A 144179-nucleotide genomic window follows, 5' to 3' on the forward strand; every position below is an offset into this window, starting at 1 on the left:
CTCTAACAGTATACATAATTCCAGTTAAACTTTGTTGTTTCTCTAACAGTATACATAATTCCAGTTAAACTTTGCTGTTTCTCTAACAGTATACATAATTCCAGTTAAACTTTGCTGTTTCTCTAACAGTATACATAATTCCAGTTAAACTTTGCTGTTTCTTTAACAGTATACATAATTCCAGTTAAACTTTGCTGTTTCTCTAACAGTATACATAATTCCAGTAAAACGTTACTGTTTCTCTAACAGTATACATAATTTCAGTTAAACGTTGCTGTTTCTCTAACAGTATACATAATTTCAGTTAAACTTTGCTGTTTCTCTAACAGTATACATAATTCCAGTTAAACTTTGCTGTTTCTCTAACAGTATACATAATTCCAGTTAAACTTTGCTGTTTCTCTAACAGTATATATAATTTCAGTTAAACTTTGCTGTTTCTCTAACAGTATACATAATTCCAGTTAAAAGTTGCTGTTTCTCTAACAGTATACATAATTTCAGTTAAACTTTGCTGTTTCTGTAACAGTATACATAATTTCAGTTAAACTTTGCTGTTTCTGTAACAGTATACATAATTCCAGTTAAATGTTGCTGTTTCTCTAACAGTATACATAATTCCAGTTAAACTTTGCTGTTTCTCTAACAGTATACATAATTTCAGTTAAACTTTGCTGTTTCTCTAACAGTATACATAATTCCAGTTAAACTTTGTTGTTTCTCTAACAGTATACATAATTCCAGTTAAACTTTGTTGTTTCTCTAACAGTATACATAATTCCAGTTAAACTTTGCTGTTTCTCTAACAGTATACATAATTCCAGTTAAACTTTGCTGTTTCTTTAACAGTATACATAATTCCAGTTAAACTTTGCTGTTTCTCTAACAGTATACATAATTCCAGTAAAACGTTACTGTTTCTCTAACAGTATACATAATTTCAGTTAAACGTTGCTGTTTCTCTAACAGTATACATAATTTCAGTTAAACTTTGCTGTTTCTCTAACAGTATACATAATTCCAGTTAAACTTTGCTGTTTCTCTAACAGTATACATAATTCCAGTTAAACTTTGCTGTTTCTTTAACAGTATACATAATTCCAGTTAAACTTTGCTGTTTCTCTAACAGTATACATAATTCCAGTAAAACGTTACTGTTTCTCTAACAGTATACATAATTTCAGTTAAACGTTGCTGCTTCTCTAACAGTATACATAATTTCAGTTAAACTTTGCTGTTTCTCTAACAGTATACATAATTTCAGTTAAACTTTGCTGTTTCTCTAACAATATACATAATTCCAGTTAAACTTTGCTGTTTCTCTAACTGTATACATAATTCCAGTTAAATTTTGCTGTTTCTCTAACAGTATACATAATTTCAGTTAAACTTTGCTGTTTCTCTAACAGTATACATAATTCCAGTTAAACTTTGCTGTTTCTCTTAGTCGTAGTATAAACTTATTAGTCTCTCTAAGGCAACCATCGCAATGTTGTATGTTATTGAATTTTTAGATGTTAAACGTACCCAAATTTATTACACCACTTACCATGTTTCGTTAGACTAATTACCCTGTTTTTTATGTCATTAATCTTATTTCTAGAAACCACTTGCCCTGTTTCCATGAATAACTTCCCGTGTTTCCTTGCATTACTTACCCTGTTTCCATATATAACTTATATGTAACCACTTCATTTATTGCAGAACAGGATTTTTCTCTAACTATTCAATTTGTTGCACTAAATTTATCATCTTTTATCATTGATCTTTTCCTATTTAACTGCTGGATTTGTCTCCTAAATTTCTTTGTCTTTCCTCCATGACAGCGTTTATCGTGTAAGTTTCTTTCTTCCACTACATGATTTTTCCTCTTAAACGTTTTTGTTCCATTACAGTGTTTGTCTCTTGAGTTTATTTTTTCAACTAAATGCTTTATCTCTTAAGTTTCTATTTTCGACTACAGAGTTTGTCTCTTAAGTTTTTTCCACTCTCTACCAGATATGTTTAATATTCGTAATCCTTCAGGGCAGATAATCTATACGTTTTTATTAGGGAATAAAGATCAGAGCCAAATTGTGGATGGATTTCCCACGGTGGACACGACGTTGATAGCCTTTTTTGTAGATTTGCGCTTGACGACATCCAACTTACAAATTGTGAAATGTTTTCTTTATTTCTGCACTGTATTCTTACTTTAATGATTTTTATTATTCGTTCTTTCAGTCAGCTGAATATTACATACGTTTGAGTCGTTCTAAACAACCAGAAATGTTGCTTAAGTTATGAATACTTCTGTACTAACCGGAAACTTTCGGTGGCGTGTTTAGATAGAGGCTTCAGGTGGCTCAGCCCCAGAATCCATGGTTTTAAGGGGGACCCATTGATAATTTTATTTTATTGAAAATTACACGGGAAGTAGGATCCACAAAAATTATTAGCCTCTGGGCCCACACGACCTTAAATCCGCCACTGGAAACTTTATACAAAGCATTGATACTACCATACATTCCTGAAACGGTACCACTGTGTTGACCTAAAATATCAATAAAACAGTGTGTATTTGTTGAACAACAGGAATTGTTAGCAAGACTGTGGTTAATTTTCTACCAGCAAAAAAATACTTGTTAGGCTACGAGTAATTCTGTACGAACTGGAATCGTTAATGAGATTGGTGATGACGAGAAACCCACTTGAAATAAAAATGTATCTCAGAACTTTCTTTTGTAAACTGAATATGACCTAGGAAGGTCGAAATGTTGTTCTCTGCTGTATTAGTAAAAATTGTTTACACCCAGTCGTTCTGAGATACAATGTTAAGGAGATTGTGATCGATCTGATACTAGTATGAAATGTTCACTCATTTACCTATAGACTACAGTGTATAAGAAACATAGCAACAGTGATAGATATTACACAGCAAATATATGGCGTCGCTACCATGCTATAACAGTTGGTTTAAAGCTAAGAGCCGACAAAGCTTTTGCTTTATTCTATTAAGATCAAACATGACAAATTTAATCAAAAACAAGAAGCATTCCTTGTATGCATATAATGGATCGATAAACGTTGGAAAGACAGCTACGTATGGTAAAACCACTTATATATACAGCAGCAATGCCCTACAAGTTTAGTTGGTTTTCAAAGTATCTACATAAAACGCTGTCGAAATTAATTTGTTTTTCTCTGTATTAGCTAAACACTACATTTTCTTCTAGAACTGACTTGATCTCTTCCTCCAAACTCCATTTACTAACTTGTCGGCACGAAAACACATCAACTCTTTTAAAGGAAATCTGATCATGAACTAACTTTGTTTTGACTACAGCTGTCATAGCTCGTGACACATCTACACTTCTGATTGGACGAAGAAAATGTGGTTACGAAAATCATGGGACCAGAGAAGGTAAAACTTAGTGGTGTAAATCAGACGACAGTTAATAAAAACCATGTGCAGAACCTGGAGAAACATTAATTAATTTGTTTTTAGTGCAGAACCACATCCGGGCTATCTGCTATGTCCATCACGAGGAAATGAATGCTAGATTTTAGGTTTGTAAGATATTAGACTTACCGCTGTCCAATCAGTGGTCACTAGAAGAGTTCTGTGTCTCCTATTAGACTTACCGCTGTACCATCAGTGGTCCCTAGAAGAGTTCTATGTCTCCTATTAGACTTACCGCTGTCCCATCAGTGGTCCCTAGAAGAGTTCTATGTCTCCTATTAGACTTACCGCTGTCCCACCAGTGGTCCCTGGAAGAGTTCTATGTCTCCTATTAGACTTACCGCTGTCCCATCAGTGGTCCCTAGAAGAGTTCTATGTCTCCTATTAGACTTACCACTGTCCCATCAGTGGTCCCTAGAAGAGTTCTATGTCTCCTATTAGATTTACTGCTGTCCCATCAGTGGTCCCTAGAAGAGTTCTATGTCTCCTATTAGACTTACCGCTGTCCCATCAGTGGTCCCTAGAAGAGTTCTGTGTCTCCTATTAGACTTACCGCTGTCCCATCAGTGGTCCCTAGAAGAGTTCTGTGTCTCCTATTAGACTTACCGCTGTCCCATCAGTGGTCCCTAGAAGAGTTCTATGTCTCCTATTAGACTTACTGCTGTCCCATCACTGGTCCCTAGAAGAGTTCTATGTCTCCTATTAGACTTACCGCTGTCCCATCAGTGGTCCCTAGAAGAGTTCTATGTTTCCTATTAGACTTACCACTGTCCCATCAGTGGTCCCTAGAAGAGGTTACTGTCTCATATTAGATTTACTGCTGTCCCATCAGTGGTCCCTGGAAGAGTTCTATGTCTCCTATTAGACTTACCGCTGTCCCATCAGTGGTCCCTAGAAGAGTTATGTGTCTCCTATTAGACTTACCGCTGTCCCATCAGTGGTCCCTAGAAGAGTTCTATGTCTCCTATTAGACTTACCGCTGTCCCATCAGTGGTCCCTAGAAGAGTTCTATGTCTTCTATTAGACTTACCGCTGTCCCACCAGTGGTCCCTGGAAGAGTTCTGTGTCTCCTATTAGACTTACCGCTGTCCCATCAGTGGTCCCTAGAAGAGTTCTATGTCTCCTATTAGACTTACCGCTGTCCCATCAGTGGTCCCTAGAAAAGTTCTATGTTTCCTATTAGACTTACCACTGTCCCATCAGTGGTCCCTAGAAGAGGTTACTGTCTCATATTAGATTTACTGCTGTCCCATCAGTGGTCCCTGGGAGAGTTCTATGTCTCCTATTAGACTTACCGCTGTCCCATCAGTGGTCCCTAGAAGAGTTCTGTGTCTCCTATTAGACTTACCGCTGTCCCATCAGTGGTCCCTAGAAGAGTTCTATGTCTCCTATTAGACTTACCGCTGTCCCATCAGGGGTCCCTAGAAGAGTTCTATGTCTTCTATTAGACTTACCACTGTCCCATCAGTGGTCTCTAGAAGAGTTCTATGTCTCCTATTAGACTTATCGTTGTCCCATCAGTGGTCCCTAGAAGAGTTCTATGTCTCCTATTAGACTTATCGTTGTCCCATCAGTGGTCCCTAGAAGAGTTCTATGTCTCCTATTAGACTTACCGCTGTCCCACCAGTTGTCCCTGGAAGAGTTCTGTGTCTCCTATTAGATTTACTGCTGTCCCATCAGTGGTCCCTAGAAGAGTTCTATGTCTCCTATTAGACTTACCGCTGTCCCATCAGTGGTCCCGAGAAGAGTTCTATGTCTCCGAACTTCCACAGCTAGAAACTGTGTTTCGATATCCGTAGTGGGCAGAGCACAGATATCCTATTGTGTGGCTTTGTGCTCAACTTTAAACAACAACTCTAGAGGAAGGAACTATGAAGATACCAAATATAATGTAGTCGACAACGTGTAAAGATAGAATTATACTTCAAAATCTATTGTTATATATTATAATTTATCTCGAACAATCCTCCAATTTATTATGCTACATATTACAATTTGAAAGAGCCTAAAAGTGAATTAAATTCTAGTTTGCATTTAAAAATTAATTAAATGTCAATATGTATCACATTTATTATATTTGCCAACAAGATTGATACAACAGTTTTTCTCTTAACACGAATATATTTTAATGTAAAAAACAATATAATTTATAATAATGGTTATTAGAAATAATAATTTATATACAATAGTTGCATAAACTCACAAACAATATCGAGTCTTCCGTCTGGCCTGGAAATGAATATTTTCTTGACGATTCACGATGAGCGAATTAATGTCGATTTGATATCGGTACAACTCACTTAACAGGTAGCTAGCTATCTTTCGCTGATCACACGTGAACTGACGTTCGATTGTAATCTGCTAAAGTTAAACGGTTTATTATGCTCGAAATCTATAAACGTTCCTCATCAAATATCTGTAGTTTCCCGATTAATAAACGTTAATCAGAGTTATAGCTTCTGAGGTTTATAGTATGCCAACTGTAGTAAACCAAAAATATATACTGTTTCTCGGTCCGGCCCCCCAGTGGCTCAACGGTATGTCTGCGGACTTACAACGCTAAAAACCGGGTTTCGATACCCGTGGTGGGCAGAGCAAAGATAGCCCATTGTGTAGCTTTGTGCTTAATTCAAAAACAACAATCTCTCAGTCCATCGGTTTATAAACATCAGGCGATGTTCTAAAAATTTCAGTTGGCCAAACAATAGACTCCTGCTTTCGCAAAATATGTATTCTTGATTCTTACATTCGAGAATCTTCTACAAATTTAGGGAATAGGAAGTAATTTCACAGCACACATTTAATAATGTAAGTTACACGCATTTATAAATATAAATTTAACGTACATAAAAGTCGATATTGTAATAAATGTTAAGTAAATTCTTTACGCTAAGTACATTAATTCTTTTATTGTTTCTCTCTCGCGGAAATATATATACATAGGTATGTAGGTCCTTTAGAGTTCTGAAAATAAAATTTGGAATTTTATAGTCCATCAAGGAATAACGCCTTTTCCCCACCCTTCGTAGTTCCTCAAACTTTCAAGTGTATTGTTTGTTGTTGTTGTTCTTATATAGATCTGTTTATGGAGGTGTTGCTTCTTTATTAATGTGCGACATGTTTCTGATTACATTTGATGAATTTCTGGAGTGTGTTATTGGCGACAAATATTTTCATATTTAATCTGCTATTGGTCTCTAGGCTAGCCGCTCTCTTTATCTGTGATCAGGAACTTAGATGAATACTAAACATAAGATTAATTGTGATGTAACTGATTTACAACTGTCCTGATTACAATCGTCCTTCAGTAAACATATAAGTTCTCACTTTCTGCCATTTGATAAGTTTAATTTTTTTCTTTAACCTCCGTAACGACTCAGCTGCAAGGTTGAAGACTTAGAACACTAAAAATCGGGTTTTGGTCGCTGTGGTAGGCACAGAAGAGATTGCCTATTGTGTAGCTATGTAGTTAACAAGAAACACGCAAAAATTTCTCTTCGAGAACTGGACATACCTTTGAATTCACAGCCGTCAAACATATCATATCAAATTTCACTCATTTAAAACTTGTATGTTTTTTCGTGTTAACAAAGTGAACGATTCATGTTGAAATTTTGTTTGTCTTGAAATTTTAAAGGCATTTATTACAAGGATGTAAGACGAACTGTGTCCTGGTAACCATCTTTAGGAATATATTATATTTCTTAATGCGAAGAATGCTTATTAAACTATTCCACATGCTAGATTAAAACGATAAATACTTATCGGTACATTCTGTGAGCTAGATTAAAAACATAAATGCTTTTCCGTGTATTTTGTGTGCTAGGTTTAACTTTGCCCGCTGGTCTGTAACACCGTATTCCAGCACTATAATTAGAGAAATACTACTTTATTAAGATTTCCCGTTTACTATAAGAATCTACTAATTATTTACCTTTGCCATTTTCTTGTCAAATGTATATTTATTAATCTCGTAAATGTAATAACTAAGTGTATAAACCTCTAAGTCTGTAAGTTACTGTAAGTTATTTAAAAAGAAAGAAAGAAAAACAAGTGAATAGGAAATCAATAGTTTAATTAATCACGTTTCAGAGCTAGAAGGTTTAATGAATATTAATAATGGATTTAGTAGCTGATTAACGAAACTTCATAAGTTTTATGTTAACGTTCTTCGATTTAAAGAAATACTTTACTTACCAAGTAATTCCTCTATTGTGTCGTTAAGAAGCAAGAGTCTATACATGAAATTAAGTCTCAAAAGCATATTTAGTTTTATAACTGAGTTATTATAGAATCAAAACTTCCAGAAAGTTGATTTGTTGTCAACATAACTAACAGTAAGTTATTACAACACAAAAAAAAAAGGTTCAATTATAAGACCTAACAGAAGTCCCCTCCAACCCCAAAGATCATTCAGTGGCAGGTATGAGGGCTTATATCACGGGCTTCTATAACCGTATAACAGAAAACGAATGCCCCCTGCTAGTACAGCAGTATGTCTACGGATTTACAACACTAAAATCAGGGGTTCAATTCCCCTCGGTGGGCTCAGTAGATAGCCCGATGTGGCTTTGCTATAAGAAAACACATGCACACAGAGATTTCTTTTTGAATTTTGCGCAAAGCTACTCGAGGGCTATCTGCGCTAGCCGTCCCTAATTTAGCAGCGTAAGACTAGAGGGAAGGCAGCTAGTCATCACTACCCACCGCTAACTCTTGGGCTACTCTTTTACCAACGAATAGTGGGATTGACCGTCATATTATAACGCCCCCACGGCTGAAAGGGCGAGCATGTTTGGTGCGACCGGGATTCGAACTCGCGACCCTCGGATTACGAGTCGCACGCCTTAACACGCTTGGCAATGCCGGGCCTTACACAGAGAACACATCGTGTGGTTACATTACATACCATCTTTCGGTTATTTATATAATCATTTAAATAATTACAACTTAAATATTTACGAGTTGCAAGAAATGTTTCTACTCACTTTACTGTGGTTAAAATTAACATATAAGCACTTTTGGTGAAATACACTGAATTGATTTACCAACGTCAAATTAAAACTGCATACTCTACTTTATATGAGAATATAAAATAGTTATTTAAGTGTTTGTGAACTCGATGCTTGCGAGTTTCGACATTTAATCGGTATTTAATTAGTTTTATCAGAGATGGAGTTTCAGAACAGAGTTCTGACGCAAGGTTTCCCTCTCATGTTCATGAATAATGAACGCTTTAATGTAATTAACGTTTTATGTCTTCTTCTTTAAGCGAAGAAACTGTTTCTTTGGCTTCTTTTCACGATGGCCAGGTGAGTTAAGGCGTTCGACTTGCAGTCTGAGGGTCGCGGGTTCGAATCCCCCTCGCACCAAACATACTAGCCCTTTCAGCCGTGGGGGCGTTATAACGTGACAGTAAATCCCACAATTCATTAATAAAGGGGTCGCCCGAGAGTTGGCAGTGGGTGGTGATAACAAGCTACCTTCCCTATAGTCTTACACTGCTAAATTAGGTACGGTTAGCGCAGATAGCCCTCGAGCAGTTTTGCGCGAAATTCCACAAAAACAAACAAACACACTTTCTACGATCTAATACATTACAAGATATAAAATAATCACATGTTCGTGTACAGAATATAAAAAACATGTACTTTGAACATAAACTGAATTTTCGCCTCTCTGAAACGAGTGGTCTGGTTATTTGTCTAATATTGATTAATACTTTAGCATTGTGACGACTCAATATTTATTATAACAGACAGAGAACAAATTATTTCAAATATTCCTTCTTTAACGTTTGAAACGCACCTGTTTTCAAATTCAAATATCTCAAACTATTTCATTATGAGAACTATACTCAATAGATGTATACTAATATTTTATGGCTATTTGGAAACCTAGGAAAATGTATTCAAATACATGTGATTTAAAAAAACATATATATATCAAGCAATTCCAAATGTCTGTAATCAGGTTAAAGTCTCATTGTAACAAATGACTGAACCAGAATATTAAAAATGCAGTTGCACATGCACACGTGTACAAAATCTTAGATACTTGTCATCCAAATTTGGAGACAAATCTAAGCCAGTCTGTCTCCTACACTTAAAGACACAAGTGGTCTAAACCAGTCTGCCACCCAGATTTGAAGACAAAAAAAATCTAAGCCATTCTGTCTCCTACACTTAATGACACAAATGGTCTAAACCAGTCTGTCACCCAGATTTGGAGACACAAGAAAATCTAAGTCCATCATTTCCGACACTTCAGATACAAATGGTCTAAACCAGTCTCTCACCCAGAATGGGAGAAAGTCTAAATCAATCTGTTTCCTAGAGTTACAGACACAAATGGTCTAAAACAGTTTGTCTCCAACATCTAGAGAGAGAAAATCTAAGTCAGACTGTCTCCTACATTTAGAGACACGAATGGTCTAAACCAGTATGTCTCGAATGTCTAGAGACAGAAAATCTGAGCCAATCTGTCTCTTATGTTTAAAGACACAAATGATCTAAACCAGTCTGTCTCCAATGTATAGGGACAGAAAATCTGAGCCAATCTGTCTCTTATGTTTAAAGACACAAATGATCTAAACCAGTCTGTCTCGAATGTCTAGAGACAGAAAATCTGAGCCAATCTGTCTCTTATGTTTAAAGACACAAATGATCTAAACCAGTCTGTCTCCAATGTATAGGGACAGAAAATCTGAGCCAATCTGTCTCTTATGTTTAAAGACACAAATGATCTAAACCAGTCTGTCTCGAATGTCTAGAGACAGAAAATCTGAACCAATCTGTCTCTTATGTTTAAAGACACAAATGATCTAAACCAGTCTGTCTCCAATGTATAGGGACAGAAAATCTGACCCGATCTGTCTCTTATGTTTAAAGACACAAATGATCTAAACCAGTCTGTCTCCAATGTATAGGGACAGAAAATCTGACCAGATCTCTCTCTGTTTCTCTTCTAGAGTCTGGGCAATCACTTATACATTATGGGCAGCTAGAGACGATAGCCTTGCGTAGCTTCACGGGAAATTCAAAACAAATAAATATTTTAACATACGTTTTGTTTTCTAAATTTATTTTTACATAAATATTACTTCATCGGATCTTTTCTGTGTTTCATGTTTTCGGTTCACCAGTTTCCTCTAATATTTGAAATGTATAACTTTTAGATTGTAAGTTGGTATCTTACTGTTAAATAATATATTAATTTTCAATAATTCGTATCTAAAATAGTTCACTATAAAAGCAAAATACTTCGAGAAATAGCTACTGTTCGTACTTTCTTACTAGATTCAGTAAATATAGAATATTTTATATTACGGTAGATCCTCCTATCGGTCGTTTAGTCTTTCAAATTACTGGCTGTAAAATAATACATTACTTGTAGTAGTACAATATTCACTAATTAAAGGACGTTGTGCAATAGCGCTTTGTTCATAATAATTTACAAAATGTTATCTGAAGAATGTATACTTCATATATAATATAAACATCATTTTAAAACACGCCACCTGTTGTCTCTTCTAGAAAGGAAGGAAGCAAATTTCAAGCACAACCTTTTAAGCAGAAACGTATTTCCCTTTGATCACAGAGTAGCCTCCTCAAACTAAATTACTTTATGTAAATGACTTATCTTTGCAGCCGTTAGCCGGTAGATCTGTCTTTGTAACGAGCTCGTGTTGACAGTTTGAACTTACTTTAACTTATTTAATTAGAGGTAAAAAAAAAAAAGTCACCTAAATTAGGCGATCACATCATTTTGTCTTTCCGTGAGAACTGTAGTGAAAAATCACTGACAAAAGCTAAACTTAAGTGGCCAATAGTGTCGTAAAAAAGTTCAAAGAAACTCTAGAGAACTAGAAACGAACTTAGCATTAGATTTATATATACATATGCACATATACACAAATCACTTTTCGTTAACTGTACATAAGAAATAAAATATAATACTTCTTGCTTCAAGTGCTAGATTCTTGTATACAAAGCAGTGAAGTACTCCGAACAAGTTCATTAGTGATATACTGATATAGATATAAATGATGTGTACGTTCAGTTACAGTACAAAGTAGTTACTTTTACAAATTCAACGAGATCTACAAGGGCGGTCTCTTAATCTTCTATAAGTTGAATACAGCCGTATCAGAGCGCAGGTTTGGAGTGTTAGTAAAGAGGTGTCGCTGTCTTGGTTATGATAGATTTATATATAAAATAACAATCGGGTAATCCCTCTCCGCACGAACTAATGTCAATAAAAGTGTGTCGTTTTTCGTAGCTTCTTATTTTGTTTTTTCAGTTTTGCACATTTAGTCTACATTCATATTACCCAGCCTGTCTTTTGAAGTTTGAAAATACTTTTCTCTGTATTTGTACAGCTTGATACTCTAGGATACCGTCGAAATATCTTGTCAGTGTAAATACTTTTAGCACATAGTTACATAAACGACTATTTGTACTCTATTTACTGCAAGAACTCGAACTCCGGATTTTAGCTATTTAAGTCCGATAACTTCTGACACACTGAGGACAAGCATTATGTTATATTTAGGTTTTCATCTGTCAAAAATTGTATTAAGTTTATGTTTCCATCTGAAAAATATTATGTTATGTATAGATTTTTATCTGACAAATGTTATGTTTAGGTCTTCATCTGGCAAATATTATGTTATGTTCAGGTTTTTATCTGTCAAAAATTATATTAAGTTTACGTTTCCATCTGAAAAATATCATGTTATGCTTAGGTTTCTATATGACAAATATTATATTACGTTTAGGTTTTCATCTGACAAATATTATGTCATGTTTAGGTTTTCATCTGACAAATATTATGTCATGTTTAGGTTTTCATTTGACAGCTTACTTGCCAATGCGTTTTTGTGTATGAGATAAAAAGTTACTTAAACAATTTATTCTTGAAAATATATTAGTTTAAGATTCTGTACCCCAGTGGCAAAGAAGTAGAAACCGGAGATGGATACCTGCGGTGAGAAGGGCATCTATAACGCATGAGTAGCTTCATGCTAAATTCTAAGCAAACACACACTTTAGTGTTCCGAAACCAAGAAGCAAAGTAGGCGTTATACATTTTGATGTTGTGGATCCATTATAATAGTGACGGTCAAGACCCAATAGTTCAGCAGTTGGCGGTGAGTACTGTTGACTGGCTGCCTTTGTTCAGTATCAAGCTATTCATGAAACCCTCATTTAGCTTTTACATGGAAATACAAAATAAAGAAATCATTAAATGAACAAAGTTCATTGTTCTTTTTATAAAATTGAGCACTTAAAATAATAATAATTACTGTAATAATAACTGTTTGTTTGTTTTTTCATTGAAGCACAATGCTACAGAAGGGGCTATTAGTGCTCTGCCCACCACAGGTATCGAAACCCTGGAATTTAGCGATGTAAGTCCGCAGACATACTGCTGAGTTACTGTGGGACGGTTATAATAATAATAATTAATGTTATAATAATAATTACTATAATAGAAATAATTAATGTTATAATAATAATTACTATAATAATAATAATAGTAATAATTACTGTTATAATAATAATTACTATAATAATAATAATAGTAATAATTACTGTTATAATAATAATTACTATAATAATAATAATAGTAATAATTACTGTTATAATAATAATTACTATAATAATAATAATAGTAATAATTACTGTTATAATAATAATTACTATAATAATAATAATAGTAATAATTACTGTTATAATAATAATTACTGTTATAATAATAATTACTATAATAATAATAATAGTAATAATTACTGTTATAATAATAATTACTATAATAATAATAATAGTAATAATTACTGTTATAATAATAATTACTATAATAATAATAGTAATAATTATTGTTATAATAATAATTACTATAATAATAATAATAATAATAGTAATAATTACTGTTATAATAATAATTACTATAATAATAATAATAATAGTAATAATTACTGTTATAATAATAATCACTATAATAATAATAATAATAGTAATAATTACTGTTATAATAATAATTACTATAATAATAATAATAGTAATAATTACTGTTATAATAATAATTACTATAATAATAATAGTAATAATTATTGTTATAATAATAATTACTATAATAATAATAATAATAGTAATAATTACTGTTATAATAATAATTACTATAATAATAATAATAATAGTAATAATTACTGTTATAATAATAATTACTATAATAATAATAATAGTAATAATTACTGTTATAATAATAATTACTATAATAATAATAATAATAGTAATAATTACTGTTATAATAATAATTACTATAATAATAATAATAATAATAATAGTAATAATTACTGTTATAATAATAATTACTATAATAATAATAATAGCTACATTAATAATAATAATAGCTACTATAATAATAACAATAATTACAATAATAATGATAGCTACTATAATATTAATAATAATAGATACTATAATAATTACTGTAATATTGATAATTACTACAATAATAATAATAGCTACTATAATAATAACAATACTTACAATAATAATAATTACTGTAATATTGATAATTACTACAATAATAATAATAGCTACATTAATAATAATAGTAGCTACTATAATAATAATAATTACTATTATAATAATAGTAATTACTATAATGATAATATCTACTATAATAATAATATTATTATCCAATACAACGTTCACCACTAACTACGTGAGCTAATTCACTTTTATACGTTAATTTTTGACGACAATCAAGTAAATACTAAAACTGAGAAACAGTAAAAAACACAAATGTCAGCTGCTCGCTCCGGCTCAGTTGCATGTTTGGGATCTATGACGGTAAAATTCTCGTTTAGATTCTCTTGGAAGACAAAGAACAGATAGCCTTGGTTTAGATATACTTGGTAGGTAAAAAACAGAGAGCCTGGTGCAGAATAACAAACAGTTTTTCGTGAGCAATGAGTCCCCGGGAAAACAAAACAAATAACCTGTCATTGGTAGACCTATAAACAGAAATAATCGCATAGGTTTGTTGAAGTGGAAAAAACGAATCTAAATGAAAAGGTGTAAGAAAGAATGAATGATCGGTACAGCAACTAATTAGTTGGTTGATTGGAACGTGCAAGTGAGAAAAGAAGATAACAGAAGAAAAACACAAGAAAACACAAAACATCGGGAAAAAGAATTCGTTGAAGATTATGCATAGCGAAAATTTAATTAAATCTATTTATAAGATATCGCTACCCCTACTTCTCTTTATAAGATATCGCTACCCCTACTTCTCTTTATAAGATATCGCTACCCTTACTTCTCTTTATAAGATATCGCTACCCCTACTTCTCTTTATAAGATATCGCTACCCTTACTTCTCTTTATAAGATATTACTACCCCTACTTCTCTTTATAAGATATTACTACCCCTACTTCTCTTTATAAGATATCGCTACCCCTACTTCTCTTTATAAGATATCGCTACCCCTACTTCTCTTCACAAGATATCATACCCCTACTTCTCTTTTATAAGATATCGCTACCCTACTTCTCTTTATAAGATATTACTACCCTACTACTCTTCAAAAGATATCAGCTACCCTGCTTCTCTTTTATAAGATATTACTACCCCTACTTCTCTCTATAAGATATCGCTACCTCTACTTCTCTTTATAAGATATTACTACCCCTACTTCTCTTTATAAGATATCGCTACCCCTACTTCTCTTTATAAGATATCTCTACCCCTACTTCTCTTTATAAGATATTACTACCCCTACTTCTCTTCACAAGATATCGCTACCCCTACTTCTCTTTATAAGATATCGCTACCCCTGCTTCTCTTAATAAGATATCGCTACCCCTACTTCTCTTTATAAGATATTACTACCCCTACTTCTCTTCACAAGACATTACTACCCCTACTTCTTTTTAAAAGATATTACTACCCCTACTTCACTTTATAAGATATCGCTACCTCTACTTCTCTTCACAAGATATTACTACCCCTACTTCTCTTCACAAGATATCGCTACCCCTACTTCTCTTTAAAAGATATCGCTACCCCTACTTCTCTTTATAAGATATCGCTACCCCTACTTCTCTTTATAAGATATCGCTACCCCTGCTTCTCTTTATAAGATATCGCTACCCCTACTTCTCTTTATAAGATATTACTACCCCTACTTCTCTTCACAAGACATTACTACCCCTACTTCTTTTTAAAAGATATTACTACCCCTACTTCACTTTATAAGATATCGCTACCTCTACTTCTCTTCACAAGATATTACTACCCCTACTTCTCTTCACAAGATATCGCTACCCCTACTTCTTTAAAAGATATCATTTCCCCTACTTCTCTTTAAAGAGATATCATTGCCCCCTACTTCTCTTTATAAGATATCGCTACCCCTCCTTGTCTTTAAAAGATATCGCTACCCCTACTTCTTTTTATAAGATATCACTACCCCTACTTCTCTTTATAAGATATCGCTACCCCTACTTCTCTTTATAAGATATTACTACCCCTACTTCTCTTCACAAGATACCGCTACCTTTACTTCTCTTTATAAGATATCGCTACCCCTACTTCTCTTCACAAGATATTACTACCCCTACTTCTCTTCACAAGATACCGCTACCTTTACTTCTTTTTATAAGATATCGCTACCCCTACTTCTCTTCACAAGATATTACTACCCCTACTTCTCTTCACAAGATACCGCTACCTTTACTTCTCTTTATAAGATATCGCTACCCCTCTTCTCTACTCCAATATCTTTTAAATTTATAACATCGAAGAGGAAGAAAAATTTAAACGGGTCTCACTCTGAGATATAATTATGTGTTCAACTAATCAATAATGTAGCAATAAAGACAAACGGAACCATCTGAAGTGAAATATTTTTTCATTATTATTAACATAACAGACAAAGTACGTCGTTTCAAACAGCTGAGCTTAACGAATCAGAAATCAAAATGTCGATACTGTTGTGGTTGGAATCAGACCAGACTGCAGATTCTTTGTCACGATTCTGTTTTAAAAGAGCAACAAGCAGTTAACACAAGAATTGTGGTATTGGAGGAGATGGCGTAACAGACTAATCGTTATTGAAGTTTTTTTATTCGCATTTTATTTGAAAATTTACAGTATACGTATTAAGATAAGTGTTGAAAAAACTCACTAAAATTATGTATAACTTTTTATGACATTGCTACAACAGATTCGTAGCTAATTAAAGGTAAGAATGGAAGAGGTTTAGTTTAGTTTTACGTCATTAATTTTTACGTCTACACACTAAATCTTGGTACCTATTCAGTGGGGAAGTCCTCAGTGCAATATGTTTGTTTGTTTCTTTTGAATTTCGCGCAAAGCTACTCGAGGGCTATCTGCGCTAGCCGTCCGTAATTTAGCAGTGTAAGACTAGAGGGAAGGCAGCTAGTCATCACCACCCACCGCCAACTCTTGAACTACTCTTTTACCAACGTATAGTGGGATTGACCGTCACATTATAACGCCCCCACGGCTGAAAGGAACAGTATGTTTGGTGCAGCCGGGATTCGAACCCCCGACCCTCAGATTACGAGTCGAACGCCTTAAAACACTTGGCCATGCCGGGCCCCAGTACAATATGTTGGTACAATGTTTGTCTGTGGAATAACTGGATGTGATAAGGTGATTTTTTAAGGTAAATAAGAAGCTGACCCAGAAATGACACTTCTCCAACCTCACAAAGAAGTCAGTAAATAACACAGGTCTGCGATGGTTTTAATGTCTTGAAAATTTTCCTTTTTCTACACTAATTGCAATTCGCTGAATCCTATAATGATATCTATTTATCACTATCAGACTTTAACACAAAACATCATATTTACTTTTACATGAGTCAAACATTTTCATTGAAATCGAACATATTTCGTTATGCTTAAAACGTTAACAACCACGGGCTATAGATTTCTCTAAACAAATCGCGACGTGAGAGCCTTATCGATTGTTCTAAAATGCAAACATAATAATAAAAATTAATGTTCGTTGTGGTTAATGAAAAAATAATTTCATCTAAGTAAGAGTTGTCTTCTTCCCTATTTGCAAACATTCCTTAAGGGGTAGACAAAAATGAATATTATTTTCAAAATATGCGCAGCTGAGTAACCGAAGATCCGTAATTAAAACCAATATAATTTTTATGAAGTTAAAATTCGCAGGTTGTGTCATCTAACCAATCGTACTCACTAGAGAATATTCGAAGACGAAATATTAAAGAGATTAGTTGTAATTGTGTCTATGTGATTTTTATAGCAAAGTAACATCGGGCACTCTGCTGAGCCCACCGCGGGGAAACGAACCCTTGATTTTAGCGATGTAAATTCGTACACTTACCTCTGTACTAGCGAGGGCTAGTAATAATGGAACTTTAACAAATAACTCGTAATTTATTTATTCAAAAAATATTTATTTTGTGCTAAATACAATATACTCTTAAAAATAATTTAAATTACAAAATATTCAACATATAGTATAAACTAAACTTCTCTCACGTAAAATTAAAATCTAAAAGTTAAAGAATTATTTGACCTGTCATTAGTGAAATATATTAAAATATAATATCGTGTAATTAAAAACCGAAACTATGGTATTCAGGTAAAGGTTTATTTTGTTCAATGGGCCCTCTGTACAGTCTAATTAATGATATCAAACTATTTTTTATTCCGTCATCTTTTAAAAGTTCCAGCGTCCAAAATCTTACTTAGGTAACGATAAGTCTAACTTCACAAATAAACAATGTCTAAACAGATACCTTCACAAATAACAATGTCTAAACAGTTAACTTCACAAATAAACAATGTCTAAACAGTTAATTTCACAAATAAACAATGTCTAAACAGTTAATTTCACAAATAAACAATGTCTAAACAGGTAACTTCACAAATAAACAATGTCTAAACAGTTAATTTCACAAATAAACAATGTCTAAACAGTTAATTTCACAAATAAACAATGTCTAAACAGGTAACTTCACAAATAAACAATGTCTAAACAGTTAATTTCACAAATAAACAATGTCTAAACAGTTAATTTCACAAATAAACAATGTCTAAACAGGTAACTTCACAAATAAACAATGTCTAAACAGTTAACTTCACAAATAAACAATGTCTAAACAGTTAATTTCACAAACAATGTCTAAACAGTTAACTTCACAAACAAACAATGTCTAAACAGTTAATTTCACAAATAAACAATGTCTAAACAGTTAATTTCACAAATAAACAATGTCTAAACAGGTAACTTCACAAATAAACAATGTCTAAACAGTTAACTTCACAAACAAACAATGTCTAAACAGTTAACTTCACAAACAAACAATGTCTAAACAGTTAACTTCACAAATAAACAACATCTAAACAGTTAACTTCACAAACAAACAATGTCTAAACAGTTAACTTCACAAATAAACAACATCTAAACAGTTAACTTCACAAATAAACAATGTCTAAACAGTTAACTTCACAAACAAACAATGTCTAAACAGTTAACTTCACAAACAAACAATGTCTAAACAGTTAACTTCACAAATAAACAACATCTAAACAGTTAACTTCACAAACAAACAATGTCTAAACAGGTAACTTCACAAATAAACAATGTCTAAACAGTTAACTTCACAAACAAACAATGTCTAAACAGTTAACTTCACAAACAAACAACATCTAAACAGTTATTCCACATATTTCTAATAGTCCATTATCTATTCTAGCCTAATTTGCATCTTGTACTATTCGAACTATTCTAAAACATATTATAAGGATATGCGGGTCGTGGGATCGAAACCTGTCACCAAAAATGTTCGTCCCTTCAACCGTGGGGCGTTATAAGTTAATCCAAATATTCAATGATAGCCCAGGAGAAGGCGGTGAATGGTGTTGACGTCCATGCACACTATCACTTCAAAAATCAGGGACTGCAAGCGAAAATAGCTTCAAGGAGCTTTGCGGGAAATTCAACAAACACATCTCTCATTTGAAGATGATAAAGTCACTTTTGAGTTTTCTTAGCGACCCTTGTATAACACAGATTTTACAATCATCAGGTCGATTTGTCACAATGTCTGTTATCAGCTCGTATACAATTTATTTTAAAATCAACGAGTCACTACGAAAATGTACCAGTAAACAATATTCTAACAAATCTAATACATATTTAATTTAATATCGATGTCTATTTTAGTTAAATATATATTTAGAAATATATGTAACTTATAATGTTAAGTGTTTATTGCGAAATTCATTATTCACTGAATGTGTACAGTATTCTCGAGTGTAAGAATCGATAATATATTTCTTACGAAAGCACTAGCGAGTTGTCATGTATTGTTGGGCCAACTGAAATTTCTAGAACCTCTCTTAAAGTTTATAAATCGATGCGCCAAGAAACAAATGATATTGTTGCTGGTTTGCTACAGCTGGTGTACTATAAACCTCGAAAGATATAACTGTGATTAACGCTTATCAATCGTAAAACTACAGATATTTGATTAGGAACGTTTATAGATTTTAAACATTACAAACCGTTTAACTTGAGACGTTAGTATTTCTACAAGGACATTACATAGCTTTGTTGGTGAAAAACTCACGTGCACTCAGTGAAGAAGTTAGCTAGCTTCCTGTTAAATGAAGTGTTTATTTTGTTTAGAATTAAGCACAAAGCTACACAATGGGCTATTTGTGCTTTGCCCACCATGGGTATCGAAAACCGGTTTTTAGAAGTGTGAGCCACTGGGGTACAAAGTTAAGTGTATCTGTGTATCATCAGAGAATTCATTCGCGCATCTTGTTTTGATTGATTGTTTTTTTTATTTTCGCGCGAAGCTACACCAGGGATATCTGCGCTAGTTGTCCCTAATTTAGCAGTGTAAAGGCAAGGCAACTAGTCATCACCACCCACCGCCAACTGTTGGTCTACAGTTTTACGAAAGAATAGTGGCATTGGCTGTCACATTATAACGCCCCTACAGCTGAAAAGGTGACTATGTTTGGTGTGACGGTTACTCGAACCCACGATTCTCAGATTGCGAGTCTAGCGTTCATCTTGAATCGTCAATAAAAGATTCAACTCCGGACCAGATACGAGACTCAGCATTGTTTATAAGTATCATGATCATGAGAGACATACTTGAAATAAAAATGTATGTCAGGACGGTTGGAATGGGTAGTAACGCTTTTATCCCGGTCGCACCAAACATGCTCGCCCTCCGAGTAGTAACGCTTTTACTACTACTACTACTAATAATAATAATATCAGCCGTCCTGAGATACATTGTTTGTAACTTTGTAAAACTTTTATATATGAATCATTATTGTTAATACCTGTTACTGTAAGTTATGCTATTGTTTATATATTAAAATATATTTACGTTAAGAAAGAAAATCGTGTGTATCAGTATTGTTGGCAAATATCATGAACTTGTTCCACATCAACATTCAGTTAACTTCAAAATGAAAATTGCAGTTTGACACAGTTTAGGTCGTTTGGTATCGTAATACACAACATAATAAACTGGGGGCTTGTCTGAAATAAATTATAATTACGTAATAATACGTACCCTTTATTTGAAGATTTCTGAGCATCACAAAACTCTTCGGCCCCTCTACAGCAAGTCACACACAGAGGGGTACATGCACTATTAGAATTGGCACCAATTTTAACTGCTTCCGAAAGAGCTATCAAAATCGCGAGAGAAACCTCCCAACTGGGGGTTTGGGGGCGCTGCACTGAACTTACACTTTTTTCTTTCTCTAAAGAACTTTTTAAACACCGATCTATAGTTGGATATCAAGTGGGTTACAGGGGCGTGAACTTCATGAAAGTTTGAAGGGCATACAGTTTGAAATTAGGGGACAAGGCCCCCCCTTGGAGACGGGGCTGGAACACCATAAGTCAACTTTTAAAACGTCGTGCTTGACTTTGAAGACTGCTCAGTTATTAATTCATTTCTTCGAATAAAAAAAATGCGGTCATTATTTTTATTTAATTAAAGCGAAAATTTAATTAAAGTGCTCTTTAGAGACTTTTAATTATTAATGAAGATGCTCAGTCTAAACTTTAAATAAAAGCGAATTTACTGGTAAGCTCGTTAACAAAAAGAAGAACGCTTATTTCATTAGTTAGGAGTATTTGTAAACTAAGACACGCGTTTCAATAGAAATTCGTGAAATTTGTTTAAATTGCAAAAATAAAAATTAATAGTCGAATATCAGTCCTTAACAACGCTATATTAATACTAACAGTTGAATTTCAGTCCTTAACAACGCTATATTAATATTAATAGTCAAATTTCAGTCCTTAACAAAGCTATATTAATATTAATAGTCGAATTTCAGTCCTTAACAAAGCTATATTAATATTAATAGTCGAATTTCAGTCCTTAACAACGCTATATTAATATTAATAGTCGAATTTCAGTCCTTAACAAAGCTATATTAATATTAATAGTCGAATTTCAGTCCTTAACAAAGCTATATTAATACTAACAGTTGAATTTCAGTCCTTAACAAAGCTATATTAATATAAAATAGTCGAATTTCAGTCCTTAACAAAGCTATATTAATACTAACAGTTGAATTTCAGTCCTTAACAACGCTATATTAATATTAATAGTCGAATTTCAGTCCTTAACAACGCTATATTAATATTAATAGTCGAATTTCAGTCCTTAACAAAGCTATATTAATATATTAATACTAATAGTCGAATTTCAGTCCTTAACAACGCTATATTAATATTAATAGTCGAATTTCAGTCCTTAACAAAGCTATATTAATATTAATAGTCGAATTTCAGTCCTTAACAAAGCTATATTAATACTAACAGTTGAATTTCAGTCCTTAACAAAGCTATATTAATATTAATAGTCGAATTTCAGTCCTTAACAAAGCTATATTAATACTAACAGTTGAATTTCAGTCCTTAACAACGCTATATTAATATTAATAGTCGAATTTCAGTCCTTAACAACGCTATATTAATATTAATAGTCGAATTTCAGTCCTTAACAAAGCTATATTAATATTAATAGTCGAATTTCAGTCCTTAACAAAGCTATATTAATACTAACAGTTGAATTTCAGTCCTTAACAAAGCTATATTAATATTAATAGTCGAATTTCAGTCCTTAACAAAGCTATATTAATACTAACAGTTGAATTTCAGTCCTTAACAAAGCTATATTAATATTAATAGTCGAATTTCAGTCCTTAACAAAGCTATATTAATACTAACAGTTGAATTTCAGTCCTTAACAAAGCTATATTAATATATTAATACTAATCGAATTTCAGTCCTTAACAACGCTATATTAATATTAATAGTCGAATTTCAGTCCTTAACAAAGCTATATTATAGTCGAATTTCAGTCCTTAACAAAGCTATATTAATACTAACAGTTGAATTTCAGTCCTTAACAACGCTATATTAATATTAATAGTCGAATTTCAGTCCTTAACAAAGCTATATTAATATTAATAGTCGAATTTCAGTCCTTAACAAAGCTATATTAATATTAATAGTCGAATTTCAGTCCTTAACAAAGCTATATTAATATTAATAGTCGAATTTCAGTCCTTAACAAAGCTATATTAATATTAATAGTCGAATTTCAGTCCTTAACAAAGCTATATTAATATATTAATACTAATAGTCGAATTTCAGTCCTTAACAACGCTATATTAATATTAATAGTCGAATTTCAGTCCTTAACAAAGCTATATTAATACTAACAGTTGAATTTCAGTCCTTAACAACGCTATATTAATATTAATAGTCGAATTTCAGTCCTTAACAACGCTATATTAATATTAATAGTCGAATTTTAGTCCTTAACAAAGCTATATTAATATATTAATACTAATAGTCGAATTTCAGTCCTTAACAACGCTATATTAATATTAATAGTCGAATTTCAGTCCTTAACAAAGCTATATTAATATTAATAGTCGAATTTCAGTCCTTAACAAAGCTATATTAATACTAACAGTTGAATTTCAGTCCTTAACAAAGCTATATTAATATTAATAGTCGAATTTCAGTCCTTAACAAAGCTATATTAATACTAACAGTTGAATTTCAGTCCTTAACAAAGCTATATTAATATTAATAGCTTTCATCCTTATTATTAATATTAACAATTTCAGTCCTTAATTTCAGTCCAGTCCTTGATATTAATATTAATAGTCGAATTTCAGTCCTTAACAACGCTATATTAATATTAACAGTCGAATTTCAGCCCTTGACAACGCTATATTAATATACGATTTTAGAATGTTTAATGTCAAATGCGGATGTATCGTATCTATCATGTTCTTTGCATCAGTAAAGAAGTGAGGCTTACAAAGTATCATTCCCTGAATAAACTGCAAAATGTGCTTTTGAAAATCGTTTCCGATGCAATACACCGTGAAGTGTATTGATTCAATATTCCACGGCTCACAGAAACATGGAGTTTACATAACAAACGATGGTATTTTCATTTATCCATAAAACGTACTCTTCTTGAAAGTGAACAAATCATGAAAAACTTATTTGGGCTTCTTTTCAGCTTTTTGAAAATCTAAGGACGTAACGTAAATATATAACGTAAATATATCATGCGGCGTGAAAGCTTCCATAGAATGGATTTAACATTTATATGTACGCAATGTTCTGTATAAAAATATCTCCGTTTTTCAATCCATATAATAAATAGTGTTTTAATTTTTACAGTTTCAGTGTTTTCAATCACATTTTACAGGTTTTTAAAAGAGGGAACAAATGTAACGATTTTGTAGTAAAACAATAACATGTGTTTCTATCCTTTTATAACCTGTAAGACAACATAACAAGACATATATAGTTAGAAGCGACACTGCCGTAACAGTTTCAAATGTTGTCTAACTCAAGAAACACGAACAAGAAAGACAAAACATAAACACCAAGTAGGATGTTAATTTGAAATACGGCCCGGCATGGCCAGGTGGGTTAAGGCGTTCGAATTCTAACCTGAGGGGTCGCGGGTTTGAATCCTCGTCGCACCAAACATGCTCGCCCTTTCAACCGTGGGGGCATTATAATGTGATGGTCAATGCCACTATTCGTTGGTAAAAGAGTAGCCCAAGAGTTGGCGGTGGGTGGTGATGACTAGCTGCCTTCCCTCTTACATTTTTTGGAACTGTAAATGGGAAATGTCTCAGAGGTTTCCACTTTATACTGCAGCTTACAGTTTATTCTGTACCTATTCTCAAGATAATACAGTAACGTATGTAATGTAAAATGAGTCTTAATGCAGTACGGAAATGTTAAATTTGGGTTATTTAATTTTTAATATTTTGTTTGGTAGCGTTGAACCGGTTTAAAAGAAAAAATGTTAAAGTAAATAACAAATTCAGATTAGGAACTGTACGTTTAATCATGGTATATTTTAACGTGTATTCAGAATTCCCTCTGTATCTATAGACGTTTATGCGGACGTACATACTTGCTGTCTGTTCATGTTTTTATATGGAGTAACATTGAAATACAAAAATAAAACATATTTCATATCAAGTTTTAACTTAGATTTTCAATACTATTTTATTTTGCTTCCTAGTTTGTACCGACAACATCGTCCACCTGGTGAACATTTTGCGAACAATATTTCAATTTCACACTGCTATCAAATTGTGTTTGTTTATAATTAAACACAAAGCTATACAATGGGCTATCTGTGATCTGCCCATTACGGGTATCGAAACCCGGATTCTAGCGTTGTAAGCCTGCAGACTTCTCGCTGTGCCACTGCTATCACAGTAATTGATAATCCTGGTGGGCACAATACACGTACTCCACTGTATAGCTTTGCGCTTAGCAACAACAGTTTTTATTACGAACACGGTGTTACTATAAATATCGTTTTCTTAATGATGTTTTTTGTTATTTTCAGTTGATAAAACAAGGGTAGAGACCTGCTCATACCTTATTCAGGTTACAATACCTAAAATTATTAATAACATTCAATTGAACAAACAAACAAACAGCTTATTTTACTGAATTTCCCAATTTCAAAAGCACAAATTTATACTATTAAGTGTCGAGCATCTAAGCCTAATATAAATACGTGGGTATTAATCTATAAAATATATTTTATACATGGTTTTCGTGTATTTATTTGTTGCGCATGTTTCTGTACACCTAAAAAAAAATTCAACAACAATATTATATAGTTACTAACCTATACGAAATGTCAGTTTCAATGTCTGTATTTTCACGAAGTAAGACACTAATTGTCAGTAGTTCTTGGCTCAAAAATCCCAATTACAGACTTGCTGAACGTGTCTTGGTGAATTCCGTGTACATTATTATTTTAGGGAATGTTTTTAAAGTTGTGATTCAGATTACTTCAATATTGCCCCAAAAATACAAAGAAACATACGTTTGGGAACAAATATCAGAAAATGTTATGTACTAAAGAATTTGCTCAATTCATAAGCTCATTATTCTAAAACGGTGAGGTCAGTCTTAGACGATTCATCTCAACAAACCATCCACGAACTTCCCTCCCTACATTGGTATCGGGTTACAAGACAATATTTAAGTCAGTCTTAAATCTCAAAAGTTCATTGAAGCTGTATAAGAGACCATATATGGGTCTAAAAGTATAGAATACTGTACTACCGTTTTCTTATCTCGTGATGAGGTAAATTGTTGAACTTCTGACTTTTGAGTCTAAGTCAACTTTAAGTTTTTCTTTGAAATCTAACGACAGTTATATTATTTAAATATATTATTCTGTGTTTTCAAACTTTCTATGATTCATCATTTTTAACTATACGCAATGTCGTCATTGCATTAAAAAGAAAAATTACCTTCCCACCCGAACAATATAGTGCAATTGGTATATACATACCGTGCTGCTACCTATCCGTAAATAAAACAAACACTAACACCAGTGTTGGTTTCTTTTCACGCAGCAAAATTTTTAGAATGAAATACGAATATAAAATATTTTAACATGCTCTTACGATTTTTTTAACTGTTAGTATTCTAAGACTGCGAACATTTTAGGTATTAAATAATCTTAATAAAGGTTTCCTTTATTTATAATAATATTTATTTATTATAATAATATAATAGAACTACACGTAATTGTTTCTAGCTTTAAACTATCTTTGCACCATATATTGTGAGCAGCTTGTAAATCGATCAAATTATTCTGGTCACGAATTTTCAGGTTTAATTTAAATCAAACTTGTCTTGTTCCTGTATTTAAATTAATTCAAAAATAATTTTATTCTTTCAAACAGTTCAGTTGTTCAAAATGTCGGTCGGTGCAGATTTCACCATCATGTTACATCTTCAGTCCTGTCTAAACTCAACGGGTGTTTCGCAAAAAATTAAGCTCTCAACCGTAGAAGTTAGTTAACCTTAGCAGTGGTAATAAATTATATCGAAAATGCGTGAAACGTAAAGTTTTAAACCGTTTATATATTATGATTCTTAAATTTTAATTAAGAAAAGTGTCAGGGGCTAATCAAACTATAGAGATATTATTTGTTTGTTTGTTGTTAGGCACAAACTCCACGATGGACTATCAGTGCTGTGTCCACCACGAGTATCAAAACCAAGTTTCATAGCGTTGTAAGTCTGTAGACATAATATTGAGACCTGGGAATTGTTATGTCATGATTTGGACAAATGATATAACATAAACTGAACATTTGTTTCAATCCAGTGAGATCGTCTAAATTTCATCGAATAAAAACAGATTTTGTTTTGAGTTGCAGTAAATTATTGTCTGAGGTTGACAGAGTCCTAGAAAGCTGATGTTTTATTCGAATTCGGGTAAATTATTGCCTGACATTTCTGAACATAACCATTAGATACATTTACTAAGAATAGTACTTAATCTAAGATAAAACGATTATATGATTTATTTGTTTGTTTTTGAATTTCACGCCAAGCTACACGAGGGCTATCTGAGCTAGCCGTCCCTAATTTGCAATGTAAGACAAGAGGGAAGGCAGCTAGTCATCACCACCCAATATTTACATGTATTTATACTGAAGTTATATAAAAATGAACAAAAATGTTTAGAAGTGAGTAGTTTCTCCAAATTTACGAATGTAATGTACATGACTTTCACGTATCAGTCCCCAAATATAGTCTCCCATCATGTTTTCGTTATACGCTCCCAGGTCACAAAAGCAAAGTTTGAAGAGAAAAATAGGTCTTTTCCATTTACTTTAGGCACAAGCAATTGGGAAATAACACTTTCTGCCCAGGAACAAGAAAAAGTAAAAATGTTTAGACATAGTGTTATCGATTCTAAATCATCTTACATATTATAGACCTGTTTATGTTTTTAAATGGAAGCACTTTTAGTAAATCAAGTTAGCGTATCAACAACAAATTTCAAACCACATCTTTCGGATCTTAATGCGGAAATATCTTATGATAGAAATTGTTGTTATATTTTCTTCTCATGACTGATCACTTTTCGGTGGCCCTCCATGACCTGGTGGTTAAAGCACTCGACTCGTAATCCGAAGGCGGTGGGTTCGAATCCACATCACACTAAACATGCTCGCTGTTTCAGCCGTGGGGAGCGTTATTCTGTGACGGTCAATTCCATTATTCATCGGTAAAAAGTGTAGCCCAAGAATTGGCGGTGGGTGGTGATGACTAGCTGCCTTCCCTCTAGTCTTACACTGCTAAATTAGGGACGGCTAGCGAAAATAGCCCTCGTGCAGCTTTGTGTGAAATTCAATAACAAACCAAACTTTTTGATGGTATCATTCTACCCACATAACGTCCAGTAATCTAAAAACGCATCTATGGTACAATCTGTTCCACCATAACATTATATCTACTATTACTGTAGTAATACACTGATTTTCTTAATATGTTTGTATTAACATAACGTGTTAATTCTTCTGTCTCATGTAATTAGATTAGTCCTATATCTTTCAACTTCATTCTTCCATCTTCCTTTCTTAATATTCACATCATGTTTCAAGATAATTAAATTCTATTGTTTCTTACGTTGTTGAATTTTTAAAAACTGCTGAAACCTCTGTTTGTTAATCCCACTCTTGACATTAAATCATGCAGCTGTTCCTAGGATATCCTCGATGATACTCATCTTGGAAAACAAATCCTACTTGTTCTTGAAGCGAAAAGAGTAGAATTTCTAGCCTTACAGATAAACACCGTATGAACAATCTGTTCATCAGACCAAATGCTGTCTAAATTACTTCCTAAACTTTGAAAACTTTCAAACATTCTTTTAAACTGAATTTCTCCAGGCTAGGAAAGTTTATAATAAATCCAGTCAATAGCTTCTTTTCGAGAAACATAAGCTAGTGGATAACAAATTATGTACTGGGGCTACATTTTAAGACTAAATGTTAAACTGAATTTAACTTCGTGAAACAACGTTTATCAAGCAGAAAAAAAAATCGTCTAGTAACACTATAGGACACTGAACTAAGGATATTATGTATCTGAGCTCCACAACTTATTACTTATACAAGCATGGTTAGAAACTAACGTTGAGTTCTGGCGGAGTTACTGAGAAATTAAAACAAATTTCTATTAAAAAATCCAAATGAATATTTAGTAGCAGTATATTTCTGCGCAATGCGCATGCCTTAAAAAATTACTAGAAGTCATCAATCGCTGTTTTCTCTTAATATACTATAGAAAATGAAAGTGGTCCAATTGAAATGACTTCGTTAATTTCTTATACGTTTACGACTGAATTGCCATGGCTTGGTATTTATGGCACCTGAGTTGCAATTTGTGAGTTGTAGGTTCAAATCCCGAATATGTTCCCCCTTCCAGACGTGTGGATGTTTATGTTTTGGGAAATCCAAATTTTTATTTAATAAAAATCATTCTAAGTGTTAGTAGCGTCTTGACCAGCTGCCTATCCATTACTTTTAAACAAGGGGCGGTTTATTTTTAATTTCGCACAAAGCTCCTCGAGGGCTATCTACGTTAACCGTCCATTCTTTAGCAATGTAAAACTAGAGGGAAGGCAGCTAGTCATCACCACCCACCGCCAACTCTTGGACTACTATCTTAGCAACGCATAGTGGGATTGACGCACATTATAATGCCCCATCGGCTGAAAGGGTGAAATGTTTTGCGCGACGGGAATGCGAACCCGTGACCCTCAGATTACGAGTCGCACACCTTAACACGCTTGGCCATGCCGGGCTTCCTTTTAAACAAGGGGTGGCTAGCGCGTATAGGGAACGTTTAACAGCAACATCAAGTTTGATGTTTAATCCTGAGTTAAAATAACGTTCATATCGTCTGTTGAGACTGATAATATAAACAGCCCTTTAGTACAAATATCAAAAAGAAAGAACAAATACACTGAATAAAAGAACGTACTGATGAAAAAGCGAGATAGAGTTTGTTGGGCCCAGCATGGCCAAGCGTGTTAAGGCGTGCGACTCGTAATCCGAGGGTCGCGGGTTCGCATCCCCGTCGCGCTAAACATGCGCGCCCTTTCAGCCGTGGGGGCGTTATAATGTGACGGTCAATCCCATTATTCGTTGGTAAAAGAGTAGCCCAAGAGTTGGCGGTGGGTGGTGATGACTAGCTGCCTTCCCTCTAGTCTTACACTGCTAAATTAGGGACGGCTAGCGCAGATAGCCCTCGAGTAGCTTTGTGCGAAATTAAAAAACAAAAGACTTTATTTAGTAAGAAAACACATCATGCTATATAAGACGTTAATTAACAAACAGCGATTTATAAGTACAATGAAGCGGTTTATTGTGGGAGAACATACTACATGTATGTTGTATCTATCTCCATATAAATTATTCCACGATAATTTATCGTGGACTTTTAATGACATTAAACTCTCGCCTGCGGAAATTCCGTTTGATTTGAGAAAAAAAAGAAACTGGAAAATATGTATATATAATGAGTGAAAAGTATGCATATATAATGAGTAAAAAAGTGGCATTTACATATATTTTAATTAGTAGTAACAGCACTGCTAACAAATGACTGTTGTTAAGCCTAACGTAAGTAACTGAAACATAGCTAAGTTATATAATGGCCCAACTAAATCACAATAGGTATAATACAAAAGAAAAAGGGATTTTTATATCAAAAATATATCTCTAAATGTTTGAAATGCGAAATAGTAAACACTTTAAACCACATTGTATTAAGACGGATAAAAATGTATCTTTTCAACGTATAATACCTACCATGGGAACGTTAATAATACCTTTATTCGGCCTGTAAACAAAAATGTAGAATACAGGTAGCGCTGTATGCATAAGCATATTTCACGAAAAGAATCATTCTAGGCCCGACATGGCACCCTCGACTCGTAATCTGAGGGTCGTGGGTTCGAATCCAAGTCGCATCAAACATGCTCATCCTTTCAGCCGATGGGGCATTATAATGTGCGTCAATCCCACTATGCGTTGGTAAAGTAGTAGTCCAAGAGTTGGCGGTGGGTGGTATTGACTAGCTGCCTTCCCTCTAGTCTTACACTGCTAAATTATGTATAACTAGCGCAAATATCCCTCGTGTAGCTGTGAGCGAAAGACAAACAAACAGTCATTTTCAGAGAAAATTACAACAAGAGAATTTTAACACCCAATCTTTACTTAACAAACATCTTATGTTCTACAAAATAATAATGTATTGTTTTTTTGTAGTTGATACTATAGGGATTTAGCCATTGTGACAACTTTTGAACAATATTGTTCGGATATTTGAAAACGTTTGTTCTACTTGTTACCTGGAGCTATTTGCTGAGTCCACCGAATACATATGGTAAAACAGATATTCGTTTGCAGGCTTATATAGCCACGTGAACGTTCACACAGGTGATGAATAAATAGATAATTTAACGAGAAAAATATTTCTGACAGAAAAGAACTGCTTGTTTCAAACTATTCTACGTTTTGTTAATTTCTCTGGTTTGTAATAAGTTTTAAGCTTTTTTATTCTTCTTTTCAGTGCAGCCTGTGACAACAATACGAAACTATGAATGTTTGTTCGTAGTTAAACATAAAACTACATAATGGCACGAATATCTGTGCTGTACACACCACAGGTATCGAAACCTTATTTTTAGCGTATAAGCTCACAGAAACCTCTAAACGAATGGAAGGCACAACGTATTTTGAATCTCAGGACACAGTATTATATTTAAAATAACCAAAGAAAATTATTGTTAAAATAACCAAACGATGAAAGATAGAGTTATATACCACTTCACACCGTAAATCATCAATACATGTAAACATATCTTTAATAACATTCTACACGAGGACAGAGCTATATACCACTTCACATTGTAAATCATCAATACATGTAAACATATCTTTAATAACATTCTACACGAGGACAGAGCTATATACCACTACACATTGTAAATCATCAATACATGTAAACATATCTTTAATAACATTCTACACGAGGACAGAGTTATATACCACTTCACACCGTAAATCATCAATGCATGTAAACATATCTTTAATAACCTGCTAAACTAGGACTGAATTACTTACCACTACAGACTGTAAATCATCAACTTATCAACTCATCTGGTTCTTCTATCTGAAGTACCTTCTGCCGAAGAGCTCTGAGAATCCGGTTTTGTATCACAGCTTATGTTTCGTGGTTTATAAAAATAAATTAACTCACATTCCAACGCTTGACATTACTTATACAAGTAACCCAGGTTATGTGCATCTCCACTATATTTATCTGTCTATGATAATTAAACACAGTTTTCGTGCATGGTAAGTAGCATCCATGGTTCTTCAATTGCTCTGTCTCGAACTTTTCCATGGAGTTTATCTACCTATGGAATCGTCACTTTTCTTACAATGTATTTCATTTCATCACAGTGTCCAAGAGAAGGACATTCAAGGAGTAGACAAGCTTTCATCATTTGGTGAGAGAGTCAGTCTGTGTTTACGTATTATGGGCCTGCTCGATGGCATACAGCAAACACGTGCTCTCAAATGTAGTGAATGAAATGTAACAATTTCTTATCGACTTGTAAGTGTATTTTTTAATCTTTTATTCATTACAGTAAGTTTTTAACAGATCTAATAATTGTGGGAAGACTCTATATATTATATGATTGTATCTATTTATATAGACGTCGCTTAGTCAATGCTTTTTAGAGACCACGTGCCCGCCACGTTACAACACCAGATTAGTGTTATCCCACGCACTGAAGTTTCTTTTATTAAAAATAAAATTATTGAAAAACTTAATAATAATATTAATGACAAGAACAGATAATTATAATCGTTTCTCGCCGATTAATAAAAGGAGTTCACACCATAAAAATTGTTATTGTATCAAATGATTTATATTAGTGGTATTCTAACCACAAGTGTATTTGTTGTATTCCAACTGGTGTCAATACCTCTGGAAGATACAGATAAAGAATGTAGTGTTTAAAAATAAAATGGATCTACTACTAATGTCTTATGGGAAATATAATAATACTAATGTCTTATGGGAAATACAATAATACTAATGTCTTATGGCAAATATAACAATACTAATGTCTTATGGGAAATACAATAATACTAATGTCTTATGGGAAATATAACAATACTGATGTCTTATGGCAAATATAATAATACTAATGTCTTATGGCAAATATAATAATACTAATGTCTTATGGCAAATATAATTAATTACATTTCGTGTAACTCGAACAAAAAAAGAAGTATAGTTTGGATTTATTATAGTGTATATTAGATGCCTACTGTAAATCAGAAGTAGGAAAATGTGATAGATATGTCATATAAACGAATATCTGTTCATATAAACACAGAAGAACTACCTCCAATGTTTCAAGCAAGAACAAATATCTGTTCATATAAACACAGAAGAACTATCTCCACTGTTACGTACTGAGGAACTGAGTGCACACGAGAAATGAAGAAATACAAAAGGACCTCAGGGAAGTATAAAGGGACGTTTGGTAACTGAATTATCAAATGTAAGTATTATATGAGTGAAAAAGTTCAACCAAAAACACCATCTACTACTAGATACAAACGAGGACGGATTACTCACTCTACATTTATTACCACTACTTCTGTGCTATATGTTACTGCAAGGCCTTTCAGAACGATTAAACATTTGCTTCCCTAATGTCCTGGTACTTAGAACCTTCGAATGGCTATCTAGCAATCACGGGTTCGAATTCTGCCTCTGAACGTGTACGCCCTTTTCGTTGAAGGGACATTAGACGTAACTGTCTGTTGTATTCTTTATTCGTAAATAGTGCCCTCTTGGTTATCACTTCAAAATTAGGGACAGCTTACGCAGGCAGCTCTCGAGTATCTTTGAATAAAATTAAGTAAACAAAGAATCCTTGAACTCTAATGAAATACCTAATTATTAAATTTTATGAATAAAAGTTTTTTATCAAATAATATCTTAACCTCTTTTTTTAAGTCAGCACAAAGATAGATACAAAAACGTAAAATATTTAGAATTAATTACTAAGAATAAGTTTGGTATGTTTAGGAGAGCAAAAAAACATTTGTAAGTATTTATTGGTTTGTATTAGAGCCCCGTATATAAATAGGTTCTTTTGGATCATCTAGAAGTAGAAGCTGTTGATAATTCGTTTCCCACAAGGTAAATATTAATGTTGGCCAACAGAATAATCGGCAAGGTTTTGTAAACAACCACAAATTACACAAAACTGATTCAGACTCACTGTTTAATAGTTAGGAATTTCTTTATTAAAATATAATAAACAATGCACATTCGAAGTAACCCATTGAAACTGTCGTAGAGGTGGAAGCTACGTACTGCCCATAGAAACAACAAAAATAAGATAACCAGTTTTACCATTGAAACCAGATAGGACTGTTATCTTATGAAACCGGAAAAGATAATTATCTCACGAAACCAGAAGGGCAATTATCTTATAAAACCAAAAATAAACAACTATATCATGAAACTGGAAAATACAATTATCTCATGAAACCAGAAAATACAATTACCTCATGAAACCGGAAAGACAATTATTTCAAGAAACCAGGAAAGACAATTATTTCATTAAACCGGAAAAAAAACATTATTAAACCAATTGCAAAATATCTTGATGTTTATGTTAAAAATATTTTTCATTTTTATTCACGGTTAAGTGCATTTCTCGAATATGAAGTTATTACATGAGAAACGACCAATATTTGATTCTCTTAGAATTTTGCTTTCCTTTTACTTAGCAACAGGTCAACATTTTATGACTCAATAAACCTGGTTTTGATACGTGCGGTGAACAGAACACAGAAAGCTTATTGTGTACCTTTGCGTTTAAAACATGCACACAAATTACCTGAACATGCATAGTAAATATATTCACTTACGTTGTCTACTAAATTATCCGTAAAGTTTTCCATGATGCATATAAGTCTTTGTTTTTATTTTTACCTAAGCAAGTGTCTTATTTTGAAAGTCATTTGTTTATAATATGAATAGCAACAAATACCCTGTTTTTCTCACTTTTCCTCTACTTCTTAAATTAACAACAGTTTGTCTTTACGTTATCTCTAAAAATTTTTTTTTTAGAATAGGAAATGTTCATTTGTTTATCTGCAGTTATGTTTGATTAACCTTTATTTCTGGATCGTCTTTTATCTATTTCCTGTAGGGTTGTAGTTCATTTAGTTGTAGTTTATTTACTCTTGGCTTCTGTTTTCGTTTCAGAAACGAGCACTAGATGGAAGCACAAAACAGGAAATAAGACTATTATGCTGCTATATTTAAGCTCAAATTTACAAATCACAAGTATGGATACCTATTTTTTAGCATTATAAGCCGTCAGACATGCCACTGAGGGGGAAGATCGAAGTTTTCAGTTTTATCTCCTGGTATACTCAGTTATTTTTTCTACGTTTTAAGGAAATAATATTACTTAGTAATTAAACAAACGATTCACTCTCTGACATGATCCGTGAAAGAAAAATCGAGAATCTTCAATAGTTGCGGCAGTAATGAGATTTTAAATCGGTAATAGAACGGAGTTTTGAGCCAAAAGTTTGTACTTAAACAAAAATAAGTCAGATCCATTCAACGAGATGCTATACTGTAACTAAAGATTTGTCTTAAATAAAACCAAATTAATTAAATCTGTGCTTTAATTGTGCAGGTTGCGCTTTCAATTTATTTAAGTAATTTCTAGTTATTCTGTTGCTATCCACATAATATTTATCTAACATGTTCTTCATCCAATTCGTAATTGATACTCTTTCAATATGAATCAGTTTTCCATCTCGGTCATTTTTTCATCAGGATCAGTTTTTTATTTGGATAGGCTTTTCCAGTTCTATAGTTGGATAACCTACTCTCAGTTATCTATTAACATACTTTGTTTACGTCGTTTGTCTTGGATTTCATAGCCATCTTCCAATTATTTGCTCACCTCCTTCTTCCATTTTCATCAGTTTCCTCGTGTTCTATTTCAACATATATTTTCCATCTATTACCTACTAATTTTTTCTGTATTTTTTATCGCCTTCTTCAACGTTTTATTGTGGTCGCTTTCTACTTGATCTGGCTCTAACATCATTATAATGGCTCAGTTAAGATATGTTACTTTTACCGTTACTTATAAATTCAGTTTTCCTTGTAGCTGTGGACCACTTCCTTTCTAATTCCATTTGAACGTTTTATGTTATTAGTTTATCATTTTTCAGTTACCAAAATTTACAAGTACTAGTACACAAAACCTCCGGCGAGACAACCCACGATTGATATACGACCAATTTTACCATAAAATTAGTTATTACAAGAACGTAAACGGTGGCCAGTAAGCACCATTAAGAATTAGTTCGTGATTACCGGTAATTTATAACTATATGTACATAAGCAAAATACAATGAAAGCTACTGACGATTTCCATTAAGATACATGAGTAAAAAGCACGAGGAAAGAAGCTAGTATTGTTAGAAACATCGTTACAGTTTTACCTCATATTCGAATTTCCATTAGATTCGGCGTAACTACTATTGTTAGTAATACTGTTCAACGTTTATTTCACAGTCAGTTTTAAAAATTTTGGACCTAGCTACTATTGTCAGTAACATCGTCTTAGTTTTACTTCCTATTTAAGTTTTACTCGTGTTGGGCGTAATTAGTATTTTTAGTAACAAAATTTAAATTTTACTTCATATTCAATTTTTACTCATTTTGGACGTAGCTAGTATTGTTAGTTATATAACTTAAGTTTTACTTCATATTCAGTTTTAATTCATGTTAAGCGTAGCTAGTATTTATAGTAAAAATGTTTTAGCTTTACTTCATATTCAAGTTTTACTCACGTTGGATGTAGCTAATATAGTTAGTAAAATAATTTAAATTTTACTTCATATTCAATTTTTATTCACGTGGAAGTTTCTAGTATTTTTAGTAATATAATTTAAGTTTTACTTTATAATCAATTTTTACTCATGTTGGACGTAGCTAGTATTGCTAGTAATATCGTTCAAGTGTTTATCATGTTGGACGTAGCTAGTATTGTTAGTAATATCGTTCTAGTTTTACTTCATATTCAATTTTTACTCATGTTGGACGTAGCTAGTATTGTTAGTAATATCGTTTTAGTTTTACTTCATATTCAATTTTTACTCATGTTGGACGTAGCTAGTATTGTTAATAATATCGTTTTAGTTTTACTTCATATTCAATTTTTACTCATGTTGGACGTAGCTAGTATTGTTAATAATATCGTTTTAGTTTTACTTCATATTCAAGTGTTCCTCATGTTGGACGTAGCTAGTATTGTTAATAATATCGTTTTTGTTTTACTTCATATTCAAGTGTTCCTCATGTTGGACGTAGCTAGTATTGTTAGTAATATCGTTCAAGTGTTTCTCATGTTGGACGTAGCTAGTATTGTTAGTAATATCGTTCAAGTGTTTCTCATGTTGGACGTAGCTAGTATTGCTAGTAATATCATTCAAGTTTTACTCAAGTCAGACGTAAATAGTATTGTTAGTAATATGGGTTTAATTTTTACTCGTGTTGGACGTATCTAGTATTGTTAGTAATATCGTTTTAGTTTTACTTCATATTCAAGTTTTACTCATGTTGAACGTAGCTAGTATTGTTAGTAATATAATTTAAGTTTTCCATGTGAAATTGGTATCTAGTTTCCTTTCTTCGTCAAAAGATGTTTTACTGTAAAATTGTGAAATGGTTTCAATAACAATGCTCTCTTCAAGAAAGGAAATACAACATCATATCAGACGACTTTGTACAAATTTTAATGTCGTTTCTAAGGTGGACATACAGAGGAATACAGAATGGTTTTTCCAATATTTACAATAAATATAAGGCTTATAAAAGCAATCTAGACAGAAGTTCTCAATTTAAAGAAAATGTATCTACACCAGAAAGAAACAGCACAAAAGAAAACACTGAGGACGAAAATGTAATAATGTGGAACCACATTGAGGATGGCACGATTATTTTTAACGTGTAACTCAGAAAAATGTGTTAACAAATATATACAAAATAGAGTGTTACAAAATAGAGTGTTTGATAATGGTTACACTGACTTTTAAATGTCCGATATCTGGTTTAATAAAGAATACGTCGGGTCACAAAGATCACGTGCTTTGAGACTTCTGAAAACATGGTATAGACTTTCTGGTTCTAGGGCTAGATGGAGAGAAATAAAGGAAAATATTCTATGAAAAAATTTAAAACATACGAATTACTCTTTTACCCTTCCCGTTTTGGGTTAAGTTGAGATAAAACTAGTGAAAAAAACAATTATAATTAGATGTTTTAGGTATTATGTTTTTCAGGAGAAGTCTCAAAGACAAAAAAGTATATTGTAAAAAATTCATTGTGTTAAAGTGAGTATCTACTCATATGTAATATCAAAAATCCAGATGAATAACGTAAGTAATTAACCAGTAAGAAAATACAGGAATAGCTCTGCAAACACGTGCATTCTCAGTGATGGTCATTGTTTTAAAACAACCTATGATCCCACGAAATCCTTGACCGTTTATGTATTTACAAATATTTATCTACGTACCAAAACTAATGCCCCCCACTGGCTCAGCGATATGTATGCGGACTTACAACGCTAAAAATCGAGTTTCGATACCTATGGTGGGCAGAGCACAGATAGCCCACTGTGTAGCTTTGTGCTTAATTCAAAACAACAACAACCAAAACTAATGTTACTAAACTTGTGAAGACGTTTACTACCATACTCAAAAAATCAGATATCAATCTCACTATTTAATCAGTAATAATTGAAAAAACTGCTAACCACACATGAGTTATGTACCCCTACAACCTGACTCAGGGACCACACCTATTATTTAGTCAGTAATAACCGAAAAAACTGTCAACCACACATGAGTTATGTACCCCTACAACCTGACTCAGGAACCACGCTTATTATTTAGTCAGTAATAACTGAATAAACTGTCAACCACACATGAGTTATGTACCCCTACAACCTGACTCAGGGACCACACCTATTATTTAGTCAGTAATAACCGAAAAAACTGCTAACCACACGAGTTATGTACCCCTACAACCTGACTCAGTGACCACACCTATTATTCAGTCAGTAATAACTGAAGAAACTGCTAACCACACATGAGTTATGTACCCCTACAACTTGACATAGGGACCACACCTATTATTTAGTCAGTAATAACTGAAAAATATGCTAACCACTCACGAGTTATGTACCCCTACAACCTGACTCAGGGACCACACCTATTATTTAGTCAGTAATAACTGAAGAAACTGCTAACCACACACGAGTTATGTATCCCTACAACCTGACTTAGGGACCACACCCATTATTTAGTTATTAATAACTGACAAAATTGCTAATCACACATAGGATATGTATCCTTATAGTTCGATTCAGAGACCACATTAATTGTTTAATTGGAAGTAATTCTCTACTATCAACAGACATCCTGTTGAAGACAGTAAAATAAATAAATGGTAGATTATTTTATTATCTGATGAAATTTTTCTGCATCAAATCCACTCTTTTCCAGAAAAAAGAACCCTTAAGGTTATTAGTGAACTGTATTTTCTCACAATTAACTGATGTTGTAACAACGTAAATGCGTAGATACCTTCTTATGTATGACGCAGCGAGACAAACTGGTGTAAGCCTTCTGATGTGGCCCGACATGGCCAAGCGTGTTAAAGCGTTCGACTCGTAATCCGAGGGCCGCAGGATCGAATCCCGGTCGCACCAAACATGCTCGCTTTCTCAGCCGTCGGGGCACTAAAAGGTGACGGTCAATGCCACTATTCGTTGGTAAAAGAGTAGCCCAAGAGTTGGCGGTGGGTGGTGATGACTAGCTGCCTTCCCTCTAGTCTTACACTGCTAAATTAGGGACGTCTAGCACAGATAGCCCTCGAGTAGCTTTGTGCGAAATTCCAAAACAAACAAACAAACTTTGCACGAAATTCAAAACAAACAAACCTTCTGATGTTAAACAGTAGACTATACATTTCTTGTGTAAAATGTAAAAACAAAACATGTTTATCTAAATTTTGTAGTCTTCTGTTAGCAACGATGTAAATAGAAACAGTTTCAAAGTATTTCTTTTTGGAGTGAATCTTGGAGTGATTTATTTTTATTTCTTCATTAAAATCGATCATAAATATAACTCTAGGATAGACAAGAGCACGTGATATTTTATCAGGCAGAAAATGTGTAAGTAAGTTTGGTGATTGTTTCTGTCTAATCATATCCTTACCTTCACTGGGTAGAGAAATGTTAAGGTCATATCTGACCCAAGATCATTCTGAGCTGTACAGGTGTAAATACCAACGTCTTCCCATCTGATGTTTCGTATCAGTAAATCTCCATTATCCAGCACCTGTAATGTCAAAAATACATACATCAATATTTTAACCTGAAAATCATGAAGAAGCATGGTTGACCGGGTATTTCTCAAACAAGCAATATTTTATTTGTGAATAACTTTGAATCGGCACTGCTTTTGTTATACCCATACATGTATTGTTCTGTTTTGTGACACTTCGCAGACAAAAAAAAATCATTTAAAAATTAAATAAAAAACAAAGTCGTGAATTACTGAGATACAAAACTCTATGATTTTAATTAAAACAATCTAACGTTAAAACATATCTACTCGTTAGAAATGTATAAACTTTAAATTGAATCAGAATTACTACAAGTAAAATAGAAGTTTTCTGGAGGATAAACTTGATGAAAACATACAGGCTTTCAGAAGATTAGAATCGCCTGAGTTCGACATCTCAGGCACACCACAAAAAATATTGAAAGACCAAGTTTACCTGCAATTTTATTTTCGAAATGGCTAATAGATGGCACTGCATCATTTGCAAGAAATTTTTGTTGTTAAACATAAGCTACACAATAGGTTCTGCCCACAGCGAGTATCGAAACCCAATTTTTTGTGTTATAAGTTTTCACACTTACCCCTGAACCACCGTAGTCCTGTACATAATGAGATGTTAGCATTAAACTTATAATTAATGTAATTCATTACTGTGAGCATTTTCTTAAAGCAAACCACATCGGGCTATATACTGTGTCCACTGAGAGGAACAGAACCCCTCAGTTTAACACTTTCCAACGTACAGGGGGGATCAATTTATTACTAACATTTTAATAATAAAATAAAAATAAATACATTCAACCAAAGCTAATGAAAATAACATGGTATTCTATGTTCATATAAACACAGAAGAACTACCTCTAATGTTACAATCAAGAACAAATATCTGTTCATATGATTGTTTCTATCTATAACCTTACCTTCACTGGGTAGAGAAATGTCAAGGTCATATCTGACCCAAGATCATTCTGAGCTGTACAGGTGTAAATACCAACGTCTTCCCATCTGATGTTTCGTATCAGTAAATCTCCATTATCCAGCACCTGTAATGTCAAAAATACATACATCAATATTTTAACCTGAAAATCATGAAGAAGCATGGTTGACCGGGTATTTCTCAAACAAGCAATATTTTATTTGTGAATAACTTCGAATCGGCACTGCTTTTGTTATACCCATACATGTATTGTTATGTTTTGTGACACCTCGCAGACAAAAAAAAATCATTTAAAAATTAAATAAAAAACAAAGTCGTGAATTACTGAGATACAAAACTCTATGATTTTAATTAAAAACAATCTAACGTTAAACCATATCTAATCGTTAGAAATGTATAAACTTTAAATTGAATCAGAATTACTACAAGTAAAATAGAAGTTTTCTGGAGGATAAACTTGATGAAAACATACAGGCTTTCAGAAGATTAGAATCGCCTGAGTTCGACATCTCAGGCACACCACAAAAAATATTGAAAGCCCAAGTTTACCTACAATTTTATTTTCGAAATGAATAATAGATGGCACTGCATCATTTGCAAGAAATTTTTGTTGTTAAACACATAAGCTACACAATAGGTTCTGCCCAAAGCGAGTATCGAAACCCAATTATTTGTGTTATAAGTTTTCACACTTACCGCTGAACCACCGTAGTCCTGTACATAATGAGATGTTAGCATTAAACTTATAATTAATGTAATTCATTACTGTGAGCATTTTCTGAAAGCAAACCACATCGGGCTATAACAGAACCCCTCAGTTTAACACTTTCCAACGTACAGGGGGGATCAATTTATTACTAACATTTTAATAATAAAATAAAAATAAATACATTCAATCAAAGCTAATAAAAATAGCATAGTATTCTATGTTTTTGTTTTTTTAATTTCTCGCAAAGCTACATGAGGGCTGTTTGCGCTAGCCGTCCCTAATTTAACATTGAAAACTAGATGGAAGGCAGCTAATCATCACCACCAACTGCAAACTCTTGAGCTACTCTTTCACCAACTGTTATTGGGATAAACCGTCCTCTTATAACACCCCGCGACTGAACCGTGAGCATGTTTCGTGGGGCGTGGATTCAAACCCGCAATAAGCAGATTTCTAGTCAAGTGCCCTCTAACCACCTGGTCATGTTTCATCAGTATTCGAACTGTGACAAATAGTTTGGTATTCATTATCTTTGTACAAGAAATGAAAGGTAGTAGTACATGCTAATAGGCAAAAATAAACTAAACTACAAAGGTATTTTTTTCGTTTTTCTCACCTACACCACTGAGACGTCTCAAAAACGATTTAATGCTAAATGTTGGGTTTCAGTACCCGAGGTGGACTGAGCACAGATAGCCCATTGTGTAGCTTAGACGTTAACCGCCGAAAAACAAAACCAACCTTACCATTACTTTATTTAAAATCACGAACACTTACCATGTATTTCTTGTCGTCTTCAAGTGGTCTGTTGTCATCACCACGTGACATATCACTTCCGGTTTCGGTAGACCGGAACTGCGACAGAACAACTGAACGTCACTTCCTTGTTCTTCGAAACGAAAGCGTGTCCACAGGTAAATTCTTGCTGGTAAGCCTGAGATAACAGAAAAGGTTTAAACCAGCTATCTTTGTGATTATTAGACTCACAAGTTAAATTGTCTTCTGCGTTGGTTATGAGTATTTACTTAAAGAATCAGCACAGATGGATACAACTGTATTAATAATATATTAATATTATCTATTAATATTACAGATAATACACAACAGACAGATAAGGAAACGTGTAAGATTATTACACTGTTTATAATAGTTTATGGAACTGGAAGTACAGACAACCACACTGTTTACAACAGTTTATGGAACTGGAAATACAGACGACCACACTGTTTACAAAAGTTTATGGTACTGGAAATACAGACGACCACACTGTTTACAACAGTTTATGGAACTGGAAGTACAGACAACCACATTGTTTACAACAGTTTATGGAACTGGAAATACATACGACCACACTGTTTACAAAAGCTTATAGAACTGAAGGTACAGACGACCACACTGTTTACAACAGTTTATGGAACTGGAAGTACAGACAACCACACTGTTTACAACAGTTTATGGAACTGGAAATACAGACGACCACACTGTTTACAACAGTTTATGGAACTGGAAATACAGACAACCACACTGTTTACAACAGTTTATGGAACTGGAAGTACAGACAACCACACTGTTTACAACAGTTTATGGAACTGGAAGTACAGACAACCACACTGTTTACAACAGTTTATGGAACTGGAAATACAGACAACCACACTGTTTACAACAGTTTATTCGACTGGAAATACAGACAACCACACTGTTTACAACAGTTTATGGAACTGGATTTATTATAATGTATATTAGATGCCTATTGTAAATCAAAAGTAAGAAAATATGATAGATATGTCAAAGAAAACAATAGTGAAATTTATTTTGATTACTGCGCAAAATACAGAAAAAATACTGTCTTCGTTACAAGCATAAACATATATCTTTTCATATAAACACAGAAGAACTAACTCCACTGTTACAAGTAAGAACAAATATCTGTTCCTATAAACACAGAAGAACTACCTCCACTGTTACAAGCAACAACAAATATTTTTTCACATAAACAAAGAAGAACTACCTCCACTGTTATAAGCAAGAACAAATATCTGTTCCTATAAACACAGAAGAACTACCTCCACTGTTACAAGCAACAACAAATATCTGTTCATATAAACACAGAAGAACTATCTCTACTGTTACAAGGAAGAATAAATCTCTGTTCATATAAACACAGAAGAACTATCTCTACTGTTACAAGCAAGAACAAATATCTGTTCATATAAACACAGAAGAATTCTCTCTACTGTTACACGCAAGAACAAATATCTGTTCCTATAAACACAGAAGAACTAGCTCCACTGTTACAAGCAACAACAAATATCTGTTCACATAAACACAAGAACTAGCTCGACTGTTACAAGCAAGAACAAATATCTGTTCATATAAACACAGAAGAACTGGCTCCACTGTTACAAGCAAGAACAAATATCTGTTCTTATAAACACAGAAGAACTAGCTCCACTGTTATAAGCAAGAACAAATATCTGTTCATATAAACACATAAGAACTAGCTCCACTGTTACAAGCAAGAACAAATATCTGTTCATATAAACGCAGAAGAACTATCTCTACTGTTACAAGGAAGAATAAATCTCTGTTCATATAAACACAGAAGAACTATCTCTACTGTTACAAGCAAGAACAAATATCTGTTCATATAAACACAGAAGAACTCTCTCTACTGTTACACGCAAGAACAAATATCTGTTCCTATAAACACAGAAGAACTACCTCTACTGTTACAAGCAACAACAAATATCTGTTCACATAAACATAGAAGTACTACCTTCACTGTTACTAGCAACAACAAATATCTGTTCCTATAAACACAGAAGAACTACCTCCACTGTTACAAGCAACAACAAATATCTGTTCACATAAACACAGAAGAATTATCTCTACTGTTACAAGTAAGAACAAATATCTGTTCATATAAATACAGAAGAACTACCTCCACTGTTACAAGCAACAACAAATATCTGTTCACATAAACATAGAAGTACTACCTCCACTGTTACAAGCAACAACAAATATCTGTTCCTATAAACACAGAAGAACTACCTCCACTGTTACAAGCAACAACAAATATCTGTTCACATAAACACAGAAGAACTATCTCTACTGTTACAACTAAGAACAAATATCTGTTCATATAAATACAGAAGAACTATCTCTACTGTTACAAGCAAAAACAAATATCTGTTCATATAAACACAGAAGAACTATCTCTACTGTTACAAGCAAAAAGAAATATGTGTTCATATAAACACAGAAGAACTAGCTCCACTGTTACAAGCAAGAACAAATATCTGTTCATATAAACACAGAAGAACTAGCTCCACTGTTACAAGCAACAACAAATATCTGTTCATATAAATACAGAAGAACTATCACTACTGTTACAAGCAAGAACAAATATCTGTTCATATAAACACAGAAAAACTACCTGTACTGTTACTAGCAAAAACAAATATCTGTTCATATAAACACAGAAGAACTAGCTCCACTGTTACAAGCAAGAACAAATATCTGTTCATATAAACGCAGAAGAACTATCTCTACTGTTACAAGGAAGAATAAATCTCTGTTCATATAAACACAGAAGAACTATCTCTACTGTTACAAGCAAGAACAAATATCTGTTCATATAAACACAGAAGAACTCTCTCTACTGTTACACGCAAGAACAAATATCTGTTCCTATAAACACAGAAGAACTACCTCCACTGTTACAAGCAACAACAAATATCTGTTCACATAAACATAGAAGTACTACCTTCACTGTTACTAGCAACAACAAATATCTGTTCCTATAAACACAGAAGAACTACCTCCACTGTTACAAGCAACAACAAATATCTGTTCACATAAACACAGAAGAATTATCTCTACTGTTACAAGTAAGAACAAATATCTGTTCATATAAATACAGAAGAACTACCTCCACTGTTACAAGCAACAACAAATATCTGTTCACATAAACATAGAAGTACTACCTCCACTGTTACAAGCAACAACAAATATCTGTTCCTATAAACACAGAAGAACTACCTCCACTGTTACAAGCAACAACAAATATCTGTTCACATAAACACAGAAGAACTATCTCTACTGTTACAAGTAAGAACAAATATCTGTTCATATAAATACAGAAGAACTATCTCTACTGTTACAAGCAGGAACAAATATCTGTTCATATAAACACAGAAGAACTATCTCTACTGTTACAAGCAAAAAGAAATATGTGTTCATATAAACACAGAAGAACTAGCTCCACTGTTACAAGCAAGAACAAATATCTGTTCATATAAACACAGAAGAACTAGCTCCACTGTTACAAGCAACAACAAATATCTGTTCATATAAATACAGAAGAACTATCACTACTGTTACAAGCAAGAACAAATATCTGTTCATATAAACACAGAAAAACTACCTGTACTGTTACTAGCAAAAACAAATATCTGTTCATATAAACACAGAAGAACTAGCTCCACTGTTACAAGCAAGAACAAATATCTGTTCATATAAACGCAGAAGAACTATCTCTACTGTTACAAGGAAGAATAAATCTCTGTTCATATAAACACAGAAGAACTATCTCTACTGTTACAAGCAAGAACAAATATCTGTTCATATAAACACAGAAGAACTCTCTACTGTTACACGCAAGAACAAATATCTGTTCCTATAAACACAGAAGAACTACCTCCACTGTTACAAGCAACAACAAATATCTGTTCACATAAACATAGAAGTACTACCTTCACTGTTACTAGCAACAACAAATATCTGTTCCTATAAACACAGAAGAACTACCTCCACTGTTACAAGCAACAACAAATATCTGTTCACATAAACACAGAAGAATTATCTCTACTGTTACAAGTAAGAACAAATATCTGTTCATATAAATACAGAAGAACTACCTCCACTGTTACAAGCAACAACAAATATCTGTTCACATAAACATAGAAGTACTACCTCCACTGTTACAAGCAACAACAAATATCTGTTCCTATAAACACAGAAGAACTACCTCCACTGTTACAAGCAACAACAAATATCTGTTCACATAAACACAGAAGAACTATCTCTACTGTTACAAGTAAGAACAAATATCTGTTCATATAAATACAGAAGAACTATCTCTACTGTTACAAGCAGGAACAAATATCTGTTCATATAAACACAGAAGAACTATCTCTACTGTTACAAGCAAAAAGAAATATGTGTTCATATAAACACAGAAGAACTAGCTCCACTGTTACAAGCAAGAACAAATATCTGTTCATATAAACACAGAAGAACTAGCTCCACTGTTACAAGCAACAACAAATATCTGTTCATATAAATACAGAAGAACTATCTCTACTGTTACAAGCAAGAACAAATATCTGTTCATATAAACACAGAAAAACTACCTGTACTGTTACTAGCAAAAACAAATATCTGTTCATATAAACACAGAAGAACAACCTCTACTGTTGCAAGCAACAAAAACTATCTGTTCATATAAACACAGAAGAACTATCTCTACTGTTACAAGCAAGAACAAATATCTGTTCATATAAACACAGAAGAACTAGCTCCACTGTTACAAGCAAGAACAAATATCTGTTCATATAAACACAAAAGAACTATCTCCACTGTTACAAGCAAGAACAAGTATCTGTTCATATAAACACAGAAGTACTACCTCCACTGTTACAAGCAAGAACAAATATCTGTTCATACAAACACAAAAGAACTATCTCCACTGTTACAAGCAAGAACAAGTATCTGTTCATATAAACACAGAAGTACTACCTCCAATGTTACAAGCAAAAACAAATGTCTTTTCATATAAACACAGAAGAACTATCTCCACTGTTACAAACAAAAACATATATCTGTTCATTTAAACACAGAAGAACTATCTCTACTGTTACAAGCAAGATCAATTATCTGTTCATATAAACACAGAAGAACTCTCTCTACTGTTACACGCAAGAACAAATATCTGTTCCTATAAACACAGAAGAACTAGCTCCACTGTTACAAGCAACAACAAATATCTGTTCACATAAACACAAGAACTAGCTCCACTGTTACAAGGAAGAACAAATATATGTTCATATAAACACAGAAGAACTATTTCTACTGTTACACGCAAGAACAAATATCTGTTTCTATAAACACAGAAGAACTACCTCCACTGTTACAAGCAACAACAAATATCTGTTCACATAAACATAGAAGTACTACCTTCACTGTTACTAGCAACAACAAATATCTGTTCCTATAAACACAGAAGAACTACCTCCACTGTTACAAGCAACAACAAATATCTGTTCACATAAACACAGAAGAACTATCTCTACTGTTACAAGTAAGAACAAATATCTGTTCATATAAATACAGAAGAACTACCTCCACTGTTACAAGCAACAATAAATATCTGTTCACATAAACATAGAAGTACTACCTCCACTGTTACAAGCAACAACAAATATCTGTTCCTATAAACACAGAAGAACTACCTCCACTGTTACAAGCAACAACAAATATCTGTTCACATAAACACAGAAGAACTATCTCTACTGTTACAAGTAAGAACAAATATCTGTTCATATAAATACAGAAGAACTATCTCTACTGTTACAAGCAAGAACAAATATCTGTTCATATAAACACAGAAGAACTATTTCTACTGTTACAAGCAAGAACAAATATCTGTTCATATAAACACAGAAGAACTATCTCTACTGTTACAAGCAAGAAGAAAAATCTGTTCATATAAACACAGAAGAACTAGCTCCGCTGTTACAAGCAAGAACAAATAACTGTTCAAATAAACACAGAAGAACTAGCTCCACTGTTACAAGAAAGAACAAATATCTGTTCATATAAACACAGAAGAACTATCTCTACTGTTACAAGCAAGAACAAATATCTATTCCTATAAACACAGAAGAACTATCTCTACTGTTACAAGCAAAAAGAAATATGTGTTCATATAAACACAGAAGAACTAGCTCCACTGTTACAAGCAAGAACAAATATCTGTTCATATAAACACAGAAGAACTAGCTCCACTGTTACAAGCAACAACAAATATCTGTTCATATAAATACAGAAGAACTATCTCTACTGTTACAAGCAAGAACAAATATCTGTTCATATAAACACAGAAAAACTACCTGTACTGTTACTAGCAAAAACAAATATCTGTTCATATAAACACAGAAGAACAACCTCTACTGTTGCAAGCAACAAAAACTATCTGTTCATATAAACACAGAAGAACTATCTCTACTGTTACAAGCAAGAACAAATATCTGTTCATATAAACACAGAAGAACTAGCTCCACTGTTACAAGCAAGAACAAATATCTGTTCATATAAACACAAAAGAACTATCTCCACTGTTACAAGCAAGAACAAGTATCTGTTCATATAAACACAGAAGTACTACCTCCACTGTTACAAGCAAGAACAAATATCTGTTCATATAAACACAAAAGAACTATCTCCACTGTTACAAGCAAGAACAAGTATCTGTTCATATAAACACAGAAGTACTATTTCCAATGTTACAAGCAAAAACAAATGTCTTTTCATATAAACACAGAAGAACTATCTCCACTGTTACAAACAAAAACATATATCTGTTCATTTAAACACAGAAGAACTATCTCTACTGTTACAAGCAAGAACAAATATCTGTTCATATAAACACAGAAGAACTAGCTCCACTGTTACAAGCAAGAACAAATATCTGTTCATTTAAACGCAGAAAAACTAGCTCCACTGTTACAAGCAAGAACAAATATCTGTTAATATAAACACAGAAGAACTACCTCCACTGGTACGTACTGAGGAACTGAGTGCAGACGAGGAATGAAGAAATACAAAAGGACCTCAGGGAAGTATAAAGGGACATTTGGTAACTGAATTATCAAAGGTAAGTATTATATGAGTGAAGAAGTTCAACCAAAAACACCATCTACTACTAGATACAAACGAGGACGGATTACTCACTCTACATTTATTACTACTACTTCTGTGCTATATGTTACTGCAAGGCCTTTCAGAACGATTAAACCTTTGCTTCCCTAATGTCCTGGTACTTAGAACTTTCGAATGGCTATCTAGCAGTCACGGTTTCGAATTCTGCCTTTGAACGTATACGCCCTTTTCGTTGAAGGAACGTTAGACGTAACTGTCTGTTGTATTCTTTATTCGTAAATAGTACCCTCTTGGTTATCGCTTCAAAATTAGGGACAGCTTACGCAGGCAGCTGTCGAGTATCTTTGAACAAAATTAAGTAAACAAAGAATCCCTCAACTCTAATGAAATACCTAATTATTAAATTTTATGAATAAAAGTTTTTATCAAATAATATCTTAACCTTTTTTTTTAAGTCAGCACAAAGTTAGATACGAAAACGTAGAGTTGATTACTAAGAATAAGTTTGGTATGTTTAGGAGAGCAAAAAAACATTTGTAAGTATTTATTGGTTTGTATTAGAGCCCCGTATATAAATAGGTTCTTTTGGATCATCTAGAAATAGAAGCTGTTGATAATTCGTTTCCCACAAGGTAAATATTAATGTTGGCCAACAGAATAATCGGCAAGGTTTTGTAAACAACCACAAATTACACAAAACTGATTCAGACTCACAGTTTAATAGTTAGGAATTTCTTTATTAAAATATAATAAACAATGCACCTTCGAAGTAACCCATTGAAACTGTCGTAGAGGTGGGAGCTACGTACTGCCCATAAAAACAACAAAAATAAGATAACCGGTTTCACCATTGAAACCAGATAGGACTGTTATTTCATGAAACCGGAGAAGATAATTATCTCACAAAACCAGAGGGGCAATCATCTTAGACAATTATCTTATAAAACCAAAAATAAACAACTATATCATGAAACTGGAAAATACAATTATCTCATGAAACCAGAAAATACAATTACCTCATGAAACCGGAAAGACAATTATTTCAAGAAACCAGGAAAGCCAATTATTTCATTAAACCGGAAAAAACATTATTAAACCAATTGCAAAATATCTTGATGTTTATGTTAAAAATATTTTTCATTTTTATTCACGGTTAAGTGCATTTTTCGAATATGAAGTTAATAGATGAGAAACTACCAATATTTGATTCTCTTAGAATTTTGCTTTCCTTTTACTTAGCAACAGGTCAACCTTAAGGATTTTATGACTCAATAAACCTGGTTTTAATACGTGCGGTGAACAGAACACAGAAAGCTTATTGTGTACCTTTGCGTTTAAAACATGCACACAAATTACCTGAACATGCACAGTAAATATATTCACTTACGTTGTCTACTAAATTATCCGTAAAGTTTTCCATGTTGTATATAAGTCTTTGTTTTTATTTTTACCTTAGCAAGTGTCTTATTTTGAAAGTCATTTGTTTATAATATGAATAGCAACAAATACCCTGTTTTTCTCACTTTTCCTCTACTTCTTAAATTAACAACAGTTTGTCTTTACGTTATCTCCAAAAAAATTTTTTTTTAGAATAGGAAATGTTTATTTGTTTATCTTCAGTTATGTTTGATTAACCTTTATTTCTGGATCGTCTTTTATCTATTTCCTGTAGGGTTGTAGTTCATTTAGTTGTAGTTTATTTACTCTTGGCTTCTGTTTTCGTTTCAGAAACGAGCACTAGATAAAAGCACAAAACAGGAAATAAGACTATTATGCTGCTATATTTAAGCTCAAAGTTACAAATCACAAGTATGGATACCTATTTTTTAGCATTATAAGCCGTCAGACATGCCACTGAGGGGGAAGATCGAAGTTTTCAGTTTTATCTCCTGGTATACTCAGTTATTTTTTCTACGTTTCAAGGAAATAATATTACTTAGTAATTAAACAAACGATTCACTCTCTGACATGATCCGTGAAAGAAAAATCGAGAATCTTCTATAGCTGCGTCAGTAATGAGATTTTAAATCGGTAATAGAACGGAGTTTTGAGCCAAATGTTTGTACTTAAACAAAAATAAGTCAGATCCATTCAACGAGACGCTATGCTGTAACTAAAGATTTGTCTTAAATAAAACCAAATTAATTAAATATTGTCTTTAATTTTGTAGGTTGCGCTTTCAATTTATTTAAGTAATTTCTAGTTATTCTGTTGCTATCCACATAATATTTATCTAACATGTTCTTCATCCAAATTCGTAATTGATACTCTTTCTATATGAATCAGTTTTCCATCTCGGTCATTTTTTCATCAGGATCAGTTTTTTATTTGGATAGGCTTTTCCAGTTCTATAGTTGGATAACCTACTCTCAATTATCTATTAACATACTTTGTTTACGTCCTTTGTCTTGGATTTCATAGCCATCTTCCAATTATTTCCTGACCTCCTTCTTCCATTTTCATCATTTTCCTCGTGTTCTATTTCAACATATATTTTCCATCTATTACTTACTAATTTTTTCTGTATTCTTTATCGCCTTCTTCAACGTTTTCTTGTGGTCGTTTTCTACTTGATCTGGCTCTAACATCATTATAATGGCTCAGTTAAGATATGTTACTTTTACCGTTACTTATAACTTCAGTTTTCCTTTTAGCTGTGGACCACTTCCTTTGTAATTCCATTTGAACGTTTTATGTTATTAGTTTATCATTTTTCAGTTACCAAAAATTACAAGTACTAGTACACAAAACCTCCGGCGAGACAACCCACGATTGATATACGACCAATTTTACCATAAAATTAGTTATTACAAGAACGTAAACGGTGGCCAGTAAGCACCATTAAGAATTAGTTCGTGATTACCGGTAATTTATAACTATATATACATAAACAAAATACAATTAAAGCTACTGACGATTTCCATTAAGATACATGAGTAAAAAGCACGAGGAAAGAAACTAGTATTGTTAGAAACATCGTTACAGTTTTACCTCATATTCGAATTTCCATTAGATTCGGCGTAACTACTATTGTTAGTAACATCGTCTTAGTTTTACTTCCTATTTAAGTTTTACTCGTGTTGGACGTAGCTAGTATTTTTAGTAACAAAATTTAAATTTTACTTCATATTCAATTTTTACTCATTTTGGACGTAGCTAGTATTGTTAGTTATATAACTTAAGTTTTACTTCATATTCAGTTTTAATTCATGTTAATCGTAGCTAGTATTTATAGTAAAATTGTTTTAGCTTTACTTCTTATTCCAGTTTTACTAACGCTGGACGTAGCTAATATAGTTAGTAAAATAATTTAAATTTTACGTCATATTCAATTTTTATTCACGTGAAAGTAGCTAGTATTGTTAGTAATATAATTTAAGTTTTACTTCATAATCAATTTTTACTCATGTTGGACGTAGCTAGTATTGTTAATAATATCGTTTTAGTTTTACTTCATATTCAACTTTTACTCATGTTGGACGTAGCTAGTATTGTTAGTAATATTGTTCAAGTGTTTCTCATGTTGGACGTGGCTAGTATTGTTAGTAATATCGTTCCAGTTCTACTAATATTAGACGTATCTAGTATTGTTAGTAATATCGTTTTAGTTTTCCTTAATATTCAAATTTTTCTCATGTTGGGCGTAGCTGGTATTGTCAGTAATATAGCTTTAGGTTTACTTCATATTCAAGTTTTACTCATGTTGGACGTAGCTCGTATTGTTAGTAATATCGTTCAAGTGTTTCTCATGTTGGACGTAGCTAGTATTGTCAGTAATATCGTTCAAGTTTTACTCATGTTGGACGTAGCTGGTATTGTTAGTTATATCGTTCCAGTTCCACTCATATTAGACGTATCTAGTATTGTTAGTAATATCGTTTTAGTTTTCCTTAATATTCAAATTTTTCTCATGTTGGGCGTAGCTGGTATTGTCAGTAATATAGCTTTAATTTTACTTCATATTCAAGTTTTACTCATGTTGGACGTAGCTAGTATTGTTAGTAATATCGTTCAAGTGTTTCTCATTTTTGACGTAGCTAGTATTGCTAGTAATATCATTCAAGTGTTTCTCATGTTGGACGTAGCTAGTATTGTTAGTAATATCGTTCAAGTGTTTCTCATGTTGGACGTAGCTAGTATTGTTAGTAATATCGTTCAAGTGTTTTCATGTTGGACGTGGCTAGTATTGTTAGTAATATCGTTCAAGTTTTACTCATGTCAGACGTAAATAGTATTGTTAGTAATATGGGTTTAATTTTTACTCATGTTGGACGTATCTAGTATTGTTAGTAATATCGTTTTAGTTTTACTTCATATTCAAGTTTTACTCATGTTGAACGTAGCTAGTATTGTTAGTAATATAATTTAAGTTTTCCATGTGAAATTGGTATCTAGTTTCCTTTCTTCGTCAGAAGATGTTTTACTGTAAAATTGTGAAATGGTTTCAATAACAATGCTCCCTTCAAGAAAGGAAATACAACATCATATCAGACGACTTTGTACAAATTTTAATGTCGTTTCTAAGGTGGACATACAGAGGAATACAGAATGGTTTTTCCAATATTTACAATAAATATAAGGTTTATAAAAGCAATCTAGACAGAAGTTCTTAATTTAAAGAAAATGTATCTACACCAGAAAGAAACAGCACAAAAGAAAACACTGAGGACGAAAATGTAATAATGTGGAACCACATTGAGGATGGCACGATTATTTTTAACGTGTAACTCAGAAAAATGTGTTAACAAATATATACAAAATAGAGTGTTTGATAATGGTTACACTGACTTTTAAATGTCCGATATCTGGTTTAATAAAGAATACGTCGGGTCACAAAGTTCACGTGCTTTGAGACTTCTGAAAACATGGTATAGACTTTCTGGTTCTAGGGCTAGATGGAGAGAAATAAAAGAAAAATATTCTGTGAAAAAAATTAAAAACATACGAATTACTCTTTTACCCTTCCCGTTTTGGGTTAAGTTGAGATAAAACTAGTAAAAAGAAACAATTATAATTAGATGTTTTAGGTATTATGTTTTTCAGGAGAAGTCTCGAAGACAAAAAAGTATGTTGTAAAAAATTCATTGTGTTAAAGTTAGTATCTACTCATATGTAATATCAAAAATCCAGATGAATAACGTAAGTAATTAACCACTAAGAAAATACAGGAATAGCTCTGCAAACACGTGCATTCTCAGTGATGGTCATTGTTTTAAAACAACCTATAATCCCACGAAATCCTTGACCGTTTATGTATTTACAAATATTTATCTACGTACCAAAACTAATGCCCCCCAGTGGCTCAGCGGTATGTATGCGGACTTACAACGCTAAAAATCGAGTTTCGATACCTATGGTGGGAAGAGCACAGATAGCCCACTGTGTAGCTTTGTGCTTAATTCAAAACAACAACAACCAAAACTAATGTTACTAAACTTGTGAAGACGTTTACTACCATACTCAAAAAATCAGATATCAATCTCACTATTTAATCAGTAATAACCGAAAAAACTGTCAACCACATATGAGTTATGTACCACTACAACCTGACTCAGGGACCACACCTATTATTTAGTTAGTAATAACTGAAAAAACTGTCAACCACATATGAGTTATGTACCCCTACAACCTGACTCAGGAACCACACCTATTATTCAGTCAGTAATAACTGAAAAAACTGTCAACCACACATGAGTTATGTACCCCTACAACCTGACTCAGGGACCACACTTATTTTTTAATCAGTAATAACCGAAAAAAATGCTAACCACACACGAGTTATGTACCCCTACAACCTGACTCAGTGACCACACCTATTATTCAGTCAGTAATCATTGAAAAAAACGCTAACCACACACTAGTTATGTACCCCTACAACCTGACTCAGGGACCACACCTATTATTTAGTCAGTAACAACTGAAGAAACTGCTAACCACACACGAGTTATGTACCTCTACAACCTGACTTAGGGACCACACCCATTATTTAGTTATTAATAACTGACAAAATTTTTAATCACACATAGGATATGTATCCTTACAGTTCGATTCAGAGACCACATTAATTGTTTAATTGGAAGTAATTCTCAACTATCAACAGACATCCTGTTGAAGACAGTAAAATAAATAAATGGTAGATTATTTTATTATCTGATGAAATTTTTCTGCATCAAATCCACTCTTTTCCAGAAAAAAGAACCCTTAAGGTTATTAGTGGACTGTATTTTCTCACAATTAACTGATGTTGTAACAACGTAAATGCGTAGATACCTTCTTATGTATGACGCAGCGAGACAAACTGGTGTAAGCCTTCTGATGTTGGCCCGACATGGCCAAGCGTGTTAAAGCGTTCGACTCGTAATCCGAGGGCCGCGGGTTCGAATCCCGGTCGCACCAAACATGCTCGCTTTCTCAGCCGTCGGGGCATTAAAAGGTGACGGTCAATGCTACTATTCGTTGGTAAAAGAGTAGCCCAAGAGTTGGCGGTGGGTGGTGATGACTAGCTGCCTTCCCTCTAGTCTTACACTGCTAAATTAGGGACGTCTAGCACAGATAGCCCTCGAGTAGCTTTGTGCGAAATTCCAAAACAAACAAACAAACTTTGCACGAAATTCAAAACAAACAAACCTTCTGATGTTAAACAGTAGACGACACATTTCATGTGTAAAATGTAAAAAAAAAAACATGTTTATCTATATTTTGTAGTCTTCTGTTAGCAACGATGTAAATAGAAACAGTTTCAAAGTATTTCTCTTTGGAGTGAATCTTGGAGTGATTTATTTTTATTTCTTCATTAAAATCGATCATAAATATAACTCTAGGATAGACAAGAGCACGTGCTATTTTATCAGGCAGAAAATGTGTAGGTAAGTTTGGTGATTGTTTCTGTCTATCCATAACCTTACCTTCACTGGGTAGAGAAATGTCAAGGTCATATCTGACCCAAGATCATTCTGAGCTGTACAGGTGTAAATACCAACGTCTTCCCATCTGATGTTTCGTATCAGTAAATCTCCATTATCCAGCACCTGTAATGTCAAAAATACATACATCAATATTTTAACCTGAAAATCATGAAGAAGCATGGTTGACCGGGTATTTCTCAAACAAGCAATATTTTATTTGTGAATGACTTCGAATCGGCACTACTTTTGTTATACCCATACATGTATTGTTCTGTTTTGTGACACTTCGCAGACAAAAAAAAAGTCATTTAAAAATTAAATAAAAAACAAAGTCGTGAATTACTGAGATACAAAACTCTATGATTTTAATTAAAAACAATCTAACGTTAAAACATATCTACTCGTTAGAAATGTATAAACTTTAAATTGAATCAGAATTACTACAAGTAAAATAGAAGTTTTCTGGAGGATAAACTTGATGAAAACATACAGGCTTTCAGAAGATTAGAATCGCCTGAGTTCGACATCTCAGGCACACCACAAAAAATATTGAAAGCCCAAGTTTACCTACAATTTTATTTTCGAAATGAATAATAGATGGCACTGCGTCATTTGCAAGAAATTTTTGTTGTTAAACACAAGCTACACAATAGGTTCTGCCCACAGCGAGTATCGAAACCCAATTTTTTGTGTTATAAGTTTTCACACTTACCGCTGAACCACCGTAGTCCTGTACATAATGAGATGTTAGCATTAAACTTATAATTAATGTAATTCATTACTGTGAGCATTTTCTTAAAGCAAACCACATCGGGCTATATACTGTGTCCACTGAGAGGAACAGAACACCTCAGTTTAACACTTTCCAACGTACAGGGGGGATCAATTTATTACTAACATTTTAATAATAAAATAAAAATAAATACATTCAACCAAAGCTAATGAAAATAACATGGTATTCTATGTTCATATAAACACAGAAGAACTACCTCTAATGTTACAAGCAAGAACAAATATCTGTTCATATAAACACAGAAAAACTACCTGTACTGTTACTAGCAAGAACAAATATCTGTTCATATAAAAACAGAAGAACTAACTTCACTGTTACAAGCAAGAACAAATATCTGTTCATATAAACACAGAAGAACTAACTCCACTGTTACAAGCAAGAACAAATATCTGTTCATATAAACACAGAAGAACTATCTCTACTGTTACAAGCAAGAACAAATATCTGTTCATATAAACACAGAAAAACTACCTGTACTGTTACTAGCAAGAATAAATATCTGTTCATATAAACACAGAAGAACTACCTCTAATGTTACAAGCAAGAACAAATATCTGTTAATATAAACACAGAAGAACTATCTCCACTCTTACAAGGAACAACAAATATATGTTCATATAAACAAAGCAGAACTATCTCCACTGTTACAAGCAAGAACAAATATCTGTTCATGTAAACACAGAAAAACTACCTGTACTGTTCCCAGCAAGAATAAATATCTGTTCATATAAACACAGAAGAACTACCTTCAATGTTACTAGCAAGAACAAATATCTGTTCATATAAACACAGAAAAACTACCTCTATTGTTACAACCAAAAACAAATATCTGTTCATTTAAACACAGAAGAACTAGCTCCACTGTTACAAGCAAGAACAAATATCTGTTCATATAAACACAGAAGAACTATCTCTACTGTTACAAGCAAGAACAAATATCTGTTCATATAAACACAGAAAAACTACCTGTACTGCCAGTAGCAAGAACAAATATCTGTTCATATAAACACAAAAGAACTACTTCCAATGTTACAAGCAAGAACAAATATCAGTTCTTATGAACACAGAAGAACTTCCTCTACTGTTACAAGCAACAACAAATATCTGTTCATATAAACACAGAAGAACTAGCTCTACTGTTACAAGCAAGAAGAAATATCTGTTCATATAAACACAGAAGTACTAACTCCAATGTTACAAGCAAAATCATATGTCTTTTCATACAAACACAGAAGAACTATCTCCACTGTTACAAGCAAAAACAAATATCTGTTCATATAAACACAGAAGAACTATCTCTACTGTTACAAGCAAAAACAAATATATGTTCATATAAACATAGAAGAACTAGCTCCACTGTTACAAGCAAGAACAAATATCTGTTCATATAAACACAGAAGAACTATCTCTACTGTTACAAGCAAGAACAAATATCTGTTCCTATAAACACAGAGAAACTACCTGTACTGTTACTAGCAAGAACAAATATCTGTTCATATAAACACAGAAGAACTATCTCTACTGTTACATGCAACAACAAATATCTGTTCATATAAACACAGAAGAACTAGCTCCACTGTTACAAGCAAGAACAAATATCTGTTCATATAAACACAGAAGGACTACCTCCACTGTTACAAGCAAGAACAAATATCTGTTCATATAAACACAGAAGTACTACCTTTAATGTTACAAGCAAAAACAAATGTCTTTTCATATAAATACAGAAGAACTATCTCCCCTGTTTCAAGCAAACACAAATATCTGTTCATATAAACACAGAAGAACTATCTCCACTGTTACAAGCAAAAACAAATATCTGTTCATATAAACACAGAAGAACTATCTCTACTGTTACAAGCAAAAACAAATATTTGTTCATATAAACACAGAAGAACTATCTTCACTGTTACAAGCAAGAACAAATACCTGTTCATATAAATACAGAAGAACTATCTCTACTGTTACAAGCAAGAACAAATATCTGTTTATATAAACAGAGAAGAACTATCTCTACTGTTATAAGCAAGAACAAATATCTGTTCATAAAAACACAGAAGAACTAGCTCCACTGTTACGTACTGAGGAACTGAGTGCACACGAGGAATGAAGAAATACAAAAGGACCTCAGGGAAGTATAAAGGGACATTTGGTAACTGAATTATCAAAGGTAAGTATTATATGAGTGAAGAAGTTCAACCAAAAACACCATCTACTACTAGTCACAAACGAGGACGGATTATTCACTCTACATTTATTACCACTACTTCTGTGCTATATGTTACTGCAAGGCCTTTCAGAACGATTTAACCTGTGCTTCCCTAATGTCCTGGTACTTAGAACCTTCGAATGGCTATCTAGCAATCACGGGTTGGAATTCTACCTCTGAACGTGTACGCCCTTTTCGTTGAAGGGACATTAGTCGTAACTGTCTGTTGTATTCTTTATTCGTAAATAGTACCCTCTTGGTTATCGCTTCAAAATTAGGGACAGCTTACGCAGGCAGCTGTCGAGTATCTTTGAACAAAATTAAGTAAACAAAGAATCCCTCAACTCTAATGAAATACCTAATTATTAAATTTTATGAATAAAAGTTTTTCTCAACTAATATCTTAATCTTTTTTTTTTTTAAGTCAGCACAAAGTTAGATACCAAGACGTAAAATATTTAGAATTAATTACTAAGAATAAGTTTGGTATGTTTAGGAGAGCAAAAAAAACATTTGTAAGTATTTATTGGTTTGTATTAGAGCCCCGTATATAAATAGGTTCTTTTGGATCATCTAGAAATAGAAGCTGTTGATAATTCGTTTCCCACAAGGTAAATATTAATGTTGGCCAACAGAATAATCGGCAAGGTTTTGTAAATAACCACAAATTACACAAAACTGATTCAGACTCACAGTTTAATAGTTAGGAATTTCTTTATTAAAATATAATAAACAATGCACCTTCGAAGTAACCCATTGAAACTGTCGTAGAGGTGGGAGCTACGTACTGCCCATAAAAACAACAAAAATAAGATAACCAGTTTCACCATTGAAACCAGATAGGACTGTTATCTCATGAAACCGGAGAAGATAATTATCTCACGAAACCAGAAGGGCAATCATCTTAGACATTTATTTTATAAAACAAAAAATAAACAACTATATCATGAAACTGGAAAATACAATTATCTCATGAAACCAGAAAATACAATTACCTCATGAAACCGGAAGACAATTATTTCAAGAAACCAGGAAAGCCAATTATTTCATTAAACCGGAAAAAAACATTATTAAACCAATTGCAAAATATCTTGATGTTTATGTTAAAAATATTTTTCATTTTTATTCACGGTTAAGTGCATTTTTCGAATATGAAGTTAATACATGAGAAACTACCAATATTTGATTCTCTTAGAATTTTGCTTTCCTTTTACTTAGCAACAGGTCAACCCTAAGGATTTTATGACTCAATAAACCTTGTTTTGATACGTGCGGGGAACAGAACACAGAAAGCTTATTGTGTACCTTTGCGTTTAAAACATGCACACAAATTACCTGAACATGCACAGTAAATATATTCACTTACGTTGTCTACTAAATTATCCGTAAAGTTTTCTTTGTTGTATATAAGTCTTTGTTTTTATTTTTACCTTAGCAAGTGTCTTATTTTGAAAGTCATTTGTTTATAATATGAATAGCAACAAATACCCTGTTTTTCTCACTTTTCCTCTACTTCTTAAATTAACAACAGTTTGTCTTTACGTTATCTCCAAAAAAATTTTTTTTTAGAATAGGAAATGTTCATTTGTTTATCTGCAGTTATGTTTGATTAACCTTTATTTCTGGATCGTCTTTTATCTATTTCCTGTAGGGTTGTAGTTCATTTAGTTGTAGTTTATTTACTCTTGGCTTCTGTTTTCGTTTCAGAAACGAGCAGTAGATGGAAGAACAAAACAGGAAATAAGACTATTATGCTGCTATATTTAAGCTCAAATTTACAAATCACAAGTATGGATACCTATTTTTTAGCATTATAAGCCGTCAGACATGCCACTGAGGGGGAAGATCGAAGTTTTCAGTTTTATCTCCTGGTATACTCAGTTATTTTTTCTACGTTTCAAGGAAATAATATTACTTAGTAATTAAACAAACGATTCACTCTCTGACATGATCCGTGAAAGAAAAATCGAGAATCTTCAATAGCTGCGGCAGTATTGAGATTTTAAATCGGTAATAGAACGGAGTTTTGAGCCAAAAGGTTGTACTTAAACAAAAATAAGTCAGATCCATTCAACGAGACGCTATGCTGTAACTAAAGATTTGTCTTAAATAAAACCAAATTAATTAAATATGTTCTTTAATTTTGTAGGTTGCGCTTTCAATTTATTTAAGTAATTTCTAGTTATTCTGTTGCTATCCACATAATATTTATCTAACATGTTCTTCATCCAGATTCGTAATTGATACTCTTTCTATATGAATCAGTTTTCCATCTCGGTCATTTTTTCATCAGGATCAGTTTTTTATTTGGATAGGCTTTTCCAGTTCTATAGTTGGATAACCTACTCTCAGTTATCTATTAACATACTTTGTTTACGTCGTTTGTCTTGGATTTCATAGCCATCTTCCAATTATTTGCTGACCTCCTTCTTCCATTTTCATCAGTTTCCTCGTGTTCTATTTCAACATATATTTTCCATCTATTACCTACTAATTTTTTCTGTATTTTTTATCGCCTTCTTCAACGTTTTCTTGTGGTCGCTTTCTACTTGATCTGGCTCTAACATCATTATAATGGCTCAGTTAAGATATGTTACTTTTACCGTTACTTATAAATTCAGTTTTCCTTGTAGCTGTGGACCACTTCCTTTCTAATTCCATTTGAACGTTTTATGTTATTAGTTTATCATTTTTCAGTTACCAAAATATACAAGTACTAGTACACAAAACCTCCGGCGAGACAACCCACGATTGATATACGACCAATTTTACCATAAAATTAGTTATTACAAGAACGTAAACGGTGGCCAGTAAGCACCATTAAGAATTAGTTCGTGATTACCGGTAATTTATAACTATATGTACATAAACAAAATACAATGAAAGCTACTGACGATTTCCATTAAGATACATGAGTAAAAAGCACGAGGAAAGAAGCTAGTATTGTTAGAAACATCGTTACAGTTTTACCTCATATTTAAGTTTTACTCGTGTTGGACGTAGCTAGTATTTTTACTAACAAAATTTAAATTTTACTTCATATTCAATTTTTACTCATTTTGGACGTAGCTGGTATTGTTAGTTATATAACTTAAGTTTTACTTCATATTCAGTTTTAATTCATGTTAAGCGTAGCTAGTATTTAAAGTAAAAATGTTTTAGCTTTACTTCATATTCCAGTTTTACTCACGCTGGACGTAGCTAATATAGTTAGTAAAATAATTTAAATTTTACTTCATATTCAATTTTTATTCACGTGGAAGTAGCTAGTATTGTTAGTAATATAATTTAAGTTTTACTTCATAATCAATTTTTACTCATGTTGGACGTAGCTAGTATTGTTAGTTATATCGTTCCAGTTCCACTCATATTAGACGTATCTAGTATTGTTAGTAATATCGTTTTAGTTTTTCTTAATATTCAAATTTTTCTAATGTTGGGCGTAGCTGGTATTGTCAGTAATATAGCTTTAGTTTTACTTCATATTCAAGTTTTACTCATGTTGGACGTAGCTCGTATTGTTAGTAATATCGTTTAAGTTTTACTCATGTTGGACGTAGCTGGTATTGTTAGTTATATCGTTCCAGTTCTACTCATGTTAGACGTGTCTAGTATTCTTAGTAATATCGTTTTAGTTTTCCTTAATATTTAAATTTTTCTCATGTTGGTCATAGCTGGTATTGTCAGTAATATAGCTTTAGTTTTACTTCATATTCAAGTTTTACTCATGTTGGACGTAGCAAGTATTGTTAGTAATATCGTTCAAGTGTTTATCATGTTGGACGTAGCTAGTATTGTTAGTAATATCGTTCAAGTGTTTCTCATGTTGGACGTAGCTAGTATTGTTAGTTATATCGTTCAAGTGTTTCTCATGTTGGACGTAGCTAGTATTGCTAGTAATATCATTCAAGTGTTTCTCATGCTGGACGTGGCTAGTATTGTTAGTAATATCGTTCAAGTGTTTCTCATGTTGGACGTAGCTAGTATTGTTAGTAATATCGTTCAAGTGTTTCTCATGTTGGACGTAGCTAATATTGTTAGTAATATCGTTCAAGTTTTACTCATGTTCGACGTATCTAGTATTGTTAGTAATATCTATTTAGTTTTACTTATTATTCAAGTTTTACTCATGTTGAAAGTAGCTAGTATTGTTAGTAATATAATTTAAGTTTTACTTCATAATCAATTTTTACTCATGTTGGACGTAGCTAGTATTGTTAGTTATATCGTTCCAGTTCCACTCATATTAGACGTATCTAGTATTGTTAGTAATATCGTTTTAGTTTTTCTTAATATTCAAATTTTTCTAATGTTGGGCGTAGCTGGTATTGTCAGTAATATAGCTTTAGTTTTACTTCATATTCAAGTTTTACTCATGTTGGACGTAGCTCGTATTGTTAGTAATATCGTTTAAGTTTTACTCATGTTGGACGTAGCTGGTATTGTTAGTTATATCGTTCCAGTTCTACTCATGTTAGACGTATCTAGTATTGTTAGTAATATCGTTTTAGTTTTCCTTAATATTTAAATTTTTCTCATGTTGGTCATAGCTGGTATTGTCAGTAATATAGCTTTAGTTTTACTTCATATTCAAGTTTTACTCATGTTGGACGTAGCAAGTATTGTTAGTAATATCGTTCAAGTGTTTATCATGTTGGACGTAGCTAGTATTGTTAGTAATATCGTTCAAGTGTTTCTCATGTTGGACGTAGCTAGTATTGTTAGTTATATCGTTCAAGTGTTTCTCATGTTGGACGTAGCTGGTATTGTTAGTAATATCGTTCAAGTGTTTCTCATGTTGGACGTAGCTAGTATTGCTAGTAATATCATTCAAGTGTTTCTCATGCTGGACGTGGCTAGTATTGTTAGTAATATCGTTCAAGTGTTTCTCATGTTGGACGTAGCTAGTATTGTTAGTAATATCGTTCAAGTGTTTCTCATGTTGGACGTAGCTAATATTGTTAGTAATATCGTTCAAGTTTTACTCATGTTGGACGTATCTAGTATTGTTAGTAATATCTATTTAGTTTTACTTATTATTCAAGTTTTACTCATGTTGAACGTAGCGAGTATTGTTAGTAATATAATTTAAGTTTTACATGTGAAATTGGTATCTTGTTTCCTTTCTTTGTCAAAAGATGTTTTACTGTAAAATTGTGAAATGGTTTCAATAACAATGCTCTCTTCAAGAAAGGAAATACAACATCATATCAGACGACTTTGTACAAATTTTAATGTTGTTTCTAAGGTGGACATACAGAGGAATACAGAATGGTTTTTCCAATATTTACAATAAATATAAGGCTTATAAAAGCAATCTAGACAGAAGTTCTTAATTTAAAGAAAATGTATCTACACCAGAAACGAACAGCACAAAAGAAAACACTGAGGACGAAAATGTAATAATGTGGAACCACATTGAGGATGGCACGATTATTTTTAACGTGTAACTCAGAAAAATGTGTTAACAAATATATACAAAATAGAGTGTTACAAAATAGAGTGTTTGATAATGGTTACACTGACATTTAAATGTCCGATATCTGGTTTAATAAAGAATACGTCGGGTCACAAAGATCACGTGCTTTGAGACTTCTGAAAACATGGTATAGACTTTCTGGTTCTAGGGCTAGATGGAGAGAAATAAAAGAAAAATATTCTGTGAAAAAATTTAAAAACATACGAATTACTCTTTTACCCTTCCCGTTTTGGGTTAAGTTGAGATAAAACTAGTGAAAAGAAACAATTATAATTAGATGTTTTAGGTATTATGTTTTAAGGAGAAGTCTCCAAGACAAAAAAAGTATGTTGTAAAAATTCATTGAGTTAAAGTGAGTATCTACTCATATGTAATATCAAAAATCCAGATGAATAACGTAAGTAATTAACCACTAAGAAAATACAGGAATAGCTCTGCAAACACGTGCATTCTCAGTGATGGTCATTGTTTTAAAACAACCTATAATCCCACGAAATCCTTGACCGTTTATGTATTTACAAATATTTATCTACGTACCAAAACTAATGCCCCCAAGTGGCTCAGCGGTATGTATGCGCTAAAAATCGAGTTTCGATACCTATGGTGGGCAGAGCACAGATAGCTACTGTGTAGCTTTGTGCTTAATTCAAAACAACAACAACCAAAACTAATGTTACTAAACTTGTGAAGACGTTTACTACCATACTCAAAAAATCAGATATCAATCTCACTCTTTAATCAGTAATAACTGAAAAAACTGCTAACCACACATGAGTTATGTACCCCTACAACCTTACTCAGGAACCACACCTATTATTTAGTCAGTAATAACTGAAAAAACTGTCAACCACACATGAGTTATGTACCCCTACAACCTGACTCAGGGACCACACCTATTATTTAGTCAGTAATAACCGAAAACACTGCTAACCACACGAGTTATGTACCCCTACAACCTGACTCAGGGACCACACCTATTATTCAGTCAGTAATAATTGAAAAACTGCTAACCACACATGAGTTATGTACACCTACAACCTGACTCAGGAACCACACCTATTATTTAGTCAGTAATAATTGAAAACTGCTAACCACACATGAGTTATGTACCCCTAGAACATGACTCAGGGACCACACCTATTATTTAGTCAGTAATAACTGAAAAACTGCTAACCACACACGAGTTATGTACCCTACAACCTGACTCAGGGACCACACCTATTATTCAGTCAGTAATAATTGAAAAACTGCTAACCACACATGAGTTATGTACACCTACAACCTGACTCAGGAACCACACCTATTATTTAGTCAGTAATAATTGAAAAACTGCTAACCACACATGAGTTATGTACCCTAGAACATGACTCAGGGACCACACCTATTATTTAGTCAGTAATAACTGAAAAAATGCTAACCACACACGAGTTATGTACCCCTACAACCTGACTCAGGGATCCACACCTATTATTTAGTTATTAATAACTGAGAAAATTGCTAACCACACACGAGTTATGTACCCCGACAACCTGATTCAGGGACCACACCTATTATTTAGTCAGTAATAACTGAAGAAACTGCTAACCACACACGAGTTATGTACCCCTACAACCTGACTTAGGGACCACACCCATTATTTAGTTATTAATAACTGACAAAATTGCTAATCACACATAGGATATATATCCTTACAGTTCGATTCAGAGACCACATTAATTGTTTAATTGGAAGTAATTCTCAACTATCAACAGACATCCTGTTGAAGACAGTAAAATAAATAAATGGTAGATTATTTTATTATCTGATGAAATTTTTCTGCATCAAATCCACTATTTTTCCAGAAAAAAGAACCCTTAAGGTTATTAGTGGACTGCATTTTCTCACAATTAACTGATGTTGTAACAACGTAAATGCGTAGATACCTTCTTATGTATGACGCAGCGAGACAAACTGGTGTAAGCCTTCTGATGTTGGCCCGACATGGCCAAGCGTGTTAAAGCGTTCGACTCGTAATCCGAGGGCCGCGGGTTCGAATCCCGGTTGCACCAAACATGCTCGCTTTCTCAGCCGTCGGGGCATTAAAAGGTGACGGTCAATGCCACTATTCGTTGGTAAAAGAGTAGCCCAAGAGTTGGCGGTGGGTGGTGATGACTAGCTGCCTTCCCTCTAGTCTTACACTGCTAAATTAGGGACGTCTTGCACAGATAGCCCTCGAGTAGCTTTGTGCGAAATTCCAAAACAAGCAAACAAACTTTGCACGAAATTCAAAACAAACAAACCTTCTGATGTTAAACAGTAGACTATACATTTCATGTGTAAAATGTAAAAAAAAAACATGTTTATCTATATTTTAAAGTCTTCTGTTAGCAACGATGTAAATAGAAACAGTTTCAAAGTATTTCTCTTTGGAGTGAATCTTGGAGTGATTTATTTTATTTCTTCATTAAAATCGATCATAAATATAACTCTAGAATAGACAAGAGCACGTGCTATTTTATCAGGCAGAAAATGTGTAGGTAAGTTTGGTGATTGTTTCTGTTATCCATAACCTTACCTTCACTGGGTAGAGAAATGTCAAGGTCATATCTGACCCAAGATCATTCTGAGCTGTACAGGTGTAAATACCAACGTCTTCCCATCTGATGTTTCGTATCAGTAAATCTCCATTATCCAGCACCTGTAATGTCAAAATACATACATCAATATTTTAACCTGAAAATCATGAAGAAGCATGGTTGACCGGGTATTTCTCAAACAAGCAATATTTTATTTGTGAATGACTTCGAATCGGCACTACTTTTGTTATACCCATACATGTATTGTTCTGTTTTGTGACACTTCGCAGACAAAAAAAAAGTCATTTAAAAATTAAATAAAAAACAAAGTCGTGAATTACTGAGATACAAAACTCTATGATTTTAATTAAAAACAATCTAACGTTAAAACATATCTACTCGTTAGAAATGTATAAACTTTAAATTGAATCAGAATTACTACAAGTAAAATAGAAGTTTTCTGGAGGATAAACTTGATGAAAACATACAGGCTTTCAGAAGATTAGAATCGCCTGAGTTCGACATCTCAGGCACACCACAAAAAATATTGAAAGCCCAAGTTTACCTACAATTTTATTTTCGAAATGAATAATAGATGGCACTGCATCATTTGCAAGAAATTTTTGTTGTTAAACACATAAGCTACACAATAGGTTCTGCCCAAAGCGAGTATCGAAACCCAATTTTTTGTGTTATAAGTTTTCACACTTACCCCTGAACCACCGTAGTCCTGTACATAATGAGATGTTAGCATTAAACTTATAATTAATGTAATTCATTACTGTGAGCATTTTCTTAAAGCAAACCACATCGGGCTATAACAGAACCCCTCAGTTTAACACTTTCCAACGTACAGGGGGGATCAATTTATTACTAACATTTTAATAATAAAATAAAAATAAATACATTCAACCAAAGCTAATAAAAATAACATGGTATTCTATGTTTTTGTTTTTTTAATTTCTCGCAAAGCTACATGAGGGCTGTTTGCGCTAGCCGTCCCTAATTTAACATTGAAAAACTAGATGGAAGGCAGCTAATCATCACCACCAACTGCAAACTCTTGAGCTACTCTTTCACCAACTGTTATTGGGATAAACCGTCCTCTTATAACGCCCCGCGACTGAACCGTGAGCATGTTTCGTGGGGCGTGGATTCAAACCCGCAATAAGCAGATTTCTAGTCAAGTGCCCTCTAACCACCTGGTCATGTTTCACCAGTATTCGAACTGTGACAAATAGTTTGGTATTCATTATCTTTGTACAAGAAATGAAAGGTAGTAGTCCATGCTAATAGGCAAAAATAAACTAAACTACAAAGGTATTTTTTTCGTTTTTCTCACCTACACCACTGAGACGTCTCAAAAACGATTTAATGCTAAATGTTGGGTTTCAGTACCCAAGGTGGACTGAGCACAGATAGCCCATTGTGTAGCTTAGACGTTAACCGCCGAAAAACAAAACCAACCTTACCATTACTTTATTTAAAATCACGAACACTTACCATGTATTTCTTGTCGTCTTCAAGTGGTCTGTTGTCATCACCACGTGACATATCACTTCCGGTTTCGGTAGACCGGAACTGCGACAGAACAACTGAACGTCACTTCCTTGTTGTTCGAAACGAAAGCGTTTCCACAGGTAAATTCTTGCTGGTAAGCCTGAGATAACAGAAAAGGTTTAAACCAGCTATCTTTGTGATTATTAGACTCACAAGTTAAATTGTCTTCTGCGTTGGTTATGAGTATTTACTTAAAGAATCAGCACAGATGGATACAACTGTATTAATAATATATTACTATTATCTATTAATATTATAGATAATACACAACAGACAGATAAGGAAACGTGTAAGATTATTACACTGTTTATAATAGTTTATGGAACTGGAAGTACAGACAACCACACTGTTTACAACAGTTTATGGAACTGGAAATACAGACGACCACACTGTTTACAAAAGTTTATGGAACTGGAAATACAGACGACCACACTGTTTACAACAGTTTATGGAACTGGAAGTACAGACAACCACATTGTTTACAACAGTTTATGGAACTGGAAATACATACGACCACACTGTTTACAAAAGTTTATGGAACTGAAGGTACAGACGACCACACTGTTTACAACAGTTTAAGGAACTGGAAGTACAGACAACCACACTGTTTACAACAGTTTATGGAACTGGAAATACAGAGGACCACACTGTTTACAACAGTTTATGGAACTGGAAGTACAGACAACCACACTGTTTACAACAGTTTATGGAACTGGAAGTACAGACAACCACACTGTTTACAACAGTTTATGGAACTGGAAATACAGACAACCACACTGTTTACAACAGTTTATTGGACTGGAAATACAGACAACCACACTGTTTACAACAGTTTATGGAACTGGATTTATTATAATGTATATTAGATGCCTATTGTAAATCAAAAGTAAGAAAATATGATAGATATGTCAAAGAAAACAATAGTGAAATTTATTTTGATTTCTGCGCAAAATACAGAAAAAGTACTGTCTTCGTTACAAGCATAAACAAATATCTTTTCATATAAACACAGAAGAACTAACTCCACTGTTACAAGTAAGAACAAATATCTGTTCCTATAAACACAGAAGAACTACCTCCACTGTTACAAGCAACAACAAATATCTTTTCACATAAACAAAGAAGAACTACCTCCACTGTTACAAGCCACAACAAATATCTGTTCCTATAAACACAGAAGAACTACCTCCACTGTTACAATCAACAACAAATATCTGTTCATATAAACACAGAAGAACTATCTCTACTGTTACAAGCAAGAACAAATATCTGTTCATATAAACACAGAAGAACTATTTCTACTGTTACAAGCAAGAACAAATATCTGTTCATATAAACACCTAAGAACTATCTCTACTGTTACAAGCAAGAAGAAAAATCTGTTCATATAAACACAGAAGAACTACTTGTACTGTAACTAGCAAGAACAAATAACTGTTCAAATAAACACAGAAGAACTAGCTCCACTGTTACAAGAAAGAACAAATATCTGTTCATATAAACACAGAAGAACTAGCTCCACTGTTACAAGCAAGAACAATATCTGTTAATATAAACACAGAAGAACTAGCTCGACTGTTACAAGCAAGAACAAATATCTGTTCATATAAACACAGAAGAACTGGCTCCACTGTTACAAGCAAGAACAAATATCTGTTCTTATAAACACAGAAGAACTAGCTCCACTGTTATAAGCAAGAACAAATATCTGTTCATATAAACACAGAAGAACTATCTCTACTGTTACAAGGAAGAATAAATCTCTGTTCATATAAACACAGAAGAACTATCTCTACTGTTACAAGCAAGAACAAATATCTGTTCATATAAACACAGAAGAACTCTCTCTACTGTTACACGCAAGAACAAATATCTGTTCCTATAAACACAGAAGAACTAGCTCCACTGTTACAAGCAACAACAAATATCTGTTCACATAAACACAAGAACTAGCTCCACTGTTACAAGGAAGAACAAATATATGTTCATATAAACACAGAAGAACTATTTCTACTGTTACACGCAAGAACAAATATCTGTTCCTATAAACACAGAAGAACTACCTCCACTGTTACAAGCAACAACAAATATCTGTTCACATAAACATAGAAGTACTACCTTCACTGTTACTAGCAACAACAAATATCTGTTCCTATAAACACAGAAGAACTACCTCCACTGTTACAAGCAACAACAAATATCTGTTCACATAAACACAGAAGAACTATCTCTACTGTTACAAGTAAGAACAAATATCTGTTCATATAAATACAGAAGAACTACCTCCACTGTTACAAGCAACAACAAATATCTGTTCACATAAACATAGAAGTACTACCTCCACTGTTACAAGCAACAACAAATATCTGTTCCTATAAACACAGAAGAACTACCTCCACTGTTACAAGCAACAACAAATATCTGTTCACATAAACACAGAAGAACTATCTCTACTGTTACAAGTAAGAACAAATATCTGTTCATATAAATACAGAAGAACTATCTCTACTGTTACAAGCAAGAACAAATATCTGTTCATATAAACACAGAAGAACTATTTCTACTGTTACAAGCAAGAACAAATATCTGTTCATATAAACACAGAAGAACTATCTCTACTGTTACAAGCAAGAAGAAAAATCTGTTCATATAAACACAGAAGAACTAGCTCAGCTGTTACAAGCAAGAACAAATAACTCTTCAATTAAACACAGAAGAACTAGCTCCACTGTTACAAGAAAGAACAAATATCTGTTCATATAAACACAGAAGAACTATCTCTACTGTTACAAGCAAGAACAAATATCTATTCCTATAAACACAGAAGAACTATCTCTACTGTTACAAGCAAAAACAAATATGTGTTCATATAAACACAGAAGAACAACCTCTACTGTTGCAAGCAACAAAAACTATCTGTTCATATAAACACAGAAGAACTATCTCTACTGTTACAAGCAAGAACAAATATCTGTTCATATAAACACAGAAGAACTAGCTCCACTGTTACAAGCAAGAACAAATATCTGTTCATATAAACACAAAAGAACTATCTCCACTGTTACAAGCAAGAACAAGTATCTGTTCATATAAACACAGAAGTACTACCTCCACTGTTACAAGCAAGAACAAATATCTGTTCATATAAACACAAAAGAACTATCTCCACTGTTACAAGCAAGAACAAGTATCTGTTCATATAAACACAGAAGTACTACCTCCAATGTTACAAGCAAAAACAAATGTCTTTTCATATAAACACAGAAGAACTATCTCCACTGTTACAAACAAAAACATATATCTGTTCATTTAAACACAGAAGAACTATCTCTACTGTTACAAGCAAGAACAAATATCTGTTCATATAAACACAGAAGAACTAGCTCCACTGTTACAAGCAAGAACAAATATCTGTTCATTTAAACGCAGAAGAACTATCTCTACTGTTACAAGCAAGAACAAATATCTGTTTATATAAACACAGAAGAACTATCTCTACTGTTACAAGCAAGAACAAATATCTGTTCATAAAAACACAGAAGAACTAGCTCCACTGTTACGTACTGAGGAACTGAGTGCAGACGAGGAATGAAGAAATACAAAAGGACCTCAGGGAAGTATAAAGGGACATTTGGTAACTGAATTATCAAAGGTAAGTATTATATGAGTGAAGAAGTTCAACCAAAAACACCATCTACTACTAGATACAAACGAGGACGGATTACTCACTCTACATTTATTACTACTACTTCTGTGCTGTATGTTACTGCAAGGCCTTTCAGAACGATTAAACCTTTGCTTCCCTAATGTCCTGGTACTTAGAACTTTCGAATGGCTATCTAGCAGTCACGGTTTCGAATTCTGCCTTTGAACGTATACGCCCTTTTCGTTGAAGGAACGTTAGACGTAACTGTCTGTTGTATTCTTTATTCGTAAATAGTACCCTATTGGTTATCGCTTCAAAATTAGGGACAGCTTACGCAGGCAGCTGTCGAGTATCTTTGAACAAAATTAAGTAAACAAAGAATCCCTCAACTCTAATGAAATACCTAATTATTAAATTTTATGAATAAAAGTTTTTATCAAATAATATCTTAACCTTTTTTTTTAAGTCAGCACAAAGTTAGATACGAAAACGTAAAATATTTAGAATTAATTACTAAGAATAAGTTTGGTATGTTTAGGAGAGCAAAAAAACATTTGTAAGTATTTATTGGTTTGTATTAGAGCCCCGTATATAAATAGGTTCTTTTGGATCATCTAGAAATAGAAGCTGTTGATAATTCGTTTCCCACAAGGTAAATATTAATGTTGGCCAACAGAATAATCGGCAAGGTTTTGTAAACAACCACAAATTACACAAAACTGATTCAGACTCACAGTTTAATAGTTAGGAATTTCTTTATTAAAATATAATAAACAATGCACCTTCGAAGTAACCCATTGAAACTGTCGTAGAGGTGGGAGCTACGTACTGCCCATAAAAAACAACAAAATAAGATAACCGGTTTCACCATTGAAACCAGATAGGACTGTTATTTCATGAAACCGGAGAAGATAATTATCTCACGAAACCAGAGGGGCAATCATCTTAGACAATTATCTTATAAAACCAAAAATAAACAACTATATCATGAAACTGGAAAATACAATTATCTCATGAAACCAGAAAATACAATTACCTCATGAAACCGGAAAGACAATTATTTCAAGAAACCAGGAAAGCCAATTATTTCATTAAACCGGAAAAAACATTATTAAACCAATTGCAAAATATCTTGATGTTTATGTTAAAAATATTTTTCATTTTTATTCACGGTTAAGTGCATTTTTCGAATATGAAGTTAATAGATGAGAAACTACCAATATTTGATTCTCTTAGAATTTTGCTTTCCTTTTACTTAGCAACAGGTCAACCTTAAGGATTTTATGACTCAATAAACCTGGTTTTAATACGTGCGGTGAACAGAACACAGAAAGCTTATTGTGTACCTTTGCGTTTAAAACATCCACACAAATTACCTGAACATGCACAGTAAATATATTCACTTACGTTGTCTACTAAATTATCCGTAAAGTTTTCCATGTTGTTTAAAACATCCACACAAATTACCTGAACATGCACAGTAAATATATTCACTTACGTTGTCTACTAAATTATCCGTAAAGTTTTCCATGTTGTATATAAGTCTTTGTTTATATTTTTACCTTAGCAAGTGTCTTATTTTGAAAGTCATTTGTTTATAATATGAATAGCAACAAATACCCTGTTTTTCTCACTTTTCCTCTACTTCTTAAATTAACAACAGTTTGTCTTTACGTTATCTCCAAAAAAATTTTTTTTTTAGAATAGGAAATGTTTATTTGTTTATCTTCAGTTATGTTTGATTAACCTTTATTTCTGGATCGTCTTTTATCTATTTCCTGTAGGGTTGTAGTTCATTTAGTTGTAGTTTATTTACTCTTGGCTTCTGTTTTCGTTTCAGAAACGAGCACTAGATAAAAGCACAAAACAGGAAATAAGACTATTATGCTGCTATATTTAAGCTCAAAGTTACAAATCACAAGTATGGATACCTATTTTTTAGCATTATAAGCCGTCAGACATGCCAATGAGGGGGAAGATCGAAGTTTTCAGTTTTATCTCCTGGTATACTCAGTTATTTTTTCTACGTTTCAAGGAAATAATATTACTTAGTAATTAAACAAACGATTCACTCTCTGACATGATCCGTGAAAGAAAAATCGAGAATCTTCTATAGCTGCGTCAGTAATGAGATTTTAAATCGGTAATAGAACGGAGTTTTGAGCCAAATGTTTGTACTTAAACAAAAATAAGTCAGATCCATTCAACGAGACGCTATACTGTAACTAAAGATTTGTCTTAAATAAAACCAAATTAATTAAATATGTTCTTTAATTTTGTAGGTTGCGCTTTCAAATTATTTAAGTAATTTCTAGTTATTCTGTTGCTATCCACATAATATTTATCTAACATGTTCTTCATCCAAATTCGTAATTGATACTCTTTCTATATGAATCAGTTTTCCATCTCGGTCATTTTTTCATCAGGATCAGATTTTTATTTGGATAGGCTTTTCCAGTTCTATAGTTGGATAACCTACTCTATGTTATCTATTAACATACTTTGTTTACGTCCTTTGTCTTGGATTTCATAGCCATCTTCCAATTATTTGCTCACCTCCTTCTTCCATTTTCATCATTTTCCTCGTGTTCTATTTCAACATATATTTTCCATCTATTACTTACTAATTTTTTCTCTATTCTTTATCGCCTTCTTCAACGTTTTCTTGTGGTCACTTTCTACTTGATCTGGCTCTAACATCATTATAATGGCTCAGTTAAGATATATTACTTTTACCGTTACTTATAACTTCAGTTTTCCTTTTAGCTGTGGACCACTTCCTTTGTAATTCCATTTGAACGTTTTATGTTATTAGTTTATCATTTTTCAGTTACCAAAATATACAAGTACTGGTACACAAAACCTCCGGCGAGACAACCCACGATTGATATACGACCAATTTTACCATAAAATTAGTTATTACAAGAACGTAAACGGTGGCCAGTAAGCACCATTAAGAATTAGTTCGTGATTACCGGTAATTTATAACTATATGTACATAAACAAAATACAATGAAAGCTACTGACGATTTCCTTTAAGATACATGAGTAAAAAGCACGAGGAAAGAAACTAGTATTGTTAGAAACATCGTTACAGTTTTACCTCATATTCGAATTTCCATTAGATTCGGCGTAACTACTATTGTTAGTAACATCGTCTTAGTTTTACTTCCTATTTAAGTTTTACTCGTGTTGGACATAGCTAGTATTTTTAGTAACAAAATTTAAATTTTACTTCATATTCAATTTTTACTCATTTTGGACGTAGCTAGTATTGTTAGTTATATAACTTAAGTTTTACTTCATATTCAGTTTTAATTCATGTTAAGCGTAGCTTGTATTTATAGTAAAAATGTTTTAGCTTTACTTCATATTCCAGTTTTACTCACGCTAAACGTAGCTAACATAGTTAGTAAAATAATTTAAATTTTACGTCATATTCAATTTTTATTCACGTGAAAGTAGCTAGTATTGTTAGTAATATAATTTAAGTTTTACTTCATAATCAATTTTTACTCGTGTTGGACGTAGCTAGTATTGTTAATAATATCGTTTTAGTTTTACTTCATATTCAACTTTTACTCATGTTGGACGTAGCTAGTATTGTTAGTAATATTGTTCAAGTGCTTCTCATGTTGGACGTAGCTAGTATTGTTAGTAATATTGTTCAAGTGTTTCTCATGTTGGACGTGGCTAGTATTGTTAGTAATATCGTTCCAGTTCTACTCATATTAGACGTATCTAGTATTGTTAGTAATATCGTTTTAGTTTTCCTTAATATTCAAATTTTTCTCATGTTAGGCGTAGCTGGTATTGTCAGTAATATAGCTTTAGGTTTACTTCATATTCAAGTTTTACTCATGTTGGACGTAGCTCGTATTGTTAGTAATATCGTTCAAGTGTTTCTCATGTTGGACGTAGCTAGATATTGTCAGTAATATCGTTCAAGTTTTACTCATGTTGGACGTAGCTGGTATTGTTAGTTATATCGTTCCAGTTCCACTCATATTAGACGTATCTAGTATTGTTAGTAATATCGTTTTAGTTTTCCTTAATATTCAAATTTTTCTCATGTTGGGCGTAGCTAGTATTGTCAGTAATATAGCTTTAGTTTTACTTCATATTCAAGTTTTACTCATGTTGGACGTAGCTCGTATTGTTAGTAATATCGTTCAAGTTTTACCCATGTTGGACGTAGCTGGTATTGTTAGTTATATCGTTCCAGTTCTACTCATGTCAGACGTATCTAGTATTGTTAGTAATATCGTTTTAGTTTTCCTTAATATTTAAATTTTTCTCATGTTGGGCGTAGCTGGTATTGTCAGTAATATAGCTTTAATTTTACTTCATATTCAAGTTTTACTCATCTTGGACGTAGCTTGTATTGTTAGTAATATCGTTCAAGTGTTTCTCATGTTAGACGTAGCTAGTATTGTTAGTAATATCGTTCAAGTGTTTCTCATGTTGACGTAGCTAGTATTGTTAGTAATATCGGTCAAGTGTTTCTTATTTTGGACGTACCTAGTATTGCTAGTAATATCATTCAAGTGTTTCTCATGCTGGACGTGGCTAGTATTGTTAGTAATATCGTTCAAGTGTTTCTCATGTTGGACGTAGCTAGTATTGTTAGTAATATCGTTCAAGTTTTACTCATGTCAGACGTAAATAGTATTGTTAGTAATATGGGTTTAATTTTTATTCATGTTGGACGTAGCTAGTATTGTTAATAATATCTTTCAAGTTTTACTCATGTCAGACGTAAATAGTAGTGTTAATAATATGGGTTTAATTTTTACTCATGTTGGACGTATCTAGTATTGTTAGTAATATCGTTTTAGTTTTACTTCATATTCATGTTTTACTCATGTTGAACGTAGCGAGTATTGTTAGTAATATAATTTAAGTTTTACATGTGAAATTGGTATCTAGTTTCCTTTCTTCGTCAAAAGATGTTTTACTGTAAAATTGTGAAATGGTTTCAATAACAATGCTCCCTTCAAGAAAGGAAATACAACATCATATCAGACGACTTTGTACAAATTTTAATGTCGTTTCTAATGTGGACTTACAGAGGAATACAGAATGGTTTTTCCAATATTTACAATAAATATAAGGTTTATAAAAGCAATCTAGACAGAAGTTTTTAATTTAAAGAAAATGTATCTACACCAGAAAGAAACAGCACAAAAGAAAACACTGAGGACGAAAATGTAATAATGTGGAACCACATTGAGGATGGCACGATTATTTTTAACGTGTAACTCAGAAAAATGTGTTAACAAATATATACAAAATAGAGTGTTTGATAATGGTTACACTGACTTTTAAATGTCCGATATCTGGTTTAATAAAGAATACTTCGGGTCACAAAGATCACGTGCTTTGAGACTTCTGAAAACATGGTATAGACTTTCTGGTTCTAGGGCTAGATGGAGAGAAATAAAAGAAAAATATTCTGTGAAAAAAATTAAAAACATACGAATTACTCTTTTACCCTTCCCGTTTTGGGTTAAGTTGAGATAAAACTAGTAAAAGAAACAATTATAATTAGATGTTTTAGGTATTATGTTTTCAGGAGAAGTCTCGAAGACAAAAAAGTATGTTGTAAAAAATTCATTGTGTTAAAGTGAGCATCTACTCATATGTAATATCAAAAATCCAGATGAATAACGTAAGTAATTAACCACTAAGAAAATACATGAATAGCTCTGCAAACACGTGCATTCTCAGTGATGGTCATTGTTTTAAAACAACCTATAATCCCACGAAATTCTTGACCGTTTATGTATTTACAAATATTTATCTACGTACCAAAACTACTGCCCCCCAGTGGCTCAGCGGTATGTATGCGGACTTACAACGCTAAAAATCGAGTTTCGATACCTATGGTGGGAAGAGCACACATAGCCCACTGTGTAGCTTTGTGCTTAATTCAAAACAACAACAACCAAAACTAATGTTACTAAACTTGTGAAGACGTTTACTACCATACTCAAAAAATCAGATATCAATCTCACTATTTAATCAGTAGTAACCGAAAAAACTGTCAACCACACATGAGTTATGTACCACTACAACCTGACTCAGGAACCACACCTATTATTTAGTCAGTAATAACTGAAAAAACTGTTAACCACATATGAGTTATGTACCCCTACAACCTGACTCAGGAACCACACCTATTATTTGGTCAGTAATAACTGAAATAACTGTCAACCACACATGAGTTATGTACCCGTACAACCTGACTCAGGGACCACACCTATTATTTAGTCAGTAATAACTGAAGAAACTGCTAACCACACACGAGTTATGTACCCCTACAACCTGACTTAGGGACCACACCCATTATTTAGTTATTAATAACTGACAAAATTGCTAATCACACATAGGATATGTATCCTTACAGGTCGATTCAGAGACCACATTAATTGTTTAATTGGAAGTAATTCTCTACTATCAACAGACTTCCTGTTGAAGACAGTAAAATAAATAAATGGTAGATTATTTTATTATCTGATGAAATTTTTCTGCATCAAATCCACTCTTTTCCAGAAAAAAGAACCCTTAAGGTTATTAGTGGACTGTATTTTCTCACAATTAACTGTTGTTGTAACAACGTAAATGTGTAGATACCTTCTTATGTATGACGCAGCGAGACAAACTGGTGTAAGCCTTCTGATGTTGGCCCGACATGGCCAAGCGTGTTAAAGCGTTCGACTCGTAATCCGAGGGCCGCGGGTTCGAATCCCGGTTGCACCAAACATGCTCGCTTTCTCAGCCGTCGGGGCATTAAAAGGTGACGGTCAATGCCACTATTCGTTGGTAAAAGAGTAGCCCAAGAGTTGGCGGTGGGTGGTGATGACTAGCTGCCTTCCCTCTAGTCTTACACTGCTAAATTAGGGACGTCTTGCACAGATAGCCCTCGAGTAGCTTTGTGCGAAATTCCAAAACAAGCAAACAAACTTTGCACGAAATTCAAAACAAACAAACCTTCTGATGTTAAACAGTAGACGACACATTTCATGTGTAAAATGTAAAAACAAAACATGTTTATCTATATTTTAAAGTCTTCTGTTAGCAACGATGTAAATAGAAACAGTTTCAAAGTATTTCTCTTTGGAGTGAATCTTGGAGTGATTTATTTTTATTTCTTCATTAAAATCGATCATAAATATAACTCTAGGATAGACAAGAGCACGTGCTATTTTATCAGGCAGAAAATGTGTAGGTAAGTTTGGTGATTGTTTCTGATTATCCATAACCTTACCTTCACTGGGTAGAGAAATGTCAAGGTCATATCTGACCCAAGATCATTCTGAGCTGTACAGGTGTAAATACCAACGTCTTCCCATCTGATGTTTCGTATCAGTAAATCTCCATTATCCAGCACCTGTAATGTCAAAATACATACATCAATATTTTAACCTGAAAATCATGAAGAAGCATGGTTGACCGGGTATTTCTCAAACAAGCAATATTTTATTTGTGAATAACTTCGAATCGGCACTGCTTTTGTTATACCCATACATGTATTGTTCTGTTTTGTGACACTTCGCAGACAAAAAAAAATCATTTAAAAATTAAATAAAAAACAAAGTCGTGAATTACTGAGATACAAAACTCTATGATTTTAATTAAAAACAATCTAACGTTAAAACATATCTACTCGTTAGAAATGTATAAACTTTAAATTGAATCAGAATTACTACAAGTAAAATAGAAGTTTTCTGGAGGATAAACTTGATGAAAACATACAGGCTTTCAGAAGATTAGAATCGCCTGAGTTCGACATCTCAGGCACACCACAAAAAATATTGAAAGACCAAGTTTACCTACAATTTTATTTTCGAAATGGCTAATAGATGGCACTGCGTCATTTGCAAGAAATTTTTCTTGTTAAACATAAGCTACACAATAGGTTCTGCCCACAGCGAGTATCGAAACCCAATTTTTTGTGTTATAAGTTTTCACACTTACCCCTGAACCACCGTAGTCCTGTACATAATGAGATGTTAGCATTAAACTTATAATTAATGTAATTCATTACTGTAAGCATTTTCTTAAAGCAAACCACATCGGGCTATATACTGTGTCCACTGAGAGGAACAGAACCCCTCAGTTTAACACTTTCCAACGTACAGGGGGGATCAATTTATTACTAACATTTTAATAATAAAATAAAAATAAATACATTCATCCAAAGCTAATAAAAATAACATGGTATTCTATGTTTTTTATTTTTTTAATTTCTCGCAAAGCTACATGAGGGCTGTTTGCGCTAGCCGTCCCTAAATTAACAGTGAAAGACTAGATGGAAGGCAGCTAATCATCACCACCAACTGCAAACTCTTGAGCTACTCTTTCACCAACTGTTATTGGGATAAACAGTCCTCTTATAACACCCCGCGACTGAACCGTGAGCATGTTTCGTGGGGCGTGGATTCAAACCCGCAATAATCAGATTTCTAGTCATCAGTGATGTCGAGAAACCCACTTGTTGAGAAATTTATATGCAAAAACGGCTCGTTTGGGTTGAGAAAATATTTTACATAGAAGAGCGAACAACGTTTCGACCTTCTTCGGTCATCGTCAGGTTCACAAAGAAAGAGGTAACTGACCGGAAGCTGACCACATGTTTGAAAGGGGTTGTGTAACTGTGTGTCGAAATGTAGAGGGCGGTATTAGATGTTTGAATCTATAATTTTATTTATTTTATTATATTAATATAGGTATAAAGGCGTTCCTTTATATTGGTTTATTTTGGGTTTAAGTTGTTGTATAAGTAAGGCTTCTTTAATTTTGCGTTTGTTTATGTTTGTTTGTTTATTTAGTATTTGAGTGTTTTCTATGGTTATGTTGTGTTTATTTGAATTGCAGTGTTCGAAAACGTGTGAAGGTGACTTTTTATGTTCTTTGAATCTGGTTTCCATTTTTCTACTTGTTTCTCAATATAGAAGTCGTGGCAGTTATCACATTGTATTTTATAAATAATGTTGGTGTGGTGTTTGTCAGTGTAGTTTTACATAGTATAGACCTCAGTTTTGTGCCTGGTTTTGAATAAATTTGGTATTAACTGGAATGTCATATTTTGTTACTAATTTTTGCCAAATGTTGGTTATTTGTTTGCTGATATCAGGAATATATGGTATACAGCAGTATATGGTTTCGTGATTTTTTGATTCGTGAGATATATTTACTTTAGTTGGTTGATTTTGCTTTCTGTCTAGGTGTGTGCGTATAATGTTTTCTACGGTTTGTGGAGAAAATTTATTGATGTTGATGAAGTATTGTTTTATTTTGTCTAATTCATCGTTAATTTTATCTGGTGAGCATAGTTTTATGGCTGTGTTTATTTGGTTTCTTAGTATGTTGAGTTTTGTTTTGTTTCATGTGCTGAGTCCCAAGGAATGTATAGTCCAGTATGAGTGATTTTTCGGTGGATTTCTGTTTTGAATTGTGTGTCAGTTCTTGTAATTTTGAGGTTAAGAAATGATATTTGATTGCTTTCTTCCTGTTCACATGTGAAGTTAATGTTGGGATGTATAGAGTTAATGTGATTGAAAAAATTAAGTATGTGTTCTGTAGATTTGAATCCACAACCGTGTCATCTACATATCTGTACCAGTATAGTGGTGGATGTAATGCTGTGTTAATTGCTTGTGTTTCCCAGTAACCAGTTAGCAACCCTCATAGAATTCACCACGATAAAGACAAACTTCATATTCAACAACCAAAACTATATACAAACAAATGGCCTAAGCATGGGCAACCCAGTATCACCAGTCCTAGCCAATATTTTTATGACACAAGTTGAAACACAAGCAATTAACACAGCATTACATCCACCACTATACTGGTACAATATGTAGATGACACGGTTGCGGGATTCAAATCTACAGAACACATACTTAATTTTTTCAATCACATTAACTCTATACATCCCAACATTAACTTCACATGTGAACAGGAAGAAAGCAATCAAATATCATTTCTTAACCTCAAAATTACAAGAACTGACACACAATTCAAAACAGAAATCCACCGAAAAATCACCCATACTGGACTATACATTCCTTGGGACTCAGCACATGAAACAAACCAAATAAACACAGCCATAAAACTATGCTCACCAGATAAAATTAACGATGAATTAGACAAAATAAAACAATACTTCATCAACATCAATAAGTTTCCTCCACAAACCGTAGAAAACATTATTAGCACACATCTACACAGAAAGCAAAATCAACCAACAAAAGTAAATATATCTCACGAATCAAAAAATCACGAAACCATATACTGCTGTATACCATATATTCCTGATATCAGCAAACAAATAACCAACATTTGGCAAAAATTAGTAACAAAATATGACATTCCAGTTAATACCAAATTTATTCAAAAACCCGGCACAAAACTGAGGTCTATACTATGTAAAAACTACACTGACAAACACCACACCAACATTATTTATAAAATACAATGTGATAACTGCCACGACTGCTATATTGGAGAAACAAGTAGAAAAATGGAAACCAGATTCAAAGAACATAAAAAGTCACCTTCACACGTTTTCGAACACTGCAAGTCAAATAAACACAACATAATCATAGAAAACACTCAAATACTAAATAAACAAACAAACATAAACAAACGCAAAATTAAAGAAGCCTTACTTATACAACAACTTGAACCCAAAATAAACCAATATAAAGGAACGCCTTTATACCTATATTAATATAATAAAATAAATAAAATTATATATTCAAACATCTAATACCGCCCTCTACATTTCGACACACAGTTACACAACCCATTTCAAACATGTGGTCAGCTTCCGGTCAGTTTCCTCTTTCTTTGTGAACCTGACGATGACCGAAGAAGGTCGAAACGTTGTTCGCTCTTCTATGTAAAATATTTTCTCAACCCAAACGAGCCGTTTTTGCATATAGATTTCTAGTCAAGTGCCCTCTAACCACCTGGTCATGCTTCACCAGTATTCGAACTGTGACAAATAGTTTGGTATTCATTATCTTTGTACAAGAAATGAAAGGTAGTAGTCCATGCTAATAGGCAAAAATAAACTAAACTACAAAGGTATTTTTTTCGTTTTTCTCACCTACACCACTGAAACGTCTCAAAAACGATTTAATGCTAAATGTTGGGTTTCAGTACCCGAGGTGGACTGAGCACAGATAGCCCATTGTGTAGCTTAGACGTTAACCGCCGATAAACAAAACCAACCTTACCATTACTTTATTTAAAATCACGAACACTTACCATGTATTTCTTGTCGTCTTCAAGTGGTCTGTTGTCATCACCACGTGACCATATCACTTCCGGTTTCGGTAGACCGGAACTGCGACAGAACAACTGAACGTCACTTCCTTGTTGTTCGAAACGAAAGCGTGTCCACATGTAAATTCTTGCTGGTAAGCCTGATATAACAGCAAAGGTTTAAACCAGCTATCTTTGTGATTATTAGACTCAAAAGTTAAATTGTCTTCTGCGTTGGTTATGAGTGTTTACTTAAAGAATCAGCACAGATGGATACAAATTAATATTATAGATAATACACAACAGACAGATAAGAAAACGTGTAAGATTATTACACTGTTTATAATAGTTTATGGAACTGGAAGTACAGACAACCACACTGTTTACAACAGTTTATGGAACTGGAAATACAGACGACCACACTGTTTACAAAGGTTTATGGAACTGGAAATACAGACGACCACACTGTTTATAACAGTTTATGGAACTGGAAGTACAGACAACCACACTGTTTACAACAGTTTATGGAACTGGAAATACAGACGACCACACTGTTTACAAAAGTTTATGGAACTGGAAGTACAGACGACCACACTGTTTACAAAGGTTTATGGAACTGGAAATACAGACGACCACACTGTTTATAACAGTTTATGGAACTGGAAGTACAGACAACCACACTGTTTACAACAGTTTATGGAACTGGAAATACAGACGACCACACTGTTTACAAAAGTTTATGGAACTGGAAATACAGACGACCACACTGTTTACAACAGTTTATGGAACTGGAAGTACAGACAACCACACTGTTTACAACAGTTTATGGAACTGGAAATACAGACAACCACACTGTTTACAACAGTTTATGGAACTGGAAATACAGACAACCACACTGTTTACAACAGTTTATGGAACTGGAAGTACAGACAACCACACTGTTTACAATAGTTTATGGAACTGGAAGTACAGACAACCACACTGTTTACAACAGTTTATGGAACTGAAAGTACAGACAACCACACTGTTTACAACAGTTTATGGAACTGAAAGTACAGACAACCACACTGTTTACAACAGTCCATACAACTGTAATTATAAACTATCTCAGTACAAAAGTTCATATAAGTAATTTATCAAATAGTTGTCAAACTAACAAAGTTTTCAACCCACCAAAGCTTCTTTTATTCAGACAGAAAGGTTCCAGATTAACTAGTCGTCTTTCAGAAATGTTCACTCTTGTGTCACTGCTCACTCGGCTGTAAGGGTCTCTGCTACGCACGTGTAAGTACCTTCGTCGCCAGGAGTTAAACAGTCGAGAAACAATCGGGACCATGTTTGGCTAGTTCCAGCCACTGGAAGAATATGAAGGTTTCCATCGTCCGACTGAATACTGCCCAAAGTGTCCTTTTAGGCAAGAAAAACAAGGTGACTGACTGTCATTTGTATTTTATCGAAACTATTTACGAACGACTTTCTCAAGAATCTATTTAATCCTTAATGCGTGATTCGTATCATGCTAGATCTAATATTGCCTGACCAAGTATATATTTCTGAAAGTGCGTATTAAAATAAATATTACAATAAAATGGAGTAAATATTCACAACCTTCAGTTTGCCAAAGAAAAATTAGCTTTAAGGTTGTATTTTAACGAAATTTTGTCGTAAAAAAGTCAAAATTTTTTACCAAAAGCTCAGAATATATTAAATAGTACTACCACAGACACATCTTTATTAATATATGATTTCACTCATGATAAAAATAAAACAAATTTCTAATCTGTAGCTTACACACTTATATCTATTTTTCAGTGTTAAGCCTATATTTTCTGTTTGCAAAAGAGGTAAAACTCACACTATTTAAATTTGTAAACTTGCCTATTTGATAAAAAGAATTTTTGAATCAAATGTACGAAGGAAACAGTAGTTAGTTTGATATTAAATCTACAAGTGTTAGCGAAGTGATAGCATTTATTAACAGCTATTGTAAGTGTTAGCGAAGTAGTGAGATTACTTACAGCTATAGTTAGAGCGAGGGCGCCACTGTATGGAGCAATACGAATAATTTATGAATCCGAAAATTTTACAACTGCGGATTCACAACTTTGGAAACAGGGTTTCAATACTCGTGGGTAGGCAAAGCACAGAGAAACCTTTGTGCTTAATTCCAAACAAACAGTTATAAGCATTATTGTAATGAATATAATGTAGCTTTCTTTTGGTTTTACCATCTTATTTAGCCTAACTGTGAATGGTTAATTTTTTTTTAATATTGTTCCTTTGATTATATTTACCGATTGCTAACCCAGAACACACCAACGTTTCTTCACTTTTCTATATAACAGAAATATGCATATCAGATCACATGACAGACCACAAAACATTTCACGTATCTGGTCACATTAAACGTCACGCTGCAGCTTGTACTGGTAAAATCGCGCGCATGCTATAAATCACGAGAAGAATTATGCACACAGCATGACATACAAGCTTCAAAAGGAAGAAACAAATATATTTATTACTCTTAAATTTCGTTTTATTTACTTTAAATGGCACACCTTCAGGGACCCTGCAGAAGTACATCTAGTACATATTTGAATAAAAGAATGCATTTGCAGCAGTGGTGCACAAACTTTTTGAGTCAGGGGCCACAAACAGACTTCTCGTAACCGTTGGGGACCACAAAAAAGTGAAGATTAAAATCGTCCCACAGTTGTTTCACACAAGATGGACATCTCATTTAAGAACACACAAATAACGATTACATCAAAGAGTTTGCACATTATTCTAAGAGATGTTATGATACGTCAACTGTCACAAAGTCAGTGCGATGGATGATGCTGCATGTCATCTACGAGCTTAGAAATGTCCGACTTGATGTTTTACATTGAAAGATGCAAGACTGCTTCCAAATGACCATCAGTCAGCTGATTGCGAGTGTTGTTTGCGTTCAGTTTCACACGCGAGAAAGCCTGTTTGCAGCAGTACATGCTGCCAAACATGCTGGTGTGGACAAGTACGTTCTCTTTCAGATTAGCAAATGTATCAGGCAACGTTTTGCAGAAATCAAGGAAACTGTTTTCTCGGAAAATAGCACGCAGTTCATCAGATACCTGGAGATCAATGAGTTCGAGCTGATATTCTGCCGACAAGTCATCCACTGACACACTGAACGGATCAGCAAAAAGTTTCATCAAACCGTCACGAAACCGTGAGTTGAAGGATTGAATCAAGGTATCTAACTTCCTACCCTAAACCTGTGTGTCAATGTCCTGATTCTTCTGTATCTGTGACTGAAAAGTGGGAAAGTGCACGAAGTTGCCTGATGCTGCTTGCTGCCAGAACAACTGCAACTTTGTCCTGAAAGCTGAGACGTGATTTACAAGCTGACAGACAAGCTGATTTTTTCCTTGCAACTTCAAATTCAGATCATTCCAGTGTTGTGTCATGTCGACCAGAAAGGTGAAATCAGCTTGCCATGCTGGATCAGTCAGGAAATCACTTCAGTGTCTTTGTTCTTGCTTCTGAGAAATTCTATCACCTCATCAATCAACTCCCAGAATCTTCTGAGCATCTTCCTTCGACTCAGCCAGTGTACTTCACAGTGATACACAAGGTCACCAAAGTCTAAATCAATTTCTTCAATAAATCTTCGAAACTGAAGGTGATTGAGCTTTCGTGATTTGATGGAATTAATGGTTTTCGTGACTAATGCCATCAATGCCTGAAAACCAAGTTCTTTACTGCACAGGTTCTGTTGGTGAATAATGCAGTGCAACTTCATCAACTGTCTGTTCTGCTTTCCTTGATGCTTCATCAACAGTGTTACCAGCCTGCTACTTTCTCCGGTCATGGCGAGCGCTCCATCAGTTGTCACACTTACCAGTTTCGTGAAATCCAATGAAACACTACTACACAGTCGTACTGTCTCCTCGAATAGAGCAGATCCAGTTGTGTGACCCTTCATGGAACACATGCCGATTTGTTCCTCTGTGATATCAAACCATGACGACACACCACGAACAAAAACTAGTAGCTGTGCTGTTGAACTGATGTCAGTCGACTCATCTGCTGCCAAAGAGAAGTAGGCAAAGTTGGCTGTTTTATTTGTAAGCTGCCTTGTCACGTCTCTTGAGAGATGTGAAATTCTTCGTTGAACTGTCATATGATTCAAAGCCACCATCTGTAGCTTGCGAACTGCTTCTGGACACAACTTTTCCGATGCAGTAATCATACATTGCTTGACAAAATCACCATCAGTGAACGGTCGGCCAGATTTCGCTATCATCAACGTAATATCATAACTGACCTCCCATGCTGCACTTAAATCTGCTGACTGCTTTGAGAAAATGTTCTGCTGGTGATTCAGCGACCGCCGCAGAGATTCAATTTGAGCTATTCGTTCATCACAGACAACATTGTGGAAATCTTTATGCTTCGACTCAAAATGACGTTTTATATTGGAAAGCTTCGCCACTGCTACTGTCGAATGACACAGCAGACAATTCACATTCTTCTGTTGTTGAACAAAACAGTATTGTGCAGTCCAATCATCATGAAGCTGCTGATTTTCGTCGTCAACTTTTCTTTTACGATTAGCTGCCATTCTTGTTACAAAATAATGTCAAAATAGGGCTCGTAGGTAAATCTCGAAGAACAATTGGAACACGTGAGATTTCGTAATGATGAAAATATTACGTCATTGCACCAATGATTAAATGCCTATGTGTTAACGAGATTTCCTTATTAAATTTTCTTTATTGCGCGACACAAATATGGAACCATCCAGTATCTAATCTAATGCATATTCTTCTATAGTGCTTAATCTTCGTGCAGGCACGAACTCTTAGCGCGCGAACTCTCTATGTTTGACTTTCCCATTGGACATCGCGAGCCGGACTTTGTGCACCACTAATTTACAGTTTCGGTCTCTTATTGTAGGTAGAATATAGATAACTGATTATCTCTTAATTGTTTTGCGACTTTGAAATGTTTTACACGTCAACGGTTTCATCTCATATCCAACTTACTCATTGATTTGTTTGTTTGTTCGTCTAGCTGCGAAACCTGTTAGCTAGTGATCTTATTGTATAGTGTGGCGTACTCTTTTGGTACGCACGTTTAGCTGCAAAACCTATTATTAGCTAATGATTTTATTGTAGGCATTATGTAGCTCGGATTTCTCACCTGTATTATCCTGTTTCCATCTTTTAACCAGTGGATAGTTGGAGGCGGGTTTCCTATAGCCTGACAAGACAAGACGTTATGGTCGAAAGGTGACACCGACATGACACTAGCGGTAGTTTTGGCTAAACGTAAGTGATGCCTCAAGAGGGGATTGTCGTCTTTATAAAACAAACATAATTCATTAGTAAATCCTTTCATATCTTAAGTTGAAGATAACAATTAGACTATATACAATCGATAAATTATCTTATCCTATTAATTCAACATTCCGTTCACAGTAATTAGCTAACTTTACTTATAATAAGCGAATCATTATTAAAAGTACAAGAATAATTAGAAAATCGAAGACATGTTTTAACCTCACTAGAAGATAATTACTAGTTTTATAACTTTTAGTAGAGAAATAGAAGGGTAAGTAAATGCTAAACATAATTTATGTATACACTTATGTTGAGTTAAGGTATCGACTCTTAATCTGAGCGTAGCGGGTTCAAATCTCCGTCACACCAAACATGCTCGTCCTTTCAGCTGTGGAGGCGTTATAACGTGATGGTCGATCCCCCGATGCGTTGGTAAAAGAGTAGCTCAAGAGTTGGCCTTCCCTCTACTTTTACACTACTAAATTAAGGATGGCTAGCTCAGACAGACCTCGTATAAGGTAGGCTAGCTCAGACAGACCTCGTATAAGGATGGCTAGCTCAAACAGACCTCGTATAAGGATGGCTAGCTCAGACAGACATCGTATAAAGATGGCTAGCTCAGACAGACCTCGTATAAAGATGGCTAGCTCAGACAGACCTCGTGTAAGGATAGCTAGCTCAGACAGACCTCGTACAGCTTTGCGCGAAATAAAAAAAAAACATTTTATGTGATATATTTTACGTCATCAATAAATATGTTATTACTGATTTAATCATCTTGTTAGATGATTCGAGAAGTCTTAATACAAAACGATAAGAAGAACAACTTATAACACATGCACTTTCAAAACATGGTCCTTCTTTCTTTAGAGGTCCACATTTGGAAAGCGTTCAGATTATAGAGTTTGTAACGTTATATATTATTTTTATAACGTTATCAGTACACAGTGGTAATGACATTCTAAACAGTATGATAAAATATCCACACGAGTATCCAAATAAAACTGATATCTTCCACATAAATATAATCTACACTGATATTCAGATAACACCGTATCCTGAACTACATACGTTTTGAGAACAGTTCTTATATGCACATCAGCGTAGCCTATATAGAAATTTCTTCGTATTTATAAAATACAATGAAACATTTGCAAAAATAATTTGTTTGTTTTTTATTTTCGCGCAAAGCTACTCTAGGGCTATCTATGCTAGCCGTCCCTACTTTAGCAGTGTAAGACTAGAGGGAAGGCAACTAGTCATCACCACCCACTGCCAACTCTTGAGCTACTCTCTTAACAACGAATAGTGGGATTGACCGTCACATAATAACGCTCCCAAGGTTGAAAGGGCGAGCATGTTTGGTGCGATAGGGATTCGAACCCGCGACCCTCATATTACGAGTCGAACGCCTTAACCTACCTGGCCATGCCGGGTCTGAAAATAATTTAAAAGCTATACGAAAAATAATGACAAACTGATTCCCAATGCCATCTGGTGTACGACTGAGTAGTTCGTTGTCCTCACCAATGTTCCTAGTCTCTGTAGATTAAAAAATGAATGAATAGCGCAGCAAAACTAAATCAATAAAATGAACTACGGGAGAAGACGTACAACACACATGAACTGGACTGTACGAGCGACCAATATATTAACAATAAACATCGTAGTTTTATAAAGGTTTCTGTAGTAGAGTAGACCTTTCTTCGTTTTGTTTGGTTGTCGTGTTTTTATATACTCGGTAAAAATAGTTCAAATTCTAGGTCGATCCATGAAAAGAAAGCATTTTATTACTTCAACTAAAATAAAGAAGCTTCACATGTTATATTCGCTTGTAGGCCTAACTCACATATGAAGCAACCACTTTCTTATATAACACTACTACTTCAGAATTTTTTTCCTTGAAAACACAGTGTGTATGGCACTGAAATAACTGAAACAGGCTCGGTAATTAACCAATTAATTATTATTCTAACGGTTGTTTTTAAATTATTCAAAAGCCCCCCGCAACTCTTACTTAGAGAAATTTTGAGACGTCACGCCCTCAAGGAGACACAAACTAAGGCTCTCTCTAGCGACTAATACGAATGTCTAAGTTAAAACAGCATACAATAGCAAAAAACGACATCGTGTTCGACTAGTACTAAAGTTACCATCAATCCTCTAAAAAGACGAGTGATGAATACCAGTTAAACTAAACAAATTGTCTGTAATAAAGCTCAACAAATAAACGAGGTAAAATAATTCACACAATTAAACAAAATAATGACGGACAGATTGGAATGTTAGAACTTAAATTAGTAAATCTGGAAAATTATCTAGCGTAATAAGAAACATGTTAACACCTAGTTGGGTCAGTATGAATAGCATTCAACAGTTAAAGGAAATCCGTGCTACAGTACGAATGTGAAAATTGGAAGCCAATAAAAATAACGGAAACAAAACTTATTACGTCAACACCTGTGTGTATGTGTGAAACTTATTACGTCAACACCTGTGTGTATGTGTGAAACTTATTACGTCAACACCTGTGGGTATGTGTGAAACTTATTACGTCAACACATGTAGGTATGTGTGAAACTTATTACGTCAACACCTATGGGTACGTGTGAAACTTATTACGAAAATCAGTTAGTCGAGGATACAGAGTAATAGCAAAAGAAAACAATGCAACAAAGAAGACGTTATGTTGCAACTAACAAAGACCAAGCAGACGTTTCCAAAGAAAAGATTTTCTTAACCCTAATCGGGTAATATAAAGAAGGAAAGCCAAACATTACTGCCTAGCGTTGAGCAGTAGAGGCAGAAGTGAATAAACCTGGCACGCGACAACTACATGACGAAGGTGGGTTGAGACCTCATGTTTCATTTCAGAAACATCGAACTAAGTAGGTAACATTTAGTAAGTATCATAGATATAATAAATAAGCAATATAAAAGGATTACGTAAGCGACATAGTTAGGTTAAGTAAGCAGTATAGAAGAATGAAGTAACATAGGTAGATTTAATAAGCAATATAGGAGAATTACATAAGCAACATACGGGGATTAAGTAAGCAACATATGTAGATTACGTAAATAACAGGTGAAATAAGAAGACAATATAGGAGGGTTAAGAAAGTAACATAGGTCGATTAAGTTAGTAGCTAAATGATTAAAATTACCTCAGAATTTTTTTTTACAATAATATCTAAGTAGAATGATAAATATGGTAATAGTTACAGGTATCGGGAAGACAGGTGACATGAATGATATTTAAAATATTTTCCAGGTAGTCCAGAAGATATTTACAGATATCACACAGAATTTATGTAAAGGTAACTAGATATGATAAAGAATATGGGCGTATATGAATGTATATATACATAAAGGTACTCCGGTGACGTAAGAAAACATATTAAAATATCTAGAAAAATCGGAAAACATATATGCAAATTTATCAAAGTAGCATAGGCATACAATATCCTCGACTCCTATGAGTGTGTTAGGTTTTGGTTTTCTACAACAACCATACTAATATTCAATTTATAGCAGATCACATAAAACAATTGCAACTATTATCAAGGCTAAAGTAGAATTTTATGAAATTAATTTACTTATTATTAAATGAAAGTTCAATTTGATATTTATAGATACCACTAGTAATAGTGTTTTGTAACTCTCGACGTTCTATGTTTACAAATTATTATTTAAGATATTGCTGAATTATATTATTACGTTTATTTAAGTATGCAGCAAGAATAAAATAATTTATTTAACTGATTTGATCCAGTCTGTATAAAAAGTAAACTATATTAGTAAAACATTAAATAAATCATACCGATTTTTGCGCCTTCTTGCAACACAGGTTCTGCCTGAAGAAAGAAAAATACTAGTGACATCTAGTGAGAATAAACATTAATGTTAAGCTGATTTTTAAACAATTAAAAACTACGTGATTCAACCCGTAATTTTATTCCAAAGAATATAAAGTGTGCATATATTTTATACATGTTAGCCTAATATTTTAGTCCAAATGTGATATTACAGCCTTCTTTATTTTTATTGAAAATTCCTGTTAGTTTCTGAAAGGGGGGGCGTCCGATTTAAGTACATGCAAATATTTTCATTCTCTGCAAGTTATTCTTCGCTGTTCTTGATGGTGAACTTTGGGACTTACATCGCTAAAATCTAGGATTCTACTCCATGTGGTGAACGAAACAAATAGCTCAATGTGGCTTTATTTTACAACAAACAAACAATACTGTTCATCTAATTATGCGTAGAAATAACAACGAATTATGTCGCATAGGTTGTTTCAAAATATCGTGCCTCGAGCACCAGTGGGCTTGTTTGCAGGTTCGAGTCCATGAAACACCAAACTTGCTCTCGCTTGCAACCGTGGGAGCTTTATAATGATCGATCAATCCCACTATTCAGTAGAAGAGTAGCCTAAGAGCTAGCGGTGGGTGGTGATGACAAACTTCCTTCCTTCTAGTTTTTTCACTACTAAATTAGGGCCGATTAGCCCAGATTGCCCAACTCGAATGGCTTTGCGAGAAATTTAAACTTTTAAACTTATGATTAAATCTTACTTCATTTACTACAGTGGGCTTATGATTATATCTTATTTGACATTAATAACCTGTTTGTGTTACATAACTTAATTGTTGTCCTGTAGGTACAGTTTTTACTTATCTGTAAATATCCTATATAATTGTAGATAGAAGCACTTATTTGTCTAATTCCTTTTCTCTAGGCCCGGCATGGCCAGGTGGTTAACGCACTCAACTCGTAATCCAAAGATGGCAGGTTCGAATCCCCGTCACACCAAACATGCTTGCTCTTTCAGCCGTGGGGGCGTTATAATGTGACGATCAATCTCACTATTCGTTTATAAAAGAGTAGCTCAAAAGTTGGCGGTGGGTGGTGATGACTAGATGGTTTCCCTCTAGTCTTACCCTGCTAAATTAGAAACGGTTAGCGATGATAGCTCTCGTGTAGTTTTGCGTGAAATTAAAAACAAACCTTTTCCGTGTTTCTACTTGTTTAGAATACAGCAATAGAGGGCGCCACAATATTGTAGATGAAACTATTTTGTAGTTGCTAAGCGCAAATTACACAATGAACTATCTGTGCTCTGCACATAATAGGTATCGAAATCCAATTTATAGTGTCGTACATCTGCTGACTTTCTGCTGAACCATAACGTCTGAAGGCAAGGCTATTGTGATTATATTTTACGTCTAATGGATAGTAGATATTTCAGAGATGTATTTAAACAGGTGCATATTTTAAAATATAACCTGAAAGAGTTTTGCAAATAAACGTGTTTCTTTTCTTAGTAGAATAAAAATTCGTTTCTGAACAACTTTAATAACACGAGTTTCATAGTTCAATTCTGTAATGGTTCTAAATTTCGTGAAAATGAATTAGAAACAGACATTTAAAAGCAGATATTTATGCGCAAAATGTTTTACAAAATTTTATTTGTTCTTTTGTCGCTTTTTAATTATTATTACAGAACTTGTATACAAGTGGCTCACTCTACCACCGATATATATATTCCTGGTAATTGAAGAGCTCCGTACATTACTGTCTAATTCATTTGCCTCGAGAAAAACTTATTGTGTTTATAAAAATGTGCTCTAGAAACCCATTAGGTTAGTAACGAATTACACGACTTTCTAACTTTGAGGGTAAGTGATTCTTAAAATAGCCTTTAAACGTTAAAAAAAAAACAATATATATATATAAACACTTTTACTTACCCTCGAATCACGACGTACCCCTAGAGGCTGCACGTGCCGACTAAGAGCCAATGAAAGAAGAGAAAATATGGTCATCAAACTAAACGTTTGCTGGTCCATTTTCGGAAGCTTTCTCCGATTTCACGTCAACCTACGCACTGAACTTTTACTATTGGAAGAGAAGTTTGAATATTGCATTAACAGAGTATTAAAAATCAAACGAAATGTAAGACGTTTTCCTTCCGATTTACTTTGCGCTTTGTAACTTTGGTTATGAAGGTAAAACGTTTTAATTTAAAACTGTTTGTATTACGGTGTATTATCTAAGATACATTATCGTATCTTGTGAAGGGGGTCTAATGGCATCTCTCCCTTAAGATAGTGTCTGGCATACATTATCATTTGTGGTTAGAGGAAATCTAATGGTATGTATCCTTTAATCTACTGTCAAAGATACATTATCATATCTTGTAATGGGATCTAATAGTATCTCTCCTTTAATCTACTGTCAAAGATACATTATCATATCTTGTAATGGGATCTAATAGTATCTCTCCTTTAATCTACTGTCAAAGATACATTATCATATCTTGTAATGGGATCTAATGGTATGTATCCTTTAAGCTAGTGTCAAAGATACATTATCATATCTTGTGGGGAAAGTCTAATTGAAACACCTATACTTCTGCCTCAAGAGTATTTTTAAGCTCATCCAACATTGTGGCAAAGTAAGTTTCAATGTACATATCTCACACGAACATATTTTAAATGTCTTGAAAATAATTATTTCTACCTCAGAATCCTTTAAATTACAAAAAAAAATATCACTTTTTGTGAAAGCAGAAATGTCTAAACAAAATATAACTCAGCTAGGCCTAAAAATAAAATTCGTAAACAACTAGCAACACTAGTCATACAGGTAGAAAACCTTAGTTACATATTGAATCGTAATATAGATCCATTCTGTGGTGTACCATTGGAAATGATTAGATTAGTATAAAAACAAAACGTTGACACTTAATCATCAAATCAGCTTAATTATACTTTCAAGAGACTCCGAGAAAGGTCAGAATAAGTGACGGTATTGTTTTCACTGTATTCATGAGTCTTCCGTAATAGCTAATAATGGCAAACTTCGCGGTTCGATGTCTTCAGTAAACAAAGTACAGCGCAATTTCGCACTGAAACAAATTTATTAATTTCAAACTCAAACATGTGAAAATAGGGCGTTCTACAACCACCCTACAACGTACAAATCTTTTACATACATATGTAATTATATTTTCTAACGAATAATAATAATAAAACCAAAGGCTTTTCTGCCAAACAATTGTTGGTAGACAAACTTTGAGAAAATATGGAAAACAAATATATATATATATTCAACTGCATATTCTAATATAATCAGTTTAGTCCAACTCAAAATTCAAAATAGTCTCACTGTAAACTGATTCGTTGTTTTTTTGCAGGGAGTTCCATTCCAAATCACATACTGTGAGCTTTTCTTCACTTATATTTGTTTTGTTTGTTCTTAAGTGCAATGATGGCCCGGCATGGCCAGGTGGTTAAGGCATTTGACTCGTAATCCGAGAGTCGCCGGTTCGAATCCCCGTCACATCAAACATGCTCGCCCTTTCAGCCGTGTGGACGTTATAATGTTACTGTCAATCCCACTATTCGTTGGTAAAAGAGTAGCCCAAGAGTTGGTGGTGGATGGTGATGACTAGCTGCCTTCCCTCTAGTCTTACACTGCTAAATTAGGGACGGCTAGCGCAGATAGCCCTCGTGAATCTTTGCGAGAAATTCAAAACAAACAAGCGCAGTGATACACAATCTGTTCTGTGCCTACCATTGGTATCGAAACTCGATTTTAGCATCATAAGCCTTCAGACTTACCGCAGAGCCAATAGAACATTGAGTGGAGGGGATCTTTTTTTTTGAAGTTGACTCAACTATTTGAAGATTCTTGGTTTTAGTAACGTAATAACGTTGATAAAAAAAAACTTTATATGTGTAAAATTATAACAGGGTATAAATTTCTTGAAATTTGATTAAAATAACGTTGGTATGTATGATTTAAATACCAATCATTGTTCGCAATATAAATGTGGGTGGGTGTTATAAAGAACACTCGGAAACGGCCAGTGTTCACTTACCCCCACTGACCACACTGCAATATAGATGATGTGAACCAATCGAATCCAACACCAATTACCTTTTCACGGTTTAGACGGTTCAAACATACCATAAATACCCCATAGTTTGATTCGACTGTTTTAGACTTTCCACAGAGAGCCACAAAAGAGTATAGTAGAGGGCACAGTAGAGGAAGGCCACCTTCGCCAACTCTTGGACTACTTCTATCTGGCTGAGAATTTGCGGTCACTCTTATAGAGTTTTTAAGTTATTCGTGTTTTGACCTTTACGAAGTCAACAAATTACATTCTGTTTTTCGAAATCCCTTTAACAAATAAAAAAAAAAATATTTGATTTCATCTCCATGCAAAGAGTCACCTTCTCAAAGGAACTGGTTTTTCCATCGACAAATAAAATTAGCAACACAGTCTCACATCTTGGTTTAGTATCAAGCCCATATGAACTGTTTTCTTACCTTAAGTTTTTCCAACGTAATGTACCAATACATAACAAGAAAGCAACGAGTATTAGCACCTCACTTCTTAATTGACAAGAATCTTAAAGAAGAAACTGTAGTGGAGTTATTGGCGTTCTTAAAGTGTCAGCCACTGATGAAAGTCAATTTACAAACTTACAGTCGTTTGTCTGGCCTTCGGATTTTAACTAGCGTGTGGCAAAAGAAACACAGCCAAGCTGTGCCAACAAGCCGTCATCCCCCCTTAACTTATTCGTCGCTTTCTTCATACTAGTGTTACTCCGCCTGTTTTGTAAACTGTTCTTCATACTAGTGTTACTCCGCATGTTTTGTAAACTGTTAACAGCAAACTCCACTGATACAGAAGGATGAAAGAAAAAACAAAAAGACGTAAAAGGATATCCCTACATAAATATATTAACGTAATATTTGTGCAAAAACATCAGTGGTAAACGTACTTCTAGATTCCTCCACCAATATAATATTACTTTATGTTTACACGCCAATATGTCTATTGTTACCTAAATAAAACAGTGCAATGCCTCAACTTAATCACGCCATAACTTTTGTTGTCAAGCGATATGCTAATATCAATAGCCCTCAACAACTACTGCGTTCTGTTGTATCATGGCTGGCCTGAAGAAAACTCGTCCTACATAAAGGTCTCATCAATACTGGACATAGTAGTTATATGGTCATTATTCACTCTTATTTAGTTTCATTCAGTTATTACTAACAGCTTAATATAATCAACACTGAAATAACTTCCAATACCTTGTATGCAAATATCAAAACCTATAATAATAACATGATATGTTCTCGACAATAAATTTTTTGTTTCATCGTAAATTTGTGACTTCTTTTATAACTCAGAAAAATCAAATAAGACTTTAGTAAAACAGTGTATCTCGTTAACTGGTGTAGAACTTTGGTTTAAAACTCACGTTTGTCTCTAAGGGTACTGCTTTGGTTAAGTACGTTATCCTGTCGTACAGTGTACGGCTATACGGAAGTATTTTATCTTGAACAACAGTTCAGGATAAATCTTTGGTTAAGTATTTTATATTATCGTTCAAGATAACTCTTTGGTTAACTATTTTATATTGTTGTCCAAGATAACTCATTGGTTAACGATTTTATAGTGTCGTCCAACGTAACTCTTTAGGTAACTATTTTATATTGTCGTCCAAGGTAACTCTTTGGTTAACGATTTTATATTGTTGTCCAAGATAACTCTTTGGTTAACTATTTTATATTGTCGTCCAAGATACCTCTTTGCTTAACTATTTTATATTGTCGTCCAAGATAACTCTTTGGTTAAGTATTATATATTGTCGTCCAAGATAACTCTTCGGTTAAGTATTATATATTGTCGTCCAAGATAACTCTTCGGTTAAGTATTTTATATTGTCGTCCAAGATAACCAAGTATATAGTGTCTCTATAACTGGTTAACTATTTTATAGTGTCGTCCAAGATCACTCTTTGGTTAACCACTTATATTGTCGTCCAAGATAACTCTTTGGTTAACGAATTTTATATTGTCGTCCAAGTTAACTCTCTGGTTAACTATTTTATATTGTCGTCCAAGATAACTCTTTGGTTAACTATTTTATATTGTCGTTCAAGATAACTCTTTGGTTAACTATTTTATATTTTCGTCCAAGATAACTCTTTGGTTAACTATTCTATATTGTCGTCCAAGATAACTCTCTGGTTAACTATTTTATATTCTCGTCCAAGATAACTCTCTGGTCAACTATTTTATAGTGTCGTCCAAGATAAATGGTTGGTTAATTATTTTATATTGTCGTACAAGATAACTCTATATTAACTATTTTATATTGTCGTCCAAGATAACTCTTTGGTTAAGTATTTTATATTGTTGTCCCACATAACTATTTGGTTAAGTATTTTATATTGTCGTCCAAGATAACTCTTTGGTTAAGTATTTTATGTTGTCGTCCAAGATAACTCTCTGGTTAAGTATTTTATAGTGTCGTCCAAGATAACTCTTTGGTTAACTATTTTATATTGTTGTCCAAGGTAACTCTTTGGTTAACTATTTTATATTGTTGTCCAAGATAACTCTTTGGTTAACAATTTTATATTGTCATCCAAGATAACTCTTTGGTTAACTATTTTATATTGTCGTCCAAGATAACTCTTTGGTTAAGTACTTTATATTGTCGTCCAAGATAACTCTTTGGTTAACTATTTTATATTGTCGTCCAAGATAACTCTCTGGTTAACTATTTTATATTGTCGTCCAAGATAACTCTCTGGTGAACTATTTTATAGTGTCGTCCAAGATAACTCTCTGGTTAACTATTTTATAGTGTCGTCCAAGATAACTCTCTGGTTAAGTATTTTATATTGTCGTCCAAGATAACTCTCTGGTTAACTATTTTATGTTGTCGTCCAAGATAACTCTCTGGTTAACTATTTTATAGTGTCGTCCAAGGTAACTCTTTGGTTAACTATTTTATATTATTGTCCAATATAATCTTTGGTCAACTATTTTATATTATTCTTCAATATAACTCTTTGATTAAGTACTTTATATTGTCGTCCAAGATAACTCTTTGGTTAAGCATTTTATATTGTTGTCCAAGATAACTCTTTGGTTAACTATTTTATATTGTCGTCCAAGATAACTCTCTAGTTAACTATTTTATGTTGTCGTCCAAGATAACTCTCTGGTTAAGTATTTTATATTGTCGTTCAAGATAACTCTTTGGTTAACTATTTTATATTCTCGTCCAAGATAACTCTCTGGTTAAGTATTTTATATTGTCGTCCAAGATAACTCTTTTAAGTATTTTATGTTGTCGTCCAAGATAACTCTCTGGTTAACTATTTTATATTGTCGTCCAAGATAACTCTCTGGTTAACTATTTTATAGTGTCGTCCAAGGTAACTCTCTGGTTAACTATTTCATATTGTTGTCCAAGGTAACTCTTTGGTTAACTATTTTATATTGTTGTCCAAGATAACTCTTTGGTTAACTATTTTATATTGTCGTCCAAGATAACTCTTTGGTTAAGTACTTTATATTGTCGTCCAAGATAACTCTTTGGTTAACTATTTTATATTGTCGTCCAAGATAACTCTCTGGTTAACTATTTTATATTGTCGTCCAAGATAACTCTCTGGTGAACTATTTTATAGTGTCGTCCAAGATAACTCTCTGGTTAACTATTTTATAGTGTCGTCCAAGATAACTCTCTGGTTAAGTATTTTATATTGTCGTCCAAGATAACTCTCTGGTTAACTATTTTATGTTGTCGTCCAAGATAACTCTCTGGTTAACTATTTTATAGTGTCGTCCAAGGTAACTCTTTGGTTAACTATTTTATATTATTGTCCAATATAATCTTTGGTCAACTATTTTATATTATTCTTCAATATAACTCTTTGATTAAGTACTTTATATTGTCGTCCAAGATAACTCTTTGGTTAAGTATTTTATATTGTTGTCCAAGATAACTCTTTGGTTAACTATTTTATATTGTCGTCCAAGATAACTCTCTAGTTAACTATTTTATGTTGTCGTCCAAGATAACTCTCTGGTGAACTATTTTATAGTGTCGTCCAGGATAACTCTCTGGTTAAGTATTTTATATTGTCGTCCAAGATAACTCTCTGGTTAACTATTTTATAGTGTCGTCCAAGGTAACTCTTTGGTTAACTATTTTATATTATTGTCCAATATAATCTTTGGTCAACTATTTTATATTATTCTTCAATATAACTCTTTGATTAAGTACTTTATATTGTCGTCCAAGATAACTCTCTGGTTAACTATTTTATGTTGTCGTCCAAGATAACTCTCTGGTTAAGTATTATATATTGTCGTCCAAGATAACTCTCTGGTTAACTATTTTATAGTGTCGTCCAAGATAACTCTCTGGTTAACTATTTTATAGTGTCGTCCAAAATAACTCTCTGGTTATGTATTTTATATTGTCGTCCAAGATAACTCTATGGTTAACTATTTTATATTGTTGCCCAAGATAAATGTTTTGTTAACTATTTTACATTGTCGTCCAAAATAACTCTTTGGTTAACTATTTTATATTGTCGTCCAAGATAACTCTTTGGTTAACTATTTGATAGTGTCGTTTTAGATAACTCTCTGTTTAACTATTTTATATTGTCGTCCAAGATAACTCTCTGGTTAACTATTTTATAGTGTCGTCCAAGATAAATCTTTTGTTAACTATTTTACATTGTCTTCCAAGATAACTCTTTGTTAACTATTTTATAGTGTCGTCCAAGATAACTTATGGTTAATTATTTGATATTGTCGTCCAAGATAATTTTCTGGTTAACTATTTTATATTGTCGTCCAAGATAACTTTTTTATTTTATATTGTCGTCCAAGATAACTTTTTGTTAACTATTTTATATTGTCGTCCAAGATAACTCTTTGGTTAACTATTTTATATTGTCGTCCAAGATAACTCTTTGGTTAACTATTTTATGTTGTCGTCCAAGATAACTCTCTGGTTAACTATTTTATGTTGTCGTCCAAGATAACTCTCTGGTTAAGTATTTTATATTGTCGTCCAAGATAACTCTTTGGTTAACTATTTTATATTGTTGCCCAAGATAAATCTTTTGTTAACTATTTTACATTGTCGTCCAAGATAACTCTTTGGTTAACTATTTGATAGTGTCGTTTTAGATAACTCTCTGTTTAACTATTTTATATTGTTGTCCAAGATAACTCTTTTGTTAACTATTTTATATTGTCGTCCAAGATAACGCTGTGTTTAACTATTTTATATTGTCGTCCAAGATAACTTTTTGGTTAACTATTTTATATTGTCGTCCAAGATAACTCTGTGGTTAACTATTTTATATTGTCGTCCAAGATAACTCTTTGGTGAACTATTTTATATTGTCGTCCAAGATAACTCTCTGGTTAACTATTTTATATTTTTGTCCAAGATAACTCTCTGGTTAACTATTTTATATTGTCGTCCAAGATAACTCTTTGGTTAAGTATTTTATATTATTCTTCAAGATAACTCTTTGGTTAAGTATTTTATATTATCGTCCAAGATAACTCTTTGGTTAAGTATTTTATATTATTGTCCAAGATAACTCTTTGGTTAAGTATTTTATATTATTCTTCAATATAACTCTTTGGTTAAGTATTTTATATATTGTCGTTCAAGATAACTCTTTGGTTAAGTATTTTATATTATTCTTCAATGTAACTCTTTGGTTAAGTACTTTATATTATTCTTCAAGATAACTCTTTGGTTAAGTATTTTATATTATTCTTCAAGATAACTCTTTGGTTAAGTATTTTATATTATTCTTCAAGATAACTCTTTGGTTAAGTACTTTATATTATTCTTCAATGTAACTCTTTGGTTAAGTACTTTATATTGTTCTTCAATATAACTCTTTGATAAAAATACGGTGTAACCAGCCGCCACTGGTGATAATGGGCCTGGTATACTCACTTCCTGCTTGTCATACAATGTACACGTCACAGACACTCCTCTACTTACAGGGTTGACGTTACGTAACCTCGAGTCCATCAAGGACACAATAGTTGGCATATGAACATAAACATTGTAACCAACTGTGAGGAATACCAAGAGGGCTGTAGCAAGCTCCGTGACAAGATTCTAACTCAGTACGTAAACAGAAAGTGTGTCATCTTGTTGTTGTTCCTGTTCTTTGTCTCTACTTCCTTAAGAGGATCATAAAGAAGGATTCCTTACCTCAGTTGTTTCAATTAATTAGCTCTTGTTTATTAACCTGCTATTTTTAATTTATCACAAATAAATAAATAAATAAACATTCGGAGATTGGATGATATTTGATTAGATGCTGACCAATGATTGTAGATCAGAATGTTACAAAATCCAGATATAAGCCTTTTGTAGTCTACACAATCGTTTAATTTTAATTATTAATTAATATCTTCTTTCATTACTGGATACCAGTAAACTATTTATTTTATATATCATGTCAACCTGATACCATTCCTAGTGAACATTACACTCGCATTTCTTACAAGAACCAGCATCAAAGAAGACAGCAGATAAAATAATTAACAATTAATTAGGCTTAGATGATTGCATTTGGTAATCATATCAACAATTGTTTCTCATTATGTGTAAAACAACAGTTAACCTTTTGACCTTTGTGATTAAAACACATGCCAGAACTAAACATTTTCTGTGTCCGGGGGAAAGGAGGGAAATTGGCGTGATTTGGTTGTCGTTAAACGCAAAGGTACACAATGGACAAGCTGTGCCCTGTCCACCACGGGTATCGCAATCCAATGTTTAGAGTTGTAAGTCTGGAGAGGTACTGCTAAGTCACTGAGGGGCTTCTGAAAAATAAATATGTTCAGGAAAATCAATGGATAAGAGTTATGTGATCATTACAGGAAATCCGACCTTTATCAAAATTCAAAGGTTAGAGATAAGAAGAGATGAGCGAGAAACTTCTCGCTAAAAGTTAACTACGATCCAGTGAAAACTCTCTCCAACGAACTAAGCAAAGCGTCGGAGAGTGAAATGGATCCATGAAGTCTTCAAGATTAAAGTCAAACAGTTGGTATAAAGAATAGTTTCACGAAGTTTCTCTAATTAACAATCGGAGTGAACAGCGTTTCCATAACGTCTCTGGTTAACAGTTAATAATAAGAATGAATAATTAATGAAAGAAAACTTTCGAAATGAATGTCAAACAGTTTTGTTTTATTTTTGAATTTCGCGCAAATTTACTCAAGGGCTATCTGCACTACCCGTCCCTAATTTAGCAGTGTAAGACTAGAGGGAAGGCAGCTAGTTATCACCACCTACTGACAAATCTTGGGCTACTCTTTTACCAACGAATAGTGGGATTGACCGTAACTTTATAACGCCCCCACGGCTGAAAGTGCGAGCATGTTTGGTGTGACGGGAATTCGAAGCCGCGACCGTCGGATTACGAGTCGAACGCCTTAACCCACCTCGCCATGCGGAGCGTATGTTGAACAGAACAAGAGTTCGATAAACGAACCATGTTAACTCGTGCTATGACCCGCATCATAGCAAGTGCACACTGTTTTAATGTATCCTACCTTTCGTAAACTGGGCGATTAAACTTCTGTATGTGTAAAAAGCTTATCTAACAAGTTATCACAAGCAATCACTAGTTTAGTCCAAAAAGAAACAGGTTTTTCTTAATCCTGTGCTATACAATAATGTAAAAATACACTATTTAAAACACAATAGTATATCCTCTAAGTAATCACTACTTTTGTACCTTGTAAACTCTTACAGAACTACAGGATGTTCGGAAAGTCACTGTGCACTTATATATTTATTAACAGACATGTTTCAATATAGAATACAGGAGGTAAATATGAATGACAATAATAAACAATGTTGAAAGTGACCACCGTTGGCATCAATGTAGACTTGGATCCTTCTTATTTTGTTTCTAAACACCGCTATCAGTTGCTGACTTGAAATAGACTGAATAAACATATGATTACAAAACTGCACAGTGACTTTCTGAACACCCTGTAGTTCTTCATAACACCAGTTTCTAATCAATGTTCTGGTTGCCTTGAAACAGTAGTTTTCAACTTTACAAATACCCTAGCTGTTTATAAACAATAATTTGTTACTTTACAAATACCCCAGTTGTTTATAAACAGAAGCTTGTTGCTTTACAAATACTTTAGTTCTTTAGATGCAACAGTTTGTTACTTTACAAACACTAATTAATTAATATCTTGTTAGTTTACAAATATTCCAGTTATTTTAAAAACTGTGGGTTCTTACTTATGAACGCTTAGAAACAATAGTTTGTTATTTTACAAACAGTTAATTGTTTGGAACAGTGTGCAGATTTTCTGCTACAACGACCAAACGTGTTTCATGAGTACTGTTACTGTTTCATAAACATTTACAAATCTCAATACGGTTTTGGAGTTCATGACGATAATTCTAAATGAAACCTACAGTGTGTACGCGTGTATACGATTCTACAACCATACAAATAGGCTTACTGAAAGTTGGTAAATACGTTTCGCAGCAGTACAACTCGTAGCCAATTCGGATTACATTGAAACTGTAGTAAAAATTACATTAATTGACACAATAGTTGAAGTCCAATTTGTGACAGAATTTGACATAAATAGTAAAAGGAATCTTTTAATACTTTCGTAGATCATAATAATAATCTTAGTAAGATAAACATATATTAATTCCAGGAAGACAACGTGAATGAATGGGCAACTCTTTACTAACCTTGTTTTCTGAGTGCACGATCCAAGTTCACCTTCGCACACGTTCTTAAATGCGGTATCACTCCCTAGTGTTAGCTAAAAAAACCAAAAGTTTTAAATTAGAACAAACTGTAGAAGTCGACCGCAGTTTCTTGCCAACTGTTTCACAACTATCGGAGAATTTGCAGAATAATAAAACCAAAAACTGCCGTGAATTAGAAACATGAGATAATTTTTTGTAATCTAAAAACGTTTTAATTTCGTGTTGTGAGAGAATGAAACTGAGGTTTAACTTGTTATTTTTCAAATTAAAATATATCTATTTCCTCCATCATCTTCACCATACACCAGGTGGTCTACCAAAATAGCTGTATATTGGACATGTGGCTGGCAAACAGTACCTTCGGTTGGCTGGGCTAGGAACAGAGCCAGAAACTGTCTAACGCAATTTAGAAGAGAGGAAAAAATAACAATGGCTGTAATAAATGAAAAGGTCAGTAGTTAAAAGGTCAGTAGTTGTAATATTTTTGTGCCATCTTTCAGTAGTTAAATTGGGCTTTAATGTTTCCTTCTCATTTCTGAGGTTCAAGAAATATAATCCTGTTTTTCTCCATATTCATCCCTACCAGAAGCAACTTTTCTCATTCAACTATTTCAGTTCCAAGTCATTTTTGACGTCATTGAGTCAATCAAGTGTCTGTCTGTCTGTCCGCCTCTCGCTCTTGTTTCTTCGATTTTACTCAAAGTCTCTGCCAGTCTTCCTTCTTATCTAAATATATGTTCAAATCAGTTAATTACGTTAAATGAAACTCTCACCAGGTAAAGTGAACGAATCTAACATGTCAGAACATGTTTATAAAATAACTCCAGTAATGGTTTGTTTGCTCAACATGTCAGAACATGTTTATAAAATAACTCAAGTGATGGTTTGTTTGCTCAACATGTCAGAACATGTTTATAAAATAACTCCAGTAATGGTTTGTTTGCTCAACATGTCAGAACATGTTTATAAAATAACTCCAGTAATGGTTTCTTTGCTCAAAGAGTAAATGTTTTGTAGCTACAATAGGACAACTTAGATCTTGTTCTGATTTCCCAGACTCTTTGTGAACATTAAGTGATATATATATATATATATATATAATATAAAGCATTTAAATGACACGTGCTTTTTTCTTGTCGCATGGTGAAATTCCTTCGAATGCACGTTTGATCGCATTACTTACGAGAAAATAACTTGTAACAGTTGTTCACGAACATCGGTTTCCTTGCTTTGCTTCTACAATTTGGAAAAAGTTTGGGTTACAGAAGTAAAGAGAGAGACAAATAAGACCAGATAAAACAGATTGATAAACAAGAAGATGACGAGATGGATAGGGTGACAGCTAAGATAAACAGAAAATAGGTTAATGTGTAAAACTCTTCCTTCGATAACAGTAATAAAATCTGGACCTGGGATAAAACGATGTTAAAGAAACACAAATGTAGATGGTAGCCAGGGAATATGGAGATGGAGGGCTTCGTAATGGAATATAACCATCCTCAACAGCTGAAAGTATCTTCATGTTGGACGCCAGAGAAGGAAAACGTCCATCTTCAACAACTGAAATAATATGTGTCGTTAGACTAAGAAAACACGTAATTTTAACAAGAAAACAAATGATTCAAGAAATGAGATAGCGATAAATATGTATTGATAAGATGGTTGGTATGGGTATTAAAACTTTTATTAAAATAAAGTACAGAACAACGTTTCGACCTTCTTGAATCGTCTTCATGTTGACAAAGAGAGTTAGCAGCTGACCGATGTTGGGCAGATGTCTTAGGTACGATACTGTAAACGGGTATGATATTGTAGGGGGCGTTGAAGTTGGATGTTAGGTTATTACTTGGTATTGGTATAAAGGTGTTCCTTTATATTGGTTTAATTTTGGTTTGAGTTGTTATATAAGTAGGGCTTTTTTGATTTTGCGCTTGTTTGTATTTGTTTCCCTATTTAGTATGTTGGTGTTTTCTGTGGTAATGTTGTATTTATTTGATTTGCAGTGCTCAAAAACGTGGGAAAGCGTTTTTTTCTTTGGTCTTTGAATCTGGTTTCCATTTTTCTATTTGTTTCTCCAATATAGAATTCGTGGCTATTTTTGCATTGTATTTTATAAATTATGTTAGTGCTGTGTTTGTCAGTGTAGTTTTTACATAGTATGGACTTTAGTTTTGTACCTGGTGTTTGAATGAATTTAGTGTTTACTGGAATGTTATGTTTTGTTGTACGTTGTTTTTTTTCAAAATGTTGGTTACGGACACATGATATGCAGCAGTATAAGGTTTTGTAGTTTGTTGTATCTTGGGATTTATTGTTGTTGTTATGTATCGTGGGATTTATTGTTGTTGTTATGTATCGTGGGATTTATTGTTGTTGTTATGTATCGTGGGATTTATTATTGTTGTTATGTATCGTGGGATTTATTATTGTTGTTATGTATCGTGGGATTTATTGTTGTTGTTATGTATCGTGGGATTTATTATTGTTGTTATGTATCGTGGGATTTATTATTGTTGTTATGTATCGTGGGATTTATTGTTGTTGTTATGTATCGTGGGATTTATTGTTGTTGCTATGTGTTGTGGGATTTATTGTTGTTGTTATGTATCGTGGGATTTATTGTTGTTGTTAACTGTGTTGTTGGTCTAGGTGTATGTACATGATGTTTTAATCTGTTTTTCAAGGAAATTTGTTGATGTTGATAAAGTGTGGTTTTATTTTGTTGATTTCATCGTTAATTTTATCAGGTGAACATAGTTTTATGGCTGTGTTTATTTGGTTTCTTAATATATTGAGTTTTTGTTTGCTGTTTTTTTTTCATATGCTGAGTCCCAGGGAATGCATAGTCCAGTATGGGTGATTTTTCTGTGGATTTCTCTTTTGAATTGTGTATCGATTCTCTTGATCTTGAGGTTGAAAAATGCTATTTTGTTAGTTTTCTCACACTCACAGATGAATTTTAATAATTGCTTTAGTTTTGTTTGTTTTGAATTTCTCGCAAAGCTACACGAAGGCTATCCGCGCTAGCCATCTTTAAATTAGCAGTGAAAGACCACGTGGAAAGCAACTATTTATTATCACCCATCCCCAAATACTGGGATACATTTTTATCAGCGAATAGTGGGATTGACCGTTACATTAAAACGCCTCCACGGCTGAAAGGGGCAGCATGTTTAGTAGGCCGGGGATTCTAACCTGCGACCCTCAGATTGCGAGTAAATCTGTTACAGGAATGTCTTACTGTTCTTCTTTGTGTTTTGGGGTTTTAAGCTTTTTTAGTGCATCAAGAAACGTCGATTTGAAAATATTTGCGTAAAACTAATTTACCAACAGGGCCATCATTATGGGTCCGTAGTGAACCTCAAACCTTCTGGTTTTATCCAATGCACACTTAGATCATGTTAAAGGTTTTGAGTTATATTTTTCCAGCTATAAACCTGTGGTAAAAACGTTTATATCATCATTAACTTACTTTATAATATCAGTTCCATAGACAAAAAGTAACAATGGATTTGTTCAGCTACAAAAAACAAACGTTTTGACAATGAATTTGATGTATAAGACACGCGATAACTATCTATCTGTATTTAACTTGTTTTGCATAAGCTCTGAGGGTCCAGCACAAAGGACTTGTAATTGACTTTACAGGTCATGTTGCAGGCTGGTGTCAGTTGGTGTCACAAATCAAGTTAGTTGTAACATGTTTGAGTTACATCTTCAAACAACGCATACACGTGTTCTGTGGAAGGGAAACTGTTATAAACAAAATGCACGCAAAAGCTTCCAAGTAGTACAGAAAGCCTTGTTTGTTTGTTTTGTAATTTCGCACAAAGCTACTTGAGGGCTATCTGTGCTAGCCGTCCCTAATTTAGAAGTGTAAGACTGAAAGGAAGGTAGCTAGTCATCACCATCCATCGTAAGCTATTGGGCTACTCTTTTACCAACTAACAGTGGGATTGACTGTAATATCATAACGCCCCCACGGTTGAAAGGGCTAACATATTTAATGTAAAAGGAATTAGAGCCAGCGACCCTCAGATTATGAGTCCAGTGCCTTAACTACCTGAGTCCATTGTCTTAACTACCTGAGTCCATTGTCTTAACTACCTGAGTCCATTGTCTTAACTACCTGAGTCCATTGTCTTAACTATCTGGCCATGCTGGACCTGTAGAATCATAAACCACGAAACAAAGTGTTGTTAGTTGAGTCCTAAAATAGAGGATATATTCATACAGATGCTCTCAGAAGAAGTGGTTAATAAAGTTATTATGAAATTGAAAAGTGTCAGTTACTATCCCATAATGTTGTGAGCCATTAAGAGTTGTGACTATCTGGATAAATTCTGAAAAAAAAAATGATTTTTTTTGTTTTAACGTGCAAGCTTAGCTCTGTGATATTCCGAATGTGACCAGCACAGTAGGAAAATTAGAATTGCTAATAGCTGAAGGTTTCATGTCTCGGGCTTGGGTTTATATTACCCGATGAGTTGCGAAATAAAAGTCATAAAGAAAGAAACAATACATAGATTTATACAAAGGCCCGGCATGGTCAGGTGAGTTAAGACGTTTGGCTCGTAATTTTAGGGTCGTGGGTTTGAAAACCCGTCGCACCAAACATGCTCGCCCTTTCAGCCATGGAGGCGTATAATGTGTCAATCCCACTTACGCTGCAAAATTAGGGACGGCTAGCGCAGATAGCCCTCGTGTAGCTTTGCGCGAAATTCCAAAATCAACAAAACAGATTTATACAAATTACAAATATTTAACGATTTACATATAACAACAAATAAACTCTTGTGTACTTCATTGACACAACACAGAACAATAGGGAAGTGATGGTGTGTGATTTGAAATTTTAAGCAGGAAGTGAAGGACCAGCAAGAGTCATTGAGGCCTTTAATAGAAAAACACTTCTGTTCGTCCACGTGTTCCTCTTGATTGAGTGAATTAAAACTACCAATTAAAAATAACCCTATGTTTATGTACACTAATCTATGTTTACTTCTATTTAATTCTGATGAAGGTAGGTTTAACTTTTTGAAAATGTTAAGGTCATAGAGCTTTGTACTTTTGTCTTTAATCTACGTAAACAGAACAGAACCATGGAATTGCTAACAAACAAATTCACTTTAATGGTAGAGTCAATACGCCATTAACTACGATTCACACTTGAAAAGAAGTTAACATGAAGTGAAACAACTCTGAAACATTATGGCACATGACCTAACACAGTTTAAGTAAACAATGAAGTTAAATTTTGTTCACAGTTGAACTAGTAACACAGAACAAAAGCTTTCGTAGAAGCTCTCGTGGAATAAAATGAAAGAAAGGAGCATTCTCGTTATGTTAAACAAAAGAAGAAACACCGGTTTCAGATGAGCCGGTTGACAAAATAAACAGTCGTAGCTGTTATCTTATTCGCTGACAAAAAATAAGTCAACTCACTAATTAAAAATAACATTTTCTGTTACAGAAAGTAAGGTAAAACAGATTTATTGATATACATTTAACCTAGTTGTGTCCTAAAGGAAAATGTGAACTAGTAACCACTTGAGCGTTAATGTGTTCCATTAATTTAGCAGCGTAAGATTACAGAGAAAACAACTAGTCGTCACCACCCACCGTCAACTCCTGAGCTATTCTTTTACCAACGAATAATGGTTGAACGGGCGAACATGGCTGATGTGACGGGGATTCGAACTCGCGAACCTCAGATTGTGAGTCAAACGCCCATAACCACCAGGCCATGCCGGAGCCCCTGTAGAAACTATTTAGAAAATTATTCTTCAGGAACTTATAAGAAGCACAGCAGGACTGGGTCTTCGAACAGAGATATAATTGAGAAACTGAACGTCTTGTGAGGTAGAAACAGACTGAGGGGTCGTGAATTGGTCAGTCTCAAAAGTCAAGCAACTGAAAAAACAATCTAGACAACAACAAGTAATGTAAACTATCCCTGTCGCACTGTGTTCCATTACGAAAGTGCAACACACGTTTTGTCCATTGGGTTGCTTCAGAACCAAGCCACATTAGACAATGTGTTGTGTCCATCGCGACGAATCGAACCATGTTGCATTAATTCAGTCACGGCTGAACGCCACTGTTGACTATAGAAATTTCTCTATAATCTATCATTTAAAATTAAAGATGCTAGTCCAGGTAACCTCATTTGGAGTGTTATACGAACATCCGAAAGAAAGCAAAATATTTGCAAGAAAACGTAAGCAAAATTCTGTCGTTTTCATTAGTCAAAAACCACTTTCCTAGCTTTTGTTATCACATCACAGACACATGAATAACCTACAGATATATTTTCTACCTATAGATAGTGGTTCTACTGGTATCGCCCAACACGGGTATCGAAACCCGGTTTCTAGCGGTATAAGTACGCAGACATACCTCTGTGCCGTTGGGCGTGGTTCTAATGGAATAGCGAACTTTCATTTCTTGACTGTAACGACGCTCACTTTTGATGGTCAACCTGGTGGTTAAGGTATTTGACTCTCGGTCTGGGAGTCACGAGTTCGAATCCCTGTCATACCAAACATGGTCGTTCTATCAGCCGCGGGGGTGTTATAACGGGACTATTCGTTGGTAAAAGAGTAGCCCAAGAGTTGGCGGCGGGTGGTGATGACTGTCTGCCTGGCTGGTGCAGATAACCCTTGTATAGCTTTGCGAGAAATTCAAAATAAAACAAGCCAGAACCTCATCTATTAAATCGTTCTGTCTTCTTGCATACCGATATTTTGTTACTTCAACTTTTAAGTAAGACATGTGTTTATAAGGCGGGACAATTTATTTTTTGTCATTCCAATTACATCAGTAAATAAATATCACACGTACGTCATCGCTATGTTTGATATTCCAGATAACATAATTAACACTAGTATTGGACGGAAAGCTTACATATTGTTATTTTTCCTTTGTTCTCACGATTATTATTACTATTTGTTTCCAGCTACATATACATTTCTCTGTTTGTAATCATTTGTTTCAAGTGTTCAACGAACATCCGCATGACGTTTGTCACGTGTTTCTAATTTTAGTACCAATGATGGAAGCACACAGAAACCTGTGAGAAGTACCATGTATCGTATTTTACGTCTTGTAAGACGCACTTGTTTCTTTAAAAATTCATTGAAAAACTCCCTTGCGTCTTCCAAGACAAAAGTAATGGGTTAAGGCAAGAGGTCAGCTTAGGGTCTACTCAAAACGGCCTTTTACTCAGATCATAATCTCAGTACTTACCAATTACAAGTATCTTCAATAGCATAAAACATTCAATTTAATTAATAGTGTCGATATACTGTGAATAATACGGTGTATTTGACTGTATTTACTCAGTAGGTTGAAAAAGTCAAGGCTGCATCACAGTGTTGGTTTCTGAGACAAAATATGTTTTCTTAGAATCGTCTTTATATAATTAGGGTGCACCTTCCACGATGTAGCGTCTTACAAGACGTAAAATACGGTAATACGAATTGCTACCTCAAAATTACTCAATGTAAGCCAAACTCTACAACGATACAGGTGATACAACAAATGATTGATTCCCTCCAAAACAAGACACATAACTAAAACGATGTTAGAGCAAATTACTCACTGTAAACTATGATGCACAATGAACCGGATTTGTTTTTGTCTGTAATAGTGGATATAGTTCTTCTGTGTTTATATGAACAGATATTTATTGTTGATTGTAACATTGGAGGTAGTTCTTTTATATTTATAAAGCCCGACATGACCAGGTGGTTAAGGCGCTCGACTCGTAATCTGAGGATCGCGGGATTCGAATCCCGGTCGCACCAAACATGCTCGCCCTTTCAGCGGTGGGGACGTTATAATGTGTCGGTCAATCCCACTATTCGTTGGTAAAAGAGTAGCCCAAGAGTTGGCGGTGGGTGGTGATAACTAGCTGCCTTCCCTCTAGTCTTATACTGCTAAATTAGGTACGGCTAGCGCAGATAACCCTCGTGTAGTTTTGCGCGAAATTCGAACACCAAACCAGTTGTCATTACATAATCTTAAGCTTTTGGCTAAGCCAAGATGGCGTCGCATCGAGAAATATAAGGCCTACTTTTTAAACAAATCGAACCAGCATTTTAAAATGTTGTTCAATCATTTAGCTGTTTATTTCTTAGTGAAAATGGTGGAACAGCCCGCAGCCTAAAATAAATGTTTAATTAAAATGACGGCCGATCAGAGGTGTACGTTCGACTTGCTAATTAAAAAGATTATAGATAACCCATATCTCCGGTTAATTAATTTCGTTATAATTTATTGTTTTAATGACTATGGATTTTTTAGTATCGTGTATTTCTATGCAATGCAAAGACGAAAGGAACATAAAATATTAAACAACCACAACAGTAAATCTCTTAAGACTACAAGAGTAACTTCACTGACTCACAAAACCTTACTATATAAGGTCAAAACCGAAGTAAAAATTTAAACTTACATTTTCGAAGACTATATAATACTTTGTCTATCTGATTATGCTAGCGCAATCGTTAATTAATTACACATAGAAAGGACGATCGGATGAATTATCGTTACTGAGATGGGGATTATATTGTTTAATTAACACTTGCAGGTAGATATAATTACACAATACTGTTATTTCAGAACGGCTGGTATGGGTATTAACACTTTTACTGATAAGAAGAGAACAACGTTTCGACCTTCCTAGGTCATCTTCAGGTTAAGAAAGTGGATTTCTCGTCATAAGTATTACACGATACTGTCAAATTAGTATGTGTTGCGGCCAAAACAGCCTGCAGAACACATTGAGTGTTATGAATAGAAGTGATATTTTAGCGATTTTCAACCTTCTTTATCTAGGCCTATGTTAATCCAAACTATCACACATTTTCAGTGGATGTGCTCTACTGAACATTTACTTCAGAAATACAAAATCTCTAAACTTGATAACGTTTGTTCTTTTTTTAATTTCTTCACACCATAATCACGGACACTTTCTTCGAAAGAAGAACATTCTTAACTTCCACGGTTTTTTTTCTAATATTGTTTGTTCACTGATAAATTTACATGTAAACCACATGTACAAGCTTACTGAACAAAAATCGCTCAAATTTGACGAAACATTTTGCGCACACATACGCAAAAATTCACGTGAACTAACATTTTAACCTCAGTTTCACCTGGGAATAAAAATGAACAATTTTTACTTTTTTGTCATTCGGATTAAAAATACCGATTTAGAGCTACAAAAATTAAAAGGTGAAAGAACGAGCTGATGATACATAAATATTGATTAGGCCCAGTAAACTAGATTAGCAGTTTCTAACTCAAGTTTTCAAAAGAATCCTACAGGTGGACGGTTATCATTGATTATTCATTACCACATTTTCAGCACAAAGTTACAAACTTTTATGAAATTACCTGAGTTAAATAGTTTTTATATTAGGTTAAGCCATTAGCATGATGTTTCATTGTGTTTGTGTTTTCTTATAGCAAAGCCACATCGAGCTATCTGCTGAGCCCACCTAGGGGAATCGAATCCCTGATTTTAGCGTTGTAAATCCGTAGACTTACCGCTGACTAGCGTGCGGCAGTGATGTTTGATACATCTGTATTGATTGCATAGGGTTCACGAGAATAAACTCTTAATCCAAATCCATAGTTTTACTTTAAAGGTTTATTTGTTTGAAGTTAAACAGAAATATACAAAATGGGCTATCAGTGCTATGCCAAGCATAGGTATCGAAACCCAGTTTCTAACTTTATAAGTTCACAGACTTACCGCGGTGCCACTGTGGGGTTACTATAAAGGAAGCACTTACAATGTTTTAGAGAGGAAAACTACCAGCATATATTTTAAAGAATCTGGTTGGTTCTGTAAAGTATAAATCTGTTCCGAATAATAGGGTTGCGATCCCAGATCTATTATTGGTTACTATCGCGTGCCACTTTCTTACTTGTTGTGACTCGTTGGTGTGTACATACAATAAACCATGATATATAATCAAACACATCTTAGATGTGAAAAATAAAATGTGCAGGCATAAAAAGATTCAAAGTACGACCTAGAGGAATGAAACTAAAATTGAGAGCCACAACGGTAACTACACATGTATCATTGATCAGAATTCTACAGCAAATATCCATCCATTAGTTAGCCAGACCGCCTGTTTTGCTTCACCCGCATCATGCTCTAAATTGAGTTTCTGTTGTACTAAATATGAAGGTTCATACAATATTTTCGTTTCACCTATGAGTCACCTTACATTGTTTTGTGAAAGCGTCCTTAAAAATAAGTTTTGGCTTTGTCCAAACACTTTTCTAAATGTATTTATTATAAGTTATTATTATAATAATTAACCAGCAGCTTAATCTCTGTAGATTTTACGCTATAGGTTTCTCAGGTGTAGCTTACTCGTTAACTTGCCGAGGACTGAATTTGATAATTTATGGTTCGAGTCCTGTTGAAGCAAAAATGTGCTCTGCACTTTAGGGTCGTAAATGCCCTATAATAAAGGCAATTAAGGTATATTTCTCAAATTGAAAAGAGTAGCCTGAGAATTGGCGGTGGGCATTGTTAGCAACTAACTACCTTACTTCCTCGTTACCAATTCAAAACTGGGGACAGATAGTTCTAGTTTTGTTTGATTTTAGTTCAAAGCAAAATTCTGAAACAAGGAAGAAAACTACAACTTTGTTATTTATACTCTTGTTTAAGTGCCAACTACAACACGCATCCAACGAACATATAACTTATTTTTAAGCGTTCTACATTTATATAACCTCACCTGTTCATAGGCATAAGCTATGATTGGTTATTCAGGGATTAAATATGTCCACATTTAGTAAATAAGGCTTCCATATAAATAAACCACTCCTTATTAATAGCATGTCATATTTTTTTTTCCTCTTAAACTTAATTATTTTATCATAAGTATGCACACTCTGTTGCTTACAGTGACGTTTTTCCAATGGTAATACAAGTCTTCGATTTGCAACACAGAAATACTTCCAAGACTCAAGTTTAGTTTTCATTGTAACACCATATGTTTTATTTAGCCTTAACATCAAAACACGCTCTGTAAAAACTCTCGTTCTTCACTGACTATTTCCACTTATAGCAACTTTTTCATGAAAAAAAAAATTGTTCCGACACTAAATGTGTTTTTATTAATTCGATGCTAATTTATTTATACAAATAATGCTGCACTCTGCAAAAATCAACTTCCTTTCTGTAGGCGAAATTATTTCAAAACTGTTAACTTACGGTATCAATGCTCCTACTTAATTGCTCAACGATAGGTCTGAATCTTATAGTACACAAATCAGATTTCGATACCCTTTGTGGTAAGGGATTAAATAAGAGTATATTTGTGCTTAACACATAATTATTATTTACTCATAAATCTCTAATTACTTTTAATTACCACATTAATTCGTGTGCATAAACTTGCCAAGTAGAAAACGTAGAAAATGTTCTGTTACGTTTTCAAGTTCGGGTTTGACCACTTGAATTTGGTTTTCATGAAACTCACAAATTACTTGAAATTTTACACACTTTAGCTAATTACATAAATTGCAAAACTTCTTATCTTTGTAGTTTTTCTTAGATATGATAAGTTACTTCTGCCGCTTTATTCGCTGGTGTCTAATGTTATCTGGCGAAAGAGAAATTTTTAACTGTATTATTCGGTGAGAAATTTTTTTTTTTTACAAATGTATCTCAAACACGTGTAGAATGTTAGAAACGTAGATAACTGTAAAACTTACGATTTGTCTCTAATACTGGACACGGGTTTCTTTCTCGCTATCTTACACGAGTATTGTGGTCAATGGATGATCAATTTCTAGGCCAAAACCTCGAGAACTGGAGTAACTGTGGTCAACGGTCCTTCTTATAGCCCAGCCATATTGAGTGAAGCGCCACTCGGTGGATAGTCTGAAAAAAACAAACACCTACGCAAAAGACGTGGGCGATCATGCTCGTTGTAAACTTTATACAGTAGTTTATTAATTCTTCACTCTAGTGACCAAACCATGTATTAAAACATGTTAAATTTAATTATTAATTATTATATATACCCGCCAGATGGATCTTGTTTGAAAACTACACGTAATTAGCGGAAACACCAACACAATATTTCTAATGCACTAACATGGTGTCTTTGTTTCTGCTATTGTTCAATGTTTGAAGATGGTGTAAAAAAAAGTGCAAACGTGCTTTTGGAAAACTCAACCAAAATAGTAACCATACCACGATAACATACTTAAAACAAAATATGTTCGTACCTGGCTGATAGTACCAGCAAGTACGATAAGTAAACTTGAAACTGAAACATTAGAACGAAATGTTCTATTTTATTTTTTTCCTTAGAAATAGAGGGACCAAACAGGTATTTAAGACTTAAAAGTGTATTTTGTTTGTGTGCGAATTTCGCTTAGAGCTACACGGGAGCTGTCTGCGCACAGCTTTTCTCTAATTTTGATTTCGAACTGATAGAATATAGACTCGTAAATGGACCCAACGCCACTTCTGGGGCTACTCCCACCAGGATCAAATAGCGTAACATGATCTTGACTCTTATTACGCATAGTGCAATTACGATATGAAATACGGGGTTTTTTTTAAGGGGGAACATGTCGCGAACAAATTTGTTAAGAGAGATTTCTGTAATATGAAAGTCGTTTCGAGACTGTGGATAATTAAAAACAAGTGATATAAAGTGATATAAAATGTAGACACACACACATAGGTATAATACACTTTTCTTTCAGCCCGGCATGGCCAGGTGGGTTAAGGCGTTCAACTCGTAATCCGAGGGTCGCGGGTTCGAATGCCCGTCGCACCAAACATGCTCGCCCTTTTAGCCATGGGGGCGTTATAATGTGACGGTCAATCCCACTATTCTTTGGTAAAAAAGCAGCCCAAGAGTTGGCGGTGGGTGGTGATGTCTAGCTGCCTTCCCTCTAGTCTTACAGTGCTAAATTAGGGACGGATAGCGCAGATAGCCCTCGATTAGCTTTGCTCGAAATTCAAAAACAAACAAACTTTTCTTTCAACATGAAACACATCAAAATGCCTGAGCAGAACACAATTTATAAGCTAACTATTTATCTCACAATACAGTCTCTTTACTGAAGATTCTCCAAACCAGCGGACAATTAGGAGAAGTTGTTACAACGATAAACGACTCCGTGTATAGCAACAAGATGGTGAGTTGAATACAGTATTACAAGAAAGGAGAACACCAACAACAGCACTACAAGAAAGGATAACACCAACATCAGCGCTACAAGAAAGGATAACACTAAGAACAACATTAGAAGAGGCCTGGCATGGCCTAGCGCGTAAGGCGTGCGACTTGTAACCCGAGGGTCGCGGATTCGAGCCCGCATCGCGCTAAACATGCTCGCCCTCCCAGCCGTGGGGGTGTATAATGTGACGGTCAATCCCACTATTCGTTGGTAAAAGAGTAGCCCAATAGTTGACGATGGATGGTGATGACTAGCTGCCTTCCCTCTGGTCTTACACTGCTAAATTAGGGACGGATAGCACAGATAGCCCTCGAGTAGCTTTGTGCGAAATTCAAAAAACAAACAATACAACAAAATTAGCGAATAAGTTTAATTTTGAAGAAACTTCCAGGAGGAAATTAAATGTTGAAACTGAGGATATGAAAATTTCCTCCTCAAAATCTGTCCGTGGGTAGCATTGCTTTTGGTACTTGTTGAAATGTCGTACAAAGCTGTACAAGCTATATGGGTGGTAGCCGACCCTAACCTTTAAGTGATAAGCTAAAAGGAAGGCGGCTAACTAACATCAACCACTGTCAATTAGGCCTAGTCTTTTTGTAGTGTACCTACCAAACGATACTGTTTTTCCTTTTTTTTTATATTAACGGTAAGCGAACCGAAGATGCCTTAATTAATAGTCCAGCATTCTAACCATTTCGATTGACCCTTTGTTTAGAATTAGGAAGTATTGGTCAAATCATTCTTTTCAGAATTATTTTTAAAAAATCACCAGCAAATGAGAGTGTTAGCATCTTTAATAACAATTGCTGACTTATCCTGGCGCCCCTCAGTAGCGCAAATAAACAAACTTATCGTGGCTTGTTCTTCTGTTCATGGGCCTGGCATGGCCAAGCGCGTAAGGCGTGAGACTCGTAATCCGAGGGTCGCGGGTACGCGCCCGCGTCGTGCTAAATATGCTCGCCCTCCCGGCCATGGGGGCGTTATAATGTGACGGTCAATCCCACTATTCGTTGGTATAAGAGTAGCCCAAGAGTTGGCGGTGGGTAGTGATGACTAGCTGCCTTCCCTCTAGTCTTACACTGCTAAATTAGGGACGGCTAGCACAGATAGCCCTCGATCGGTCTCACATTTCACATCTTCACAATCTTATCATTTCTACTTCACTGTTGATTTCTAGCTGTAGATAGACACTTGGGACATTGACTACAAGGTTTTCATTCACATCTTATTGGTGTCTGTTATCTTATTAACGACCAGGAGATATGCCCAGCTTTATTTATATGTTTTACTGGACTGTTCCACACAGTGTTTGTGGGTTATTACTCAGGTAAACGCGCTGTTAAGCAATTTTCGTATGGACACTTTGTCTTCTACTCACTGTTTATTTTGCACTATACCGATATTTAAGCATGTTTCATACACGTTATAATATATTCTAGATCTGTGTGAACAGTTGTCCTTTCAAGTACAAGTTTTTCTGGCATCAGTTAATTTTTTTTCTCGAAAAATAAAATAATAAAAGGATTGTCTTGAAGTTAAGCTATCAGTAATTGTTGGTTTTATGCTTGTTGGTTGTTTTGGAACAAAGTCACATTGGGCTATTTTCGGTGTCCAGCGCGGGAAATCGAACCTTGCAATCAACACCATAATAATTCTTAAGAACTGATTGAAACCAATCTCGTTAAGTCTGCTATAACTTCAGAGACGTGAGATAACAGTTGTAACTCTAGCTGTCTACCAACTAGTAGTGGATAATTCTAGCTACAATTATTCTAGCTGTCTACCAACTAGTAGTGGATAATTCTAGCTACAATTATTCTAGCTGTCTACCAACTAGTAGTGGATAATTCTAGCTACATTTACTCTAGTCGTCTACCAACTAGTAGTGGATAATTCTAGCTACAATTATTCTAGCTGTCTACCAACTAGTAGTGGATAATTCTAGCTACATTTACTCTAGCTGTCTACCAACTAGTAGTGGATAATTCTAGCTACAATTATTCTAGCTGTCTACCAACTAGTAGTGGATAATTCTAGCTACATTTACTCTAGTCGTCTACCAACTAGTAGTGGATAATTCTAGCCACAATTATTCTGACTGTCTACCAACTAGTAGTGGATAATTCTAGCTACATTTACTCTGGCTGTCTACCAACTAGAAGTGGATAATTCTAGCTACATTTACTATAGCTGTCTACCAACTAGTAGTGGATAATTCTAGCTACATTTACTCTAGTCGTCTACCAACTAGTAGTGGATAATTCTAGCTACATTTACTCTAGCTGTCTACCAACTAGTAGTGGATAATTCTAGCTACATTTACTCTTGTCGTCTACCAACTAGTAGTGGATAATTCTAGCTACATTTACTCTAGCTGTCTACCAACTAGTAGTGGATAATTCTAGCTACATTTGCTCTAGTCGTCTACCAACTAGTAGTGGATAATTATAGTTACATTTACTCTAGCTGTCTACCAACTAGTAGTGGATAATTTTAGCTATATTTACTCTAGTCGTCTACCAACTAGTAGTGGATAATTTTAGCTATATTTACTCTAGTCGTCTACCAACTAGTAGTGGATAATTCTAGCTACATTTACTCTAGCTGTCTACCAACTAGTAGTGGATAATTCTAGCTACATTTACTCTTGTCGTCTACCAACTAGTAGTGGATAATTCTAGCTACATTTACTCTTGTCGTCTACCAACTAGTAGTGAATAATTCTAGCTACATTTACTCTTGTCGTCTACCAACTAGTAGTGGATAATTCTAGCTACATTTACTCTTGTCGTCTACCAACTAGTAGTGAATAATTCTAGCTATATTTACTCTAGTCGTCTACCAACTAGTAGTGGATAATTCTAGCTACATTTACTCTAGTCGTCTACCAACTAGTAGTGGATAATTCTTGCTACAATTATTCTAGCTGCCTATGAAATAGTAGTGGATAATTCTAGCTACAATTATTCTAGTCGTCTACAAACTAGTAGTGGATAATTCTTGCTACAATTATTCTAGCTGCCTGTCAAATAGTAGTGGATAATTCTTGCTACAATTATTCTAGCTGCCTGTCAAATAGTAGTGGATAATTCTAGCTATAGTTACTTTAGTTGTCTACTAACTAATAGTATGTAATTCTCGTTACAATTACTCTAGCCGTCTACCAACTAGTAGTGGATAATTCTAGCTACAATTACTCTAGCCGTCTACCAACTAGTAGTGGATAATTCTGGCTACAATTAGTCGAGTCGTCTGGCAGATACTAGTGGATAATTCTAACTATAATTATTCTAGTCGTCTACCAACTAGTAGTGTATAATTCTAGCTACAGTTTTCCTAGCCGTCTACCAACTGATAGTAGATAATTCTCCAATTACAGAACTCTACGTATGCGGAAGTCATTCAGAGGGTGAGGTTAATTTTCAATTAGAGTATCTATCCTACATGTAAGGATGTAATGCGAAAAGATACGGTTTATCGTAGATTGGACTCTCCACCCTAGTTTTATTACTAATATATTACGTCTCTATGGTTTCGATGAATATATTATTCAATGTATTCATCTTGTTAGAAAGTGCCGCTTTAAATGACGTTTTCGTTGCCATGGAAACGTGGAGACCTTTCCGACTTCTGCAGTGTATCGTGTTTTGTTTTTTTTTACCCCTATTGAAAGGCATGCTAACAAAGGGCAGGTTTATTCTAAAGTATCAATACCAAACGCGTCATTTTGTTTTTGATTATGGTCGTCGTTAGCTATTCTCGGAAGAGTTCCGTCTCTGCCTTCGCGCGCTCCAAGCTGGGGCGTGAAATGCAACCGGAAACACGTCATTCATTACACAATCTGAGCGGTTCAGCTTCATGAAGAGGAACGTTTATTTATCTTGATTTAATAACTTTGTTCAATTATTTATCGGTATAAATCCATTAACGTTAGAATCGACAATTTTAAGCCCAACTGCAGTCTACCAAAAAATATATATCTAAAAAATTAGGGAAGGGGTGAGCAACCGTGATCTTACAGGTTACTGATAGAATACCAAAAACACTGGTCAAATGTGTCTGTTTTTGCGACGAGTTAAAATATTGAGAGAAAACACTCTTGCCTATAATATCCTGTTTCGTTTTTATTGGAAAAATATCAAAAAAATGCAAGCTTGTATATACTGAGCTTATGGTAATTGTTAAATACTGAAGACACGTAGCTTTAATTAAACCTGAATATCACGACACTTGTTAGTGTGTAGTGCGACTAAACAACCTGCAGGGAACAATGTGCGTTTTAAACACAAGTAATAATATCAGACATTCTGTAGCCTGGACTGTCATAATCCAAACCTTCTCATATTTTCAGATGATGTGTTATAATGGTCTCTTACTCCGCATACGGAATTTAAAAACTATCCATTTAGAAATACACCAGATATAAAATATCCAACATGAATGATCTTCCTCTACCTCCGCACTGAAAGTAAAGAAATTACGCTTCATAGAAAGACATATTTAACTTTCACGTATTTGTTTCACATTTAGGTACAATGATACAAATCTAAAACATACAAGTAAGTGTCACATCTGGTCTAAATATAAGCTACATGTGCGAACTCATTCAACAAACACTTCTCACATTTAACAAAAATTTAAGTACTTCCTTACACATAAAATCATGTGAGCTATCGGTCTGACATTTTTATTACAGCTTCACGCAAAAGTAAACCGTTTTCAGTTTCTTGTCATTCGAATTAAAGGCGACTGGCTTAGACCCGCAAAACTAGAAGGTGAAAATAGATGCAGATACATAAGTATGGATTAGACCAAGAAAATTAGATTAGCAGTTTCTAGCTCAAGTTTGGAAAAGAATTATACAGGTGGACGGTTATTACTAATTATTCATTGTCACATTTTCAGGACAAATTTACTAAGTTTATGAAATTATCCTAAATAAACAGCGTTTAGTGTAATATAATATTAACTAAAGAAATTAGCATAAATAATGATGCTTGATGCATCTGTACTGATTTCTTAGGAGTGATTACAAGAAACTGTTAATCTAAATTCCATGGCATTACCATAAGGGTTTGTTTGAAGTTAAGCAGAAATATATACAATGGGCTATCTTTGCTCTGCCAACCACAGTTATCGAAACCAGGTTTCTAGATTTATAAGTAGGCAGATATACCGTGGTGCCACAAATCGTATCAGACCAAATACCTCTGAGGTTAATACAATATCAGTAATTAAATACACTACAAAAACTTTAAACAAAACAAAATATAATTATACAAACAGTGAAAGTGATTATAGTTTAAAAATCATGATAGACGAAAACCTTTAGTAAAATTTTAAATAACTTACTAGATGATCCTGATTGGTTGATTTTCAGCCTCGGTTTGTATATAAGCAAGCTCTCTAATACGCAAGCCCTGTTCATCATTAGTTCCTTCTAAGATCTTAAACTGATTAGAAAGGACGACTACACTTGATTCAGTAAAGATTCTAAGCTTCGTGTATTAACAATTTTATTTAAATGGACCCAACACGGCCTTGTTGACAGCACACTCAACTAAGTTTATAAACTACGTTTAATCATTCCAATGCAGAAACACGAACCTCAAATCTACAAAATCTGATGGTTTAATGGAATAACTGATAATCTGATGATATATTGAATTACTGAGAACTTGATGATTTCATGAATAACTGATAATCTGATGATCTATTGAATTACTGAGTACTTGATGATTTCATGAATAACTGATAATCTGATGATATATTGAATTACTGAGAACTTGATGATTTCATGAATAACTGATAATCTAATGCTCTATTGAATTACTGAGTACTTGATGATTTCATGAATAACTGATAATCTGATGATCTATTGAATTACTGAGTACTTGATGATTTCATGAATAACTGATAATCTGATGATCTATTGAATTACTGAGTACTTGATGATTTCATGAATAACTGATAAGCTGATGATCTATTGAATTACTGAGTACTTGATGATTTCATGAATAACTGACAACCATATGATCTAATTGATGACTCTTAATCTGAGGTGTACGGGTTCGAATCGCTGTCACACCTGACATGCTCGCTCTGTTGGGGCGTTATAATGTGCGGTCAATCCAAATATTCGTTGGTAAAATAGCAGCCCAAGAGTTGATGGTAGGTGTGATGACTGGCTTCCTTCCCACTGCTAAATTAGGGACAACTAGCTCAGATAGCCCTCGTATAGTTTTTGACGAAATTAAAAGCGCTCTAACCACCTACCATTTTGAATAGTGTTTTCTTCATAATTATCCTCTATTCATCATTTTGAATAGTGTTTCTTTATAATTATCCTGTATTCATCATTTTGAATACAGTGTTTTCTTTATAATTATCCTGTATTCATCATTTTGAATACAGTGTTTTCTTTATAATTATCCTGTATTTATCATTTTGAATACAGTGTTTTATTTATAATTATCCTGTATTCATCATTTTGAATAGTGTTTTCTTTATAATTATCCTGTATTCATCATTTTGAACACAGTGTTTTCTTTATAATTATCGTGTATTCATCATTTTGAATAGTGTTTTCTTTATAATTATCCTGTATTCATCATTTTGAATACAGTGTTTTCTTTATAATTATCCTGTATTCATCATTTTGAATAGTGTTTTCTTTATAATTATCCTATATTCATCATTTTGAATAGTGTTTTCTTCATAATTATCCTCTATTCATCATTTTGAATACAGTGTTTTCTTTATAATTATCCTGTATTTATCATTTTGAATACAGTGTTTTATTTATAATTATCCTGTATTCATCATTTTGAATACAGTGTTTTCTTTATAATTATCCTGTATTCATCATTTTGAATAGTGTTTTCTTTATAATTATCCTGTATTCATCATTTTGAATAGTGTTTTCTTCATAATTATCCTCTATTCATCATTTTGAATACAGTGTTTTCTTTATAATTATCCTGTATTCATCATTTTGAATAGTGTTTTCTTTATAATTATCCTGTATTCATCATTTTGAATAGTGTTTTCTTCATAATTATCCTATATTCATCATTTTGAATAGTGTTTTCTTCATAATTATCCTCTATTCATCATTTTGAATACAGTGTTTTTTTTATAATTATCGTGTATTGATCATTTTGAATAGTGTTTTCTTTATAATTATCCTGTATTCATCATTTTGAATACAGTGTTTTCTTTATAATTATCCTGTATTCATCATTTTGAATAGTGTTTTCTTCATAATTATCCTCTATTCATCATTTTGAATACAGTGTTTTCTTTATAATTATCCTGTATTTATCATTTTGAATACAGTGTTTTATTTATAATTATCCTGTATTCATCATTTTGAATAGTGTTTTCTTTATGATTATCCTGTATTCATCATTTTGAACACAGTGTTTTCTTTATAATTATCGTGTATTCATCATTTTGAATAGTGTTTTCTTTATAAATATCCTGTATTCATCATTTTGAATAGTGTTTTCTTTATAATTATCCTGTATTCATCATTTCAAATATGGTTTTCTTTATAATTATCCTGTATTCATCATTTTGAACACAGTGTTTTCTTTATAATTATCGTGTATTTATCATTTTGAATACAGTGTTTTCTTTATAATTATCCTGTATTCATCATTTTGAATACAGTGTTTTCTTTATAATTATCCTGTATTCATCATTTTGAATAGTGTTTTCTTTATAATTATCCTATATTCATCATTTTGAATAGTGTTTTCTTTATAATTATACTGTATTCATCATTTTGAATACAGTGTTTTCTTTATAATTATCCTGTATTCATCATTTTGAATACAGTTTTCTTCATCATTATCCTGTATTCATCATTTTGAATACAGTGTTTTCTTTATAATTATCCTGTATTCATCATTTTGAATACAGTGTTTTCTTTATAATTATCCTGTATTCATCATTTTGAATAGTGTTTTCTTCATAATTATCCTGTATTCATCATTTTGAATAGTGTTTTCTTCATAATTATCCTGTATTCATCATTTTGAACACAGTGTTTTCTTTATAATTATCCTATATTCATCATTTTGAATAGTGTTTTCTTCATAATTATCCTCTATTCATCATTTTGAATAGTGTTTCTTTATAATTATCCTCTATTCATCATTTTGAATACAGTGTTTTCTTTATAATTATCCTGTATTTATCATTTTGAATACAGTGTTTTCTTTATAATTATCCTGTATTCATCATTTTGAATATGGTTTTCTTTATAATTATCCTGTTTTCATCATTTTGAATACAGTGTTTTCTTTATAATTATCCTGTATTCATCATTTTGAATAGTGTTTTCTTTATAATTATCCTGTATTCATCATTTTGAATAGTGTTTTCTTCATAATTATCCTCTATTCATCATTTTGAATACAGTGTTTTATTTATAATTATCCTGTATTCATCATTTTGAATACAGTGTTTTCTTTATAATTATCCTGTATTCATCATTTTGAATAGTGTTTTCTTTATAATTATCCTGTATTCATCATTTTGAATAGTGTTTTCTTCATAATTATCCTCTATTCATCATTTTGAATACAGTGTTTTCTTTATAATTATCCTGTATTCATCATTTTGAATAGTGTTTTCTTTATAATTATCCTGTATTCATCATTTTGAATAGTGTTTTCTTCATAATTATCCTATATTCATCATTTTGAATAGTGTTTTCTTCATAATTATCCTCTATTCATCATTTTGAATACAGTGTTTTTTTTATAATTATCGTGTATTGATCATTTTGAATAGTGTTTTCTTTATAATTATCCTGTATTCATCATTTTGAATACAGTGTTTTCTTTATAATTATCCTGTATTCATCATTTTGAATAGTGTTTTCTTCATAATTATCCTCTATTCATCATTTTGAATACAGTGTTTTCTTTATAATTATCCTGTATTTATCATTTTGAATACAGTGTTTTATTTATAATTATCCTGTATTCATCATTTTGAATAGTGTTTTCTTTATGATTATCCTGTATTCATCATTTTGAACACAGTGTTTTCTTTATAATTATCGTGTATTCATCATTTTGAATAGTGTTTTCTTTATAAATATCCTGTATTCATCATTTTGAATAGTGTTTTCTTTATAATTATCCTGTATTCATCATTTCAAATATGGTTTTCTTTATAATTATCCTGTATTCATCATTTTGAACACAGTGTTTTCTTTATAATTATCGTGTATTTATCATTTTGAATACAGTGTTTTCTTTATAATTATCCTGTATTCATCATTTTGAATACAGTGTTTTCTTTATAATTATCCTGTATTCATCATTTTGAATAGTGTTTTCTTTATAATTATCCTATATTCATCATTTTGAATAGTGTTTTCTTTATAATTATACTGTATTCATCATTTTGAATACAGTGTTTTCTTTATAATTATCCTGTATTCATCATTTTGAATACAGTTTTCTTCATCATTATCCTGTATTCATCATTTTGAATACAGTGTTTTCTTTATAATTATCCTGTATTCATCATTTTGAATACAGTGTTTTCTTTATAATTATCCTGTATTCATCATTTTGAATAGTGTTTTCTTCATAATTATCCTGTATTCATCATTTTGAATAGTGTTTTCTTCATAATTATCCTGTATTCATCATTTTGAACACAGTGTTTTCTTTATAATTATCCTATATTCATCATTTTGAATAGTGTTTTCTTCATAATTATCCTCTATTCATCATTTTGAATACAGTGTTTTCTTTATAATTATCCTGTATTTATCATTTTGAATACAGTGTTTTCTTTATAATTATCCTGTATTCATCATTTTGAATATGGTTTTCTTTATAATTATCCTGTTTTCATCATTTTGAATACAGTGTTTTCTTTATAATTATCCTGTATTCATCATTTTGAATAGTGTTTTCTTTATAATTATCCTGTATTCATCATTTTGAATAGTGTTTTCTTCATAATTATCCTCTATTCATCATTTTGAATACAGTGTTTCTTTATAATTATCCTGTATTTATCATTTTGAATACAGTGTTTTATTTATAATTATCCTGTATTCATCATTTTGAATACAGTGTTTTCTTTATAATTATCCTGTATTCATCATTTTGAATAGTGTTTTCTTTATAATTATCCTGTATTCATCATTTTGAATACAGTGTTTTCTTTATAATTATCCTGTATTCATCATTTTGAATACAGTGTTTTCTTTATAATTATCCTGTGTTTATCATATTGAATACAGTGTTTTCTTTATAATTATACTGTATGTATTATTTTTAAACACATATTATTCTTGATAATCATTCTGTATTTACCATTTCTAATATGGTGTCACCTTTATAACCATCCCGTAGTTATCATTTTAAATACGGTGTTTCTTATTAGTAAAGCTTTATTTATCGTATAAGAACTATTAACCCAACCATGTAATCTTCACCTGATTAAGATTTGTATTTTATTTATTTTACGTAATGATGTGATGTGGAATTTTCCGAAACTAGTATAACCCAATAACACACATTGATCAAACTGTTGACTGAACTGGACCACCCCTAAACTTAGTATTACGAAAATTGTTTAATCTCGGCTTACGTAATAGTGTTTTTCCCATTATTGTAACCTACAATATCTCAGCTATTCGTCTTGTAAAAAGAAGTCTATTTGTACCTCACAGAAGTTGGTCGGTCTAACAAGAGAGTAGGATCGGAGGTTAGTCTTCATTTACGAAAAATAATAGGCTAAATGGTTAACCGTAACTGGTTCTTTGGTTGGAACTCTGGTTTGTTTGTTGTTTTCTATCTGAAAGTGACAGTGGTACTCGTTGGTAAATACACCAGCTTCGTTTATTTCATTCTCCTGTTTTTGCAGGGTTTTTTTGTAGAGAAGATATAAGCAAGGTTTGTATAGCGATCTGTCAGAAAGGGCTGTTCTAACAATGTATTTTGTTTGCTTTGTATTGAATGCATGTTGAAAGTCGTGAATTCGTTTTTTAAAGGCTTCCTTTTCACATAAGATCAAAAGCAGAGAAAATAAGGGAAACTCGAGGCAGTTTTTCACTAAACACACATCGAAATGTTCAAAGAAACGATCTTCTTTACCTAAACTTTAATAACCTGCTCTCACTAATATATATATATATATATATATATATTACAGTAATGGTCTTCTTTTGAAATGAACATTAAACAAACATTAAACACTGTTTGAACTGAAAGTTTTAGCATGATTCATTGTTATAAAAACAGCTGATGATCGAATTTATCACATACATGATTTAAAATACGTACCTGCTCGTGCGCCTTTCTTACACCTTCATCAGAAAGTATCATAACATTTACATCAGTTACACAATTACGAGAATCGGTAGAATAACAGAGCTTCAGGTACTCTAGCACTTATCAATTTATTTGGTAAACATTTGTTGGAAATTAAACACAAAGCTACGCAATGGGCTATTTGTGCTCTGCTCATCAATGGTATCGAAACCTAGTTTCCAGCGTTTTAAATCCAAAAACATACTTCTGTGCCACTAGGGGGCAAACATTTGTTATCTAGCAACATATTTCATGAATAATTGAATTACTTAAATAAGGCCCGGCATGGCCAGGTGGTTAAGGCATTCGACTCGTCATATGGGAGTTGAAGGTTCTAATCCCCGTCACATCAAACATGCTCGCCCTTTCAACCGTGGAGGCGTAATAATATTCGGTCAATCCCACTATTCGTTTGTAAAAGAGTAGCCTAAGAGTTGGCGGTGGGTGGTAATGACTTACTGCCTTCCCTCTAGCGTTACAGTGCTAAATTAGGGATGGCTATCACAGGTACCCCTGGTGTAGTTTTACGCGAAAATTCAAACCAGTTACATAAATTACTATACCATTTCATACATTTATCAATAGATAGAGTTGTACGTTTTCATTAAGATTTTTTACAGTAAGCTATTGTTATAATAAATAAAGCTGTCTACTGGAGATAAATATAAATATATATATACACACACACAAGGAACCAAACGCAGAGTACTTTGCAGAATGGACGGCAACTGCCTGTTGTGGAGGTCATTTTGAAAGTCTTCCGTCTTTCCACTGACATAAAGACGAAAGGCGGAAGACTTTCGAAATGTCGTCCTCTACACTTGTGTCTCCACAACAGGCAGTTACAGTACAATCTACAATGTTTCATCATGAATACTCTGCCAAAACAATATATATATATGTATGTATCTGTTTGCTACAAAAATACTGTTTTCAAAACGAGACAAGAGCAGATTAATCCCTGGTTTCAAAGCTGGTGATCAGCGCTCAAACCCGTGCACACTAGAAAAATATTCCTTACAAGTACGTTTAATAGTAACAGTCACTCCCTGAAGATAGGTGGTAGGGTGTTGATAATTGGCTGTCCTCCCTCAGGTTCGTAGTTCAAAAACTAAGGACGATGGTAGCGAAGATATGCTTAGCAACTTTAACATAAATACAGAATAAACTAATTCCAAAAATTGCAAGCAGGATAGCCAAGTGACAAAAAGCTTAGTTCTATCGTAGTAGAAAGTATTACTTCAACCTGAAATATATCGATAGCACAGTACAGAGATCTGAAAACTTGTTACACTTACCATATCCTCAGAATGATTTTTAAAATAAAATTTAGATTTGTAAAATATTAATATATTTTTACACAAACTACGTTTACTGTCTTAACTACTTGTATTCAGAATAACACAAAAAAAGATCATATAAATTCGGAATCTATTACGATGGTTGTTGTGAAAATTATATTAACTGTTTTTGTTGTATTCAGAGCAGAACGATCCTAGAGGTAATTCTACAGGATTACGTTGGGTAGTGATAGTTTTATGTTTCAGAAACAATAATTAAAAGTATTATTATACGGTGACATGTTTCATAAAAACTTAAGAAGGCATTGACCTTTATAAAAACAAAATAACGACAGAAGTGTTTACCCTTATAAAACTGGCATATATGTTAAGCCTAATATCAACTAATATAGAGGAAAGCCAGTGCGTTTCGGTAACAATGCTTTCCAACAATGGCTCTTACCTCATGCCTGTTAGCAACAAAAGCATAACACTATATTGTTGCTAGTATAAAATGAAATGTATAGACAACAAAACTGTAATTATATTTGTTGGTTTCTTAATTTAGAGTATCCTTTGGTTAAAAAGGTTTATTTTTGTTTAAAACATTAATGATATAAAAAAAACCTTGATCAGAAATAATTGAAGTTGAAAATCGAGTCGATATTTTTAATTAATGATAAGCTAGGTTATTTCACACTTATATTTATGCGTATTTATCAGTTTCATTATATCATGCCTACTTGTACAAAAAAGGTGCTAAATAAGTTTGGAATGCACTCACTGATATTATAACCTATGATACAATAAGAAAAGTGCGTCTTTGTGGGTCTGAGATGACCAAAAAAATTCCAAGAGGAAAGAACATAGAAACCTGAAATTTTGCACTCATATTAAGAGACCTGGATAATATCACTTTTGTTAACCTCCTGCGTGCGCGCATGCGTGAGCACATATTTTTTAATGAGGTAAGCTAGGATAGAAGTCGTTCCTTATATTACAAAATATGGATTGGTTTGGTTTGAATATCTGCGCTAGCCGTCTCTAATTTAGCAGTGTAAGACTAGAGGGAAGGCAACTAGTCATCACCGCCCACCGCTAACTCTTGGGCTACTCTTTAACAAACTAATAGTGGGATTGACCGTAACATTATAACGCTCCCACGACTGAAAGGGCAAGTACGTTTGGTGTGACAGGTATTCGAACCCGCGACCCTAAGATTGCGAGTCTAACCACAGTGAGAAATCTAACTCCAGATTTTAGCGTGACAGAACGTCTTTTCGTGATGACGAGAAACCCACTTGTAATAAAAACATATCTAAAGATGGCTGATATCGGTATTAAAACTTTTATTAAAATAAAATAGAAAACAACGTTTCTACCTTCTTAGGTCATCTTCAGGTAAACTATATTTGTTGACCTGAAGATGACCTAAGAAGATCGAAACGTTGTTCTCTACTTTATTTTAATAAAAATTTTAATACCCATACCAGCCGCCCTGAGATACATAGAACGTCTTTCCTGTTTAAAAGGACAGGTTGTCGTATTGGAATATGTACAAACCAATCAAAAATGAATCGAAAATGTACTGCTTTCCCTCAGATGTTAAAAGGACAACTTGTTAGCTGAAAGTCAATCGTGTCGGTTGAAAACCATTACTATCTTCCAGACTCTGCGAGGTAAATAATGAAATGAAGTCCTGGTCCCTGAAATTACGAACTGCCCAAGAAAAAGCTATCTAGTATGTAATAAGATAGTTATTTCCTACGATGCTAGAAAGCAAAATAGACGATCATCTTAAAATTGCAATCTCCTACAATTTATGTTAAAAGTTCGAGAAAAATATCTCAGCCTAAATTTTGGACAGATCTAACATTAGCGGCTTAAGCTTAGCATAGTATTCGCTAGTACTACTAGCCTGCTAAATTTTCTGTTCAGGTTTGTTCCCACCTTACTTTTTGTGTTCAAATCCCACGAAAGTCCTAGCCAATAAGCGTATGTGGCTTTATCTAACTGCAAACATAGCCTAGTCCTATGTATGATTTGCCTGTTGAAACACGGTTTAAGATACCTGATGAAGGGCTTTTGCCAGAAACGCTGCAAATAAAAATACTTTTTGTCATATACGTTTGTTTCACCAATTTTGAACACTTCATTATTGCATAATATTCCACATCTTGCGGTCTTTCGTCGGTGAAAGGAAATAAAGTCATAGGAAAAAAGTCACATTTTATTTAAATACCATAGATAATTAAAGTAATAAAACAGAAAAATATTTTAAATCAGTTATTAACTGACAATCCACGATTACTACACATATTTTTAATAACAAATAATAAAGTAAAATCATGGAAACAAAAACAATTCAGTCATTTATTGGCAATACATGACATGTACAAATTGAAAACACCTTGTATACAACAGATACTAATTTACTGTGATTATTGTGCATCACTCTACTGAAACTGGTTGGCATATTAACCCTAGAAAATAGAAGATACGCTGGAAAAGTGATAATATTTTAAATAAAACTACTTGCAAATAAATATCTGTGTTTGTATTATGACGTTTTACTGTGAGTTTTTGTTTTCCTGGATTCCTTTCGTACTTACCCGTTAGTCGTCCTGGCGAGTTCTTATTACACTTTTGCTGCATGTCTTTTAACACTTTTATTACTTTACCTTTTAGTACTGGCCATAATGACACATAACTCGGAACCAGGACTGGAAATACTAACTTCAGGTGACTGACGGTGGTTCTTGTACTTACCTGTTAGTCTTCCTGGTGGGTTATGGTCATTACCATTTTGCTAGAGTAAGTTCTTTACAACTTCTCTTACTCTGCTTTCTCTCTCAACATTGTAGACTAGGTGTCAACATTGGTTTTATACTTTTTCTGTTTTTCAATGATGTTTTGTTTTACCTTCATTCCCTTTAATGCATTTTACTACGTTTACTTTATTTTTACTGGACGTTTGGCGTAGATAGCCTAGCTGCTTTGTGCCATAAAACACTAAATCAATCAATCAATCAATCAATCTTTCGCACTGTGTATTTTTACGATACAAAATACCGTCTAACCGAGACTTGTTGCAACTCTCGTAATTAGGCCTCTGTCTTAGACAGAATCGTTACAGAGATTTCAAATTACCTTCGTACCGTGTGGAGCACGTAACAAAAATATTGTTAAAAGAAGCATTGTTGTTCCATAAACAGTTTTAAAAATGGAAAACAAGTATTAAAATGATAGAAGTTGGATTTTAAAAATTAAAAAGATACAGAAAAGTGATAAACAAAAACTGAATAAAACAATAAAATAGGAATTTATTTATAATAATAATCAAAGCAATAATAACAATGTCTAATATAGACAAAAGCCGATACGTTCTATATCATGTTGCCCAGCGATAAAAGTATAAACTAATATTGTTGTTTAGATTAAATTGTTCTTAAAGTTACTAACGAATTAAACTACTATGTTAAACAGAGTACTTTAACAACAATAAAGAAACCAGAACTCAATGAAATGAATAATACTAACAAACAGTCTTCATTATACATATTACATACAGGGTGTTCAGAAAGTCACTGTGCACTTATATAGTTATTAACAGACATGTTTCAATATAGAATTCAGGAGGTAAATATGAATGACAATTATAAACAATGTTGAAAGTGACCACCGTTGGCATCAATACAGACTTGGATCCTTCTTATTTTGTTTCTAAACACCGCTATCAGTTGCTGGCTTGAAATAGACTGAATGAATGCTCTTATCACTGCTTTCAAAACTCCACAGTGACTTTCCGAACACACTGTAGATATTATGTTTTAAACAATGTTAACAAATGTTATGTTTTATAAATAATAATAGAATTATACTTTATATGTAAGAGTAAAAGTGCTTTATAACAGTTAGAAAGAAAAATTATACTTTGTAAGTAATGAAAGATTTAGGGTTTATAAAGACTCGCAGAAGTAATATGCTTTGTAAATAATGATTAGTGTCCTTTGGTTTAGAAATAATAAAAGTAGATGGCAACCTCCCACGTTGAAACTGTCTACCTTGCCTTATGGCTGTAGATTGTCCTTTTAATAACCAATATTCTATTTTTCTTAGTCATATCATACAATTCTTTGTATATCAGAACTAAGATTCATAATATTATTGTTATCCAGGTAAGGCATGAACTTTTACTTTTCAGGCCCGGCATGGCCAGGTAGGTTAAGGCGAGCGACTCGTAATCCGAGGGTCGCGGGTTTGCATCCCCGTCGCGCCAAACATGCTCGCCCTTTTAGCCATGGGGGCGTTATAATGTTACAGTCAATCCCACTATTCGTTGGTAAAAGAGTAGCCCAAGAGTTGACGGTGGGTGGTGATGACTAGCTGCTTTCCCTCCAGTCTTACACTGCTAAATGGAGGAACAAGTGTACCTAGTTCAAATTATTTATTTATTTATGTAAGATCTATTATAGGTTGGAGAACAGTTAAACCTAGTTTCATAATATGTAACCATTTGTTTCTTAAAACATTTACCTAATTAACGTTTTAGTATTGTCAGTATCGTAAATTTAATTATTTTTTGTTTATTTGTTATTGAATTTCGCGCAAAGCTACACGAGGGTTATCTGCGATAGCCGTCCCTAATTTAGCAGTGTAAGACTAGAAGGAAGACAGCTGGTTATCACCATCCACCGCCAATTCTTGGGCTACTTTTTTATCAACGAAAAGTGGGAATGACCGTGCCTTTTAACGTCCCCACAGCTGAAAGGACGAGCATGTTTGGAATGACAGAGATTCGATCTCGCGACCCTCAGTTGGTAGTCGAAGGCCCAAACAACCTGGCCATGCCAGAGCCACAACCAAATAGGTTTTTAAAATAACTTAAACTCCTTCTAAAGACACAGTCTGTTGTCAAGCTCAGGCCCTGGTTTTTAGTCTGGTCCTCTGTTGGCACAACCAGGACTGGTTATGTACTGTAATATCGACTATAGTTGAAAACAGACTTGTATACCTGAAATAATCACACACTTAGCGTTGAATTATCTGATGCTTTAACATCTACAACACCATACTATCAATCCTTGGGTATACATGATTAGCACGTGATAAGCTTTAATTACTCCAACTTCTAGCATCATTATTAATTATGTCAGGCCATAAATTACAACCTACGTCATAGCAGTTTCATCGCAGTATTTGTGTTGATGGATGAACGTAGTAATAAACCAGGACACCTCCTGTATCAATTTATGTAGTTAAATTTTGAAATTCGTCATCCAGGAAATGGCCTAGCACGTTTTTTCATAAACTTCGAACATTGTCATTAGCAATGATATAGATAATCGTAGGTTAATCAGTTTCTGATAAGCGTTAGATGGGTCTTCATAATTGTGTGCGAGTCATCTGGATGTGTTTGTGCCTTTGGACGATAAATTGTAGTAAATACTATATGCATCGAGAATAGTTACGAATCAGTAAACGTATTACTAATAACAACAGAAAACTGGTCTTGTGAAATTTCAACTGTAAACCTAAGACACTATACATTTACATTAACCTCTGAACCTATTAATAGTATAGTTATCTAAATAAATACCTTTGCAAGTTTTATGATAGAAATATCAAAGCTAGCCCTTTTTAATTCCTACACCACGACCACTTACACGCTAAGTACGAGAAAAAAAGCACACATACACGCTAATCTTTCATTTATAGGGCTAACGTGATAGAATAAGTGGTGCTCTCTAGCAAACACAAAACTATCTTATATTACAATATTTTATTTTATATTTCTGCACCGAGAACAAAAGTTATTTCTTTATACAAGATTGTGAATAACAATAACAGCTACATAATTAACAAAAAAATCAAAACATCAGTACCTCGTCTCATGTCCTACAACATAATTTAATTAATGAAATCATTAAAGCTCTATTTTACATTTACAATTATTTACACCCCGGTGTTACATTTACAGTTGTTTACAGTTACATGTTAAATTTTTAGTTCTTAACAATTCCATCATACATTTACAGGTTTTATAGTTATATCTCATATTTACAATTTTTACAGTTCCATCTTCCCTCGACCCGGTATGTCCAGGTGGTTAAGGCACTCGCCTCGTAATCTGAGGGTTCCGGGTTCGAATCCGCGTTGCACTAAACATGCTCATCTTTTCAGCCGTGAGGGAGTTATAATGTGATAGTCACTCCCACTATGCGTTGGTAAAAGAGTAGCCTAAGAGTTTGCGGTGGATGGTGATGACTAGTTGCCTTCCATCTAGTCTTATACTGCTACATTAGGGATTGCTAGCGCAGATAGCCCTCGTATAGCTTTATGCGAAAATTCAAACAAACTTTTGGTTATACAGTTAGTAGCACCCTCGTTTCTAATGTGAGAAATATGTTGCTAAGTGCAAAGTTACATAATGGACTGTTCACTGAGAGTATTTGATTGTTTGTTTTTGAATTTCGCACAAAGCTACTCTACCCACGGCTGAAAGGGCGAGCATGTTTGGCACGACAGGGATGCGAACCCGCGACCCTCAGATTACGAGTCGAACGCCTAAACACGCTTTGCCATGCCGGGCCCACTGAGAGTATCAAAGCAACGGTTTTAACGTCATAAACCCTGAGAATTAGTATAAACTTTCCTAGATACAACCTTCCACAAAATAAATTGAATTTATTGCACCTCTGAGGAAGAAGTTTAAATATTAGTAAGAAATTGGATATTTAATGGCGGGAACGTACTCTGTACATAGGGAATAACTGAGGCGAGAAGTTGTAGAAACTTAAAATATTCTTCAAAGCGCAACATGATAGGAAAAGCTTCCCCAAGTCGACTTGAGAGACGAAAAAAACAAATTATCAAGACCTTTATATGTTTGGTCACTAAAATAACTGAAATAGACATAATCGGGACAGTAAAATATCGATTAGGAACACGACGACAGAAATAGTTGTTTATGAGGATGTTTGTTTCGAAAACTTAGAACCAGACACTCGATACGTTGCTTGCGATTCTGTTTCAAAATAACGCCACAATCGAGGAAAGACAGCGGAGAAAGCGACCAGCGGGTACCTATTGAACATGTGTTAGTGCTTAACGTTATACTCAAGACAACAGTATTAAACCTCGTGATTAAATCACCAAATCTGACCCCAGTTTCCTTGACTAGAAACATCAGAAAGCTGAGTTTCTCGGATTATCAGGCAGGTCAGGAAATACACGTCTCATTTTATCAAAATGTGAAATTTGCTCACACCAATGATCAGAATGTGGAATATTGTCGTTTGCGATTTTTGCAAGGTGTTGGATTTGTTTGTTTTGTTTTTGAATTTCGCACAAAGCTACTCGAGGGCTATCTGTGCTAACCGTCCCTAATTTAGCAGTGTAAGACTAGAGGGAAGGCAGCTAGTCATCACCACCCACCGCAAACTCTCAGGCTCTCGCAACCCCGTCGCGCCAAACATGCTCGCCCTTTCAGCCATGGGGGCGTTATGATGTTACGGTCAATCCCACTATTCGTTGGTAAAAGAGTAGCCCAAGAGTTGAGAATATTTGAAATGAATGTGACATCAAACGGAAAAATTCTGGCCAATCTTGATTCAAAATTTGATCATTCTTCTCCTGAAGATAAAAATCAACTTGCTAGTTCATTGATTGAATATGAACGTATATTTCCAGACGTCTTCAATTAAACCAATATTGGCGTTTATGACGTAGATATAGATGATTCATGATGACAGGAAATTCATGAGACAATTCAAAACAGAAATCAACAGAAAAATCACCCATACTGGACTATACATTCCTGTGACTCAGGACATGAAAAAGAAACACTTAACGTATTAAGAAACTAAATAAACAGCCACAAAACTATACTCATCCGATAAAATTAATAATGAAATCAATCAAATAAAACAACACTTTATCAACATCAACAAATTTCCTTTAAAAATAGATGAAAACATTACACACACACACACACCTAGACAAACAACACGGTCAACAACAAACAATAACAAATTCAAAGAAACAACAAACTACAAAACCAAATACTGCTGCGCACCATATATTCCCGCTATTAGCGATAAAATAACCAACATTTGGAAAAAACTGACAACAAAACTAGGTACAAAACTAAAGTCCATACTATGTAAAAACTACACTGACAAACACAACACCAACATAATTTATAAAATACAATGCAACAACAGCCACGAATTCCATATTGGAGAAACAAACAGAGAAATGGGAAGCAGATTCAAGGAACAAAGAAAAAAAACGTTTCGCACGTTTTTTGAACACTGCAAATCAAATAAACACAACATAACCATAGAAAACACCAACATACTAAATATGGAAACAAATACAAACAAACGCAAAATCAAAATCCTACTTATACAACAACTAAAACCAAAATTAAACAAATATAAAAAACTCATTTTACAATTGAGTTCTGGAATCAAGTTCCAAAAATAAAATATCCTGAACTGGAGAAAATCAGTGTGCGACTCATTTCAATTATAAGCACAACATACTGCTGTGAATTACTGTACTCTGTAATGAAGTTTGTGAAGTCGAAGCATCGTACAGTCCTTACAAACCAACACCTAACGGAGCTAATTTGTACAGCCTTGGAAACTTATCAGCCGGAATTTCAATGAATCACTACCAATATGGAAACTCATAAGACCTCTCCTAGCACTAAATACCCTGATAAATGTATCAGTGTCTGTTTGTCATAAAAACATGATGATAAGTCTAAAATGTTGTAAGGTGGTATCTGAATAAAATATCTGTACTTTTATTATTTTACAAATTTTCCTCCATGTTTGACAAGATATTTACTAAGACAAATAAATATCATTAAAAATATCCATTTTTACCTCTTTTATTCATATTTTTCTCAGATGTTTCGGTAGTTCATTGCCGTATTAAATACGCTCAATATAGTTAAAACAATAATCAGCCGGGATTTTAAAAACGTTTGGTATATATATATATGTACTTTGTGGTTATTCAAACTAATACAAATTAACAGTTTAACATCTACATGCATGAATAAATATTATTACGTACATGTATTCATTAATATTTATATATAATTTATGTAACACAATGTGCATGTAACAATTAGGTCATCCCATAAGTAATGTCCGAAAATGTAATACACAAAGTGCATCATCATTTTTGTCTTTGTAGAAGGTTTTAATGACTCAAATATGTAGTAGGACGTGTATAAAAATGTTCAGACAAATATAAGAAACTAACCTAACTCCACTTTTTCAAATCATTAATCAAATAAACCTTTTAGAAGATGGATGTGTCTGAGGAACACATTAAGCATATAATACTTTATGAGTTTAAAAAAGGCAATAGTGCAGCAGAAACTACATGAAACATTCAAAGTGTTTATAGTGCGGAGTCTCTCGATGAAAGAAAATTTCGAAGGTGAATTCAGAAGTCCAGATCAGGTGACAACAGCTTAAGTGATGCACCACGTTCAGATCGTCCTGTTGAGTTTAATGATGACTTGTTGCTGGCTACACTTGATGAAGATTGTGCTGTAACAGTTGAAGAACTAGCACAAAAGCTTAATTCAACCCATTCAACAGTTCACCGTCATCTGCAACAGCTTGGAAAGGTATTAAAACTTGGAAAATAGGTTCTCCATAATGTGACAGAAGCCAACCTTAGAGCTAGAGTGGACATTTGCACTTCTCTGCACTCTCGTGAACGTAACTCAAATTTTTTGGACAGGTTAATCACTGGAGATAAAAAATAGATGTTTTATATATCTAAGCGCCGCAGACAATGGTAAACTGGCTAAAGCACAGCCTAAAATGGACCTCCACCCAAGTCTTGTTAAACGTTTGGTGGGATATTGTTGGTGTGATCCACTTTGAATTGCTGCCACTCAATGTAACGATTACATCAGACTTTTATTGTCAACAGTTAGAGAGCTTGAACGTTGCACTGAAAGAAAACAGGCCTACTTTGATCAATTGTAAAAGGTATTGTGTTACACCAGGATAATGCACGGCCTCATACAGCAAGGATCACATCTGCAAAGATTGAAGAGCTAGAAACTTCCACATCCTCCTTATTCTCCAGACCTTGTCCCATCTGATTATCATCTGTTCCAAAGTTTGTAGAACTATCTTGATGGAAAAGAGCTTGGAACACATGAAGATGTCAAAACTACCCTCTCTACATTCTTTTCCTCCAAACTCCAATAATTTTATATAAGTGGCATTCAGAAGCTTGTGAATCGTTGACAAGAAGTAATTAATAATAATGGAACATACATAGTTGGTTAAATATCATTAAAAGTCTTTGAAATCCTTTCTCTTTTTCTGAACCTAAAATTGGACATTACTTAAGGGCTGACCTAATAACAATAAAAACATGTGTGTAGTATTTCTTCGTGTCTTGTGACTCTCAAACATCTGAAGTTTATCGTATGTGGATCTTACGTTAAGCAAGTTTGGCCACTCCTGTTCTAAACCCATCTTTTGCTGAAGAGCACGTACTGTTTACCGTGAACGATAAAATATAGAATAATAAAGATTTGAAAGTCAAACATTTATTTAGTATATGAGGAAGAAACAAAACACAATTTCTCGTTATATGCTTAAAAGAAATATATTTGTGGCTATTTTATGATTTTCTAACACAAAGAGTGAGACCAAACAGTAATATTCATTTCTTTTTATCGTTGACGTCTGTCTTTATAGGTTTCTTTAAAAACAGCTAAAAGGAAATCGTATAAAGTTTGAATAAATATGTTACTAATTACTTCGATACATTAATGTTTTGGAGTCTTCTCTATAGAAACGTGTTATTATGTATATTAAGACCTTGCACATTATTTAGAAGTTCCCTATTCGACACATTACCAGTTATTCATTGAAAATACTCGAGATAAAGCAGGCTGTTATACGAAAAAGCACAACATAATTTCATTTAGCAACCAGATCATTTAAATTTACTTTGTATTTTCAAATAGTTCACTAAATATCTCTTTGATGTTTCAAAAGCAATATACATCGATTTAATCAACCGCGCGTGTCTTGGCGTTAAAGTCTCTTGACCAATAATTGAATAATTAATTAATGGACAACATGTTAGTGGTTGGAATCACATATCGTCTGTCGCCAAGCACTTATTATGATTCCCTATTATTAGGCCTCCTAGCACAGTGACATACTTAGCTGGTGTTAGGACTGAGTTATCACAAAGTTTTGTTAGTGCAAGGACTACTCAGTGATCACCCAGTTATTGTGGTTTGCTATTGCTGGAGCTGACCAGTATTCACATAGTTATCGTGTTTTGCTAGTACTAGGACTAATCAGTGATTACACAGTTATTGTGGTTTTCTCGTGCTAGAACTGATCAGTGTTCACACAGTTATTGTGGTCTGCTAGTGTTAGGACTGATAGAGAAAAATAATGCGTCATTATTAATCTGTGTAAGATTAGTTTCTTGAACTGTCTAATTGTAAAACCGATCAACAATGACATAGTATCTGTACCTATAAAGTAAAAAGAAATAAAAGAGAATCCTCAATAGCCGTGGCATTTACAATTCTTTTCGGCAGGATTAGAGGAGATTAATCTATGACACTTTTTCCTCCTTGTTATTAGCCGTATGCTGTTTTGTTTATGTGTGTTTTTGCGCCAGCAATAATAAAGGTAGGTCGCTGGTATACTAAATTAGATTTAATTAATCATAAGGATCTCTACCAGCCTACCCTCAAATTGAAATTATTTTACGCACGATTAGAACAAGCTAATCTGTGACACATTGGGCGTGGTCAATCCTTAGTCCAAAAGATCCCAAGTCGGTCAAGATATGATTGAGCTATAAACTAAAGCTTGCACTTGGCAAAAAGAAGTACAAAAGAACGGAGATATTCTATAAACCACTAGGCGGCGACTGAAAACAAAATAAAGCACAAAA

The 144179-nt window shown here is 33.6% G+C and overlaps 3 protein-coding genes and 1 pseudogene across 4 annotated transcripts; all 4 read right to left on the reverse strand.

The window, feature by feature from the left end:
- Positions 1 to 37742: 37742 nt before the first annotated feature.
- LOC143224309 (neural/ectodermal development factor IMP-L2-like) lies at positions 37743 to 42924 on the reverse strand. The gene is made up of 4 exons (XM_076452706.1): positions 42792 to 42924; positions 41289 to 41411; positions 40240 to 40362; positions 37743 to 38149 (listed from the first exon to the last, which is right to left on the reverse strand). The coding sequence occupies exons 1-4, from the start codon at positions 42840 to 42842 to the stop codon at positions 38144 to 38146; spliced, it is 303 nt and encodes a 100-aa protein (XP_076308821.1). The 5' UTR covers positions 42843 to 42924; the 3' UTR covers positions 37743 to 38143.
- Positions 42925 to 54442: 11518 nt separating this feature from the next.
- LOC143223702 (zwei Ig domain protein zig-2-like) lies at positions 54443 to 57051 on the reverse strand. Its single transcript, XM_076452021.1, has 2 exons — positions 56861 to 57051; positions 54443 to 54846 (listed from the first exon to the last, which is right to left on the reverse strand). The coding sequence occupies exons 1-2, from the start codon at positions 57038 to 57040 to the stop codon at positions 54841 to 54843; spliced, it is 186 nt and encodes a 61-aa protein (XP_076308136.1). The 5' UTR covers positions 57041 to 57051; the 3' UTR covers positions 54443 to 54840.
- An 8019-nt stretch (positions 57052 to 65070) lies between these two features.
- LOC143223703 (zwei Ig domain protein zig-2-like) lies at positions 65071 to 69551 on the reverse strand. Its single transcript, XM_076452022.1, has 3 exons — positions 69400 to 69551; positions 67896 to 68018; positions 65071 to 65491 (listed from the first exon to the last, which is right to left on the reverse strand). Exons 1-3 carry the CDS (start codon positions 69448 to 69450, stop codon positions 65486 to 65488), a joined length of 180 nt encoding a protein of 59 aa, XP_076308137.1. The 5' UTR covers positions 69451 to 69551; the 3' UTR covers positions 65071 to 65485.
- Positions 69552 to 78123: 8572 nt separating this feature from the next.
- LOC143223705 (zwei Ig domain protein zig-2-like) lies at positions 78124 to 98302 on the reverse strand (annotated as a pseudogene). Its single transcript, XR_013013055.1, has 8 exons — positions 98050 to 98302; positions 95460 to 95607; positions 93530 to 93563; positions 89570 to 89727; positions 85556 to 85789; positions 84386 to 84543; positions 80373 to 80495; positions 78124 to 78527 (listed from the first exon to the last, which is right to left on the reverse strand). The product of XR_013013055.1 is annotated as a zwei Ig domain protein zig-2-like (transcript).
- Between the last annotated feature and the right edge of the window lie 45877 nt (positions 98303 to 144179).

Source organism: Tachypleus tridentatus, chromosome 8 (genome assembly GCF_004210375.1).
Source record: "Tachypleus tridentatus isolate NWPU-2018 chromosome 8, ASM421037v1, whole genome shotgun sequence".
NCBI classification, from domain to species: Eukaryota; Metazoa; Arthropoda; class Merostomata; order Xiphosura; family Limulidae; genus Tachypleus; species Tachypleus tridentatus.

Excerpts from the sequence above, each read along its gene's own strand:
- LOC143224309 (XM_076452706.1), bottom strand. The coding sequence starts at position 42,842 with ATGTCACGTGGTGATGACAACAGACCACTTGAAGACGACAAGAAATAC. Across the intron at positions 41,412-42,791 it reads AAGACGACAAGAAATACATG|GTGCTGGATAATGGAGATTT; the intron begins GTAAGTGTTCGT and ends TTGACATTACAG. Across the intron at positions 40,363-41,288 it reads CATTTCTCTACCCAGTGAAG|GTGCTGGATAATGGAGATTT; the intron begins GTAAGGTTATAG and ends TTGACATTACAG.
- LOC143223702 (XM_076452021.1), bottom strand. The coding sequence starts at position 57,040 with ATGCTTCTTCATGATTTTCAGGTTAAAATATTGATGTATGTATTTTTG.
- LOC143223703 (XM_076452022.1), bottom strand. The coding sequence starts at position 69,450 with ATGTCACGTGGTGATGACAACAGACCACTTGAAGACGACAAGAAATAC. Across the intron at positions 68,019-69,399 it reads AAGACGACAAGAAATACATG|GTGCTGGATAATGGAGATTT; the intron begins GTAAGTGTTCGT and ends TTGACATTACAG.